General features: G+C 34.7%; 1 protein-coding gene across 2 annotated transcripts; it reads left to right on the top strand.

The window, feature by feature from the left end:
* The first annotated feature begins 17716 nt into the window (after positions 1-17716).
* MTAP (methylthioadenosine phosphorylase) lies at positions 17717-80243 on the top strand. Of its 2 annotated transcripts, none has more exons than XM_074280738.1 (8): positions 17717-17875; positions 38910-39005; positions 40176-40234; positions 42157-42324; positions 54518-54620; positions 61367-61606; positions 64096-64218; positions 79468-80243. In XM_074280738.1, the coding sequence occupies exons 1-8, from the start codon at positions 17843-17845 to the stop codon at positions 79504-79506; spliced, it is 861 nt and encodes a 286-aa protein (XP_074136839.1). In that variant the 5' UTR covers positions 17717-17842; the 3' UTR covers positions 79507-80243. The 2 variants fall into 2 exon arrangements, with proteins under 2 accessions (XP_074136839.1, XP_074136838.1); XM_074280737.1 differs by having other exon boundaries at positions 17722-17875; positions 38910-38996.
* The last annotated feature ends 63936 nt before the right edge of the window (positions 80244-144179 follow it).

Below are 144179 nucleotides of genomic sequence, written 5' to 3' on the forward strand. Positions count from 1 at the left end.
TGAAATAAAGGGACTGCATCTTTGAACATCCTCCAAGGGCTCCTGCTTTATCAGTCCTCCACTAAGACCACTACAATCATATCTTCTAAAGAGAATGATAATTTGTTTTTTTCACTACCAACTTTAATTCCTTTAATTTCTTTTTCTTCTCTTATTGTCAAAGTAACATTTTGAATAGTAATGGTAATAATGGACATCCATGTTTCACTCCTGATATTATTGGGAATGCTTCTAGTTAATCCTTATTACATGTGATGCTTGGTGATGGTTTTAAATAGACGCTGCTGATCATTTTAAAGATAACTCCATTTATACTATGTTCTCTGAAGTTTTTTTTTTTTTAATAGGAAAAGATGTTGGATTTTGTCAAATGTTTTTTCTGCATCTACTGAGATAATTATATGACTTCTGTTAATTTGGTTACATGCATTCCAGGTATAGATCCTACTTGGTCATGGGGTATTATCTGGTGATAACTTGATGTAATCTCTTTGCTAGTATTTTATTTAAAATTTTTGGTCTTTAATTTTAATTGGTATATAGACCATTTAAAGACAACAATGTTAATTGGTCTATAATTTTCTTTCTCTGTTTTCACCCTAGCTGGCTTAGGTATCAGTGCTATATCTGTGTCATAAAAGGAAGTTGGTAGGACTCCTTCTTTCTCTATTTTTCTAAATACTATGCATGATATTAGAATTAATTGTTCTTTAAACAGTAGAATTCACTTGAAATTGGAGGAGATGCGGGAAAACTGGGACACTGCTGCATTGTTGGTGGAGTTGTGAAAGAATCCAACCATTCTAGAGAGCAATCTGGAATTATGCCCAAAAAGTTATCAAACTGTGTATACCTTTTGATCCAGTAGTGCTACTACTGGGCTTATATCCCAAAGAAATACTAAAGGGAAAGAATCTGAATGTGCAGTCTTTTTTGTACTGGCTAGAAACTGGAAAATGAATGGATGCCCATCAATTGGAGAATGGTTGGGTAAATTATGGTATATGAATGTTATAGAATATTATTGTACTATAAGAAATGACCAACAAGATGAATACAGAGAGGCTTGGAGAGACTTACATGAACTGATGCTGAGTGAAAGGAGCAGAACCAGGAGATCATTATACACTTCAACAACAATACTGTATGAGGATGTATTCTGATGGAAGTGGATATCTTCAACAAAGAGAAGCCATAATTCAGTTCCAATTGATCAATGATGGACAGAATCAGCTACACTCAGAGAAGAAACACTGGGAAATGAGTGTAAACTGTTTGCATTTTTGTTTTTCTTCCCAGGTTATTTTTACCTTCTGAATCCAAATCTTCCTTGTTGTGCTACAGTTTTCTTTTAATGTCCTGACCCAGTTTCCCTAATTGTCCTATTCAATTACTCTGCCTCAGATTATAACCATTCCCTTTTAATGTTAGGATAAAGGTTTTATATCTTAGACCTTAAGTTATACTTATTCCTTCTTAATGTTTGATGGAATAAAGGTCTTTATCCAATTTCAGACATCATTAGAATATCAGAAGCCTCTCCAGTACCTCCTATTATATCATCCCAGGTGCCTCCCCCATTATGTCACTGTTCTTGTTACCCTATAAAAGAATGGTGTATCCGATATTCAGGCCTGGATTCTTTGAGACAATAGTCTCAAAATTGGAGAAGATAAAAAAGTCCCAAGAAAATAGGATTTCTGAATTGGAAAAAGAAAATAATTCTCAAAAAAAATTTAGGGAAATGGAAAAAAATTCAATAGAGCAACATAACTCACTTAAAAATGAAATTGGGCATTTACAAAAAGAACTAAAAACTGTGAATGAAGAAAATAATTCCTTAAAAGTCAGTATGGAACAAATAGAAATGAATGATTCATTGAGAACCCAAGAATCAGTCAAACAAAACAAAAAAAATGAGAAGCTGGAGAACAACATCAAATACTTACTGGGAAAATCTATAGACCTGGAAAATAGATCTAGGAGAGATTATCTGGGGATCATTGGACTTCCTGAAAACTATTACCAAAAAAAGAGCCTAGATTCTATTTTACAGGAAATTATCAAAGAGAACTGTCCAGAGATAATAGAAACAGTGGGGAAAGTAGATGTGGAAAGAATTCATCGAACTCCTTCTGAAATAGACCCTAAAAAAAAACACCACGGAATATTGTGGCTAAGCTGCAGAATTACCACACAAAGGAGAAAATTTTGCAAGGAGCTAGAAAAAAACAATTTAAATACCAAGGAGCCACAATAAGGGTCACTCAAGATCTGGCTGCCTCCACATTAAAAGATAGAAGAGCCTGGAACCTGATATTCCGAAAGAAAAAGATCAAGGACTGCAACCAAGAATGAACTACCCAGCTAAGTTTAGCATCTTTTTCCATGGAAGAAGATGGTCATTCAATGAAATAGAGGAATTCTATATGTTTCTAAGAAAAAAACCAGACTTAAACAAAAAATTTGATCTACATCCACAAGACTGAAGAGAAACAGAAAAAGGTACACAGAACCCTTGAGAACTGTAACTCTGTTGTGGGTATATAAAAAGTACTCATGGATAATTTGATTTTACTGATATAAAAGAAAAAAAGGGGGGTGTAGTAAAGGGAAGGAGGTCGTTTCAGAAAAAGGGGAAGGAATGATAAAAAGAGGGAAAATACATCCCAGGAAGAGGCATAGAAAATACACCATATCTGAGGGAATTTAGGGAGGGGGAGAATCATTGTGTAAATCTTACTCTCATCAGAAGAGGCTCAAAGAGTAAATAATTGTCATATTTGTTTTTCAGAGAATTCTCTCTCACCTCATTAAAAGGGGGGAGAGGAAAAGGGAAAAGGAAAAGGAGAATAAGGGAAGGGACGTGGAGGGAGCAGGGAGGGATACAAAAAAAAAGGGAGGGCTGTGTGTCACAAGGAGGGTCTATAAATTGAATATTGGGGAAGGGGTTCAGAGGGGTCAAGGGAAAAAGCATAATCTGGGGATAATATGATGGCAGGAAATACAGAATTAGTAATTTTAACTGTAAATGTGAATGGGATGAATGCTCCCATCAAACGGAGACGGATACCAGATTGGATCAAAAATCAGAACCCTACAATATGTTGTCTGCAGGAAACACACTTAAAGTAGGGAGATACATACAGAGTAAAGGTAAAAGGTTGGAACAGAGCCTATTATGCTTCAGGTAAAGCCAAAAAAGCAGGGGTAGCTATCCTTATCTCAGATCAAGCAAAAGCAGAAGTTGATCTAGTTAAAAAAGATAAGGAAGGAAACTATAGCCTGATGAAAGGATAAATAATGAAGCCATATCAATCCTAAACATATATGCACCAAGTGGTATAGCATCTAACTTTCTAAAGGAAAAGGTAAGAGAATTGCAAGAAGAAATAGACAGTAAAACTATAATAGTGGGAGATCTCAACCTTGCACTCTCAGATTTAGACAAATCAAACCACAAAACAAATAAGAAAGACATTAAAAAAGTAAATAGAACATTAGAAAAACTAGGTATGATAGATCTTTGGAGAAAACTGAATGGCAATAGAAAGGAATATACTTTCTTCTCAGCAGTTCATGGATCCTATACAAAAATAGACCATATATTAGGACATAAAGATCTCAAAATTAAATGTAGGAAGGCAGAAATAATAAATGCCTTCTTCTCAGATCACAATGCAATAAAAGTTACATTCAGTAAAAAGTTAGGGATAAATAGACCAAAAAGTAATTGGAAACTGAATAATCTCATCTTAAATAATGATTGGGTGAAACAGCAAATTATAGAAACAATTAATAATTTCACCCAAGATAATGACAATGATGAGACATCATACCAAAATCTGTGGGATGCAGCTAAAGCAGTAATAAGGGGAAATTTTATATCTTTAGAGGCTTATTTGAAGAAAATAGAGAAAGAGAAGATTAACGAATTGGGCTTGCAACTTAAAAGGCTAGAAAAAGACCAAATTAAAAACCCCCAACCAAAAATTAAACTTGAAATACAAAAATTAAAAGGAGAAATCAATAATATTGAAAGTAAAAAAACTATTGAATTAATAAATAAAACCAAGAGTTGGTTTTATGAAAAAGCCAATAAAATAGATAAACCTTTGGTAAATTTGATCAAAAAAAAGAAAGAGGAAAATCAAATTGTTAGTCTTACAAATGAAAAGGGGGATCTTTCCACCAATGAAGAGGAAATTAGAGAAATAATAAGGAGTTACTTTGCCCAACTTTATGCCAATAAATTTGATAACTTAAGTGAAATGGATGACTTCCTTCAAAAATATAGGCTTCCTAGATTAACAGAGGAGGAGATAAATTGCTTAAATAGTCCCATTTCAGAAAAAGAAATAGAACAAGCTATTAATCAACTCCCCAGGAAAAAATCCCCAGGACCAGATGGATTCACCTGTGAATTCTACCAAACATTTAAAGAACAATTAGCCCCAATGCTATATAAACTATTTGAAAAAATAGGGAATGAAGGAGTCCTACCAAACTCCTTTTATGACACAGACATGGTACTGATACCTAAACCAGGTCGATCAAAAACTGAGAAAGAAATTTATAGACCAATTTCCTTAATGAATATTGATGCTAAAATCTTAAATAAGATATTAGCAAAAAGACTTCAGAAAATCATCCCCAGGATAATACATTATGATCAAGTAGGATTTATACCAGGAATGCAGGGCTGTTGTAATATTAGGAAAACTATTAATATAATTGACCATATTAATAATCAAATTAATAAAAACCATATGATCATCTCAAAAGATGCAGAAAAAGAATTTGACAAAATCCAACATCCATTCCTACTAAAAACGCTTGAGAGTATAGGAATAAATGGACTATTCCTTAGAATAATCAGGAGCATATATTTAAGACCGTCAGTAAGCATAATAAGCAATAGAGATAAACTGGAACCTTTCCCAGTAAGATCAGGAGTGAAACAAGGTTGCCCACTATCACCATTACTATTCAATATAGTACTAGAAACGCTAGCCTCGGCAATAAGAGCCGAGAAAGAGATTCAAGGAATTAGAGTAGGAAATGAGGAAATCAAACTATCACTCTTTGCAAATGACATGATGGTATACTTAGAGAACCCCAAAGACTCTGCTAAAAAGCTATTAGAAATAATTCAGAATTTTAGCAAAGTGGCAGGATACAAAATAAATCCACATAAATCCTCAGCATTCTTATATATCACCAACAAAATGCAACAGCAAGAGATACAAAGAGAAATTCCATTCCAAACAAATGTTGAGAGTATAAAGTATTTGGGAATCCATCTACCAAAGAATAGTCAGGATTTATATGAGAAAAATTACAAAACACTTGCCACAAAAATAAAGTCAGATTTAAATAATTGGAAAGACATTCGGTGCTCTTGGATAGGCCGAGCAAATATAATAAAGATGACAATACTCCCCAAACTAATCTATTTATTTAGTGCTATACCAATCAGACTCCCAAGAAACTATTTTAATGACCTAGAAAAAATAACAACAAAATTCATATGGAAGAATAAAAGGTCGAGAATTGCAAGGGAACTAATGAAAAAAAAGTCAGAGGAAGGTGGTCTAAGTGTACCTGATTTAAAGCTATATTATATAGCAGCAGTCACCAAAACCATTTGGTACTGGCTAAGAAATAGAATGGTAGATCAGTGGAACAGATTAGATACAAAGGACAAAAAAGGGTACATCTATAGCAATCTAATCTTTGACAAACCCAAAGATACCAACATTAGGGACAAAAATTCATTATTCGGAAGAAACTGTTGGGAAAACTGGAAATTAGTATGGCGGAAATTAGATATGGATCCACACTTAACACCGTATACCAAGATAAGATCAAAATGGGTCCATGATTTAGGCATAAAGAATGAGATCATAAATAGATTAGAGGAACAGAGAATAGTCTACCCATCCAGACCTGTGGAGGAGGAAGTAATTTATGACCAGAGGAGAATTAGAGATCATTATTGATCACAAAATAGAAGATTTTGATTACATCAAACTAAAAAGTTTCTGTGCAAACAATACTAATGCAAACAAGATTAGAAGGGAAGTAACAAATTGGGAAAATATTTTTAAAAGTAAAGGTTCTGACAAAGGTCTCCTTTCCAAAATATATAGAAAACTGACCCTGATTTATAGGAAACCAAACCATTCTCCAATTGATAAATGGTCAAGGGATATGAACAGACAATTCTCAGATGATGAAATTGAAACTATTTCCACTCATATGAAAGAGTGTTCCAAATCACTACTGATCAGAGAAATGCAAATTAAGACAACTCTGAGATACCACTACACACCTGTCAGATTGGCTAAGATGACAGGAACAAATAATGATGAATGTTGGAGGGGATGTGGGAAAACTGGGACACTGATACATTGTTGGTGGAGTTGTGAAAGAATCCAGCCATTCTGGAGAGCAATTTGGAACTATGCCCAAAAAGTTATCAAACTGTGCATACCCTTTGACCCAGCATTGCTGTTATTGGGCTTATATCCCAAAGAAATACTAAAGAGTGGAAAGGGACCTGTATGTGCCAAAATGTTTGTAGCAGCTCTTTTTGTTGTAGCTAGAAACTGGAAGTTGAATGGATGTCCATCAATTGGAGAATGGTTGGGTAAATTGTGGTATATGAAGGTTATGGAATATTATTGCTCTGTAAGAAATGACCAGCAGGAGGAATACAGAGAGGCTTGGAGAGACGTACATCAACTGATGCTAAGTGAAAAGAACAGAACCAGAAGATCGCTGTACACTTCAATGCTGTATGAAGAGGTATTCTGATGGAAGTGGATATCTTCAACATAAAGAAGATCCAACTCACTTCCAGTTGATCAATGATGGACAGAGGTAGCTATACCCAGAGAAGAAACACTGGGAAGTGAATGTAAATTGTTAGCACTAATATCTGTCTGCCCAGGTTACATTTACCTTCGGAAGGTAATACTTAATGTGCAACAAGAAAATGGTATTTACACACATATATTGTATCTAGGTTATATTGTAACACATGTAAAATGTATGGGATTACCTGTCATCGGGGAGGAGTGGAGGGAGGGAGGGAATAATTTGGATTTGAATAAAAAAAAATATTGTAGGATTCTGACTTTTAATCTAGTCTACTATTCATTTCAGTTTTATGGGAGAGTTCATCCCATTCCCATTCAAAGTTAAAATAACTAAGTCTATATTTCCCACCATCTTATTTTCCACAAGTTATACTTTTCTCTTTCCTTTCCTCCTTTCTCTCCTCCCCAGCATTTTACCACCTCTCTCAATCAGTCCTCCCCTTTTACAGAACCTCTCCCTTTTTTATTTCTTTACTCTTCTACTTCTGTCTTCCCTTCTATTAGCCTCCCTTTCCCCCCCCCCCCCTTTCCCTTCCCTACAGGATAAAACAAGTTTCTCTATCAAATTAATTATGTCTGATAGTCTCTCTTTAAGCCAAATTCACAAAATTCTCACCCCTTCCATTCTTTCTCTCAGTTGTAATAATTCTTTTTTGCCCCTTTATGTTATGTAATTTACATAACATTATGTACATTTTACATAAATTTACAAATATTTACGTTTTGCTTCCCCTTTTTTCTTCTTCCAGAACTATTCCTTTTCCACTCATAGTTCTTTTTTAATATGATTCCAATAAATTCAAAATATAACCACATCCTTTAAGCATATCCCTAACAAAGATGCAGTTCTCAGTTAAATATATCATCTTCTCATGTAGGGATATAAACTTTTTAACCTTCAAAAAATAGGGTTTTTTCTTTCCTTTTTATCTTTTTATGCTTTTCTTGAGTTCTATATATGAATATCAAATTTTCTCTTTAGCTGCGGTCTTTTCATCAAAAATAAATGAAATTCCCCCAATTTCATTGAATGTTCACCTTTTCCCCTGAAAGATAGATAATGCTTAATTTTGATGGATGTTGATTCTTGGCTGCAGTCCAAGCTCCTTTGCTCTGCAGAATATCATATTCCAGAGCCTTGTATCCTTTAAAGTGGAAGCTGCTAGATCCTGGGTAATTGTGATTGGAGCTCCTCTATATTTGAATTGTTTCTTTCAGACTGCTTGCAATATTTTCTGCTTGATCTGATAATTCTAAAATTTAGATATGATGTTACTTGGAGTTTTCATTTTGGGACTTCTTTCAAAAGGATTTCAAGTGGATTCTTTTAATTGTTATTTAACCGTCTGGTTTTAGGACATCAGGGCGGTTTTCCTTAGTGATTTCTTTAAAGATGTTATTATTTAGGTTCTTTTCTTCATTGTGGTTTCCAAGTAGTCCAGAAATTCTCAGATTGTTTCTCCGGTATCTATTTTCCAGGTCAGTTTTTTTTTTTTTCTGATGACGTATTTTACTCTATATGAATTAGAAAAATATCCTAGGGGAAGTGTTATGATTATTTGCACTCTTTCCTTTAACAATTTCATATTTTCTCATGGATTTACCAACTACTTAGTTATGGATCCCAGTTTCTTAAACTTTGAGTCATGAGCCCATATGGAATTGAGTTTATCTGTTCCCTCACTGTACCTCAAATGTCATGAAATTACAATTTATCATCAGTGATTGTTTGATTGTATCCTTATTTTATATACCTATATACCTACAGTCAGATAACAATTTCTTGAGTGAAAAAAGTTTAGGAAGCCCTCCCTCCTATTCTCAGTTCTATCTTTACTTTTTTCCTTTCTGCTAAGTTGCAGCCACATCTTCACTTGTATATAAAAGGCTCCCCCCCAGAATTCAAATTTAACATTTCCCAAATGGTATTAATTATTCTAAAACTGTAGGCGTATGGAATCCAGGTACCATTTGATTCCAATCCCTTATTATACACAGAAGTGACATGTCTAAGAGAACACAGTTAATTAAGTAACAGAGTCATGTTAAATATTTAATTAAATATTTTCCTATTGCACCATAATACTGTTTCTGAAAATATGCTGCTCCCTTAGGGGCAGCTAGTTGGATAGAGCACCACCCTGAAGTCAGGAGGACCTCAGATACTTAATGCTTCATGGCTGTGTGATTCTGGACAAGTCACTTAGCCCCAATTGTCGCAGCAAATATATATGATCCTGGCTTCTCTATTTCTATTCTTGGTACCATTATTCCATCAGTATTCAGACTTACAATTGAGTTAAAATTTTTAAAATAGATGTTAAGCACTAATTAAGTATGAAAGCATAGCCACTGGAGATTTAAAGATGGGGGAAAAATGTCTGTCTTTAAAAAAATTATAATGTATTGAGAAAGATAAGCTATGACTAAGTAAATATAACACACATTAGTAGACTTAAGGACTTTGTATTTTCTCCTATAAAAAGAATACTTAATGGTTATTGGAAAGGGGAATGACATGATCAGAACTCTGCCATATGAAGATTATTTTGGGAGATATATAAAATAGATTCAGAAAAGAGAAAGTAGGCTACTATAAATGTGATTAGGGCTTGAGTTAGGATGGTTATAATGTTCTTGCTTTAAGTTCTTCTTTCACTCATTCCTTGATGTTTTACAGTCTGATTTTCAACCTCATTACTCAAACTGAAACTATTTTCTCCAAAATAACTAAAAATCTTTTGTTATTGAGTCTGATTCTTTGTGACTATATTTGGGGTTTTCTTTGCAAAGATACTGGAATGGTTTGCCATTTCCTTCTTCAGATCATTTTAAGAATGAGGAAATTGAGATGAATAGGGCTAAGTTACCTGTCCAGGTTCATATAGTTAATAACTCTTAGAAGCCAGATTTAAACTTGGAGTCTCTTCCTGACTCCAGGTCCTGCATTTTATCCACTACACCACCCAGCTACCAATAATCTATGAATAGTCAAATAATGTCCTTTCTCAGTATTCATCCCTTTTGACCTATTTTCTCCATTTGGTACCACTGAGAATCTTTTCTTCTTGGCAGTTAGATGGGTCAGAGTAGATTGAGTGCTAGTACTAGAGATGGGAAGACCTGAGTTGAAATTCTGAGATCTACTTAATTATATGACCCTGGATGAATCAGTTAATTTGTTTTTCCTCAGTTTTCTCATTTGTTAAGGAGGGTGGGGAAATATTACTTACCCACCAATGTTGTTCTGCAAATAAAATTATATTTGTAAAGTATTTTACAGACCTCAAGGCATTATATAAACATTAGCTCTTCCTATTATAATATTTTTCTTATTATCAATTCTAATAATGCTTCTCTTTCCTTTCTGAGTTTCTGGAACATTGCCATCTTCCCTGGTTCTCCTTCTACTTCTCTGACTCTTCCTTCTCAGTTTCCTTTTCTAACTCACACTCCCAAATTATAGATCTTACTCAAGATTCCATCCTTGAGATTCTTTTATTCTCTCTCTACACTCTTGTTTTTTGTGACATTTTAGCACCCATAGATTTAATTATCATTTCTATGAAGATTTCTCACAGTAATTATCATTTCTATGAAGATTTCTCACAGTAATATGGAGCCTTGGATATATTCTTTTGAACTTCAGATTTGTATCAAATACTGTCTGTTAGATATTTCTAACTGGATGTTCTCAGAAGATATCTCTTTTTCTTTTCTTTTCTTTTCTTTTTTTTTTTTTTTCCTGAGGCAATTGGGGTTAAGTGACTTACCCAGGAAGTTTTAAGTGTCTGAGGTCAGATTTTGTAATGCTGGAGAAACTGAGCAAGATAGAGATTAGAGAGTATTCAATACAGAATTTATTAAATGGAAAGATTTACTGGGACCAAATGGATCCATGGTTGGTCCCAGGGCTGAATGAAACTATCGTCTCAAAGAATCCAGCCCTGAATATCAGATACAGCATTCTTTTATAGGGTAACAAGAACAGTGACATAATGGGGGAGGTACCTGGATGGGATGATCTAATGGGGGGAGGCACCTAGGATAAGGATAACATAATGGAGGCAGGCATAATGGAGGGAGGTAAAGGAGAGGCTCCTTATATTCTAATGATGTCTAGAATGGATAAAGACCTTTATCCCCTCAAACATTAAGAGGGAATATAGCCTAAGGTCTAAGGTATAAAACCTTTATTCTATCAAACATTAAGAGAGAATGGTCTGAAATCTCTTTTCTTTTTCTTTTCTTTTTTTTTTTTTTTTTTCTTTTTGCTCCTGAGGCAACTGGGGGTAAGTGACTTGCCAGGGTCACCCGGCTAGGAAGTGTTAAGTGTCTGAGACCAGATTTGAACTCAGGTCCTCCTGACTTCAGGGCTGATGCTCTATCCACTGCCGGCCCCTCCAGAAATGTCCAAAGCAGAAATCACCTTTTCATCAAAATGCATTCCTTCCAAAAGTATCTGTTTCTGTCATAGGCATCACCTATGATGGAGAATTTCCATTTTCCCAAGCTCACCCTTATCTTTAAATTCCATATTAACCCCTTTTGCCCAATAAGTTGCCAATTTTTACAGTTAAATCCTTGTTTCCATTTACATAATACCCTTTTTTCTTTACTCACAAATCCTCAACCTACTCACTTCTCAATTAGATTATTGAAAAACTCTCTTAATTGTCTCGGGGACTGGAATCTTTCACTACAATCCATACCCCACATAGCTGCCAAAGTGATTTTCATTAAGGGAATATCAGATCATATCACTTCTTGTTACTCAATCAACTCCAGTGACTGGAAGTTCTTCTAGTTACTTTAGTTACCTAGAAGATAAAATAATAATTTGGCTCTTATCTTTTCAACCATATTATAGATTTTGCCCTTTCTGCACTTCATATTCCATCCAAGCTGGCCTTTTCTGTGTTTTTTCACACACTGCTGTTTCTAGTACTTTCTACTGGCTGTTCTTCACATCTGAAACACAATGTCTTCTTACCTCTACTCACAAAATCCTTATCATTCAAAACACAGCTCAAGCACCTCCCTCTACACAAAGGCTTTTTAAATTCTTTTCCCCATTTCTCCAGATAGCAAGTGTTCTATAACTTAATTACCTAGTATTTATTGTATTTTCCTCCCTAATGAAATGTAACTCTTTGAGAGTTTTATACTTCATACTTATATCCTCACATTTAGGGTGACTGGCACAAAGTAGGTACTTAATAAATGCTTAGTTTGAGTGATTTATTGATTGCCTGACTTTAGTTTGGTTTTGGTCTTCTGAGAAACTCTCTGGTACAGATTATACTGCTTATATAAAAGAGTGCCAAAATTTTTCCTGGACTAATTTTTTGATTTAATCCTTAACTCTAATGAATCAACCTTTAAGTATGCCTCTAAGCATATGGTAGTTATAGTAAACAAGTAATAAATAAAGGACTTTTTTTTTTTTTTGGTACTACGTATATAGTATCCTGAAGCTGTAAGATGAGCCAGTAGGTAATTAATTACCTATGTTGAGGTTTAGAATTGGGGTACCTAAATAAAATTAGAGTTTGATTGAGGTCTAGTGGCAGGTTCAAGATACAGGGAGTCAAATAGAGCTCCCCTGTAACCCTTTTGGATTCGGCACAAGAAATCGGAGTTAAATGAAGTCTGGTAGTGGTGCAAGAGTCCCCTATAAAAGAATTTACAGTCCCGAAAGCCTAGATTAATAAAAGTAAGGTTAAAGTCTCGTTAGTAAAAGGTGAAGGTAGAGATAAGAGGGCACCGGAAACAGTGTTCCAGTGGGCAGAGATCCTTGGCATTTACTTTGCAAAGAGAGGACTCCAGCTTGGCTCTTTTATGATGAGAGATTTAGCTAAAGGGGCCCGTGGGTGGAGTCCCAAGTTGGTTCAGATCCCATGGGGACTGGGAGGGCCTGGAGCTTCTATTGGAATTCAAAGGATGCTTTTGACTAGGATTTGTGAATCAAAGGTCCTAGCTTTTTGAATTGTTAATGCATCAGCTAGGAGAGACTGGGAATCAGAAAGGAATAAATCCATCTGAAAGGACTAGTTTCTTAAAGGGAACACAACCCACATCACCTAGGGCTAGAAAAATCCTAACACTAGAGAAATAGCCCATTCTTTCAGCAAGCTGAATGATAATTGGGAAAAGATATAGGATAAGAAGTTGAGAGGATGAAAGAATTTTTTTTCTTTTAATAGTTTTTATTTACCAGATATATGCATGGGTAATTTTACAACATTGACAATTGCCAAATCTTTTGTTCCAATTTTTCTTCTCCTTCCTTCTCCCCTCCACCCCAGATAGCAGGTTGATCGATACATGTTAAACATGTTAAAGTATAAATTAAATACAATATATGTATACATGTCCAAACAGTTGTTTTGCTGTACAAAAAGAATCAGACTTTGAAATAATGTACAATTAGCCTGTGAAGGAAATAAAAAATGCAGGCAGACGAATTCCATGTAGTGGTTCACAGTAATCTCCCAGAGTTCTTTCACTGGGTGTAGCTGGTTCAGTTCATTACTGCTCTATTGGAACTGATTTGGTTCATCTCATTGTTGAAGAGGGCCACATCCATCAGAATTGATCATCATATAGTATTGTTGTTGATGTATATAACGAGCTCCTGGTCCTGCTCATTTCACTCAGCATCAGTTCATGTAAGTCTTTCCAGGCCTTTCTGAAATCATCCTGTTGGTCATTTCTTACAGAACAATAATATTCTATAATATTCATATACCACAATTTATTCAGCCATTCTCCAATTGATGGTAACCACTTAGTTTTCAGTTTCTGGCCACTACAAAGAGGATTGCCACAAACATTCTTGCACATACAGGTCCCTTTCCTTTCGTTAGTATTTCTTTGGGATATAAGCCCAGTAGCAGCAATGCTGGGTCAAAAAGTATGCACAGTTTGATAACTTTTTGAGCATAGTTCCAAATTGCTCTACAGAATGGCTGAATGTATTCACAATAATTTTTTTTTTTAAAGAATATAGAACTGAATACATTGATAGACAGGAAGGGGGAGAGAGTGTGTGCATATGTACATGTGTATATGAAAGAGAAAGAAAGATAAATAGAATGGTCAATCAAACAAATTCAAGGGGAAGCTTGAGGAGATAGCTTCAAGGATAAAGTGGAAGAGTTCTGGTTTTGGCAAAGAGAGGGCTTATTTCATCCTGAAACTTACAGAAAGTTAGGTGGTGAAAAAGCATCAATTTTGAAGTCTAAAGAAGAGGTTCTAAAGACTATTCAAATTAAATTAAAGGCCTGAATCTTCAAAGTAGAATGAGATAAAAGGTCATTTTTCTTTTTGTGAGGCAATTGGAATTAAGTGACTCTCCCAGGGTCACACAGCTAGCTAACTACCCCAAATGAGGGTAAAATGGGGAAATTGAAGAAATAGGAGTCAGAATGGCTTCTGTGAAAGAGTGAGTTTGTAGGAGACTTAGAAGTTCTGTTTTGGAATAGATGAAAAGACTTGGAACAGGTACTACCCAAAATTTTAAAATCAGAAGTGAGTAGTTTAAGAAGAACTGGAAAGAGTTAGTAATGAGGGAGCTAGGTAGATTATTTAGTGTATAATGGAGTGTTAATCTTGATTTAATGACTTAACAAGTTAAATGACTGAACAAATCATTTAACCTGTCTGCCTCAATTTTCTTATCTGTATTATGAGTATAATAATAGAACCAATCCCCCCGTTGTTGAGAGGATCAAAGGAAATCATATTTGTAATTTTTAAAATGTCATGCAAACTGGCTATTTTAATTTTTGTCATTATTCCAAAGAAACTACCACAACAGCACCACACAGGAATCTAAATAAAAACACTTTGCTTTCAGATAACGTAGCAGTTATTAACTGGTTCTGGGTTTGAGAAATTCCCGTGAAAAATTTTTATAACAAGAATTCTTAACTTTTTTTATATCACTATGGACACCTCAATGTAATGTTGTTACATGAACTAAACAAAATACAATAAGATTGCAAAGGAAACCAATTATTTTGATCTTGTTTAATTTTTAAAACTTTATTAGTTTTCAACATTTACTTTTGTAATATTTTGATTTCCATTTCTTTCTCCCTCACTTCTTTCCCTCTCTCCTCCCTAAAATGGAAATCAAATCTGATTGAGGTTTTACATTTACAAACCATATTTTGTGAGAAATGAATCAAAACAAAAAGGAAAAATTACGAGAAAGAAAAGACAACAAAAAAGTGAAAAAATATTATGCTTCTCTTTGCATTCAAATTCCACTTTCCATCAAGAGTCTTTTGTAATTATCTTTAATCATTTTATTATTGAGAAGAGCAAAATCTTTCAAAGTTGATCATATGCACAATGTTGCTGTTAACTATGTATAATGTTCTGGTTCTACTCACTGCAATCATCATTAGATCATGTAAGTCCTAGGTTTTTCTGAAATCAGACTACTGATCATTTCTTATTGAACAATGGTATTCCATTACATTCATAGACTAACTTATTCAGCTATTTCCCAAGTGATTGACATCTACTGAATTTCCAATTCTTTGCCACCACAAAGAGAACTGCTATAAATATTTTTGTACATGTGGGTCCTTTTTCATTTTTTTAATGATCTCTTTGGATGATAGACCTAGTAGTGGTATTGCTGGATCAAAAAGTATGCCTTTTAACATATATGTATATAATGGTTGGATCAGTTTACAACTCTACCAATAATGCATTAGTGTTCTGATTTTCCCACATTCTTTTTTTTTTTTTTCCTGAAGCTGGGGTTAAGTGACTTTCCCAGGGTCACACAGCTAGGAAGTGTTAAGTGTCTGAGATCACATTTGAACTCCGGTCCTCCTGAATTCAAGGCTGGTGCTCTATCCACTGAGCCACCTAGCTGCCCCTGAATTTCCCACATTCTCTCCAACATTTATCATTTTCCTTTTCTGTCATCTCAGCCAATCTGATAGTTATGAGGTGATAATTCAGAGTTGTTTTGAGTTTATTCTAGTGATTAGAGCATGAGGAGGGCAGGGATGGGGGGCTGGTACAGACAAATCCTTTCCTTGAGACAAGTAGGATAGGCCGGAGTCTGGTCACTACAGATTTTTGTAGGTGGGAGGCCAGGAGATGAGAAGGGGGCTACCAGAAGGCCTAAGATGGCTTTAAATTCTTTTGTAAACAGTCTATTCATATCTTTAACTATCAATTGGGGAATGGCTTGTATCATTATCAATTGATTCATTCTCTATATATTTTAGAGATGAGGCCTTTATAAGAAACACTGGTTATAAAATTTATTTTCCAGCTCTTTGCTTTCCTTCTAATATTAATTTCGTTGACTTTATTTGTGTAATCAAAGTTATCTATCTTGCATTTCATAATGTTTTCTATCTCCTGTTTGGTTATAGATTTGATAGATAAGTTATTCCTTGTTCCCCTAATTTACTTATGATCTTACTCTATATGTCTAAATCATGCACCCATTCTGACCTTAACTAGGTATATGGTGTGAAATGTTAATTAATGTCTAGTTTCTGCCATACTATTTTCTGGTTTTCTCAGTATTTCTTTTTTTTTGTCAAAGAGGGAATTCTTATTCCAGATGCTGATGTCTATGGATTTATCAAACAGTAGATTACTATAGTCAATGACTATTGTGTTGTGTGTATTTCTTGCACTGATCCACCACTCTTTCTCAATTAGTACCAACTAGTTTTGATAAGTGTCACTTTATAATATAATTTTAGATTTCATATGGCTAGGTTCTTCCTTTGCACTTTTGCTTCATTACTTCCCTACTATTCTTGACTTTTTGTTCTTCCAGATATTATTATTTTTTCTAGCTCACAAAATAATTTTGGCAGTTTTATTGGCGTGAGAGTGGATAAGTAAATTATTTTAGGCAGAATTGTGATTTTTTGTTATATTAGCTCAATTTACCCATGAGTAATGGGTATATTATATTTTTCCAACCACAGAAAACTACTATGAAAAAGCTACTTTCTATAGTCAAGATTCCTTTTTGTTTCTTGATTTGGGGGGGGGGTCTATTTTGTGGCTCTTGAAGTTGAGCCTCAAGGTACAAAGGGCACTGTCCCAAGCATCTTGTGATGGGGTCAGTGACTTTAAGGATAGGAACCTTAGGTGTTTGGTGACATTTATTCGGCTGGGGTAACTAGACTTAGTAGTCTGTTGTTCCCTGCCTTCTGAGTTTGCAATTTGCCCTCTAGCTGGGGCTCCACCATTTTTCTGCCTTGCTACTCTCCTTTTGAGTCAGAACCAAGATATTAGTTGCTGAACTGTGTTGGGGTGAAGACTAGCTTGCTCAGATACTATCTACCCTTTTACTATACTTCCCTTTTACCCAAGTGAGTCTGTTCTTTCCTGAAGTACTTCCAAGCTATCCTTTCGTCTCTTTGGGGTTCTCTTGCTCCAGAATCTGTTCAGAGCTTGATTTAAAGTTGTTTCCAACGAAAACTGGGAAAAATTCAGGCAATTTTCTGGCTTTTTTTTGGCTACCTGGACTCATCCCAAACCAATTATTTTGAAAGACAATTAACATATTATTCCCACAGATTCATCCTAAGGAAAGAAGTATTTCTATATAAAACAACATGACAGAGTTTTAATGATTTGCGAAAGTAAAATAATTAAGAAATTAAGAAGAGCTTAAGGAGAAAAGACTATTAAAAATTAAATTTAAATACAAAATTGAGGGGTAGGGGAAATGGAGAGGGAGGGGAAGGAGTAACACAAAGCCAGAGGGGAGGAGATAATGGCTCAAAAGGGTGGGATCCCACTCAACCAACCAATTTAACTCCGGGAAAGAAAAGGGAGGGGCCAGAAACCTTTCCCGCGGTCTCCTCTTCGCTCCTCCCTTTGCCTGTAGCGGCGTCGGAACTAGGCCTGTAGTTTGTGCTCCGACCCTGCTTTCTCCGGTTTATAGTTGTTCTGCAAACATGGCCACTGCAGCTGTCTCTCCGCCTGTGAAGGTAAGTGAGAAACTGGGGACTATAGCCTAAACACCCGGAGAGAGGGAGAAGCTCAGTAGAGGATCTGGGATTGAGACCCCCAGGATTTAGCTATGCACCCCTTCTTTATCCTCCCGGCTTCTCTACTTCCAGGACCGAGGTGAACTGTCCTGGAGGGAGGAAAAACTAAATCTCTCTCACCTTTTGCACTGGTGGATCACGCCTGCCCCAGGAAACCGCCCTGTTTGTGAGCACCTCTGCAGCTGCCCACACCCGGGGCTGGACTCCGGGCCATGAGCTGGAGTCCGGAATGGGCCATTCCTTTTCACTGGTTTATTACCAGTTGTAATGAGCGTGGTCGAGGGTTTGGGTAGGCATGTTTGGAGGGGGAGGGTTTGTAGTTTTCAAAATATAGAGGATCAGGTGGTCTTAGAGGTCATCTAGACCTGCGCTCTCATTCTCCATATCAAAAAAATCCTTGGATAGAGTCCAGCAATATCAAACACAGTTCCTGCTGTACTGTCCCAAGTTAGAATTGCTTCCTTCCTCCTTTTCTCAGCTACTCTTTTCCTCCTCACGTGTGCACATGATAGATAGTCGCCATCATATTTACTTTTCAGTGAGGGGGAGTCCCAGCAGTGCAGTGTCCCACCCAAACTTTATGCTTTGGAGAGCCCAGTGCCTAGAGCTAGATGACCACTGAGATGTGACCGAGGTTACCATCCCCCCACCCCCCACCTTTAAAAAATCCTTTCCCATTAAAGACTGGGTTTTATCCAGGCCATTTACTGCTTGATAAAGTTTGATCCTGGATTTGTTTCAGGCAACCCTGAAAGTTAAGAGATTCTTTTACTAGTCACTTGTGTGCTGGGTTATTATGTAGTGGAAAGTTTTGGCTTCGAAGTAGATAGGGGAATGAAAATCTCTTCTTTTTCCTAGGGCTTTTAGACACTTTTTCCTCTGATGATTTCATTAGATACTGGAAAATTATAGTGCATATTTTGTTAAAGTAAAAAAAAAATATGATATGAGATTTTATTAGCCAAGAGTGTAATTAATGTCTTCCAACTGGAAATGACTTGTCAGCTCTGCAAATGTTCATCTTTTTCACAAGAATTTAAGTTTTTAAATTTCCTTTTTCACTTCAGCCACTTCATATATAGTGGTATTCCTTTTCTTTCATTTTATTGTGCTCTTTCCCTTATTCATATTCCCCTCCCACTATGTGCACATTTCTGTTGCAGTCAATCTTTTTTTCTTAGGATTTCAGGATCTGCTTCATAGTTTTGTCTTTTTTTTTTTTTTTTTTTTTTTTTAAGGCTGGGGTTAAGTGACTTGCCCAGGGTCACACAGCTAGGAAGTGTTCCAGATTTGAACTCAGGTCCTCCTGAATTCAGGGCTGGTGCTCTATCCACTGCACCACCTAGCTGCTCCCATAGTTTTGTCTTCACTAAAACACCTGTCCTTATTCTTAGGGGGGGCAGTGAAGACACTGATTTGATGAACTGGGAACCCATGTTTCCCTCAATTCTCATACTTGCATTGCAGGGATGACCATATCTATTCTATGTTTTTATCATCACCAATACTTGTTTTACTTCCATTATCCAAAGTTTTTATTTATTAATTTGTTTGTTTATTTGTTTATTTATTTATTTATTTTATGTTTATAATCTTCATATCCTTCCATTTCTCCCACTGCCTTAAATCTGTTTTTCTGGTCTAACTCTCTTCTGATCTTTCAGTCCCCTTCTCAGTCTTGACTATAATTTAACTAATTCAGATATAATCAGATTGTCCCCAAAATTCCAAAAGATTTAAGCTTTAGTTACCCCAGCCATGTAACTTAGTTTCCATTCTTACTGAATTCACACTGGAGAAAGACATAGTAAACATGGTGTTACTTATAACAAACATTTACTTCTCACTGATGTCTAAAATCAGCTAGGCCCTTACTAGAGCAATACTTTTATTGCTTTATTATCTTAAACATTTTTCCCATCCCTATTCTAATCTTTATTTTTTCAGCTTGGTAGATAAATCAATATAGTATATAGTGATAGATTCAAATCATACCTCTGTTTTTTACTATGTAACAGCAATCAAGTTGTTTTATCTTTCTTAGCCCCAATGTCCTTATAGTTTAAATCAAGGGAGAATGACAGTCATCTCAAATTTGTTGTGAAATTAAAAATGAGAGAATATTGCTTGAAATTACTTGAAATCACCAACCTTGAAAACACTATGTAAATGCTTCCCATACAACCTTTCTTTTAGCAGAGAACCTCCACTCCTATTTTATTGAAAACATGTCACAAGATCCTTATTTCACCTTATTCTCTCTTTCCTTCAGTTATTAATGAGGAGATAATCCTCTTTCTTAATTCTTACCCCTCTTCTCCCCCACATACATCCATACACATATATACCCAGTTTACCTCTATCTAGTGAGCAAACTTGGTTTCATTTTTTTTTTTTTGAGCTTAATGTTGTCAGCATCTAAATAGTGTTTATTCCACAGTAAATGCTTGCAAATGGTCAGATTCTCTCTTATCCATTGAATCCTTCCCTAGTATACACAAACAGCAAATGGGATCTTCTTCCTTGACCTCTAAAGCTATCTTGAATTATCTTAGAGCTTTCCTTTTCCCTGCCAAACTTCCCCCAAAAGCCATCTGCCTGCATGTCTTTACCGGTTCCATTTTTCAACCACTTAAAATCTGGCATCTGACCTTCATCACTTAATGTCCTCTCCAAGGCACCGGGGATAATTTTAATTACTCAATCTCATGACCTTTTCCCAGTTCTCAATCTCCTTGACTCCTCTTAAATTTTTAATCTTTTTAACTACCTTCCTCCTCCTAAATTCTTTTCTCCCTTGTTTTACATAGCAATGTGTTTTTCTATTTATCCTGTCAGGCTCTTCCTTCTCAGTTTTCTTTGCTAGATCTGTCCATATCCCACTGTATCCCATTCTCAACCATAGGTAAACTTGAAGACTATATCCTAGAATCTCTGTTCTATATTTCATCGTTATCTCATCATTTCTTATGATTTCATTTACTATCAATCTAGTGATTTCATCAACTCTCATGGATTTGCTTATTTATTTCTATGTTGATAATTTTCAAAATGTTATCAAATATGTCAGCCAGGTGGGAATTGGCTTTTAACCTGTGGATGACCAGAGCTCAACATAGGCTAGGAACAGGATTCAGGAATCAAACAGAAGTTTCATTTCAAAGTGAGGAAAATGGCTTGCAAGAAAGGACATGTGCTCCAGAGCTCCCTCTAGACTTGAGGCAGTGTAAGAAGATCTCAATTCTTAAACCTATGACTACATTGTGATCTGTAATCCTGATAATGAGTAGTAATAGCAACAATGTGACAAGGCAGGGTTTCATGACTAAAAACAATTCTAGGATTTTGCTATAGTTGAGATCATCCAGAAGGTGAGCACAAAGGAATATTTTTATACCAAATTCAAAGCACAGCCTGCTTGCTGGGCTGGGCCTTAGCTCTGGAAAACAGAATATCATATAGATAAATATTTTTGGAGGCAGTTGGGATTAAGTGGCTGGCCCTGGGTCACATAGCTAGTGTTAAGTCTCTGAGGCCAATTTGAATTCAGGTCTTACTGATTTTATCCACTGCACTATCTAGCTGCCCCATATCTTCTGATATGTTGACATTCTCTCCTCTTATCCCCAGGCTCACATCTCCAACTATATATTAGACATCTCAAACTGGATGCTAGTAGACATCTTAAATTTAACATGTTCAAAACAGAATCATTTTCTTCCTAAACCTATCTATCTTCCAACCCTCTCTATAGTGATGACATAATATACTCCTGGTCTCCTAGGGTCAAAATCATAACCATCCTTGACTCTTCATATCTCTTACCCTCCATATATAATCTGTTGCCAAGTCCTGTCGATTTCCCATTCTCAGTATTTCAAATATGCTTCCTTTCTCTTCTGCCACTACTACCACCCTATTGTAGACCTGTCTTTTAGTACCTACACAGTTATAATAGCCTGCTGGTGAGTCTGACTGTCACAAGTTTTATTCCCAATCCAGCCCCATGCCCCATGATTTTTTTGCTACTCCTTTCACAAGACAGTTTACTTCTTGACTGTTTTCCTTCGAGTTTAGAATCCTAATTTCTGCATCCACTTTCTTTTTTTTCTTATCCCAGTTAAAACCTTAGCTTCTAAGGGAAACCTTCCTAACTCTCTAATATACCTAGGTCTTTCCTTATTGATATATGGTCTCATCATATATATTGATGTATGGCCCATCATAAGTATTTAATAAATTCTTATTTCCTTCTTTCTAATATAGTTGAAATGCAAAGCAAATTGTATTGGAAACTATTTTTCCACATTATGGAAACTGGTTGCTACTATTCCAGGTAGTTCCTGGGATGAGCTGAGTAGCTGTAGTGTATAATTAACCATAAATAGTTAATTACTGGGATTTTCCCCCAGTCTCATAATTCATACTGGCCAGTTTCTTAAGCACATTAAAGTTAATTCTATTCTATTTTTTTTCCCAATTAGATGTAAAGGCAGTTTTTACCATTTAAAAATAATTTTTAGTTTTAAATTTTCTATGTTCCCCAAAAACCTCGTGAGTTCTTTGGATCTATCTTAGATCATTGTATTGCTGAGAAGAGCTAAGTCATTCTTTTTTTTTTTTTTTTTTTAATCACAGGGTTGCCGATACTGTGTACAATATTCATTTTACTTTGCATCAGTTCATGTAAACCTTTCCAGATTTTTCTGAAATGCACCTGCTCAGCATTTCTTATGGCACAATAGCATTCTTTTACATGTAAGAAACTTTTTTTGGTTATACATGTACATTCATTTTTTTATGTATTTCCTTATGTGTGAGAAAAATCAGAACTAAAGGCAAAAATCACAAGAGGAAAAAGAAGGAAAAAGAACTGAACATAGCATATGTTGATTTACATTAAATCTCCATAGTTCTCTCTGGATGCAGATGGTGTTCTCCAAAGTCTCCAAACTATGGCAAAGTCTGTCATAGTTGATCAAGGCACAATCTTGCTGTTGCTCTGTACAGTGTTTTCCTGTTTCTGCTTGTTTCATTCAACATCAGTTCATGTAAATCTTTTTAGGCCTTTCTAAAATCAGCCTTCATTAATTTTTATAGAACAATGATATTCCGTTACTTTTATATACTATAACTTAATCAGCCATTTCCCAGTTGATGGGAAATCTTCTAATCTAATAATGGGATCATCTTCTAATTCTTTGCCAGCACAAAAAGCTGCTGCAAACATTTTTTGCACATATGGATCTTTTCCCCTCTTTTATGATTTCTTTGGGATACAGACCAATAGAGACACTGCTACATCAAAGTATGTGCAGCTTTATAGCCTTTTCCAAATTGCTCTCTAGAATCATTTCACAACTCCACCAACAATCATAAATGTTCTAGTTTTCCCATATCCTCTCCAACATCTATCATTTTTTCCTATTATTTTAGCCAGTCGGGGAGGTATAAGTACCTCAGTTGTTTTAAGCTTCATTTGTCTAAATCAGTAGTGATTTAGAGCTTTTTTAATATGACACAGATGACTTTCTTCATCTAAAAATTGTTCCTATCAATTGAGGAATGACTTGTCTTTTTATAAATTTGACTCAGTTCTTTATCCAGAAGCATTGGTTATAAAATTTCCCCCCCAGCTTTCTATTTCCCTTCTAACCTTGTCTTCATTGGTTTTGTTTGTGCAAAATCTTTTTAATTTAATGTAATCAAAGTTATTCATTTTTGCATTTCATGTACATCCTCTCATGTCAAAATAAGGTCAATATGTACATGATTTAGGTGTAAAGGGTGATACAGTAAACAAATTATGAGAGCAAGTGACAGTTTACTATCAGATCTTTAGAGAAGGGAGGAATTTATGGCCAAAGAACTAGAGAATTTATGAAATGCAAAAATGAATACATGTATGTTTATGCCAAGTTTCTGACATGTTATTTCCCCTTTTCCCAGCAATTTGTATCAAATGATGAGTTTTTATCCCAGAAGCTGGAGTTCTGGGGTTTATCAAACATTAGATTATTATAGTATCATTTGCATCTAACCTATTCCATTGATCCACCACGCTTATTTCCTAGCCAGTACCACATAGTTTTGATAACTGCTGCTTTATAAAAGAGTTTTTTTATAAAAGAGTTTTTTTGATAACTGCTGCTTTATAAAAGAGTTTTAGGTCTGGTACTGCTAGGCCAACTTCCTTTGCATTTTTTTCCAATTGATATTCTTGACCTTTGTTCTTCCAGATGAATTTTGTTATTTTTTCTAGCTCCATTACATAATTTTTTGGCAGTTTGATTGGACTGCCACTGAACAAGTATACTGATTTAGATAGAATTGTCATTTATATTATGTTAACTCTACCTACCCATGAACAATTGATATTTCTTTAGTTGTTTAGGTCTGACTTTATTTGAATGAAAAGTGTTTTGTAATTGTGTTCATATAGTTCCTGGGTTTGTTTTAGAAGATACATACTCAAATATTTTATTTTGTCTACAGTTATTTTAAATGAAATTTCTCTTTGTGTTGGTTTATTTTATATGCTGCAACTTTGCAAAAGTTGTTAATTTTTTAAAGTAGGTTTTTGGATGATTCTCTAAGTATATCATATCATCTGCAAAGAGTGGTAGTTTTGTCTCCTCACTGGCTACTCTTAATTCCTTTAATTTTCTTTTCCAATTGTAAAAGCCAAAATTCTAGTACATTAGTGAATAACAGAAGTAAAAATGGGCATCTTTGTTTCACCACTGATTACTGGGAATGTCTCTAGGTTATAGCCATTAAAATAATACTTGCTGATGATTTTAGGTAAATGTTACTTTTTATTTTAAGGAAAACTGCATTTATTCCTGTGTCCTCTAGTTTTTTTTTTTTTTTTTTTTTTTTTTTTAAATAGAAATGGGTGCTGTATTTTGTCAAAAGCTTTGTTTGCATCCATTGAGATTATTATGATTTTTGTTAGTTTTGTGACAATAGTTTTCCTTATATTGAGCTAGCCCAGCATTCCTAGTATAAATCTCACTTATCTTGCTGATAAATTGTAATCTCCTGCATTAGGAAGATCTGTCTGTCCTTTTCTTTCTTTGTTTTGACTCTTCTTAGTTTAGATAGCACCATATTTGCATCATAAAAGGACTTTGGTAGGACTCCTTTTTTGCCTAGTTTTCCAAATAGTTTACACAGTATTGGAATTAATTTTCTTTAAGTTTTTGATAAAATTCACGTGTAAATCCATCTTATCCTTGATATTTGTTCTTAGGGAGTTCATTAATAGTTCAATTTTTTCCTAATCTAATCTAATCATCTGTTAATCTGGGCAATATATTTTATAAGTATTCATCAAATTCAGATTATCAGATTTATTGGCATACAGTTGGGCAAAGTAACTCCTAATTACTGCTTTAATTTCTTCTTCATTGGTGGTAATTTCACCCTATTCATATTTGATCTAGTTATTTGGTTTTCATTTCTTTTTCTAATCAAATTAAGCAAAGGTGTTTCGATTTTGTTGCTTTTTTTCATAAACTTTAGTTTTATTGATTAGATCAATAGTTTTCAATTTTATTCATCTTAGTTTTGATTTTCAAAATTTCTAAATAAATAGATTAGTTTAGGGAGTATTATCATCTTAATTATATTCACTCGGCCTATCCAAGAGCACTGAATGTCTTTCCAATTATTTAAATCTGACTTTATTTTTGTGGCAAGTGTTTTGTAATTTTGCTCATATAATTCCTGACTTTCCTTTGGTAGATATATTCCCAAATATTTTATACTATCGTCAATTATTTTGAATGAAATTTCTCTTTGTATCTCTTGCTCTTGGATTATGTTGGTAATGTATAAAAATGCTGAGGATTTATGTGGATTAATTTTGTATCCTGCAACTTTGCTAAAGTTCTGAATTATTTCTAATAGCTTTTTAGCAGAGTCTTTGGGGTTCTCTAAGTGTACCATCATGTCATCTGCAAAGAGTGATAGTTTGATTTCCTCATTTCCTACTCTAATTCCTTGAATCTCTTTCTCGGCTCTTATTGCCGAGGCTAGTGTTTCTAGTAGTGGGCAACCTTGTTTCACTCCTGATCTTACAGGGAAAGGTTCCAGTTTATCGCCAGTACATATGATGTTTACTGACGGTTTTAAATATATGCTCCTTATTATTTTAAGGAATAGTCATTTATTCCTATACTCTCAAGTGTTTTTAGTAGGAATGGGTGTTGGATTTTATCAAATGCTTTTTCTACGTCTATTGAGATGATCATATGGTTTTTATTAATTTGATTATTAATATGGTCAATTATACTAATAGTTTTCCTAATATTAAACCAGCCCTGCATTCCTGGTATTAATCCTACTTGATCATAGTATATTATCCTGGGGATGATTTTCTGAAGTCTTTTTGCTAATATCTTATTTAAGATTTTAGTATCAATATATATTAAGGAGTTTGGTCTATAGTTTTCTTTCTCAGTTTTCAATCTACCTGGTTTAGATATTAGTACCATGTCTGTGGCATAAAAGGAATTTGGTAGGACTCCTTCAATCCCTATTTTTTCAAATAGTTTATATAGCATTGGAGTTAGTTGTTCTTTAAATGTTTGGTAGAATTCACATGTAAATCCATCTGGACATAGGGATTTTTTCTTAAGGAGTTGGTTAATAGCTTGTTCTATTTCTTTTTCTGAAATGGGACTATTTAGACTACTTACTTCTTCCTCTGTTAATCTTGGCAAGCTATATTTTTGAAAGTATTCTTCCATTTCCTTTAAGTTATCGAATTTATTGGCATAGAGTTGAGCAAAGTAGCTCCTAACTATTGTTCTAATTTCCTCTTCATTAGTGGTGAGTTCTCCCTTTTCATTTTCAAGAATAACAATTTGCTTTTTCTCTTTCCTTTTTTTAATCATAGTTATTAAGGGTTTGTCTATTTTGTTGGCTTTTTCATAGAACCAACTCTTAGTTTTGTTAATTAATTCAATAGTTTTTTTACTTTCAATTTTATTAATCTCACCTTTTAATTTTTAGAATTTCAAGTTTTGTGTTTGTCTTGGGTTTTTAAATTTATTCCTTTTCTAGCAATTTTAGTTGTAAGCCCAATTCGTTGACCCTCTTTTTCTCTATTTTATGCAAGTAGGCCTCTAGAGATATAAAACTTCCCCTTATTACTGCTTTGGCTGTATCCCACACATTTTGGTATGATGTCTCATTATTGTCATTTTCTTGGGTGAAGTTATTAACCATGTCTATGATTTGCTGTTTTACCCAATCATTCTTTAGTATAAGATTATTTAGTTTCCAATTATTTTTTTGGTCTATTTTCCCCTTTTTATTAAATGTAATTTTAATTGCATTGTGGTCTGAAAAAGATGCATTTACTATTTCTGCCTTACTGCATTTGATTTTGAGGTTTTTATGCCCTAGTATATGATCAATTTTTGTATAGGTTCCATGAACTGCTGAGAAGAAAGTATACTCCTTTCTGTCTCCATTTAGCTTTCGCCAAAGATCTATCATATCAAACTTTTCTAGTATTCTATTTACCTCTTTGACTTCTTTCTTATTTATTTTGTGGTTTGATTTATCTAATTCTGAGAGTGCAAGGTTGAGATCTCCTACTATTATAGTTTCGCTGTCTATTTCTTCTTGCAGCTCTCTTAATTTCTCTTTTAAGAATTTAGATGCTGCACCACTTGGTGCATATATGTTTAATATTGATACTGCTTCATTATCTATGCTACCCTTTAGCAGGATATAATGCCCTTCCTTATCTCTTTTAATTAGATCAATTTTTGTTTTTGCTTGATCTGAGATGAGGATGGCTACCCCTGCTTTTTTGGCTTCACCTGAAGCATAGTAGATTCTGCTCTACCCTTTTACTTTTAGTTTGAATGTATCACCCTGTTTCAGGTGTGTTTCCTGTAAACAACATATAGTAGGATTCTGACTTTTAATCCAGTCTGCTAACTGCTTCCTCTTTATGAGGGTGTTTACCCCATTCACATTTATGATTAGAATGACTGATTCTATATTGCTTGCCATCTTGTTAACTTCTGCTTGTTTTTCTCCTTTCTTTCCCTCTTACCCCCCTACCCAGTATTAAACTTGTGAACACCACTTGCTTTTCACAGCCCTCCCTTTTTAGTATCCCTCCCCCACCTTAAAGTTCCTCTTCCTATTTTACCCCTTTTTCTGTACTCCCTTCCCCTTAGCTTACTCCTTCCCTCTCACTTTTCAATGAAGTGGAAGAAGTTTCACCATAAATCGAATATGTCTATTGATACACACTATGTTCATCTCCCTCCTTTCTTTCTCTCAGGTATAATAGGTTACCTTTGCCTCTTCATGAGATGTAGTACTACCACTTTACCCTTTTTTATGATATAATTTCCTTTCCACTTCTAGTTTCTAGGTCAAATTATACATGTGTTCTTTACATATCTTTATGGCAGAAATATAGTTCTCAGGATTTCTTTTTACCTTTTTAGAAATCTCTTGAGTTCTGTATTTGAAGATCAAACATTTTGTGTAGATCTTTTTTTTCATCAAGAATAGATGGAATTCATTTATTTCGTTAAATGTCCATCTTCTTCCCTGGAAAATGATGCTCATTTTTGCTGGATAAGTTATTCTTGGCTGCATACCAAGTTCCTTAGCCTTTCAGAATATGTTCCAGGCCCTTCCTTCTTTTAATGTGGACGCTGCTAGATCCTGTGTTATCCTTTTTGTGGCTCCTCCGAATCTGAATTTTTTTTTTCTAGCAGCTTCCAGTATTTTTTCCTTCGTCTGATGGTTCTTGAATTTGGCCAATATATTTCTTGGCATTTTGATCACCTCCTTTCAGCAGGTGATCGATGAAGTTTTTCCATGTCTATTTTACTCTCTGTTTCCAAAACGTCTGGGCAGTTCTCTTTGATAATTTCCTGGAAAATAGTGTCCAGGCTCTTTTTTTCCTCACATTTTTCAGGGAGCAGGTAATAGCCCCACCTGGCCTCTCCAGCCAACAGTTTGATTTCCCTGGCTGGCAATTTTCCTTTTGTGCTGGGACTGGAGCCTGCCCCACTGGTCTCCTGACCAAGGGGCTCAGTCATAGTTGCTGATCTGCTGTGATTAAGATCTCACTGGCTTTCACTGACCTTTCTTGAAGTTCTAATCTATCTTGAGCTGGAGTTGTTCAGCTTCCTGGCTTCACTCCTCCATCTTCTCTCCATCCCTTGTGCTAACCAGTATTCTATTACATCATTAACCACAACTAGTTGAGCCATTCCCCAATTGATTGGCATTTTTTTAGTTTTCAATTCTTTGCCACCACAAACTTCAACCTTTTTTTTGTTGTTGTTGCCAAAAGTATCAAACTTACTTGGCTTCTGTTGTGACATTTACATTTAGATACTTTAAAATACTTTTATTATAACATTGTAACAGTTTGGAAAAGGAATAATGTTCATAGATTTCATTTAACTATCATAGTAGATCAGCTGCAAATCTTTCCTTTAATACAGTGGTCCTCAAACTTTTTTAAATAGGGGGCCAGTTCATTGTCCTTCAGACTGTTGGAAGGCCAGACTATAGTAAAAACAAAAACTATGAACAAATTCCCATGCACGCTGCATATATCTTATTTTGAAGTGAAGAAACAAAAATGAGAACAAATACAATATTTTAAATGAAGTAAAGTTAAATCAACAAACTTACCAGTATTTCAATGGGAACTATGGGCCTGCTTTTGGCTAATGAGATGGTCAATGTCTGGTTCCATATTTGTCACTGCTAGTTGAAACAAGTGATGCAAGTGTGCATCTGTTAGTCCTGATCTGGGGTTGGAGATTTCAAATGTTTCATTCTAGAAAAGTCTGTTCACAGACATAAGTGCTGCCAAAGATGGTTGCCATTTTAAGTGCATGGTTCCTGAGATGAGGATATGTCTCAGAGGGGAGAGATGCATAGAAATTATGAAGTCTGCTGGACTTGAATGCGTCTTTCAGAGAGTCACAATTCTGTAGTTCATGCAGTTCCATTTGGTAAATTGTATCTACATTTTCAATGTCAATAGAAAATAGGTTACGGAAAAGCTGTATGTCCTGTTCATAGAGATGAAGCTCTTTAAATCTAAATTGGAACTCCTTTTTGCAATTATTCTAATGAATTCACACATGTTTTGTTTGGGAATGCAATCAGTGGTTCTTCTGCTAACAGATTTTGAATTGTTGGGAGATGGCAGAAGTTTTCCTCCTTCACTTGTTTGATGAGGAGGCCTAATTTTACTTCAAATGCTTTGACTTGTGATTGCATATCACAGATGAGCTTCCCCTTTTCTTTGAAGTTGCATATTGAAATTGTTGAGTAGCTCTGTTACATCTGTCAGAAAGGCAAGGTGCCATTTCCATTCTGCATCATTGAGCTCTGGTACTGCTTTGTTTTTTGAAAGCAGAAAAGTTGTAATCTGTGGAAGCAAGTCATAGTAATTCATTTCAAAACTCTCCCTCGACTTCTGTGTGATATAGAACACCTTCATACCCAGCATTTAGCTCAGACAGAAATTCCTGAAATTGATTTATTGCATTAGCTCTAATGAAGTTAACACAAGATACCACAGTTTTCATAACAGATTCCCACTTCAGCGATTTACTACACAGCACTTGTTGGTGGATGAGGCAGTGTATGGCTATTGGATGAGAATGGCTATGTTTGTCCATCTCTTGGTTAATGCAAGCAATTACTCCTTTCTTAGACCTCACCATGCTAGGGGCACCATCAGTTGTCACGCTGGCTAGTTTAGCCCAGTCCAGCTCCAAACCATTCATAGTTTGGCAAACCTTTTCATAGATATCCTCTCCTGTAGTTGTTCCTTTGATGCTTTGCAGCAAGCTCTTCTATGACTTCAAAATAATCATTTGTCCCACGAATAAAAACTAGAAGTTGTGCAGAATCACAAACATCATTGCTTTCGTCGAGTGCCAAGGAAAAATATGAAACTTTTGTGGAGTTTTGCAAATGCTTATGCAGATTGTCTCCCATTTCTTCAATCCTCTGTGTAATTGTAGGTCCTAAAAGACTTACTATACTAAATAAATCAGCCTTTTCTGGACACATCTCTTTGGCAACAGAAAGAAGACATTCTTTAACAAATTCTTCCTCCATGGATGGTCTGCCAGTGCATGATATTAGCTTGGCAACTTGAAAACTTGCTTGCAGTGATGAAATATTTAGCTGCTTCTGCTTCACAAAAATATTTTGCTGAGCTGTCAATGTGTTTTTCAGTTTTAATATTTTATCTTTTCTCACTTCTCCAACCAATTATATTTATCTTTATGTTGAGTTTCATAGTGTCGACGCAAATTATATTCTTTGAACACAGATACCATATTCTGGCATATCAGACATACAGCTCTTTCTTTGTACTGCATGAAAAAGTAATCATAAGTCCACTGTTCTTTGAATATCCTACACTCCAAGTCAATTTTTCTTTTTCTTGACATCATTATTTCTAAGGCATTCCAAATTGCTATTAGTAAAATACCAATATACAGCACTACAAAATCAATATACCAGCAATAAATTTGCCCACACAGAGACATACAGATTGCAATGCCCAACTTCCTCCCAGCTGCCTCTGTGCTGTGATCCCTCCATTTCCTGCACTCTCTCCCACTTCAGACCTTCACTGCACACAAGTCACAGCTCAGGTGGCCCTCCCAAATGCCCTGGCTTCCTCTGAATCCTGGAATCAATTCTCATGATCCAGCACTGCATGATCATACATGCTGCACTTGTAATTTATCATAATCACAGGCAAGACTGTGTGTGTATATAACTGCAGAATGAACTTCAGTGACAAATCGTACATGGGCTTCTGGGGAAGGTCATCATGTGACTTGAAGCTGCACAGATGTATGGGGACCTTAAGAATCTGGAGGGGGATGAAGCAGTACACCAGCTCTGCACCCTCTCATACTCAGGATAAGTGGGGGGGCACTAAGGTCAGATCCCCAGTGATTATAAGGTGATGACATATGTTAGCAATATTCCATCTCTTTATGAAACTGCAGAATATACACCCATTGATAAAACTGATGACCACAACAGCCAGACATGAGGTCACTATGGATACAGTGCCATGGCCTGGTACTAGGAGCCTCACTCTGGGCGACAATAGCAGTCAGTACCGCAACATGCACTAGAGAGGAAGCCGTTACATTGTCATTACAACATAATGACAATGATAGAGTCAAGCTGGGACTTATAGTACTAACTGTTACTATACCCATACACCAGAGACAGCACATATATTCCCCCTGCAGCAACCGTGACATGTGCAGCATTCACTGTACATCCTTGCGCCTGTCTTTTGTGGTGGCTTCTGTTACTTTACAAGGCCTAGGGGTGTCAGTTCTCCATCTTCTGCATCTCTCTCCCTTCCCCACACCTTACACCCCCTTGGTATTGCCTCACACTGTGTCTCTGCCACCTCAGCCCAGTGCCAGAAGTCCGTGTTTAGGTTGAACGTCACTTCCGGTCTGATTTTGCCATAACCTGGAGGGCCACATACATCCTCAGCGGGCTGCATCTGGCTCTGAGGCGGTAGTTTGAGGACCCCTGCTCTAATATATTATGTCTGATACATGTTCTCCAACTCCAAGCAAGACTCTTAACCTCTCAGTCCTCTAGGAACCTTTCTAAGGCTAAGTTTCAGAGAAGCTTACATACTTTTTTTTTTTTTTTTTTTTTTTGCTGAGGCAATTGGGATTAAGTGACTTTCCCAGGGTCACACAGCCAGGAAAGTGTTACGTGTCTGAGATCAGATTTGAACTTAGGTCCTCTTGACTTTAGGGCTGGTGCTCTATCCACTCTGCCACCTAGTTTACTTGTTGGAACATTCCCTAAATTAATGAAATTGTAGGTCTAATTCTTATCTATACACTCATTTGACTGCAGCTTCTGATGAACAAATAGGACAATGGACCTTCTTTATATTAAAATGATGTTACTGACATTGACAGGAATGGATTGGGTTTAATATGATTTCATTTTAATAACCTGTTGGGGTACAGTTAAAATGATTTTTCTCTGGGGAAGAGATTTCTTTTTCTTTTTTAATGGTATTTTATTTTCCCAAATACATGTAAAGATAGTTTTCAGTAATCATTTTTGTAAGACTTTGTGCTCCAAATTTTTTCTCCCTTTCTGCAGAGACCTTGCCTCTCCTTCCCCAAGAGGAAGACATTTCTTATATTGATTTTTGCTTGACATGATTTTTGAGTTGATTAGCTAACAACTATTTAGTAAGTGTCTTTGTGGCTTGCACTTTACCCTGGTCTACACTAATTCCATTCATCAGTATTTAGCTGGTTATTTCAGTTTTTAGAAAAGATCTAGAAATCAAATCTTCATCTTAAAAGTGTTTACAATTTGGTTGGGAAGAGATAAGACACACTTCTGTAAAGTAAACATCTTAACATTTGCCTATTTTAATTTCCCTCTTTTCCTCAGAAGTACAGCTTCACTTATCAGAATCCTAAATGAATAAGATTTTCCCTTCACCTCCATCCTGCCCTTTGGATATTAAGGGTCAATGAAATTAAAAGAAATTAGCATAAGTTTTTTCACATCAGTTGTCTTGGAATCTCAAAATAATAATAAATCTTTTTTTAAAAGAGATTTTTATGAGAAATGGTTACTAAATAGTCAACAAGCTTTAGTTAAGGACATATTCTTTGTGCAAAAGTTTTGGAATGGGCACCAGGTCCAGAGAGACAGTGTAGTAGAGAAGTTTTGAATCATGAAGATCCCAGTAGGAAGCCTTCTCCCTCACATTGTCACACCAGTTCTCATTGTGACTATTGGCATATTAGCAATCTTTCAAAGACTTAATCTCTGCCTAATGGGGGATAGCTGTCACTCATAGTAGTGTTGTAAGACTTAATTGGGAACATATCTAAATTGTGTGGCAATCATAAAAATGATATAGAAATGGCATTTATTATGGTTAGAGTTAGAGTCAAGTGACTGATTTTGACTTTTTTTTTATGACTGGGAAAAAATCACTTTCTCTGCCTTCATTTCTAAAACGAAGGGGTTCGACTAACATTCTTTCTAGCTCTAATAGTCTATAATTCTACAAAGAAGCCCGCATCAAAGCTTCTATCTTAAGGCAAATAAGACATGAACTCAAAACAATCATTCCATTGCAGCAAAATAAAGAAAAAAATATCAAGATAACCTGGGGGTGTGGGGGAGGGAAATAAGTATTTTAAGGCACAGAGCTAAATTTATATAATGAAGTATGGTCAAAAATAGTCTGGGAGGAAAGAAAATGCCGAAAAGATCTGCATAAATTACAAAAGGGCTTTAAAGTACATGAATACATTATGTATATTACACTTAGATGATTCCTTAAATTATAATAATGAAAGTAAGAAAATATGCTTTTTTCCCTCAAAAACAAAAAAGTTTAGAAAATAAAATAAAAAATGTTACATGTTTGGGGGAGGGGGAGAATCCAAGTGATAAAACAGTCAAGATTTAAGAGGGTTACAAAGTGCTATCTCTATTCTACTAGGAGATGAGATTCATGAGGGCAGAAACTTTTTTTTGTTTTATGTCACTACCACCTGGGATTGTACTTTGCATGTTATGTTTTGCATCAACTTGGATAAATGACTTTAGCACAAATAAAATAAATAAATAAATGACATTTAGTCTTTCTTAAGGAAAGACTAAGCAAAACAATAAACACAAACAAAGAGAGCATTGTATAGCTCTATATGTCATGGGTTTGGATTTCATTTTCTACTAATATTTCTTTGCCTTTGAAAATGTCTTGATAACTTGGGCTTTTTTTGTGGTACAATTTTGGAAACAAGTAAAATTTTTTAAGTGTATAATTTAAATTTTACTTGTTTCCAAAATTGTACCACAAGGTGGCACTAACATGCAAGAAACAACTGTCAGCCTTGAACAGCACCACTTCTGAAATTTCTCTCATTAGAACAGTATTCTGGTAATCTAATAAAGCCACACAGAGATTTAGCTTGTTTTAAAATGAGATCAGTCTGATTAATTTTAATTTTCCATGATGCAGTAGTTAAATTGGGTTAAATTAAAATTAAGTTGAGTTAAATTAAAACTGGTGGAATTTATGACTTCAGTCATAGATAATACTTTCAGATGTGGAAGGAAACCTAGAAGTCTAGTCTAGACTTTCTTAAACCTGGAGTTTAGGAAATGAGAGACAGTGAGAACACAATATTTCACTAAGTAGGTTTCCTTTGTAATCATAGTTATTTTGTTTTATACATTTGAAAACTATATTCTATGTTTCACCAGACTGCCAGAGGGGACGTCCCCTTAACACAAAAAAGGTTAAAAACTTCATGTGAAGTCCGAGTTAGCTTCCTGTTGACTTCAGGATCTGCAGAAGTCCTTGGGGGAGAAGTAAAGGAGATGGACAAAACTGCCACAAGCTCTCTATCTACCCATCCCTTCTCCTCTGTTCTCCAAAGTGACTCTGGCTTGTCTTACTCCACCCCCTAATTTCAGCGCTTTACTATTTCAAACCTAGTCTAACCCCATTTTATTAATGAAAATTAAGTCCAGAGAAGTTAAGGAAGTTGCCTTAATTCACATAATTTACTAGGAAAAGACCAAACAGATAGCTTCTAAAATTAGCTCATTCCTTTCATCATTATTTTTGCTATGAAAGATTGGTACTGAGAGTTCTTTTCTCCCCCTAGAAATACTCACTTTTGAAGTTAATTTCACAAAATTCTGGTGATCCTCTCTCTATTTTATATGTGCTGTTAAAATGTTTTTAACAAAGGAAAGTTTCCAGAATTATTAGATCATTCTAAACCATGCTATGGGTGCTAAAAATGAAATGCAAAAGACATTTGATCATTTATCTTTTAATTATCTTTAAATTCTTTTAATTTTTGTGCTTAACCCAATTTTATTTGCCTTTTAAAGCGCTTCTCAAATTCCATTATGGCAAACTTAACTCAAGTTATTTCTGCTCCCTCTGATCTCATTTTCTAGCACTTGCTTTTAGTCCTGGTGGGTTATAGCAGGACTAAAGTGTCTGGTGGGTGTTGTTTAATTGTATTTTCTGTGTTGATCTCTCCATGAGGATCATTTTCTTTTATATCCTATTCTGAAAGATTATAAAATAATACTTTGAGGAAATTTGAAGGTAAAGATTTAGTTTAATGGATTTTAAAGTCAAGTATCAAAAATATTTTGGGTAAAAATTGTAAACTGAGGGGAAAATTTGTGAAGAAGATTGAATTGGGATACCTAGTTTGTAATTCTTACCTTGCTATCAGCTGTATGATTTTGGACAAGTCACCTGCTTAGGAAGTTTTCTAGTGAAAAATTAAGGCAATGAATTTTGTCTTTTTAACTTGGATTATAAATATGTGGGGGGGGGCGGGACAACTGACTGAGAAGCTATTAGCAATCATTGCTAATATATCTGCTTTCTCATTTTTATCTAAAAAATAAAATAAAAAGATGGGCATAGTAGAAATAGACTTGGACTTGGATTGGGAAGACCAGATGCTACTTGCAGCACCCATTGACCATATGATCAGTGAACCTGATCAAATCCCAGTTTTCTCTTTTGTAAAGAATAGCATCAGTATTACTTCTGAAAATGCTTTCCAGACTTGAAAGGACTTTATAAATGTGAGTTGTTGTTAATATTACTATAAAAATTTTTAAGATTTATATATTCATCAAGGTCATCCTGGATAAAAAGCCCAAGAAAAGAACACAAAGCATATTGCCTTCCTATTGTCCACACAGCTGCTTGACCTGAGAAGTAGAGAGAAAATAAGATAATATTGTTTGTTTAAATTTCAAGAAAGCATCTTACTGAGGTGTCTCAGCAAAGTTATTATATACATATCATATACCATGATATGTTTCTGTAGTGATCATTTTATTCATGATCTGATTAATAATAACATTAAGATTTATGACTTTAAAAGATTGATGAAGCATGCCTCCTGCCTCTTGACAGATTAGTTTGACAGATTAGAGATGCCGAATATGATTTTTAGACATGGTCATGTGTTGTGTTGCCTTCCTATTCTATACTTATTTGTCATAGGGTCAAGGAGCTTATGTGGAGGACTTTAATGGGTAGAAATAGAGATACAATTTTACATACTTAACATATTTACATATTTAACACATATTGGATTGCTTGCAATCTAGGGGAGGGTGTGGGGGGAAGAAGGGGAAAATCTGAAACACAAGGCTAGGCAAGGGTCAATGTTGTCAAATTATCCATGCATATATTTTTTAAAATAAAAAACTTAAATAAAGAAAGAAATGGAGATACACACCAAAAAGAAATAATAAAGAAATAAATAAAAATAATAAAATGAGAGAAGGAAACAATAAATTTTGGAAGGCGACTCAAACAGGTCATTTTTAAAAAATTGAATAGACAATGAGCAGAACCAGAAGATCACTATACACTTCAACAACAATACTATATGAGGATGTATTCTGATGGAAGTGGAAATCTTCAACATAAAGAAGATACAACTCACTTCCAGTTGATCAGTGATGGACAGAAATAACTACACCCAGAGAAGGAACACTGGGAAGTGAATGTAAATTGTTAGCACCACTGTCTATCTACCCAGGTTACTTATACCTTCGGAAGCTAATAATTAATGTGCAACAAGAAAATGGTATTTACACACATATATTGTATCTAGGTTATATTGTAACACATGTAAAATGTATAGGATTACCTGTCATCGGGGGGAGGAAGGGGGTTATTTGGAAAATATGAATTAAAAAAAAAATTGAATAGACATTCACAGCCTTATATTCAATACTTTTTTTCTTTGTATGTTGAATGTAATCTAATGATAAAAAGTGGGGCAGCTAGGTGACGCAGTGGATAGAGCACCAGCCTTGAATTCAGGAGGATCTAAGTTCAAATCTGGTCTCAGACACTTAACACTTCCTAGCTGTGTGACCCTTAAACCCCAGTGATACTTAACCCCAGCCTCAAAAAAAAAAAAAAAAAAAAAATTTGACATTAAGTGCATTTTTTAAATAGGGAAATGTGTGTTTATCTAAAGTGTTCACTAGTTAAGTGCCAAAAAGAAGCAGAGCCTATCACTGGTTCTCCAACACCTATTCAGAGATAATAGGATGATGATTTCATTGAGTTTTTTCGCATTTAGATTTACCCATTTTGATAAGTTAAACTATTTATTTAAACTTTAGCAACAAATTCTGAATTAGCTGCTTCATTCTATACTGGGACTTTTTTTTTTTTTCCCAGCAGTCACTTTAAAAAAAGAAAAGCTAATGTCTTGCTAAAAGTTTCAATCCTTCCAATCCATTTGAACTTTAGTGGTTGTTAGAAGATGGTAATATACTCACAAGTTTAAAGGAAGGATATGAGCCATGTCTTATTACAGTTGGCACAATTACTATGTGCCAACAATTGTGCTAAGTATTGGAAATATATATAAGCAAAAAAGAAAACCTGTTTTTGCCTTCAAAGAGTTTATATTCTAACAAGAGACCACATACACACACACTGAAAACCAGCTAGGTTTTCAGGAGCTGAAAACCAGTAGGATGAAGAAAGTCAGGAAATGACAAATTGGAGGCCCTAGGATGAACTATGTTAGAAGAGAAATTTTCTGTGTGCTTTGGAAGCCATGTGGACAGCTACATATTCCAGAATGAGGAGATTCCTAGCACTGAGGGAAGTCCTAGATTGCAGAGATGTGGCTTTGGAGTCTAGAAGTCATTAAGAAGGGAAATAAGATTCATATAGTTTTTTTCTTAAAGTAGAGGCCCTGGTAGGAGCTTGACAATGAAAGAAAATAGGAAAAGAAATAGGAATAAGAAAATAGAAGGATAAAAAAAAAAAATCACTGAATAATTCTTATTTTAAAATAGTGCTATTAGGGCAAACCACATGATTTTTCTCTTTTTCTTCCCTTAGATCGGGATTATTGGTGGAACTGGTCTGGATGATCCTGAAATTTTGGAGGGAAGAACTGAAAAATATGTTGACACACCATATGGCAAGGTTGATATTGTAAATCAAATACTGCTTACTTTTTTCTCTGAATGTTTTGATATTTTTTAAAGTGAAATTCAAATTTCCTTATAGAACCTCAACCACATTGATCTGTTTTTAAATGCAGATCATGCCAATAAATTGGTATATTTTTTAAAATGGAAAAAATGTATATGCCTAATAAAAATAATAATTAAAGGACACATCAAATTTTATACAAACTAGATTTGAAGAGAATGTATGGCAAAAACCCTTGGATTTAAAAAAAAAAAAAAACCTTTTCATATGTCTAGGTATAGTTTCCATCAGATTTTCAATAATAATGGGGGAAATGTATTATTTTGGCAAAGTTAAGATAAGGCATATAGGCATTATTAGAATACACAATTTATTTTGAAGGGAGAGTGCACAATATGCTGAGATAGGAAGTGGCAAATAATTCTTAAAGAGACCCATCTCACTTAACTAAAAGTAAAACTGAATTATTGACTCATTTTGCATATGTAAAATAATTTGTACATAGCATTAGATTTAGGACTCAAAAGGACTTCCAGGAGCCATCCAGTCCCTATCCTCCCATATCATTTCTTTTTTTAGACAATTAGCAAAAAATAGTCACAACTTTTACTTTTTAAGATTTATTGTCACTATTCCATACTTTTTCCTCTTATCTTTCTTACTCAATATAAGGGAGAACTCATTCTGAGCATATTTTGATGATCTTTAAAAGTCAAAGTTTGAGTAGGTTTGAAGGATCTTTTCCCCCCTACTAAAAACTTCTTACTTGGGCGAAATATTCTGTATCTAACTTGGGTGACTTAGAACATGAGACTAAAAAGGACTGAGATTATTAGGCTGATTTCTCCAGTAGTTGTCTCACTTAATACAGAAGTATATGTATGCCTTACAAGACTGAATATATTTTCAGTTCTAGTCAATTGCAAGAGAATTTAAACCATTGACCACAAAGAAGTTCAATGAGAACATAAATAGTCCCATTACCTCTCCTACCTAGTAAGCTAGATCACCTGTTTGTTCACCTGACAAGGTAGCATTTTCATGTGTGAAGGCAGGAATATTTATTTTCATGGGGTGTATCTTCTTGGGATGAATTAAAGTTTTCTTTAAATGATGATCATTTAATTTCTTACCAGTGCTTGTGTGTTTTTCTTTCCACATAATGAGCAGCCATCAGATGCCTTGATTTTGGGGAAGATAAAAAATGTTGACTGTGTCCTGCTTGCAAGGTAAACAATCACAAATTTAGGGGCAGTAGGTGGTGTAGTGGATAGAATACCAGCTCTGAAGTCAGGAGAACCTGAGTTCCAACTTGGTCTCAGACACTTAACACTTCCTCGCTTTGTGACCTTCCTTGCCTTGTGACACTTAATCCCATTGCCTTAGCAAAACAGCAACAACAAAAAACAAAATCAGAAAACCTACAAGAACAACAAAAGAGAATCACAGATTTAAAGCTAGAAAGGACTTTAGAGACCACCACAAAATCCAACCATCCACCTTTTACAGATTACCTAAAGAGGTTAATTGATGTGTCCAAAGCAAAAGACCAGATTGAACCCAGATTCTGTGACTCCAAATCTAGTCAAATCCTTTTCATTGTGCCACCAGTTATAACTTTCTTTTATTTTAAGTAGGATTTGACTTTTTTTTTTTTTTAATCTTATTTGGCAAGGAGGGTAGTAATGATCTGGCCTTTAAAATTTTATTAGTGTTTTCTTTAAAAACTTCAGCTAAATTTCAAATTAAAATTGCTTGTTAGTTAATCTCTAAATGTCACCCAAAATCTTTTGTAGAATGGCAAAAATTATATGTGACAAAGCTGGTGAAACCTCAGTCCTATTTGTTCACTGCCTTAAAATTAAAGACTGTCAAAATAAAGGCACTTATTTCTGGGATAGTAGAATAAGTTTTGTTTATATTGAAAAGATCACTAAAGGAAGTCAGAATTAAATAGCTTCTCAGATTTCAGTGAAAAGAGCTGATTATTTATTATTTGGATTTTTTTTTTTTTTGCTACAGAATGGTCAGTTTTGAACGAAAGTATTTTTTGATATTTGATCAGTGAATCAATGTTCTCTTTTTGGTAAATTCTGTTGGTGATTGTTGAAGGTTAAAGTCATGAATAGATGATTTTATTTCTCCTCCTGTTTTATTATATTATCCCTAATTTGGCTCCCCTGAAGCCTTATTAATATTTTGTCTTCAAAACTAAAACAGAGCTGTCCTTTTTTATAGAATATGAATATCACAGCTAAGGGATTTATATTCAGCATCTGAGTTATTTGTTGTGCCCAAGTCCTTTATTGTTACCCATCTATTGTATATTTTCTTTTTTTGTTTTTGTTTTATTTTGATGAGGCAAAATAAGTGACTTGCTCAGGGGCACATATCTAGAAAGTGTAAAGTGTTGGGGGCCAGATTTGAACTCAGGTCCTCCTGACTTCAAGGCTGGTGCTCTCACTGTGGCACCTAGCTGCCCCCATTGTATGCTTTCATTAGGTTGTCTCTTTTATTAGAATTTTTTTCCCTTTCATTTTCAAATGTGTTTAAATTATATAACTGTAAAAATTATATATGTGTGTGTATGTATATATAATATAGATAGATATATACAATATCCTTTTAGGTATGGCATCCCTAAGCCCCAAGATATGAAAAGGATAACTGTTATTGATAATATTTGTCTGGAATATCTATGTTTTTTTAAAATCTTTACCTCTGGGGACAGTTAGGTAGTGAATGGAAACACCATTGGCCCTGGAGCCAAGAAGACCTGAGTTCAAATTCTGCTTCAAGACACTAACTGTGTGATCCTGGGCAAGTTACTTAACCACAATTGCCATCCAAAGCAAAAAACTTTTTCCCTTTTCTGGCTGTAACCATCATTCTGCGATTTGAGGTTTAAAGTGTTTAATAATTCAGAATAATGGACATTTTACTTTGATAATTTAAAAAGGGGACAGCTAGGTGTCCCAGTAGATAGATCACTGGCCTTGGATTCAAGAGGATTTGAATTCAAACATAACCTCAGACACTTAACTGTCTGACCCTGGGCAAGTCAAGTCAACTTCAATTGATTCTCCCACCAACATACCTTTACCAAAAAGAAAAGGTCTTGTGTTTTCTTCTTTTGTCTTTTTTCCTGTAGACATGGAAGGCAGCATACCATCATGCCTTCAAATATCAACTTCCAAGCAAACATTTGGGCCTTAAAGGAAGAGGGCTGCACTCACGTTATAGTGACTACTGCTTGTGGCTCTTTAAGAGAAGAAATTCAACCCGGAGATATTGTCATAATTGACCAGTTTATTGACAGGTAAAGAATCATTATTTGTTATTGTTGTTTCAAACTTTATGTAAGATCATGTATCTTTAGATGGTATATGAAAAAATGCCTTTCCTCTCCTGGATAGGTATAACCTATTTAAAATGTAGAGGTGGAGCAGGAATATTTTAGGTTGCAGAAAAAAAAAATCATAATTCAAATGCTATTGTTCCTCTAAAGATCACTTACTACCTCAATCCCTGGAAGTAGGCAAAGTCCTGAGTCTCTACTGGATTCTCAAAAAGGATAGGGAGGAATTGGAGGACAAAATTCTTTTTGTACAAAAGAATTCCCAAAACACTTTGGAGTATTAAATTAACCTCAATTCTAGAATGGGCATAGATCATGAATTTTTTTTATTTTTATTTTTAGCTATAAATAATTGCCATCCTACATTCCAAACTCTTTTATCCTCTAGTAAATTTGACAGGGCTTTTGCTAGTCTGATCTCTATTTAATGACTTTTTAACAGATAGTGTAGAGAGAGAAGAATAGGGTATTATTAAAGTGGCATGAAGTGCCTGGAAAGAAAAGAACAAGAATTTGGACCACTTTTTGAGATTCCTTTTCATTTCCTTCCTTCCTCTCTTCTTTTTTCCTTTTCTCTCTTTTCTATTTCCCTCTCTATATTTCCTTCTTTTCCTACTTCCTTTTTCCTTTTTTTCTTCTTTTTTTTTTAAATTACAGTTTCAAAATGACCATTTTCATTGTTATAATCTTAAAAGTTAGCCTAGCTAATTCCTTTTTCGCTGATTTTTTTTGTTTGTTTGTAAGACCAAAAGTATAAAAAGTTTTCTGGAACAGTCTGTAGCTTCTCAAAACCATCTGTTTTGTATTTATTTACTTAGTGCCTGACACATTTTAGAGGGCTTAATTGATGGTTAATTGATTAACTGTTGAAAAGTTTGCAGATAATCAGAAATCTTTTATTTTTAACCCAGCCTTCTTTTAATCCATGCTGTCATCAAATTTGAAATGAGAAAATGTGAAGGTTCCTCCACGAATCCATTTCAGAGCCAGAAAACCTAGATTCAAATCCTGACTGTGACAATCACATATTATGACTTGGAACAAGTTTTCCGTTTTCCCAATATTGCTATCAGTCCTTATTATCAGCTTCCTTAACTTTTGCAGTTCAGTAGCTTCCTTATAGGTGGGTTTTCTCCCCTCTAATCTGTTCTTTATTATGTTGCTGCTGGAAAACTTTTTTTTACCTCTCTATCTTACCATGTTATTGTTTAAAAAAAAAAAAAAAAAAAAAAAAAAGAGCTTTTCAGGTTAAAATTGATCATACCGCTCCAGTCTTCTGTTCAATAAATTCTTTATAATTTCTAAGGTAAAAAATAAAATGCTGTGTTTGCAGCTTCCTAAGAAATGAGATTAGACCAGGACATAACACCTTTTTGAAAAGAGTAGTAATCAATGAATGAATCCCTTAATCCCATTGAAGAATGTAGAAACTGCAACCTGATTCAAGAGAGGCATCTATATCTCGGAAAAGACAAGAAAAGAGATCTCAAAACAAAGTGATGAAATTGGACTTAGGAAGATTTGGGTTCAAATTCTGCCTCAGAAGACTAATTCTATGATGATGGACAATAAACTTGTCTCACTTTTTTTAAGTTTTTAAGTCTCACTTTAAACATTTATTATTTAAGTTTTTAAGTCTCACTTTAAACATTTTATTTTAAATTTATGAAATAAAATAAGCCTCTCCATAACATGGTAAATTTTTTAAAAAGATGAAACTGCAAATTTATTTGTATATAACTTGCTATTTCTTTTAAATATACAATCCTGAATGATTTAAATGACTAATAACTAATGTTTCCTTTAAGGAGTTTTTGTGGAGATTGCAGTATTTTTCTCTCTGATAATTCCTTATTGTTATATCGTTTCTTTCTCGTTTTTCAATAGATACATTCTTAGTGATGTTTTGTTCATTACTTCTGTGAAGGAGTGAGGGAGGTGGAAAGAAAAAAAATGGGAGTTCTGGGAAAGAAAAAAATTGTTTCCAGAATTTTCCCTTTTAAAAATGTTCTAAGCCCAGTGGAGTTAGTAAATGTGTTTTATAGGGGTTTTCCCTAACAATTTCAGGCCTTTACTAACAAGTGCCAGAGTATTTTTGTGTACAAGTTTAACCACTGTTATGAATTTTCATAAGTAGGGAGTATTTAGAAGCACGGTTTTTCTTTCACTTTCTTATTAAAGTGTTTTGTTTTCAAAGTTTGACTCAACTTTGAAAGATTTACATCTCCAGAATGATTATCAACATTTATTAAGTATCTATTACATGCCAAAATACAGTACTAGGGCAAAAACAGTAATAATAAATAATATAATTAATAATAAAATCATGTTACTGAATCCATGTCCAAGGTTTTCCACCCTCAGTTTATGATAGTAGTTTTCCTGATATTGAACCAGACCTGTAAGTGGGTTTAAATCCCACTTGGTCATAGTGGATTATTCCACTGATATATTGCTGTAATCTCTTTGCTAATGTTTTATTTAAAATTTTCACATCAATATTCATTAGGGAGATTGGTCTGTACTTTTCTTTCTCTGTTTTGGCCCTTCTTGGTTTAAGTATCAGTACCATATTTGCGTCATAGAAGGAATTTGTTTATTAAGTTATTAAGTATTCTTTATCTATTTTTCCAAATAGTTTACATAGTATTGGAATTAATGGTTCTCTAAATGTTTGGTAGAATTCACTTGTGAATTCTAGCCCTTTTTCTTATGGAGTTCATTGGTGACTTGTTCAATTTCTTTTTCTAAAATATTTTATTTTTAATATTTTGTTTCTTCTGTTAATCTGGGCAATTTATATTTTGTGAATATTCATACATTTTGATTAGATTATCAGGTTTGTTACCATACATACAGGGCAAAATAGCTCCTGATTATTGCTTTAATTTCATTGGTAATTAGTTTACCCTTTTCATTTTTGATGCTAGTAATTTCTTTTTTTTCCCTTTCCTTTTTCTGATCAAATTAGTCAAAGGTTTGTCTATTTTGTTAGTTTTTTCATAAAAACTTAGTTTTGTTTATTAGCTCAATAGTTTTTTTTAGTCTTTACTTTATTATATCTCTTTTGATTATATATCTCTCCTTTGAATTTCAAAATTTCTAATTTGGTATTTACTTGAGGGGGGTTAATTTGTTCTTTTTCTAGTTTACTTGCATGCCCACTTCATTGATTTCTTCTTTCTCTATTTTATTTATGTATTTATGTATCAAAGAACTGCTTTGGCTGCATCTCATAGGTTAGTGTGTTGTCTCATTCTTGTCATTTTCTTGGATGAAATTATGGAATTTTTTTTGATTTGTTGTTTGATCCAGCCATTCTTTAGAATTAGATTATTTAAATTCCAATTTGTTTTTATCTTTTTTTCCTGGCCCTTTATTTTTGTTTTTGTTTTGTTTTTGTTTTTTAAATTTTTATTTTTTAATTTTATAATTATAAATTTTTTGACTGTATATATGCATGAGTAATTTTTTTTTAATAACATTATCCCTTGTATTCATTTTTCCAAATTTTCCCCTCCCTCCCTCTACTCCCTTCCCTAGATGACAGGCAATCCCATACATTTTACATGTGTTACAGTATAACCTAGATACAATATATGTGTGTAAATACCATTTTCTTGTTGCACATTAAGTATTAGATTCCGAAGGTATAAGTAACCTGGGTAGATAGACAGTAGTGCTAACAATTTACATTCACTTCCCAGTGTTCCTTCTCTGAGTGTAGTTGTTTCTGTCCATCATTGATCAACTGGAAGTGAGTTGGATCTTCTTTATGTTGAAGATATCCACTTCCATCAGAATACATCTTCATACAGTATTGTTGTTGAAGTGTACAACGATCTTCTGGTTCTGTTCATTTCACTCAGCATCAGTTCATGTAAGTCTCTCCAAACCTCTCTGGATTCGTACTGCTGGTCATTTCTTACAGAGCAATAATATTCCATAACCTTCATATACCATAATTTACCCAACCATTCTCCAATTGATGGACAACCATTCATCTTCCAGTTTCTAGCCACTATGAAACATTTAGCAACAAACATTTTGGCACATACAGGTCCCTTTCCCCTCCTCAGTATTTCTTTGGGATATAAGCCCAATAACAGCAATGCTGGGTCAAAGGGTATGCACAGTTTGATAACTTTTTGGGCATAGTTCCAGATTGCTCTCCAGAATGGTTGGATTCTTTCACAACTTCACCAACAATGTATTAGTGTCCCAGTTTTCCCACATCCCCTCCAACATTCATCATTATTTGTTCCTGTCATCTTAGCCAATCTGACAGGTGTATAGTGGTATCTCAGAGTTGTCTTAATTTGTATTTCTCTGATCAGTAGTGATTTGGAACACTCTTTCATATGAGTGGATATAATTTCAATTTCATCATCTGAGAATTGTTTGTTCATATCCTTTGACCATTTATCAATTGGATAATGGTTTGATTTCTTATAAACTAGGGTCAGTTCTCTATATATTTTGGAAATGAAACCTTTGTCAGAACCTTTAACTTTAAAAACATTTTCCCAATTTGTTACTTCCTTTCTAATCTTGTTTGCATTAGTATTGTTTGTACAGAAACTTTTTAGTTTGATGTAATCAAAATCTTCTATTTTGTGATCGATAATGATCTCTAATTCTCCTCTGGTCATAAATTCCTTCCTCCTCCACAGGTCTGAGAGGTAGACTATTCTCTGTTTCTCTAATTTATTTATGATCTCATTCTTTATGCCTAAATCATAGACTCATTTTGATCTTATCTTGGTATATGGTGTTAAGTGTGGATCCATATCTAATTTCTCTGGCCCTTTATTTATGCATTATAGTCTGAAAAGGAAACATTTACTATTTCTGACTATGAGGTTTTTATACCTTAATAAATGGTCAGTTTTTCCCTAATTTATAAGAAATCAAACTATTCTCCAATTGATAAATGGTCAAAGGATATGAACAGACAATTCTCAGATGATGAAATTGAAATTATATCCACTCATATGAAAGAGTGTTCCAAATCACTACTGATCAGAGAAATGCAAATTAAGACAACTCTGAGATACCACTATACACCTGTCAGATTGGCTAAGATGACAGGAACAAATAATGATGAATGTTGGAGGGGCTGTGGGAAAACTGGGACACTGATACATTGTTGTTGGAGTTGTGAAAGAATCCAGCCATTCTGGAGAGCAATTTGGAACTATGCCCAAAAAGTTATCAAACTGTGCGTACCCTTTGACCCAGCATTGCTGTTATTGGGCTTATATCCCAAAGAAATACTGAGGAGGGGAAAGGGACCTGTATGTGCCAAAATGTTTGTGGCAGCTCTTTTTGTTGTAGCTAGAAACTGGAAGTTGAATGGATGTCCATCAATTGGAGAATGGTTGGGTAAATTATGGTATATGAAGGTTATGGAATATTATTGCTCTGTAAGAAATGACCAGCAGGAGGAATACAGAGAGGCTTGGAGAGACTTACATCAACTGATGCTAAGTGAAATGAATAGAACCAGAAGATCACTGTACACTTCAATGCTGTATGAAGATGTATTCTGATGGAAGTGGATATCTTCAACATAAAGAAGATCCAACTCACTTCCAGTTGATCAATTATGGACAGAAATAACTGCACCCAGAGAAGGAACACTGGGAAGTGAATGTAAATTGTTAGCACTACTGTCTATCTACCCAGGTCTACCTTCGGAATCTAATACTTAAGGTGCAACAAGAAAATTGGATTTACACACATATCTAGGTTTTATTGTAACACATGTAAAATGTATGGGATTGCCTGTCATCGGGGGGAGGGAGTCGAGGGAGGGGGGGTAATTTGGAAAAATTTCTCCAGAGATTTATCATATCTAGGTTTTCTAGCATCCTATTAATCTTCCTGGTGTCTCTTTTGTTTATTTTGTGGTTAGATTTGTGTAATTCCGAGAGGGGAAGGTTGAGGTCACAGGGCAGACAGAGAGGAACATCACATGGACTGAGGGTGTGGTTGTGAATGGTCCCTTTTGTGATGACATCAAAGAAAAAGACATTAAAGGCTGGAAAAAGGTCTGCCATCCCCAACATCTTCCCTCAGTTTATGGTAGTAGTTTTCCTGATATTGTACCAGACCTGCATTTCTGGTATAAGTCCCACTTGGTCATAGTTATTCCACTGATAAATTGCTTTTTGCTAATGTTTTATTTAAATTTTTCACATCAATATTCATTAGGGAGATTGATATATAATTTTCTTTCTCTGTTTTGGCCCTTCCTGGTTTATGTATCAGTACCATAAGAAAAAGAGGAAAGGAGAGGTATATTGGGACAATTCACATGAAGAAGTCCAAAATCATTACAATAGAGGGAAAGAAGGGAGGGGGATGAGCATTGTCTAAAACTTGATCTCATCAGTTTTGATTTTAAGAGGGAAAAATTTAATCATTCAGTTGGGTATAGAAATTTATCTAACCATATAAAGAAGTAGGAGGAGAAAGGAAAAGAAAAGGGAGATACAGGAGAGAAGAGAAGGCAGAAACACTAAGGAGAAAGGTAAGAGGAGGGAAAGATTGATAGAAGATAAAGAAGTAGTAGGTGGTGTAGGTTAAATATTAAGGGGGAAGGAGTGATAGGATAAAGTAGTGGGAAGTGGGTAAATACAAGACTAAGGATAAGATGGAAAGAGAGAATAAAAGTATTTACAGGGGAGAAAATAGGATAGAGGGAAATACAGAGCTAGTAATCATAACTGTGAGTGTGAATGGGATGAACTCAAAACAGAAGCAAATATAAATGGATTAAAAAACAATATGTTGTTTACAAGAAACACACTTGAGACAGATAAGTACAGAGCAAAGGTAAAAAGGCTGGAACAAAATTTATTATGCTTCAGGTGAAGTAAGGGCAAGGTAAGCAATTCTGAACTCAGATAAAGTAAAAGTAAAAATCTAAAAGAGAAAAGGAGGGAAAGGTGATCTTGATGAAGGGTACATTAAATAATGAAGTAATTATGATGCTAAATGTGTATGCACCAAGTGGTAGAGCAGGCAAATTCTTAGAGAAGATTTTAAGCCAGTTCCACCCTCAGTTGAAATTCTACTTCTTGCACTTACTACCTATATTATTTTGAAAAAATCATTTAATCATTCGGTGTTATGGGCCAGAACTCTGTACTTGAAACAAGGGTTCTTACAAGGTGCTAAATCAGTGGAATTGATAGACAATGGTTATCTAGTTTAGCATGGTGATTAATAGTTCTCTAGTTCAGTACATGTACTGAACTTAATATAGTTCTACAAGATTCACACCTACAATAATGTAATTAAAATAGATCATATAAGCTGGGACAAACTCAGTCAGATTCATTGACTCCCTTTCATACCACTATGGTAGCAGGCTCTCTTTCATTTCTCCACTGAAACCAAGAGTCCAGAATGCCTCCAAGAAACCTGCCAAAGCCCCAGGCAAGGAATGTGGATTGTGAAGGAGATTATAAAGGATTTGGACTTTAACACCTGGCAATTCTTGTGATTACTCTACTGAAGGTTGCTCCAAGACCTCCAGAAAACTAATTGGAACACTACATTCTGGACCTCAATGTTCTCATCTGTAAAAATGAAGAGGATAGATCAGATTTCCTCTGAGTTACCTTCTGAACTTAGGTTACCAAGGAATTCTTAATTGTTAAATTTTCTCAAGCCTCATTTTCATTTACTTCTCTGAATCCTTTGATTTCTCCTTCTTGGTCGGTAGTAGCGACGGGCGGTGTGTACAAAGGGCAGGGACTTAATCAATGACCCGCACTTATTGGGAATTCCTCGTTCATGGGGAATAACTGCAATCCCCGATCCCCATCACGAATGGGGTTCAACAGGTTACCCGCGCCTATGGGCATAGGGTAGGCACACACTGAGCCAGTCAGTGTAGCATGCATGCAGCCCCTCACTTATCCCTCCTCACTTTTCTGACTTTTCTATCTCTTTTGTAGGACGATGTCCTGCTTTCTAATCATGATTAGAACTGTTCTCTTGTGGAATAGACCAACTTAATGAGATATGAAGTTTCCTAGCACAGAAAATGTTCAAAAACAGTTTGACTATTCACTTGTTAGGAATACAGCTATTCTTGTCCAGGTATGATTTGGACTAGGTGATGATATCTGAGGTGTTTTCAGACTTAGATTTTATCTGATAGTGAGAGTAGCATGCTTCTTGCTTAGAAGTATGAAGAGTTACTAATTCCTTTTTTACATTATGTGTTTAATATTGGATTCCTTTGGAAATGAGGAAGTTTTTATTTAAAGGAAAGAAAAGGTTTTAAATTTGAATTATCATAGTTAATAGGTTATAATTTAATGGTTTCCACAAGCTGGCAGAATATCTCCTTGTACTTAAAAAGTCATAGGATTTGGAACTGGACAAAACCTTAGAAACCATCTTATTCAATGCTTTAATTTTACAGATTAATACACTGAGATTCAGGGAATAAACGGTTTAGAATTGGGCATGCATTTTTTTATTTCCAGTTAACTCATTTCTCCCTTAATAAATCTTCAAAGAAACTTTTCCATGTTAATATGTGTGTCTGTATATTTGTGTATTAATCAGTACCATGAATCTACAAGAGGTGGAGTGATTTCATGACTCGCCTAGAATTGTGTCATTGAAGAGTTCTTAAAGTCTTTCAGAGTTGTCTCTCTTCATAATATTATTATTATATAAACTGCTTCTGTATCAGTTCATAAGTTAAAGATGTATTAGAACTGGTTCAAGCCTACTGAAAAGCTGACTGTAAAATTTTCATTGGGAACATTTACATCAGCCAGTGATGATTTAAGCTTGATTAATTGTTTTGTTGATTGTCTAACTTGAGAAAGCAGTGGAGAAAATGTTTAAAAATGTAGATTAAAATTAAAATGGTATCATGCCTACATTTTTTCCCCCAGGAGAGCCAATTGTTAAATATAAACTACCTTGTTCTTCCTAAGTTTGTTTAAAACCATCTTCATCATCGTCATCATTTCTTCTGTCACTTTTAGTTACTGTTAATTTGTTTAGATTTTTCCTAATTAATAGATACCACTTCTGTTTTCCAGTTCTGGGTCTCTAAAAAAAAATTATTATAAATATTTTTGCACATGTAATTCCTTTTTTTTCCTTTCTTTGCTCTTTTTGGCACATGGGTTCTTAATGCTGAATTGAATTGAATTAATGATTCTTAATTGAATTGAATTGAATTAATGATTTAATGCACAGTTTTTAAATTTTTGAGACATAATTTCAAATTGTTTTCCAGACTGGCTAGACCAGCTCACATCTTCACCACTCTGGTTCAGTTCTTCCCTTATTACCTCATTTCTGGACTATTGTCAGAGCTTTCCATCTCATCTTTCCTCCACCTCCATTCAGTCTTCATTGCTGAATTCATATATTAATGAATTAATGTCCCCTTCTGCCTAGACTATCTACCCCACCATTCCTGTCTGTTCATCACTTAAGGTTCAGCTTAAAGCCCATCCTTCATGAAGCATTTGATCATCCTAAGTAAAAACAACTTCTCAGAATTTTTTTAGCCGACATTAACTTGTGTTCTATAATCTGTGCATGTGTAAATATGTATATTGTGTGTCTATGTATGTTTTTCAGTATGTATCCATCATTGCATTTAGTCTCTTGCATTAAAGAAACATTTATTAAATGAGTGACATACATAACCTAAGGTATAGGTTGCCTATTTGGCAAAGTAAAACAACTAAAGTAAACAAAAAGTAAAGTAAACAACTAAACAACATGTCCTGGGATTGAGGGATGGGGGGGGGGGGGTGCAGTTGGGACATGACTACAAACATAATAGAAAATAATTTGAGGAGAGAGAAATTATCAGAAACTGGAAGGATCTTAGAAGGTTTCCTAGATTAAATATTAGTTCCCCGAGTTGATATCAACCCTGAGTAAGGTTCAGTGATTCTGAGAGGCAGGATCAAGGATTGAATCCCAGGCATGATGGAAATCTTAGGTAAATGCCAAGATGGAAACTGTATATCTACTTGGGCTGTAGTGCTGAGTCTTTGAAGATGAGCCTAGAAAGGTAAATTAAACTTTAAATGCTGAACTGAGAAATTTGTTTTTATCCTGGAGAAAATTGGTAGTAACTGAGGAGTTTTGAGTAGGAAAGTAGTAATGAATTAAATGAAGTCTTGCTCTTGCTATATATTTTGAACTACTATGCTAGGCATAGTAAATCGTGGGAACCTTAGGGACAAAAAAGTATTTGTTCTATGTCATTCTTTTATGTCTAAATCATGAACACATTTCGGTCTTATCTGGGTATAGGGTATTAGGTCAATGCCTAGTTTCTGCTTTAGGTTGGCATTAAATGAAATAGCCGAATCAATTTTGTGTTTTTTTCCAAAATGAGGGGAAAGCCACTAGGATTTCTATTCCATTTCTATTCTATTTCTGTTCCTAGGATTGTCTCCATTTTTGTCAGATCATAGCAAGCAAGCAAATATTATATTAAGCTCCTTACTCTGTGCTAGGCACTGTGGGAAGCTCTGAGGATAAAAAGAAAGACCAAATTAGTCCCTGCCATGGGAGAGTTCACAATCTAAATAAGATCTTCCATTGTGTGCTAGTTATCATGACTGAAAAAAAAAAAATTGCTTTTCTGTGATTCATCTGTAAAAGAGGGATTTTTTACTACCTTTACTACCTAACTTGCAAGATTGTTAACGATCAGATAAGATCATTATGGGAAGCAATTAACCAGAAACTACACATCCCCTTTTATTATATCTAATGAGAGTGCCTTTAAGAACACTTATTAGTCACAAGTCACACAACAAGAGTTCAGTTATTGTTCTGATAATTACTAGCTTTGAGATGCTAAGCAAGTTTGTGAATCTCAATCGTTTCTTCTGGAAAATGATTCCGCTCTACTTTCCTCTAATACTACAACTATTCTGGTGAAATTGTCACCTTGTATCTGGATTCAGATGGCAGTGGCTTGCTGATTTGTCTCAATGCCTCAAGTCCATCTTCCTGTTAGCTATCAACTTTATTTTTCTTAAGTGAAAATCTGATGATGTCACCCTAGCAGTCACTTGTATCATTCACAGCACCACAGAAATTAAAAATTAGAAGAAGTCACAAGGGGCTATCTAGTTTAACAATTCTCTGAAGTAGGTAGATAGAGATAAAGTAATTTATTCATGCTTGATAAGTTGATGAGGAATGAACTACTGACCCTGGCATTCTTCCTGTGTTATGATGAAAAAAAGGGTAAGAAAGAAAGAGGGGAAAGAAGGAAAAGTGGGGGTAGGTAGAAGTAGTGATGAAGGAGTAAGGGGAAGAAATCATGGACTAATTTTTCTGCCAGGGATTTTTAAAGTATTTTATTTTTATAACTATAGGTGTATCTAGGGATATAACCTTCAACATGTGTTTGTAGGACTTGTAAAGAAGAATTAATATATTTTGCAAAAGAAGAAAAATCCTTTGGGGGTATTTATGTGTGGGTGTGGGTGTGTGTAATCAATTAGGTATTTTTCAACTTCATTTTTCAGTTCTACCTGAATTGTGAGTCCCACACCTTAGGAACAGAAAATTAAATAATATTTTGCTTAGCAGCAGCTATTTAAACTCTGATTTTGATTCTTCATAAACCAAAGGAAAGATCAGATAATTCTATTTCTTGGGTTACTCATGAATTCAGGCATTAGATCTCTAAACCATAAATGTCTTGCTTCTGATTACTACTGGTGAAAAGTACTAGAAGACAATTGATATTTTTGATTCTAGAAGTCAGCTATTTCAAGGAACATCAAAAGATGTTCCTTTAAAAAAGCCTTCTATATCCTTAAAAAATCTCAGGATATAGTTTTTTAGCTTCCTCTTTATTAGCTGTAGCATTGAGACTTGGGAATAATAAGCTAAAATCCACTTAAATTATGACATCCATTAACAGCTATTGGCACCAAACTTAGTGTTTCCACTAAATCAGAAACTTCACATTAAAAAGCACTACCGATTCTAACTTATGAATTGCTAATGAGAAGACAAACAAGGAAGCAGGACAGAAGTGAAGAAACAGAAGGGCTATGTAATACAAAAATTTTGATACCTCAGTTGCTGAATATTTGATTGTGTTTTGCTTTTCATTTTATTTTTATAGGACAACCAAAAGACCTCAAACCTTCTATGATGGAAGCAATGCCTGCTCTGGAGGAGTGTGTCACATTCCAATGGCTGAGCCATTTTGTTCTAAAACCAGAGAGGTTAGTAGAGTATCTGAAAACCCAATCCAGATTTGTGATGAACAGGTTTAAGTGATGTGGTAGGGGAAAAAAAAAACATTTGTGTCACCTCTCTGATTTTCAGAATTGATTGGTAACTCCTATTAACTAAGTTTTTGTTCCCTTTTCCCCGTCACTTTTCCACATATATCTCCCTGGAGATGTAGCAGAGTCATTTTTAGGTCAATGACATAAAATACACCAGGAAGTGTAGAGCTGGCGACATAGGGACATTGTTTTCATTCCAGGCAAGAAAAAGGAAAGCAGATCATATAAGTGAATCATATAAGTGAATCCCCCCTAAGTAAACTCACTTAGAGAGTGTATTTTTTAAATAAAAGGATAGCTCAAGGCTTTTGGAAGAATCCATCTAAAGTGCGCCGCCAGCCCTGGCCATTAGCTGGGCCAGGAAGATCTTGAGGTCCAAAGGAGTGTTGGTTGTTTTGTTGAACTACTCCTTATCTTGAGTTTGAACATTTACACTTTATAACCTTAGAGTAACTAGCCCTAAGTTATATCAGTGCAAATGAACAGGAGGGGGTGGGGTTGCAAACAGGGGAACTGAGGCAGGACAATTCAGGGAAACTGAGGCAGAACAATTAAAGGGAACTGTGGCAAAACATTATACACTCTTTCTTCTAAATTTTCAAATCATTGAATTACCTTCCTTTAGATACCTGGAAGATCTCAGCACTATAATTTTGACCAACCCTATTTGAGGCAAATAAGCCAAAATAGAACTAGAAAAATGCAAGGACTTATATGGCAAGGGCAAGTCTCTCCCTGATATTCTTGGAGTTAACAACAGTACAAAGGCTCCCTGTTGCAGCATGTCAAGTCCTTTGCAGTTGAAGCACCATGTCAGCCAGAGAATCTAGTTTGAGATGGCCAGTTCTCTGTGTTAAGTGGTCTGCAGTCATTTGTGTACTTAACTGCTTATATAAGGAGTAGCAGGGCTGCCCATTCAGAGGAGCAACCCAATCCAGGGGATAAGGGTGAGGCTTGGAGTAGCTCCACCCCAGAGGAACAGACAGAGCTCCTACTAGGATACAGGAAGATCCAGATTTCTGAGCAGAATATGCACAGTTAGACCATCAAGGCAGGCAAACTCTGAAATTTTAGAGGCCTTATCTCAAAATTGCAATGAAAATGCTGAAATACTAATTAAGAAATTGAGGTTACAGGACTGGAAACTGACAAATCCCGAATTGCCTGATTTCTGGTTGTTTCTGAAAAAAAAAAAAAATAGTCCCAAAAACTGAGTCTGCCGGGTCAATTCCAACAGAATAAGGGGTTTCAAAGTTAAAGCATAACCAAGAGTCACATTCCAGTAGATCACATCCCAAGGAGTAAAAATGAAAAAAAGAACTCCTTAAAGGACATCTTATTCAATCTGAACTAGTGAGATAGGGGGCTAAGGCAAAGTGAACAGGAAACTAGGGATTCCTATTCTTCCAGGTAGTTTTGAGAAAAATCCACCAGTTTCCCCAATTTCCTATCTCTTCCTCCCTCCTTTTTCTTTCAGGCAAATGGAATCATCCAAAAAAGCAAATAAAATTGTCAAATAACCATCCCACATATAAATCACAAGAGTGAATTCCTATACATATCACAGTAGGGCTTCCTAAAAATCTCTCAAACATAAACAGCAATAGTTACACAATTTTAACAATTTCCATCTCAAATCTTAACTACACAGTAATAAATGACTCAGTCAGGGTTTAACAATCATTCATCAACCATTTTCCAATTCCTCATATCAGTCTATCAGGGACAGGGAATGAAGCTTCATGTCTGATAAGATGGTCTGAGATAGAAAGACTGATCTACAAGGACTATTGCAAAATGTGGGGAGGCCAAAATAGATTGGCCAGCAACTTCCCAGGTAAGGAAACATGCTTGTGTCACAGGACAGGATTGTCAGCTATAGTCTCAATAAAAACAGTATTTATATATATAACAGGTTTTATAGACCACTGTTAATTGTCCTCTCATCATTTAGAAACCTTTAAAAAACTGAATATCCGTGGACACAAATACCCTGTGTCCATGCTAGATGCCTAGGCTAAATACTGATTTGCCTAAGATTTATAATGATTACATATAACCCGATTGGAAACAGGAAGATATAACAGTTGAATTGCATTAACAAATTCTATTGACTGTGCTTTGGCACAGAAGAAAAAAATGCAGATAGCCATATAACATAATATAAAAACTGATTCTTCAGCACCTTCAGGACACAGCTTAAAGTAGCCTTAATGCAGTTTTACTCCAATAATTGTCCCAATGGAGCTTTAAAACCTCCAATAAATAAGAAATTTTAGCTCCAATAACAAATCCCATTAACCAAAGTTTCAGATAAATCCCAAACAGGTGTTTACCGTGACCTTTTTGATAACAGTAAGAAATTTGTCCCAGTAAGTTCACAACTCATCTTTCATATCTAAGTAGAGTTTCAAAAGTTGAACATTATGCAAATCATTTTGCTTTAAAATACCTAATACATAGAAAAAAAATTCCAAATTTCATATTGACCATAACAGAAACATTTTCAAAAGAACAAAGAAAAAAACTTACTTTCAGAAGCCCTTTATATATAACCTCAGAATACAATCAATTAAATTTTTTACAGAATATCCTAATACCACAAAAGAATCTAAAAGATTCTTTAAACTATAAATTAAACTTTTAGAAATAACTCTACCGAATTATACATCACATTTATGATCATATTCCTTAACCATCTTACAAACACAAACATTCAGTCAATCGAGTTAAAGTAGGCCTGTCTCTTTTCAGCCCAGAACCAGGCAGAACCAGGCAGCTGCAACTTGATTTAAAAAAAAAAAAAAAAAAAAAAAAAGTCTGGAACACACTTAGGAGAAGGAGAGGAAGGCGAGCTAAATCTGCACAAAAGATTCCTTCCTCTTCCCTACTCATGTTTCCCCACATAGAAATCCTTCCATTAAAAACTTTGCTTTTTCTCTTCCTAACGCTTCTCTTTCTCTCAGATACCTACCTTAAACAAATTCTAATAATCCTCCTAACTAGATGGTCCATTGATAAAGTAGCAGAAACAGTGGGGGGGGAGAAGGGGAAGTTGAAGACAAAATATCTTCTCCCATTTCTCCCTCTCCCTCTTCTCTTCTTTACTCCTAAAACCCTTCAAGCCTACAACTGCTATTACAAATGAATCTTTCATAAATCACCATCCTCCCTTCCTTTTCCCTTCAAAAGTTTTAAGATTCACAATACAGTGAATAGTTAAATAACTCCATAAAACCATAAAACTCACATGTCCAGCAAACCATAGCTTATAATGTTAAAAAATTACCCAGTGTTTCAGAAGTAACAAACTGAAGCAAACCAGGTTTTTGTTTTTTTTTTTTTTAAGTTTTTCTTCCTTCTGGCCAAGTGTTTCCAAGGCCACTAGCATAAACTTATTTTCCCAAGGTGGCTTCAATCAGATAAGATTTTTATTGCTGTTACTCCTCTCTAGCAGGCTTTGAAAACCTGCTTTTCAGGGAAAAACTTCCCTGCCAGTTTAAAATAGCCAAGATTTTCTGTTCTTTTATTTACAAATTAGTACTACAGTTTAAAAAGTTTAAAATCACAAGCAAATTGCTAAATTTCTTAATCATTAACTTAACAGAGCTCTTTAAATCAACACAGATTTAAGTCACAAACAGAACACAAATCACACATAGGCTGCACAATTATAAATTAAACAAAACATTTAACATATACAGACTAAGGACTAGTTGAAAACCTTAGAATAGCCCTGAGGGAAGTTATTGCAGCTCTAGGGTCTTCCCTCCCAGAATCCAAATGGAGCTTTTTAGGTTTCCAAGCCCCTGTTTGGTGCATTTCTCTGCCTTCATAGAGAATGCCCAGAGATAACCAGATAATGCCAAAAGGCACTCAGAACCACAGTTGTGCCACTGGCACACAGAACCAGATAGATTCAAGTATACTTAAACAGAAAGAGAAAGTAGACAAACAATTCCAGAACACAAAAGACAGACAATCCAACCAGGGCACTCCGATGTCATCCCATAGAGTCCAATGGGGGTACTGATGCTGTGTCCAGCATAGCCACCTACTGTCCCAGAGTATTCACCCAAAATTGAACTGGTTTCCAGAAAGCTTGAAGCCAATTGAGGCAATTTTTAGATCTCATTCTCCCAGTCTCCTCTGAAGGAGGTTATTGAGGTCTGAGGCTGAAGAACATCTCGGTGGCCATCCCCTTTGCCCTTCAGGAAAAAGAACTAACTGTCAAGCTATCTCACAGGGGCCTCCAACTGAAATACCTAGGCAAGAGAAAATAAAGGATAGCCAAAATAATGTAAATTTAATTGCTAGCTGGCCAGCGACTGAGCCTCCCAGAACCAAACTTGGCGAGTCAGCCTGGAGAAGTTTCAGACACATATTTAAAGGAAATCCTCCCCCCACACACACACAAAATGCTCTGAAACATTTATCACACTAAAAATTCCATTCCCAAACAGGCAGCAAGGTTTAACAAGGAGACAATGTTTCTTTAAGTTTTATATTTGTCAAGTTGTCAAGGTCTTAAGATGCCACATCTGGGGGCTGTATGTGCCTGCAATTGGAAACGGAAAATACCACCTGCTTTAGGGACCTAGTTCTGACTGCAGACAGCTGAAACTGAGATAATGATCTCAGTCTCAGGAGTGCATACTCAGGTTAGGGACAGTGTCCATTTCAGTACTTGGTTTTTATTTTAGTTTTTGAAAACAGCAGAATTGAAAATGCATTAGACCTTATGGCTATCATAGACCCAAGTTTTCTTGAACTGGATCCAATTCTGTGTTTTACAACTAGATTTTTCATTTGTTCAGGGTAAGATTGGTAAAATTCTTGCTAAAATTCTTCCTAATAATGATATTTTCTCCCTTTACCTTCACCCCCTCCGTCTATTAATAATTATTTTCTAAAAGAAAGGATAGAAAAAAAAAAGGGTAGAGATGTAGAAGTATTTTTTAATGTGACTTAAACATATTTTATTGAGTCCATAGTCTCCTCCACCTGTATTCTCCATTGAGGAGTACAAACTGCAACCCATTCCTGTCTTTGTGTCCCATACAGACCTCTGTCTGCCTATAAATACTCTGAAGAATCGGGTATGTATTTCTAGGTTTTGATGCAATGTTTCAAATGTGCCACTCCATATCTCTTTCTGTTTGTTAAACCTCTTACTTGTTACATTATCAGGAGAATACCTACTCCTTTTCCATTCATTCATTTCTAAGAGCAGATGTTTTAAACTCCCAGCCACAAATGGTACCTCAGTGGGGTTGGAACCAGATGAAAATGTAATTTGGAGCTGGTTATTTAATCTAAGTAGTATAGTACAATCATGTATCCACTAGGAGTTTAGGATTTTAGATTTTGAATTAGAAAGTTATTTAGTTCTTTTAAGCAAATTGCCCAACATAAATTACCCTGTGGCTAAACCTGAATTTGTTCTTGATTCCAAATCACTGTCTCTTTTGCTACAACATAATACTTTTAAAATACATATAAAGCTTTATTTTTCAAAGCACATGCATATATGTTTTCAATATTAATCCTTGCAAAACCTTGTATTGCAATTTTTTTCTCCCTCCTTTCCCTCACTCTCTCCTCTACATGGCAAGTAATCCAATATGTGAATATGTGGTGAACATATGTAATTCTGTAATATCTATATATTTTCACAATTGTCATGTTGTAAAAGAAAAACCAGATCAGAAAGGAAAAAAAAGAAAGAAAGAAAACAAAATACAAGTGAATAACAACAAAAAAGTGAAAATACTGTGTTGTGATCTCTTCATCACAAGACCATTGGAACTGGTTTGAATCACTCACTGTTGAAGAGAGCCAAATTTGTCATAGCTGATTATTACATAATTTTGTTGTTGCTGTGTACAATGTTCTCTTGGTTCTACTCACTTCACTTAGCATCAGTTTGTGTAAGTTTCTCCAGGCCTCTCTGAAATCAACCTGCTGATCATTTCTTAAAGAACCATAATATTCCATAACTTATTCAGCCATTCTCTGATATTTCTAGTTCTTTGACACTACAAAAAGGACTGTTACACATATGGACCCTCTTGGGGATATAGGCCCAATAACGACACTGCCGAATTAAAGGTTATACACTGTTTGATAGCATAGTTCCAGATTGCTCTCCAGAATGGTTGCATCAGTTCACAACTTCACCAACACTGTATTAGTGTCCCAGTTTTCCCACAAACCCTCCAACATGCATCATTATTTTTCCTGTCATCTTAGCCAATCTGAGAGGTGTTAAAACATGGTATTTTAATTATATGTGTATCATATTGGAACTCATGTTGTTGGCAAGATGACTTTTACCTTCTCTTATATACTCCTTTCCCTCTCCTATTCATTTTTTAATTTCTAGGCCAATAGTTTCTAATTATTTTTAAAATATAAGGATCTTTTTAAAATTTTAATTTCAAAAAATTTCACAGCAAATTCTCAAACATTAGAAATTACAGAATAACATTGATAACACTTGATGCATATATGGATTGAAAAGGTCACATGACCTACATCCCCTGTAGATCAAAAGAGTACTAAAGAGTTAAAGCCATTGTCCTACATTACTGAAACATTATCTTGTAGATGTACCTTTAAGAAATTGAGAGATAATTTTTGATGGCTATGGGATTTTTTGGTTGGTTGCTTTGTTTTAGGTTCTCATAGAGACTGCTAAGAAACTTGGACTCAAGTGTCACTCAAAGGGAACAATGGTAACCGTGGAGGGACCCCGTTTTAGTTCTCGGGCAGAAAGCTTAATGTTCCGTGTTTGGGGAGGAGATCTTATCAACATGACAACAGTTCCAGAGGTCGTGCTTGCCAGAGAAGCTGGAATTTGCTATGCAGCCATTGCTATGGCAACAGATTATGATTGCTGGAAAGAGCATGAAGAGGCGGTGGGTAGAAGCTCTTTCCTTATAGAAGTCACTTATTTGGTGAAAATATTTAATAGCTATAAGTCCATTCAGAGAAAGTTCTTTAGTAAGTAAGCTCTTTAGAACTAGTTCTGTGTTTACACACTCCCTAGGATTTTGCAATATTTCAAAATCTGCTTTTGAGAAATAGAGTTGAGACTAGTTTTTGTTATTTATAGAAGCACTATATTGTAGAAAAATTTCCTCTTTTCAGTTTTTAGGGGAAACTTATCTTAAATACTCTTTTTGGCAAGGAGTTAAGGACAAACTAATTTCTAAATGATCAGTTATTTTGCAAAATTGTCTACATTTCTAAGATCTCCAAACAATTTTGGAAATGTGGCTTTATTATAAATAGGAACAATTCTGGTTCAGTGTGAAGTTTGCTTGGATTAACTTTTTATTCATTTGTCTTCTCCTATTCCCTAAAAAAAAAGGGGTGGGGAGCTTTTAAAGAAGATATTGTTCATGGTTTGAATAATTCAAGAATCAGCTTAACCCCATAGTTTTCACTGGTCATCGAATGGAAAATTTCAAATCTGAGTGTTCTTCACTGGGAAGCGCGAATTTTAAGATAAAATGGAAAGAATTTTAGAAGCGAGATAATTTTAAGATAAAATGGAAAGAATATTGGTCTAGAAATCAGAAAACCAAGTCTTTTTTTTTTTTTTTTTTTTTCTGAGGCTGGGGTTAAGTGCCCAGGGTCACGCAGATAGGCAGTGTTAAGTGTCTGAGACCAGATTTGAACTCGAGTCCTCCTGAATTCAGGGCTGGTGCTCTATCCATTGCGCCACCTAACTTCCTTAAAAACCAAGTCTTTAGAATTAACTCTATAACCCTGGGCTGGTTTGCTTTTATCTTTTTGGATCTCAGTTTCATTATCTATTGACATGCTAGAGTTCAGTGAAAGGATCTCTAAAATTCCTTTTATTTCGAAAGCCTTCTGATGGCAGAAGATCTGTTCTTTGCTGACCCACATGTGCAGATTGCCTTGGAGGAAATAACCAGTCACATAGTACTTTACAATTTACAAGCTACTTTCCTTATAGCATCCCTGCAGAGTAGGTAGTATTATTACTCCCATTTTACAGATGAGGAAATTGAGGCTTAGAGAGGTTAAGATGGTCACACACCTACTTATTGTAGATAGCACAATGCATAGGGTTCTGGGTGGACAGGGTGTGGAGTTAGAAAGACTCAATTTCCCAGGTTAAAATTTGGCCTTGGACTGTGACTCTGGAAAAGCCACTTAACCTTTTTGGCTTCAGTTCCTCATCTGCAAAATGAATTGGAGTAGTAAGTGACAAAAAATTCCAGTATCTTTTTCAATAAAACTCCAAGTAGGGTCATGGGGAGTTGGACAAAACTAAAAATGACTGAATAACAGCCACATTTGGGACTTGACTCCGGGTCTTATTTCATGTAATATTTTTTTCCACCACATTCCTCTTTGGCTATGAAAAAAACAGGGACCAAATTTGGGGAGAATGCAGCTTCCTAAAGTAAATCACTTCTGAAAGGTGAATGTTAGAGTAGAGTGCATAAATGAATGATTTGTTTGAACACAGGTATATATAATACAAACGAGAAAATATTCTTGTAAGGAGACAGTAGGATACCCCATATGATGCCTATATGTCTAGGAAAAAGAAATACTTAATTAAGAAATACTTATCTAAGAAAATCTGTTAGCAAAATGCTTCTATATCTTGTCAGAAAAGCTGGCTGTACAACTTGCAGAAATTTAGTTACATGTTAACCTCCAATTGCATTTGGATTTGACCATGAATAACCTAAATTTTAAAAATCTATAGATCCCCTATCCTTTTCCTTGAGTTTTCCCTCCTTGACGAAGCATTTAATTATTTATATTTATAATAAGGGGGGAAATACTGAGAGAGAATTTCTACTGTTGAAATCATACAGGTCTGTCAGAGCCCTCCAGAATTTGTTTTTGGCAATAACTAAACCCCAGGCATTTGAAGACAGCAAGAGTTTCTCAATTCAGTGATCTTGATTGACCATTTAGGGGTACTTATATTAGGTCAACCAGAATTACACTTGCCCCAGTGATAAATTGTTTTGTTTTGTTTTTAATTTATATGGTTTGTCAGATCATTCTGGAAGAGGAGTCGGAAGACAGGAACTCTTAACTCCCTTTTTTATTTCTTTACCCAGAGTAAAAGGAATGTCTTCTCAGATTAATCTTAGTGTTTGTCTCATTCCAACTCCTTGGAAAATTGAGGCCTAGAGTTACAGAGGGAGTTAGAAGATCCAGTATTTAAATTTAGAGATTCTCTGATTCCAAGTCTAACATTCTTTCAAATTGCCTACTATTTCCTTTAGAAAATTAGATGTTTAGTATAATTAGTAATAAATCATTTTACATAGCTTAAGATATCTCTAGATGGATTGGTAGTTACAACATGCAAAGCATCAGGGCTTTTAATGTCACTTGCTATTTTATTTAGGTTTCAGTTGATAATGTCATGAAGACTCTGAAAGAAAATTCAAATAAGGCCACTAGTTTACTTCTTACTGCAATACCACAGATTGGGTCTATGGAATGGAAAGAAACCCTGCGCAGCATGAAGGTAAGTCTTCAAAAAAAAAAAAAAAACCCAAATTTGCAGAGGGACAAGATGTAAAATAGACAGCTCTTTGACATCAATCTCTGAACAGGTTTTGAAGGGTAACAAATTTCCAGCAGAAGATATTTTAGAAAGATTTTAGGAAAGTTCTATCTCAACTGTACAGGGTGGGATGCGGCTCAGCACAGGTGCAGCATAAGGAGACTCAGGTTGAACCCTCCATGGTGAGTCTAGTGCGAGGCTCTTAGCCAAAATACATCAGCAGTGGCTGCTCTGTTCTGGTCCAGAAGCCAGTGAATCAGCAGACTAGCTATGAGACTTCCAGTGCAGTTAAAGAAGGCAAATGGTGAATCCCTGAACCCCAGCATAACAAAGGGATTAACACACAGCATGGAAAAGAAGCCAACAGCACTGACCCTATGGCATGATAAAACCCCTCTCTGTCATCCTGTAGAAAAATGGGACAATTTCCCTGTTTCCCTAAAAGTAAATCTCAACCTTTAAAAATGAAAAAAAGAGCAAAAATAACTCTACCATAGAGAGCTGTTTTGGGGCCAGGGAAGAACAAACCTTAAACCCTGAGGTCATTAAAAGTAAAACATCTCCAGATGAAGCCTCAAAGGGTGATATGATTTCATCTCTAAATCTAAAGGCTCTCTTGGAAGAATTTTAAAAGTCTTAAAAGAGGGTTAGAATAAATATGGGAGCACCAGCCCTAAAGTCAAGTATGGTCTCAGACTAAGCTGTGTGATCCTGGGCAAGTGATCCATCAGCAAAAATAAAGAAAAATATGGAGAAAGGCAATGATAATTTTGGAAAAGGAAACATAGGAAATGTCTTAAGAAAATAATTCCTGGGGGCGGAGCCAAGATGGCGGAGAAGAAACACACGTCTCTGTGAACGTCCTCACTCCCTCACAAACAATTAGATAAATTAAGTCTCAGAATTAGCTCAGGACTGACAGATACCACAAGGACTGGAAGCAGGACTTACCAGCTGAAGAGAATCTGGAGTTTCAACAGGAAAGGTCAGTTCCCAGGGGAGGAAGAAGAGAGACCAGCACAGACGGTGGGGTAGTGGCACACTGCGCCCATTGCGCTGGGAAGGGCTCTGGGATCAGAGAAGCCACTGAGGTAAAGGAATCTGGCACAGGCCATTAGCTCTTCTCTGCTAATTATTTAGCAGTTCAGAAGAGAAAGCCAAAATATTTTAAAACTCAGATTAGATTTTCCCCGGACCCTGGAGGTGACTCAGCAGATCTCGGCACCAGGGGGTGTGGCCTCAGCTACCTCCTGAGAATAGTTAAGAGATTGACAAGTGGGTGGATACGGCCCAAGGCAACACACACTGCCTAGTTTAGCTGGAGGGAGTGGAACTCAGCTCCAGGAAGTCCCAGAGAAGCAGAACCTTTGAACTAGGGACCGCGGTTTCTGGCAGACACTTCCAGTTTGAGCACAGGGGCTTTTCACGTCACCTGCTGCAGACATCCACGCCCCACCGGGACACATAGGCTGAGCTTTGTGCTGTCTTTACTATTCTACGCCCTCGAAGCACAGCAGTGCTAATCACCTCTGAGGCACTTCCAGGGAGGGGGTGGGGAACTCTCTCCCAGAGCTCTATCTTAGCTCAGGTGCAGGAGCTGCTGCATCCATCCGGTCTGGGAGGAAGCTGGTAAAGAAGTAAATAAATAATTTCCTACCCCAGGGACAGACCCCAAAAGATTTTTAAAATATGAACAAAAAAGCCAGAAAAACCATAGATTCCTTCAACACAGAGAAAGAGCGGGTATCCAACCCCGAGGAAGTTAACAGCAGAGAGTCAGCAGATAACAACCTAAAGGAGAACGATCCCTGCCCCCCATCACATAACTCTCTCCTAGAAGAAACTCTTAAAAATTTTTTTTTTTAAATTTTTTTTTTATTTTATATATATATATATATTTTTATAATATAATCCCTTGTATTCATTTTTCCAAATTACCCCCCCTCCCTCTATTCCCTCCCCCCGATGACAGGCAATCCCATACATTTTACATGTGTTACAATATAGTCTAGGTACAATACATGTGTGTGAATATCATTTTCTTGTTGCACAATAAACATTAGAATCCGAAGGTACATGCAACCTGGGCAGACAGATATTAGTGCTAACAATTTACATTCACTTCCCAGTGTTTCTTCTCTGGGTGTAGCTACCTCTGTCCATCATTGATCAACTGGAAGTGAAACTCTTAAAAAATTGAGGGAGATTGAAGAAAAATGGGGAAAGGAAAGGGAAGCTATGATAGAGAATAACAACGTCCTGAAATTGGAGTTGGAAAAAATAAAGAATTCACAGGAGATGCAGGGAAACAAAATTTATGAATTAGAAAAGGTTAAAAAAACACAGGAAAGTAGGATTTCTGAATTGGAAAAGATAAAAAAGTCTCAAGAAAATAGAATTTCTGAATTGGAAAAAGAAAATAATTCTCAAAAAAAAAAAATTAGGGAAATGGAAAAAAATTCAATAGAGCAAAATAATTCATTTAAAAACGAAATTGGGCATTTACAAAAAGAACTAAAAACTGTGAAAGAAGAAAATAACTCCTTAAAAGTCAGGATGGAACAAATAGAAATGAATGATTCACAGAGAACCCAAGAATCAGTCAAACAAAACAAAAAAAATGAGAAGCTGGAGAACAACGTCAAATACTTACTGGGGAAATCTATAGACCTGGAAAATAGATCTAGGAGAGATAATCTGCGGATTATTGGACTTCCAGAAAACTATGACCAAAAAAAGAGCCTAGATTCTATTTTACAGGAAATTATCAAAGAGAACTGTCCAGAGATAATAGAAACAGAAGGGAAAGTAGATGTGGAAAGAATTCATCGAACTCCTTCTGAAATAGACCCTAAAAAAAGAACACCACGGAATATTGTGGCTAAGCTGCAGAATTACCACACAAAGGAGAAAATCCTGCAAGCAGCTAGAAAAAAACAATTTAAATACCAAGGTGCCACAATAAGGGTCACCCAAGATCTGGCTGCCTCCACATTAAAAGATAGAAGGGCCTGGAACCTGATATTCCGAAAGGCAAAAGATCAAGGACTGCAACCGAGAATGAACTACCCAGCTAAGTTTAGCATCTTTTTCCATGGAAGAAGATGGTCATTCAATGAAACAGAGGAATTCTATATGTTTCTAAGAAAAAAACCAGACTTAAACAAAAAATTTGATCTACATCCACAAGACTGAAGAGAAACAGAAAAAGGTACACAGAAACCTTGAGAACTGTAACTCTGTTGTGGGTATATAAAAAATACTCAAGGATAATTTGATTTTACTGATATAAAAGAAAAAAAGGGGGGTGTAGTAAAGGGAAGGAGGTCGGTTCAGAAAAAGGGGAAGGAGTGATAAAAAGAGGGAAACTACATCCCAGGAAGAGACATAGAAAATACACCATATCTGAGGGAACTTAGTGAGGGGGAGAATCATTGTGTGAATCTTACTCTCATCAGAAGAGGCTCAAAGAGTAAATAATTAACATATTTGTTTTTCAGAGAATTTTCTCTCACCTCATTAAAAGGGGGGAGAGGAAAAGGGAAAAGGAAAAGGGGAATAAGTGAAGGGACTTGGAGGGAGGGGGGAGGGATCCTAAAAAAAAATTTAAAAAAAAAAAAAAAAAAGAGGGAGGGTTGCGCGTCACAAGGGGGGTCTGTAAATTAAATATCGGGGAGGGGGATCAGGGGGGTCAAGGGAAAAAAGCATAATCTGGGGATAATACGATGGCAGGAAATACAGAATTAGTAATTTTAACTGTAAATGTAAATGGGATGAACGATCCCATCAAACGGAGACGGATAGTAGATTGGATCAAAAAGCAGAACCCTACAATATGTTGCCTACAGGAAACACACTTAAAGCAGGGAGATACATACAGAGTAAAGGTAAAAGGTTGGAAAAGAGCCTATTATGCTTCAGGTAAAGCCAAAAAAGCAGGGGTAGCTATCCTTATCTCAGATCAAGCAAAAGCAGAAGTAGATCTCCTTAAAAAAGATAAGGAAGGAAACTATATCCTGCTGAAAGGTAGCATAAATAATGAAGCCATATCAATACTAAACATATATGCACCAAGTGGTATAGCATCTAACTTTCTAAAGGAAAAGTTAAGAGAACTGCAAGAAGAAATAGACAGTAAAACTATAATAGTGGGAGATCTCAACCTTGCACTCTCAGATTTAGACAAATCAAACCACAAAACAAACAAGAAAGAAATTAAAAAAGTAAATAGAACATTAGAAAAACTAGGTATGATAGACCTTTGGAGAAAACTGAATGGCAATAGGAAGGAATATACTTTCTTCTCAGCAGTTCATGGATCCTATACAAAAATTGACCATATACTAGGACATAAAGATCTCAAAATTAAATGTAGGAAGGCAGAAATAATAAATGCCTTCTTCTCAGATCACAATGCAATAAAAGCTACATTCAGTAAAAAGTTAGGGGTAAATAGACCAAAAAGTAATTGGAAACTGAATAATCTCATCTTAAAGAATGACTGGGTGAAAGAGCAAATTATAGAAACAATTAACAATTTCACCCAAGATAATGATAATGATGAGACATCATATCAAAATCTTTGGGATGCAGCTAAAGCGGTAATAAGGGGAAATTTTATATCTTTAGAGGCTTATTTGAAGAAAATTGAGAAAGAGAAGATTAACGAATTGGGCTTACAACTTAAAAGGCTAGAAAAAGACCAAATTATAAACCCCCAACCAAAAATTAAACTCGAAATACAAAAATTAAAAGGAGAAATCAATAAAATTGAAAGTAAAAAAACTATTGAATTAATAAATAAAACCAAGAGTTGGTTTTATGAAAAAGCCAATAAAATAGATAAACCTTTGGTAAATTTGATCAAAAAAAAGAAAGAGGAAAATCAAATTGATAGTCTTACAAATGAAAAGGGGGATCTTTCCACCAATGAAGAGGAAATTAGAGAAATAATAAGGAGTTACTTTGCCCAACTTTATGCCAATAAATTTGATAACTTAAGTGAAATGGATGACTTCCTCCAAAAATATAGGCTCCCTAGATTAACAGAGGAGGAGATAAATTGCTTAAATAGTCCCATTTCAGAAAAAGAAATAGAACAAGCTATTAATCAACTCCCCAGGAAAAAATCCCCAGGGCCAGATGGATTCACATGTGAATTCTACCAAACATTTAAAGAACAATTAGCCCCAATGTTATATAAATTATTTGAAAAAATAGGGGATGAAGGAGTCCTACCAAATTCCTTTTATGACACAGACATGGTACTGATACCTAAACCTGGTAGATCGAAAACTGAGAAAGAAAATTATAGACCAATCTCCTTAATGAATATTGATGCTAAAATCTTAAATAAGATATTAGCAAAAAGACTTCAGAAAATCATCTCCAAGATAATACACTATGATCAAGTAGGATTTATTCCAGGAATGCAGGGCTGGTTTAATATTAGGAAAACTATTAATATAATTGACCATATTAATAATCAAATTAATAAGAACCATATGATCATCTCAATAGATGCAGAAAAAGCATTTGACAAAATCCAACATCCATTCCTACTAAAAACTCTTGAGAGTATAGGAATAAATGGATTATTCCTTAGAATAATCAGGAGTATATATTTAAGACCGTCAGTAAGCATAATATGCAATAGAAATAAACTGCAACCTTTCCCAGTAAGATCAGGAGTGAAACAAGGTTGCCCACTATCACCATTACTATTCAATATAGTACTAGAAACGCTAGCCTCGGCAATAAGAGCCGAGAAAGAGATTCAAGGAATTAGAGTAGGAAATGAGGAAATTAAACTATCACTTTTTGCAGATGACATGATGGTATACTTAGAGAACCCCAAAGACTCTGCTAAAAAGCTACTAGAAATAATTCAAAATTTCAGCAAAGTGGCAGGATACAAAATAAATCCACATAAATCCTCGGCATTTTTATATATCACTAACAAAATGCAACAGCAAGAGATACAAAGAGAAATTCCATTCCAAACAAATGTTGATAGTATAAAATATTTGGGAATCCATCTACCAAAGAAAAGTCAGGAATTATATGAGAAAAATTACAAAACACTTGCCACAAAAATAAAATCAGATTTAAATAATTGGAAAGACATTCAGTGCTCTTGGATAGGCCGAGCGAATATAATAAAGATGACAATACTCCCCAAACTAATCTATTTATTTAGTGCTATACCAATCAGACTCCCAAGAAACTATTTTAATGACCTAGAAAAAATAACAACAAAATTCATATGGAAGAATAAAAGGTCAAGAATTGCAAGGGAACTAATGAAAAAAAACTCAGAGGAAGGTGGTCTAAGTGTACCTGATCTAAAGCTATATTATATAGCAGCAGTCACCAAAACCATTTGGTATTGGCTAAGAAATAGACCGGTAGATCAGTGGAACAGATTAGATACAAAGGACAAAAAAGGGTACATCTATAGCAATCTAATCTTTGACAAACCCAAAGATTCCAACATTAGGGATAAAAATTCATTATTCGGAAAAAACTGTTGGGAAAACTGGAAATTAGTATGGCAGAAATTAGATATGGATCCACACTTAACACCATATACCAAGATAAGATCAAAATGGGTCCATGATTTAGGCATAAAGAGGGAGATAATAAATAGATTAGAGGAACAGAGGATAATCTACCTCTCAGACTTGTGGAGGAGGAAGGAATTTATGACCAGAGGAGAACTAGAGATCATTATTGATCACAAAATAGAAGATTTTGATTACACCAAACTAAAAAGTTTCTGTACAAATAATACTAATGCAAACAAGATTAGAAGGGAAGTAACAAATTGGGAAAATATTTTTAAAAACAAAGGTTCTGACAAAGGTCTCATTTCCAAAATATATAGAGAACTGACCATAATTTATAAGAAACCAAACCATTCTCCAATTGATAAATGGTCAAAGGATATGAACAGACAATTCTCAGAGGAAGAAATTGAAACTATATCCACTCACATGAAAGAGTGTTCCAAATCACTATTGATCAGAGAAATGCAAATTAAGACCACTCTGAGATACCACTACACACCTGTCAGATTGGCTAAGATGACAGGAACAAATAATGACAAATGTTGGAGGGGATGTGGGGAAATTGGGACACTAATACATTGCTGGTGGAGTTGTGAAAGAATCCAGCCATTCTGGAGAGCAATCTGGAATTATGCCCAAAAAGTTATCAAACTGTGCATACCCTTTGACCCAGCAGCGCTACTACTGGGATTATATCCCAAAGAAATACTAAAGAGCGGAAAGAGACATATATGTGCCAAAATGTTTGTGGCAGCTCTTTTTGTTGTAGCTAGAAACTGGAAGATGAATGGATGTCCATCAGTTGGAGAATGGTTGGGTAAATTGTGGTATATGAAAGTTATGGAATATTATTGCTCAGTAAGAAATGACCAGCAGGAGGAATACAGAGAGGGTTGGAGAGACTTAAATCAACTGATGCTGAGTGAAATGAGCAGAACCAGAAGATCACTGTATACTTCAACAACGATACTGTATGAGGATGTATTCTGATGGAAGTGGAAATCTTCAACATAAAGAAGATCCAACTCACTTCCAGTTGATCAATGATGGACAGAGGTAGATACACCCAGAGAAGAAACACTGGGAGGGGAATGTAAATTGTTAGCACTAATATCTGTCTGCCCAGGTTGCATGTACCTTCGGATTCTAATGTTTATTGTGCAACAAGAAAATGATATTCACACACATGTATTGTACTTAGACTATATTGTAACACATGTAAAATGTATGGTATTGCCTGTCGTCGGGGGGAGGGAATAAGGGAGGGGGGGTAATTTGGAAAAATGAATACAAGGGATAATATTATAAAATATATATATATATATAATAAAAAAAAATTAAAAAAAAAAAAAAAAAAAAAAAAGAAATCATCAAGGAAAACTGCCCTGATATCCTAGACACATAGGCTAAAATGGTGATAGAAAGAATCCTCTGAATCCTGAAAGAAAACTCAAAAATGAAAACACCAAGGAATATTGTAGCTAAATTCCAGAATTATCAGATTAAGGAGAAAATATTGCAAGCAGCCAGAAAGAAACAATTAACATATTTTTTAAAAGTCAGATTATCTAGGACCTAGCAGCTTCCACTTTAAAGAATTGAATATGACAGTCCTCAAGGCAAAGAAGCTTGGACTGAAGCCAAGAATCAGCTATCCAGCTGATCTAAGCATTATCTTTTAGAGAAAAAAGATGGACATTCAGGGGATTTTCAATTATTTTTGATGAAAAGACCAGAGTTGAACAGAAAATTTGATCGTCAAATACAAAAAACTCAAAAGAAGCATAAAAATGTAAAAAAAAAAAAGAAAAAAAAAAACCTTATGTTTTTTAAAAGGTTAAAATGTTTACATCCCCACATGGGACATACATATATATATATATATATATATATATATATATATATATATATATATATATATATATATATATATATATAATTTGATTTTATTGTGATGATATAAAAAAGAATATGGATAGAAAAGTTATTGTACAGGAAAGGGGAGGGAGGGGAATTAAATTGGGGTTAAAAAAATGAAGAGGCAAAAAAGACCTATTACAGTTGAGGGAAAGAAGACAGGGAAATGTGCAAGGCTTGAACGTTAATGTCACCAGATTTGGCTCAAATCAAACTTTTCTCTTCCTATAGGGAAGTAGGAGGAGAAAGGGGAAAGGAAATTAAGAAGGGAGAATAGAAGTAGAAGGAGAAAGTAGAGGCTGTAAAAGAGGAGAACTGATTGAGGGATGTGCTAGTCAGAAGCTTGTTTAGAGAAAAAGGTGGAAAGGAAAGAAAAATAGAATTTGGGGAAAAATTAGGATGGTAAGAAATATAGAGTTAGTCATTTTAATTGGGAATGGGATGGGATGAACTTTCCCATAAAATGGAAGTGGATAGTAGTAGATGGGATTAAAAACTTTGATTCGAAAAAAAGACGAAATTATTAAAAATGGAAAAGGTTTACCATCATTGAAGAAAAAATCAAAGCAATAAGTAGAAGCTACTTTGCCCAATTCTATGCTTATAAATCTGATAATATAAATGAAATGGGTGGATACTTAAAAAGTATAGATTGCCCCAATTAACAGAGGAAGAAATAAAATTAAATAGTCCTATTTTAGAAAAAGAAATTGAACAAACTATTAATAAACTCCCTAAAAAAAAAAAAAATCTCAAGAATCAGGTAGATTTGCAAATGAATTCTACCAAACATTTAAAAAACAATTAATTTCAATACTATGCAAACTATTTGGAAAAATAGGGAAAGAAGGTCCTACCAAATTCCTTTTTATGACACAGTCATGATGCCTAAACCAGGCAGGGTCAAAAAAGAGAAAGAAAATTATAGACCAATTCCTTAATGATTATTGATGCACACATGTTAAATAAAATATTAGTAAAGAGAGTACAGCAAGTTATCACCAGGATAACACACAAATAGGATTTATACAAGGAATGCAGGGCTGGTTTAATATTAGGAAAACTATTAACACAATTCACTATCAATAAACCCAAATCATATGATTTTCTCAGTAGTTGCATAAAAAATTATCTGACAAAATCCAAAACTCATTCCTATTATGAACACTGGAGAATACAGTAATAAATGGAGTTTTCAAACTATCAGCAAGCATCACATGTAATGGGAATAAATTAGAAGCATTCCCAATAAGATCAGGTGTGAAACAAGGTTACTATTACTATTTAATATTGTATTAGAAATGTTAGTTTTAACAAAAGAAGAAGAAAAAGAGATGAAAGGAATTAGAGTAGGTAATGAAGAAACCAAATTATCACTCTTTGCAAATGATATAATAGTATACTTAGAGAATCAACTAAAAAGCTACTAGAAACAATTCAAACTTTAGCAGCATTTTTATACATTACCAACAAAGTCCAGCAGGCAAATTCCTTTTAAAATAACTGTGGATACTATAAAATGCTTGAGAATCTACTTGCGAAGATAAAGTCAAGAACTATATGAACACAATTACAAAACACTTTCCACACAAATAAAGTCAGGTCTAAACATTTGGGAGAATATCAAGTGCTCATGGGTAAGTTGTACTAATATAAAATGACAGTCTACCTAAATTAATCTACTTATTCAGTGTCATACAAATCAAACTGCCAAGAAATTATTTTATTGAGCTAGAAAAAATAATGATGAAGAATTTCAAGAGAATAAATGAAAAAAAATGCAAATGAAGGTGGCTTAGTTGTACTAGACCTAAAACTATATTACAAAGCAGCTGTTATCAAAGCCATTTGGTGCTGGCTAAGAAATAAAATAGTTGACCAGGGGAAAAGATTAGGTTCAAAAGACACAATAGTGAATGGATAAGAAGAAAAATGGTGAGAAAATTGGAAAATATACATAGAAATTAGATGGTAATTAGACCTAACACAAGATAATATTGAAATGGGTTCATGATTTAGATATAAAGGGTAATTCTCTAAGCAAATTAGGAGAAAAAGGAATAGTCCACATTTCAGAGTTGTGAAGACGGAAGGAATTTATGGAAGAATTAAAGAACATTATGAAATGCAAAATGGATCATTTTGATTATATTAAGTTAAAATGTTTTTGTACAAACAAACAAAACCAATGCAGATAAGATTAGAAGGGAAGTAGACAACTGGGAAAACATTTTTACATTCAAGGGTTCTGATAAAGGCCTCATTTATAAAATATATAGAGAATTGACTAAGATTTATAAAAATTTAAGCCATTCTCCAACTGATAGAGGGACAAAGAATATGAACAGACAATTTTCAGATTAAGAAATTAAAATAATTTCTAGTCATATGAAAATGTGCAAAATCAGAAATGCGAATTAAGATAATGCCTTGAGATAACATACCTCTCAGAATGGCTAAAATGACAGGAAAAGATAATGACGAATGTTGGAGAGGATGTGGGAAAACTAGAACATTGTTAGTGGAATTCCAGCAAGAAACTGGAAACCAAGTGGATGCCTATCAGTTGGAGAATGTCTGAATGGTTTATGGTTTATGAATATTATGGAATATTATTATTCTGTAAGAATCCAATTGATAAATGGTCAAAGGATATGAACAATTTTCAGATGAAGAAAATGAAACCATTTCTAGTCATGAAAAGGTGCTCTAAATCACTATTGATTAGAGAAATGCAAATTAAGATAACTCTGAGGTACCACTACACACCTTTCAGATTGCCTAAGGTGACAGGAAAAGATAATGATAAATGTTGGTGGGAACTGGGACAGTGGTGAAGTGTGAACTTATTCAACTATTCTGGAGAGCAATTTGGAGCTATGCCCAAGGGGCTATCAAACTGTGCATACCTTTGATCTTGCAGTGAATCTACTGGAGCTGTATCCCAAAGAGATAAAAAACAAAAAAGGATTCACATTTGCAAACATGTTTGTAGCAACCCTTTTTGTTCCAAGGAACTGGAAAGTAAGTAGGTTCCCATCAGTTGGAGAGTGGCTGAATAAATTATGCAATATGAATATTATGGAATATTATTCTATAAGAAATTATTAGCAAGGAGATTTCAGAAAAGCCTGGAAAATTTTAACCCGAATTGATGCTAAATGAAGTGAGTAGAACCAAAAGAACATTGTACACAATGACAACAAGGTTATGTGATGATCAACTCTAACAGATTTGGCTCTTTTCATCAGTGAAGTGATTCAAACCAATTCCAACATATATTGGATTAATTGTCTAGAGGAGGGGGTGGGGAAAGTCAGGGAGAAAAATTTGGAACACGAAGTTTTGCAAGGATGATTTTTGAAAATTATCTTTGCATATATTTTGAAAATAAAAAGCTATTAAAATATTTTTTAATTGAAATTTAAAAAAAAAAACTGAACTTGCAGCAGAAGACAAATAATGGGTTGCTTCACTACATTCATCCCTTAGCTATGGTTTTCTTTCCCTACCTCTGTCCTGCTTTCCTGCTTTCCACCCCTACTCTCTCCCCTTTCCCCACCATTTTTCACTTTATATGTATTTTCTTGGCAGGCTTATCCTGTTATATTGCCTCATAATTTATAACTTTAGGTTTGAAGAAACCTTGAAGCCAATTTAGCTGAATATGAACCTAATCAAGAATCTCCAATCCTAAATCCAACAGGTCTCACTACCTTTCAAGGAAGCCTACTTATACTTTTGATACTTTTAAAGCATGATGATTGCCTTTCTATGAGAGATATTTAATGTAAATAAAGCCTAAAGCTTTTTATTAGGTAAATTTCTGATAATTTTTATTAGGATAATCTCTGATAATTTAATTTGGTTTAATCTGACACAATGGAAAAGCAATAATCGTTGAAAGAGAAAGTTTCCTAACTCTTCCTCTACCTCCAAAAAATGTTTGTGAATACTGTTTCTTTGCTTTTGGCAATATTATGATAATAACTATTATGAAAGAGTATATGAAATTTCTTTTAATTATCTTACTTTTTTTGTCCCCTTTTCTCTCCAATTAAAAAGGAGCAAAATGCTCAAAATTGTTCTAATTCTTTCTGTCTCTGTCTCTCTCAGACACACATACACAGAGTTACTGTGCTAGAAAGTTCAGTTCAAATATACACAACCCAAAGCATGCTCTGTGCAGATATCATGTACAGTAAGCATCTAATAGTTTTAATAATCTGTTTATTTACCTATTTGTTTGGCTTAGGGAGCCAATCTAAGATTCTGCCAGAGAAGTCTCTTCTATGACCGATGGCAGCAGATTTGCAGGTTACTTGCAATTCTGTGAGGAGCAATCTAGAATAATTACCTAGTTTTATAATAAATGTTCAAATAGTACCTATATAAAAAGTAAAATAAATTCAATGAAAGAACAAAAAGTATCATGTGATTCTGAAAATCTGAGGTTATGGCTTTGAATAACTTGACAAAGTGTGATAAAGAACAATTTTGTTGTATTTTTCACTAAGAAAAGCGTTTTTCAGTAGAAGAAATTTTCATCGTCAGTCAGAAGTGTTTTGTGAATATCTCCTTTCATAGACTATAACTGTCATTGGATTTTTTCCTAAAGCCTAGGTTATCCAGGTTATAGCTCTCAAATGCAATAATATTTGTATTTAGTAAATATTATAAGCAAAACTGCTTACTCTGCTAATGAGCTACTTCACCCCACATGCCTGCATTTCTGCCAATCCAGTCCTCTTCCATTAAGCTTTTGCTACTCCCCTTAACCAGTTTTCTCTTTAAATTAAATCTTTTATTTTTCTATTTCTATTATTTCAAATCTACCTTGTACTAAAATTATTATACTATTATTATTATTAAGTTTGCCTTCCATGTGCATTTAATAGGCATTAGATGAATAGTGAAAAGAGAGCATCAGACCTGGGTTCAAATCATCTCAGGACATGTATAGACCTTGTGACTCTGGACAAAGCATTTAACTCTCTCAGTTCTCTGGGCAGTTCTTGTTAAAGACAGAAGTTTCTTAAGCACAAGAGTGCTCTCTGCCTTAAGAATATTGATTTAATAGTTGTATAGAGGGGCAGCTAGGTGGCACAGTAGATAAGAGTGCTATGCTTGAAGTGTAAATGAGCCAGAGAAGGAAATGGCAAATGGGCTACCCAAATGGGATAATGAAGAGTTGGATATGACTGAACAATAAAAATTACACAGAAGAGCGTTGCTACATCTAAGGCAAATAGTGAGCCACTATGCAAGTTAAATCTCCCTGTGGGCTACATTTTAATCTTGTTCTAATGTTGGGTTTTGTTTTTTGTTTTGTTTTGTTTTTTTATCAAATTGTTTCCAATTATATTTTGATCTGGCTTTGAAGGCACTAGGGAGTGTTGCTGTGGCATTTGACTTGAGGGCAGCATTTTGACCCTAGGCGACTGGTACTGAGAAAGAATTAGAGAAGGGAAAAGACGTGTGTGTGTGTGTGTGTGTGTGTGTGTGTGTGTGTGTGTGTGTGTGTGTGTGAGAGAGAGAGAGAGAGAGAGAGAGAGAGAGGTGTCACTTAGTACTGGCAAGGATCTTAGAGGTCACTTAGCCTAAGTTTCTCAATTCATAAATGAGGAAACTTGAGGCCCAAGGATGTTTTTGAATTGTCTGTGATCAAATACCTAGTAAATAGCAAAGTGGAATTTAAACCCAAATACTGACCTTAAATCCAGTGCTATTCCTATTGTATCACACTGCTTCCCTATTACACTTTTGGTTGTATCCCTGATCTTGGGAACTAGATAAGTAATAGAGGCTACTCTCAGATCAGAAAAGGATGGGGGGATTAAGTGTATCTCTAAGTCACATATTAATGAGCAACCTTAGGGCTCTCTTAGGTCTCCAAATCTAGGATTTTTCTAAAAACTTAGCAACGAAAAACAAGGCTTTCATTTCTACTTTAATTATTCCCCTTTCTTGCAGCTTATATGTAGTAATATGTTTAGAAGAATTGTACATATTTAACCTGTACTGAATTACTTGATGTCTAGAGAAGAGGTAGAGGAGAGAGGAAGAAAGACAAGGTTTTGCAGTGGTGAATGTTGAAAATTATCTTTGCATATATTTTGAAAAATAAAAAGCTATTATCATTCTTGCAGCTTATTTTTCTATTATTAATAAAAATAACAATAAGAGTAGAAATGAAAGCCTTGTTTTAGTTGCTAGGTTTTTTTAAATTAAGGAGAATTTCCATGTATAAGTTTAAATCATCTACACATGAATTGTTAGGGGCTTGCAAAAAAATAGTACAATTGAATGGGGTTTGTGACAAATTTTCCTGAGGATATCAGGGAGGCATTAGGATGTAATAAATGCAAAGAGCACTGGACTTGGGTTAAAAGACTTAGCTCCTTAGCATGGTTGCATCATGATGTGTGTAGTGGGAAGGACCCTAGATTTGAAGATCTAAGAGAGCCCTAGGGGTTAGCCCTATTGCTTCTTGTTAATAGTTATGTGTCTTGGGGATATACTTAATGTCTCTGATCCTTTTCTATCAGTGGAATCTTGTTAATAGGTATCTTCCTCTTTACCAGAAGCTCATATAGTTGTAGCTTTCGATTTGTCCTGAGAGATTGTGACATGTGCTATTTTCTAGTAAAGAAAGCCCAATAAATTATTACTTGTTTATAGTGATCTATTTGAATTAATGAACTTGTTGTTGTCTTTATTTCAGCATGTGGTCCAGTTTTCCATCATTTTACCAAGACACTGAAATAGTGCGGATACTCTGAGGAACTTCTCCAGTACTTTCCAGGATGTATAATTATGACAAATAATAGAAAATCACATTCTCTGAATCACTTGTGAAATAGTTGTGGTAGTAAAAGACCATATCTTCTCAGAGAGTTTACTACTATGGCATGGTAGCTTCAGAAGTAAGTAAGCCTGCAGATTTCAAAAGATACTTGAAGGCAAGCTACCATCCCAGTATCTTTAATGTTTACATGTCTAGAAGAAAGAATATGAAAATGGCTCATTTCTCCCAACATTAAATGCTAACAACATATTTGTGCTTCATTTTCATTACCTATATTTCCAAAACAAGTTATTTTTATGTAGAAATGAAGACAATTCAAGAAAATATATGCATATATATCATAGGCATTTTATTGTTGATAATTTCATCTATTTTTTAAATCTTTGCTGCTTTTGTGAACTTGTGAATTCCTTCACATGTTTTATTAATTTGAACTTTTTTTATTTTTAATGAAATCATTTTCATTTTTATCATAAAGTTAAACTTTTTTTAAAAAATGATGATTGATATTGAACAGAATTTCTGAGGAAAACCATTTGAGCTTGACAAATGATTTGCTTCTGTGGTCTACAACAAAACATTCTTTAAAGTTCATAAACCTTTGTTGTTTGAAATGTTTGTGATCATATTTCAGTTCTATGCTTTGAATATATGTAGACTTGCCTTTGAAATAAATCTTGATCAAAAATAAATCATATGAACTCCTATCTTGTCCTAGTTTGTTCAAGTTGTTAGGAAAAGAAAAACAAAACTATGATGACCACGTTAGCACCCTGAATGTGATGACTGCTTTAGCACCCTGGATATTTTAGAATGAGCTGGAGTCCCAATAAGCAAAAGTCTTTATTCTTTGCAAAAAGAATAAAAAGAAAAAGCAAAAAGGTCTTTATTCTTTGTCTTTAGGAGTAGGAGTGAATTGGATGGAAGCAGAATCTCCGTGACCTGCCTCTTCATCTCCTGCCCAGAAGTGACCCCGACTAGTTTTACTCCACCCACTAGTCCCTCCTATAATTCTCTGTATACACCAAGTGATTGGGGCAGCACAGGATAGTAGGAAGGGCCATTTTCCAAGCATATTCTAATAGAGTATTGTCCAATTGGTAATTAGCACTTGCTGGATTGTCCAACCTCAGTGCATTAACTTTCAGCCCTTTACATCTCTCACTTTTTTTTTTTTTTTTTTTGTTTTAGAACACAGGTGGTCACACCATCCCTGACTTCTTAGGGAGGCAAGAACCCCAAAAAGGAGGTGATCATACCCTCCCTGAATTCTCAGGAAAGGAGGTGAAAGCACTAAAAAGGAGATGATCACGTCCTCCCTGACATCTCAGGAAGGGAGATGAAAAGCACTAAAGTGAAGTGGGGATTACCAGCGGGTTTCTGGGTTGAAGGGTCTTATTAGAAACAGGTATGCACAAACCCATCAGCATGAGAGGTATTACACAAGCACATAGCAATAATGCACAGGCTATTAGTGATGACTCTCCCCATAGCCAGTTCTGGCTCAATGTGGTATAACAAACATGAATTATACATGCATGTAGTGATATAACAAATAATATGAATCAACATGGTATTGTAAAGTATTTCCAAAAGTCCTAAAATGAGGGTATGTAAACAATAGTCACACATTCTTCTCCAGCAGCCAAGAGATAGTCCCAAACCAATCTATTGTCCATTGCTTCACGTGTCAGGGAATCCTGATCATTATCTCTGGAAGTTTTTGAAGTCCTGCAACAGTCTTTTTATGTGTTAGGGAATCCAATGATTCCTGAGGATTTTCAAGTCCAACAACAATCTTTTCATGTCTCAGGGATTCCAATGATTCCTGAGGATTTTGAAGTCCAACAATTTTTGATGTCCATGAGTCAAACGCCATAACTGCCAGGCTCTTTCAGTGGTGTGGGTACAGTCAGCAACGGAATCACCCGATGTTTCTTGGGTTGTCTCCTTCATTTCAAGGGTCTGCTCCGTCTCTATCCAATGGAAAAGGCGAATATGGCTCATTGGCACCCATTTATCTGATTCCTTCTCCATCTGTGGAGATACAAGCAAACTCTCTCCCCCAAGGAGTTAACCTATCTAGTCCCTTCCATTCACCACTTTCTAGATATCTCCACATCACTTGGCGATTATCTAAAGATGGTGGAGCTGCTCTCACTGGACACTGCCCTTCCAGTGGATTATAAAACCTGTCTGCCAGAGCCAGTGCATCTTTGTTAAAATCCAAGAAGTTAATAGTATAAAGATTTAGAAGTTTTCTAGGGTTATCTCTTTCTTTTGTTTTGGGAGGAGCATCTTAATGTCTTAATGTCTCTGTTTCTTCTCTCTACTATTGCCTGTCCTTGAGGATTAAAAGGTATGCTAGTGGTGTGTAAAATATTATACTGTGCACAAAAGTGTGCAAAATGTTTAGAAGTATATGCAGGTCCCTTATCTGTTTTTATTGCTTGTTGGCACACCCATAATTGCAAATGTTTGTATAAGGAAGTCAGTGTCTCAGAGTGTCTCTTTTGCTCCTGGTATTGAAAAAATGAATCCTGAAAAAGTGTCTACCACAACATGGATAAAAGATAGACGACCAAAAGATTTATAATGGGTCACATCCATTTGCCAAATTTCATTAAGTCTCAAACTATGAGAGTTCTTCCCTGGAGCATGGAAAGGAATGCAAGTTGTTCCTTAGCTTTTACTATGCTCCTAGCTTCCTCTCTTGTTATTCCAAATTGTAAACATAAAGCTCAAGCAGCCTAATGATATTGGCCAACATGGTTAAAAGGTTATCTGCCTTTGAATTACCATCAAAAATAGGACCTGGAAGTCCACTATTAAGTAGGCATACAAAATATAAATCTTACCTGGATACTTTCTCACTTGCTCTTGAAGTTCCATAAAGAGCTGATATATATTAGAGGCTACAAATTTTATTTGGGTGGTGGCAATTCTTTGTACCATACCTACTGAATAGGCCAAATCAGATATTGTATTTATGTCTCCCGGATAATAAGTAAGAGCTGGAATGTTTGCATACAGTTCATTCTGCTGAGTGGACTAAAAAGGAGTTCTGACTACTCTCTTTATAGTTAAGTCACTAGAGTATACAGCGCAAATATTTTTGAATGCATCTGTAAAGATAGTTTGTCCTTTAAAAGGAACTTTAGAAACTTTCAAGAATACATTGCCAATTATATAATAGTCTGGTTTTCTTTAATGGAGACTCGAGTAAAATTTGGAGCCATGGCTAATAATCTCTCTGGGATGGTTTTACAGCACACATTAATTTGTGCATTAGTATAAAAGGTGTATATCTTATTAGGTTTTATCCCAGATAATTGTACTGCTAGCTTAATGACCTTTAATAAAATTCTAGCCACAAGCACTGGGTAAGGAGTAAGGCTTTGTTCTGGTTGTTCTGGGAGGTTTACCCATTCTATCACACTGTCTTCTTGAAGAAGGACTGCTGAGAGTGCCTCTTGTGTAGCAAAAACTGATATTTCCAAGGTTTTTTAATGACTCAACCACATTGGATAAAGCCAGTTCAACTTCTCTCAGAGCCTCTTGAGCTCTTTTGTAAGTTGGCATGGTGAGTTTAAAGCACTGTCTCCCCTTAAAATGTAATATAATGGTTGCAATTGATAGGTAGTCAAGCCTAACACTGGACACATCCATTGGATATCTCCTATCAATTTCTGAAAGTCATTTAAGGCGTTTAGCTTCTCTGTTCTTAAGGAAAGTTTGTGTACATAAAGCACCTTAGGGTATACTTCATAATATTGAAAAGGAGCATGTCTTTGAATTTTTTCTGGAGCTATGTGCAATTTGTAGTTCCTTAGTGTTTCCACTGTCTTTTGTAGACATGCTTCTAACATTTGTTCCTCAGGTGCACATCCCAATATATCCATGTAATGTAATAACATTACTTTTGGAAATGCTTTTCTTACTGGAGTAAGAGCATAAGCAACATACCAAATGTAGGGCTTTTTTTCATTCCCTGTGGCAAAACTGTGCATTCATATCTTTTATAAGGCTCAGCTAAGTTAATGCTGGGCACTGAAAAGGCAAACCTTTTCATATCTTCCTTTTCTAGAGGGATAGAACCAATCCTTAATGTCTATAACCCAAAGAGACCATTCTCTAGGCAATTGAGTAAGAGATGGAAGTTCAGGTTGAAGAGTCCCCATAGTTTCCATCTGTGCATTTACCTTTCTTAATCAATCAACATGCTCCATTTTCCAGATTTCTTTCTTACAACAAATACCGGGGAATTCCAAGGACTTAAGAGAAGGTTGTTAGTGTCCTTGGTCAAGTTACTAAAATACTATATATAAAATACTATACTAAAAAGGCCTGAATTTTATCACTAGTTAAGGATCACTGTTCTATCCACACTGGTGTATCAGTTTTCCATTGGATAGGAACAGGTGAAAGTGTTGGCAGGCCTTCAACAGCAGCCCTGCCTAAAAAACCAAAGTACTCATTTGTAATCCTAATTGTAAAATGTCTCTTCCCCACAGATTGATGGGGATTCTTTCAACTATAAAAAGAGTAAAAACTCCTGTTTCTCCTTCAGCTAACTTCAGCTGCTATTGATCCTCCTACACCAGACATGTAGGTGTCTGCCTTAATCTTTGGCCAGTGAGTGGGCCAGTTGACACCTCTTATGACTGTATGCTCTACACCAGTGTCTACCAATTCTAACAATAGTATGCCATTTATATAGACAGTGAGCATAGGTCAGTCAGCTGTCACAGCTGTTGTCCAGTATATTCCTGGATTTTGTTGCTTAGAGTCAGAATCTGGGCGACTGTCACCAGATTGCTTATTAGGTGTCTGCATCAGTAAACCTGATGCTACTACTTCCCTGGTTGATAAGTCACACATTGTCTATAAGTCACACATTGTCTACCTGTGCTAGTGACTGGGATATTATCTACACATTCCCCAGTTCCCCATATCAGTGTATGATTGGACACTTTTGTAAGTACTCTCAGGAGGTGAAATGGTAAAGCTTATTGTGCCTGGAGGCAAGGGATCCATAGGTTAGAGAGGAACAGATTTCACCTTTCCAGGGGGTATCAGTTGTCCCAGCTGCATACAACTCTTCCCAATTGTAATCCCTTTCTCCCATCAGGTTGCTTCTTGACTGAGTGATTGTGTAATCCCTTTCTCCCATCAGATAGATTGCTTCCTGACTGATTGGTCATGCCTGCCATCATGCCCCAAGTATTTTATGCCTTGGGCCCCTCATCCCGTTTCCCTGAATCAGTCTATATTCTGATGTGCAATGGAAGCCTGTGTTGCATTTTGGACATGGGGTATTGGGTCTTGTTCTCCCAACCTCTTTTTTCACTCTTGTCTCTGAGCCAACATTGAGCTTTCAGATTCCCTACTTTACCACATTGAAAGCATTGACGAGTCTCTGGAAGTCCCTTGCCAAAAGGGACCCTGTCTTCCCTTGTTGGTAAGTCTGCATCATAGCCTGGCTATAAAAGGTATTTGTGCCCACTGTGGCACAGCATCTTATGATCTCCTCTAAAGGAGGATCCTTGCATAGTCCTAGTATAATTCTTCTACAAACTTTATTAGCATTTTCTTTATCAAAGTTGCCTTATCATAATGTCTGTTACTGCATTTTCACCATTAGTTCTTATGATAGCTGTCTGCAAATGTCCCACAAAATCAGCAAAGGGTTCATTTGGCACTTGTGGAATTTTTGTGAAGCCTCACCCTTGTAATTTTTACCAGGGAGAAAAACCCATGCTTTGATAGCAGCAGCCGCAATTTGCTCATATGCTGCTGTGGGGTAATTAATCAGTACTAAAATGTCTGCATAAGAATCTACACCTGGTAGTTGGTCAAAGGTGATTGGAGGATTAACTCCACTTTGACTATTTTGTTGGGCTTCTATCCTATAGAGCTCACTATATTCAGAAAGCCACAACAAGTTTTGTCCAGGTTCTAAGCATGTCCTTGCTATAGATTTCCAGTCCCTAAGAGTTAAGACTTCATAAGCCAAATTCTGTAATAACATCTTAACATAAGCTGATGTAACCCCCTATAGAGTGCAAGCCTTTTTCAGGTCTTTGAGGATTTCTTTATCAAAAGGAGTGTCTCTTCTACTTTCTTGGCCTGAAGAGTTAAATTGTTGAATCAAGGGATACATATGGATTTTCAAATCAGCTAAATCCTGCCCTTTGGTGGCTTTAAGTAGTCCTTTTGCAATCTAGTCTTGGGAGGGAGTGATTGCTGGGGGGCAGGTGCTGGTAGTATCACTGCCCCTCCCATTACTCCTCTCTCCATCCCAGAAGGTGAAGTTGATGGGGGTGTGTCAAGAACCAGTTCTGGTTTAGGTGGGGTTCAAGCTCCCTGGTTAAGCTAGAATCACCACACCCTTCACCATGCCCTTCATCCTCTTAACTCTACATGCCCTCTAGTGCTATTGCTATTAATCTGTTTATTGTCTAACTCTTTTTCCTCACACTTCCTCAGCTGGCTGTTCTTAAATTTTTTCTTTTTTTCTTTTTTTTTCCCTGAGGCTGGGGTAAAGTGACTTGCCCAGGGTCATACAGCTAGGAAGTGTTAAGTGTCTAAGACCAGATTTGAACTCAGGTCCTCCTGAATTCAGGGCTGGTGCTCTATCCACTGCGCCACCTAGCTGCCCCAAATTTTTCTTTTTTTCTATAACTTGCAGGATTATTTAAAGCCAATTAATTCTATTATTTGTATATATAAAATGCTTCCTTGGAAATTGTATCAGGACCTTTACCACTGTAGTATTCATGTAGTTGATCTCCTAGTAGTTTCCAATTATTTGACTCTTTATCTTTTTCCTTTAATAACCAAGGAGGGGGGGTGGGGAGAACAGCTAGGTGGCTCAGTAGATAGAGAGAGCACCACCCTTGAATTCAGGAGGACCTGAGTTCAAATCTGGTCTCAGACACTTAACACTTCCTAGCTGTGTGCCCCTGGGCAAATCACTTAATACCAGCCTCAGGAAAAAAAAAAAAAAGAACCGAGGGGATGTGGGTTCTAATGTATCTAGGAGTCTAGTGATCTGCAACCAAGTTATAATTAAGTCTTTTCCCTTGATCAATTTAAGTGTGCTTTCTATAGCGCCCCCTTGAGGCGGGCATGGATGTGGGTGTGGGGCCGGGGGAATGTTTTCCTAATATCTGCCCCATTTCATCTAGGAAAGGTTACTAGTTTAGCCCTTAACAAAGTAAGTTCCCTGTTTGTCTATTAAAATATTGGGGACCCTATTTCCTGGTCCCCAAAAACTTCTTCAGTGAAATTAGAGTCCTTGGTCCCATATACAGTAAAATATCCATAGCAATACTTTGTGTTAATAAAGAAACTGGAAACAAATAAATTGTCAATCAGGAAATAGCTAAAAATTTTGGGTACAAAAATATTATGAAAATAAAGGAGTAAAGTATACCATAACAAACAATAAATATAAAAACTGAGAAGTATGGAAAAACTATGGACTGATGCAAAATTAAATTTAAGTCATGTCAAGAAAGCAATATAAAAGACTACAACAATAGAAATGGAAAGAACCACTACAAAATTTTAAAAAATTGAAAATTTCCAAAAACAAATGGTTCTAAAGAAGAGATATTTAAAAATGCCTTTTTCAGCTCCTTTGCAGAGATGAGAGATTTTTTTCTCTTCCTCATCTTTCCTTTGAAATTTTTTGTCCTGAGAAGAAGAATGAAAGTGAACACACTCACAAAGTGAACACAGAGAGAAATGTAGGCAACATTTGATTGTCTAACTCAAAATACCCTACATTTGCTCCTCTCTCTGATTTGAAAGGAATCAATGGGCATCTTCAGATCCCTCTTGAAACTTCCGTTTTCCTCCTTCCTTTTGTGTGCTATTGCTCCCCATTAGATTGCAAGTTCAATTATTGAATTAAGTAATAAAAGTAAGAATTGATTTTAAGAAAAAAATCAACAGAATAGATAAACTTTTGGTTAATTTCATTAGAAAAAGAAAAGAAAAAAAACAAACAAATTACCACCATTAAAAATGAAAAGGGTGAACTAACCACCAAAGAAAAAGAAATTAAAGCAATAATTAGAAACTATTTTGCCCAATTACATGGCAGGAAATCTGACGATCTAATGGAAATTTATGCATCTTTACAGAAATACAAGTTGTCCAGAAGAGGAAATAAATTACTTAAATAGTCCCATTTTTAAAAAAAGAAATTGAACAAGCCTTCAATGAACTTCACCATAAAAAAAAAAAAAAAAAAAAAAAACAAAAAAAAAACAAAAAAAACCCCCAAACAACAACAACAACAAAAACTCCAGGATCAGATGGATTTACAAATGAATTCTACCAAACATTTAAAAGAAAAATTATTTCCAATACTATGTGAACTATTTGGAAAAAAGGTAAAGAAGGAGTTCTGCAAAATTTCTTCTATATCACAAATATGGAACTGATAACTAAATCAAGAAGAGCCAAAACAGAGAAAAAAAAATTACTGAACAATTTCCCTAATGAATATTGATGCAAAAATTTTCAAACAAAATATTAGCAAAGAGATTATGGCAACTTATCAGAAGCACTATGAAGAAGTGGGATTTTTACCACTAGCATAAGGCTGGTTTAATATCAGGAAAACTATTACCATAGTTGACCATATCAATAACAAAACCAATAGAAATCATATGATAATCTCAATAGATGCAAAAAAAAACTTTTGATAAAATACAGCACTCATTCCTATAGAGCACTTTATGGAACTATCTAGAGCACTATATATAGAACACTAGAGAAGATGAGGATAAGCCTCAGACATTTGCTAGTTATATGACCTGATTCACTTAATCCTGATTGCTTTCAAAAAAAAAAAAAAAAAGGAAAAAAAAATTTAAAAGGAGGATATTAATAGTACCTACCTTTTAAGGCTGTTGGGAGGATTGAATGAAATAATAATATTTTAGCACAATGCCTGGTGCATAGTAGACAATATTTGGGATAGTGAAATCAATCCATAGGTATCACTGTACCACTTAGCTGCTCCTAGTAGCCCCATTTTATAGTTGAGAAAATAAGGTTGAAAAGAGTTGAATACTTGGTAGAGGGTCAAAAAGCTAGTTAAGTAAGTGGCTGAGGTCAGAATTGATCTCAAGCCTTCCCAATTCTACTTCTATCCATTGTGCCATTTAGCTGCTAATCAGATAATCATTTCAAAATGTTCACTAAGTCGTTGGTGATGTGAGATTGAACTTCATGGGAAATGCTGAATCTACTATATATACAGATAGAGAGATAGATAGATGATAAATATGGGAATCATTTTTTAAAGAGATTAATTGAACTGGATGATCTAACAGAGTAAAAAATGTAAAGATAAAACAGAAGTAAGCCCAGTCTACAGTCTACATTATAACACATACTCAATTAGTTGATATGAGTTAGATGATAATGACTCAGCAATAGAAAATTAGGTGTGATTCAAAAATTAAAAGAACCAGGAAAGAACAATACCATGAAAACCAAAGAGGAGAGACTATTCAGGAGTAGTGCCATAATCAATAGGGTCAAAAATGTTGATGAGAAGTCAATAATGATGAGAATTTTGAATAGGGTATTTGGGAATACCCCAAAAAAGATTTGGGACTTGAGAGATCACTGATAATGTTGGAAGTTCCCTGAAGAGGAAGTAAATAAACAGTGATGAATTTAGAAAGGAGTTGGAAAGAAAGTGGAAACACCAATTGTACACACCTTTTTTCAAATTGTTTGACTAAAAAAAGGAGGAGAAAAATAAAAGAATAGCTAACCAAGATGCTAGGATATAGTAGAGGCTTTTTGGAGATTGAAAAGACTTCATTGTATTTGAAATATCAGGAAAAGAATCAGAAGAGAGTGAAAGATGGAAAATTCTAGAGAAAGGGGCACGACGGTGATAATCTGCCAGAAAATGGAGGAAAGAAGGAAATAATAAAAGATGATATAAAAGGCTTTTCAGATGATAGGGGAGGGTTGCAAAATAAAAATGTATGTTGTGAAATTAAGAGGAGGAAGAGAGAAGAAAGAGCTTTGGGAAAATGGATTTCTATTTTCTCAGTAAAACATGAGATGAAGACATAAATTGAGAGCAAAAGCAGAAGAGATGCTGTGGCAGTTTAAGAAGAGAAATGAGGTTTAAAATAGTTGTTGTGGAGAGTAAATTAAGAAACAGTAAAAGTTTATCTTCCTTTAGTGATGGCCCAACTGAGATTAGAAAACAAATTGATAAAACACAGCTAGATGGTGCAATAATTAGAGTATCAGCCCTGAAGTCAGGCCCCAAATGTGGCCTTAGACTTAACATTTTCTAGCTGTATGATCCTGGGCAAGTCTTAATACCCTCTTACCCCCACCCAACACATACGCTGAAAAAGAAAACAAATTGATAATGGAACACTAGTAGAATTGTGTAACTCCAGATTTTGTTCAGTATCATGTGAATAGAAGCCAAGGAAGCAGATGAGGGAGAAAACTAATCAGGTTTTGTAACATGTGAGCAGCAATAAGAGAAAGGAATAAGTAATTTAAGAGAAGAGCATACTATGGAATTAAGTTGATTGAAATTACAGAGATAGGAGATTGTAGTTAGAGCAGAAGTGGCAGATTGGTAAAGTATTGAAGGATGGAAGAACTGAAGGTCATGATGAACAAAATAAATTATAAAAATTTGTGGCTTATGGCAAGATGTGTGGCTTAATTCTGTGTATAGCTAAATTTTTACTGATCATTGTAGTTAATCACATTGTGAAACACAGGTTAGATTATTTGAAGAGACATCAATATATGTGTTGAATCTGATGGCAGAAGCTGGGTAATCCTAACTTTTGTTGAGATTGTGTTAGGCCTTGAAAATGCAAAAATTAAAATAACACGGACTTTGCTATAAAGGAATTTACAATCTAACTGTAATTAACTATGTAATTAACAAATAATTAATATATATGGGAAATGTTGTTCAGCCATTTCAGTCATATTAATTGATCTCATTTGTAGTCTTTCTGGCAAAGATATTGGGGTAGTTTTCCATTTCCTTCTCCAGTTCACTTTATAGATGAGGAACTGAAGCAAACAGTTAAATGACTTTTCCAAGGTCACACAGCTAGCAAAATGTCTATGGCCAGATTTGAACTCAGGAAGATGAGTCCTCTTGATTCAAAAAAATGAGACAGACCTAAAAGAAAGGTCCAGGTAATGTGACATGAGAAATTTAAAAGGGGAAATTTAATAATGATGACAATAGTTATATTTCACATTGATCCTGCCAGTAGCATATGCTTGTCTCAAAGATTAAGCCATGCATGTCTAAGTACACACAACCGGTACAGTGAAACTGCGAATGGCTCATTAAATCAGTTATGGTTCCTTTGGTCGCTCGCTCCCTCCTACTTGGTTAACTGTGGTAATTCTAGAGCTAATGCATGCCGACAAGGGCAACCTATGATGGAGAGCTCATTCCACACCAACTTATAGGCTTAGAAAATTGTTTGAGTAGATGCAGAAAAAGCATTTGATAAAATCCAACATCCATTCCTACTAAAAACGCTTGAGAGTATAGGAATAAATGGACTATTCCTTAAAATAATAAGGAGCATATTTTTAAAACCATCAGTAAACATCATATGTAATGGCGATAAACTAGAACCTTTCCCTGTAAGATCAGGAGTGAAACAAGGTTGCCCACTATCACCATTACTATTCAATATAGTACTAGAAACACTAGCCTCGGCAATAAGAGCCGAGAAAGAGATTCAAGGAATTAGAGTAGGAAATGAGGAAATCAAATTATCACTCTTTGCAGATGACATGATGGTATACTTAGAGTACCCCAAAGACTCTGCTAAAAAGCTATTAGAAATAATTCAGAACTTTAGCAAAGTTGCAGGATACAAAATAAATCCACATAAATCCTCAGCATTTTTATATATTACCAATACAATCCAAGAGCAAGAGATACAAAGAGAAATTCCATTCAAAATAACGGTCGATAGTATAAAATATTTGGGAATATATCTACCAAAGGAAAGTCAGGAATTATATGAGCAAAATTACAAAACACTTGCCACAAAAATAAAGTCAGATTTAAATAATTGGAAAGACATTCAGTGCTCTTGGATAGGCCGAGCGAATATAATTAAGATGACAATATTCCCTAAACTAATCTATTTATTCAGTGCTATACCAATCAGATTACCAAGAAACTATTTTAATGACCTAGAAAAATTAACAACAGAATTTATGTGGAACAACAAAAGGTCGAGAATTTCAAAGGAAGTAATGAAAAAAAACTTAAATGAAGATGGTCTAGCTGTACCTGATCTAGAACTATATTATAAAGCAACAGTCACCAAAACCATGTGGTGTTGGTTAACAAATAGACTAGTTGATCAGTGGAATTGGCTATGTTCACAGGGCAAGATAGTGAATAAAAATAACAATCTAGTGTTTGACAAACCCAAAGATCCCAACTTTTGGGAAAAAAATTCATTATTTGACAAAAAACTGCTAAGAAAACTGGAAACTAGTATGGCAGAAACTAGGCATGGACTCACATTTAACACCACATACTAAGATAAGATCAAAATGGGTCCATGATTTAGGCATAAAGAATGAGATCATAAATAAATTAGAGGAACATAGGATAGTCTACCTCTCAGACTTGTGAAGGAGGAAGGAATTTGTGTCCAAAGGAGAACTAGAGATCATTATTGATCACAAAATAGAAAATTTTGATTACATCAAATTAAAAAGTTTCTGCACAAACAAAACTAATGCAAACAAGATTAGAAGGGAAGTAACAAATTGGGAAAACATTTTTACAGTTAAAGGTTCTGATAAAGGCCTCATCTCCAAAATATACAGAGAATTGACTTTAATTTATGAGAAATCAAGCCATTCTCCAATTGAAAAATGGTCAAAGGATATGAACAGACAATTTTCAGATGATGAAATTGAAACTATTTCCACTCATATGAAAGAGTGTTCCAAATCACTACTGATCAGAGAAATGCAAATTAAGACAATTCTGAGATACCACTACACACCTGTCAGATTGGCTAAGATGACAGGAACAAATAATGATGAATGTTGGAGGGGCTGTGGGAAAACTGGGACATTGATTCATTGTTGGTGGAGTTGTGAAAGAATCCAACCATTCTGGAGAGCAATTTGGAATTATGCCCAAAAAGTTATCAAAATGTGCATACCCTTTGACCCAGCCATACTACTACTGGGCTTATATCCCAAGGAAATACTAAAGAAGGGTAAGGGACCTGTATGTGCCAAAATATTTGTGGCAGCCCTTTTTGTAGTGGCTAGAAACTGGAAGTTGAATGGATGTCCATCAATTGGAAAATGGTTGGGTAAATTATGGTATATGAATGTTATGGAATATGATTGTTCTGTAAGAAATGGCCAACAGGAGGAATACAGAGAGGCTTGGAGAAACTTACATCAACTGATGGTGAGTGAAATGAGGAGAACTAGGAAATCATTATACACTTCTACAATGATACTGTATGAGGATGAATTCTGATGAAGTGGATATCTCCAACATAGAGAAGAGCTAATCCAATTCCAATTGATCAGTGATGGACAGAATCAGCTACACCCAGAAAAGGAACACTGGGAAATGAGTGTAAACTGTGAGCATTTTTTTTTCTTCCCAGATTATTTTTACCTTCCAAATACAATTCTTCCTTTGCAACAACAACAACAACAAAATTCGGTTCTGCACATATATATTGTACCAAGCATATATTTTAAGATATTTAATATGTATGGGAATGCCTGCCATCTAGGGAAGGGGGTGGAGGGAAGGAGGGGCAAAACTCGGAACAGAAGGGAGTACAAGGGATAATGTTGTAAAAAAAAATTACCTATGCATATGTACTGTCAAAAAAATGTTGTAATTATAAAATTAATAATAAAAAAAGAGAAAATTGTTTGAGGGCACTAAGAAATTAAATGACTTGCTTATGGTCTTAGTAGTTAGCCTGTGTCAGCAACAGAGCATGAACCCAGGTCTTCTTGATCTCAAAGCCAATTCTCTATCCTCTGTGATATATTGTCATAGACAAGGACCACTTGGCTAGGATGTCAGAAAGTCAATTCCAGTGAGATTTTCTTCTACTAAATGTTCTTTGTTATCTCCTAAATCTTGAGATTTATTGTTTTTATGAAGTAACATTCCTATATTTTTTGTAGCTGCATTATTCAGGTCTTTTTTCTGCTTGTTTACTCTCCCTCTGCTTATGAGTTCATAAAATGTTTACCTGGGAAAGTCTCTTAAATTTATTCTGTTCTAGTGACAGATTAAAAAACAAAAAACAAAAACTAATGGAATACAACTTCTAATCCTAAATTCAATCCATGCTACTTTAAACTTGTTTTGCCTTCTGTAGAGATAGAAGGCGGCTAGGTGGTACATGGATAGAGTGCCATGCCTGGAATCAAAAAAGACTCATCTTCCTGAATTCAAATTTAGCCTCAAACACTTAACAGCTGTGTGACTCTGGGAAGTTACTTAACACTGTTTGTCTCAGTTTCCTCATCTGTAAAAAGAATTGGAGAAGAAAATAGCAAATCACTCCAATATTTTTGCCAAGAAAACTCCAAATGGGGATTACAAAGAGTTGGGCATGACTGAAAAATAGGACAACAGAAATCTATTGCTGCTAAAGCAATATATTTATTATATACAATTTAGTTATTAATTATAATTACTATACATTATACTTAACTGCCTTCATTAAGAGAGCTCTTCCCATTCACTGATATTTTTCCTGGGTTCACCATATAGTTAGCAAACTTCCATCCCCATCACCTATTACTTCTTATAATTAGGAATCTATAGTTGCCAAAGATCAAACTCTCCATCTTTAACACTTGGTGCCCCATATCTCATCTCCATTCACCTCAATATTATAATATCCCAGGCTATTTCTTTTCATCCTTCCCATTGTGTTCTCTGGAATAAGTATCTTACAATTACTTTATAAACATTTCTTCATTTTAGAGCTTTTCTTTTTATACTCCCTTCATTTTCTTGCTCTCATTGAGACTTGACACCCCCAGATAATATTGCATCCTTACCCATTCTTTCTGGTATTGGTTACATTTTCTCTTATAATCCCCAACTCACTGGTCTTAGAGACAAAATCTCAACTGTGTTGAGATTATTGATATTAAGAAATATCCCATACCATTTCAATAGCTTTCTGACTGGTCTTCTTACTTTGTCTTTTCTTATACCAACCAGTCCATCCAAAATAATCTTCCTTGAAAAGTTTGTTAAATTGAATCATCTTGAGAAATAATGGTTTCCTTGTTTTGTCATCCATGACATAATTCAGTAAAGATTGAGTGATTCATTGGCTTGCTATTTCTTTTTTACTCTAAGAAATGAGCCAGAATCATGGACAAAACCACTGTGGAGGAAATCCTCTTAGATAAAGTTAATATGAAATCAGACAGCCAAGCTGTTGGAGGAGAAACATGAAGGCTGACTGAAATTGGGGGGAACAGAAAGATTCAAGGGGAACTAGGGGAAAACAGGAAGAAGAGAAAGAACCTTGACTGTGAAGTGGCCCAAAAAAGATCGGAGCAAGGAAAATGTCCATCATACAGAACATTCAGCACCTGCTGTCCCTACTATAAGGTAGGGCTATGATAGGTTCTTACTAATCTCTAAGGAAGTCATGATTCCTTACTTATCTCTCCTTTCCCATATCAGCTTAGTGTATATAAATGAAGGAAGGAGTTTAGAATTCTAAATGCAAACCTTGTGGTGAGTAGAAATCAAAGTTGTGAGTAGAATTATCCAAGTTTTTAGAGTCTTCACTAGAAGCTTTGAAGTAAGAATGGGGTGGGACAGAAGAGCTTGCATCTTTATCATCTGCATTTTCCTTTCTCTTAAGAAAGACAGGTAGTAGGATTCAGTTTCAACCTTAAAAGGAAGTCAGAAACTGTACTTCTCCAACATCAGTCTTTTCCCCTGCCTTTCTCATGATATTTCAATTTTCTACCCAAAGAGTAATTTGTTATCTAATAATAATTTTAAATTTTACAAAGCAAAACAGATGAGGAAACTGAAGTTCACAGAAGTTAATTGACTTGTCCTTGGTCACACAATTAGTAAATGTCAGAGATGGGATCTGAACCTAGGTCTACCTGACTTCCAGATTCATAATATTCTTCCTACTATACTACACTATGTTTCTAATTAGAAGGTTCTAATTAGAATATAAATGAATAGTACATCAATTATATTTAGTGACAAAGTTTTTTAGCAATATTAAGATGTTTTTCCTAATTATGAAAAATGTATACTATCAAAGATATCTTTTTCCTCTGTTAATCTAAAGGACACTACTAAAGAGTTTCTATTATACTTAATGGTTAATTTAGAGGAAAATATAGAGGAAAGTTATATGACAATGGAGCAAATGTGAAAGTCAAACACAGTGGTATTTTGGTTATTAATTTCTTATCTTTACTTTCAAATCCATCCTTCTAAAATTCCTTATTTTTCTTGAGGTCATCATAATCCCCCCAATCACCCAGGTTCAAAACTTTTTTTTTCATCTTTGACACAATTGTCTCTTTCTTTCATCCCATATATAGTATCAGTTGCCAAATTTTGTCATTTCTACCTCCACAACTCTATATATTTTACCTTTTCTCTACTCATGCAGACCACTCTTGTTCAGGCCCTCATCCCTTGCCTAGACTATTTCAATAGCTTTCTGACTGGTCTTCTAACTTTGTTTTTTTTTTTTTTTTTTTTTTTATAGCAACAAGTCCATCCAAAATAATCTTCCTAAAAGTTCAAATCTGAATAGGCTAACTCAATAAATTCCAGTAGCCTTTTATTTATTCAAGCAAAAATTAAAAACTCTTTTGTTAGAAATTTAAACCTCTTCTGAATGAGGCAGTGTGGAGTAATACAGAGATGTCAAATATGTGGTGGGAATGCCAGCAATAGGCCAGAGTTCTGCTGAACTAGATAAAAATATAATTAACAAATATTTTGTAATATAAATAAAAACTAAGATATAAATAATGTTAATTCATAGTTAATATGTCCATTATGCCTGCAAAAATCCTTATTAATGGCTTAAAGAATGCATTTATATTTGAGTTTAATACTATTGGTATAGTGGAGAGAGAGAGCTAGTCTCAAAGCCATGAACATTTTAAGTTCAAGTCTTACTTTAGAAATTGTATAAATCACTTAACATCTTAGTGCTCTAGGCCAGATCTTTTTTTTTTTTTTTTTTTTTTTAATTATTATTATAACTGGGGCAGCCAGGTGGCGCAGTGTGATAGAGAACCAGCCTTGAATTCAGGAGGACCCGAGTTCAAATTTGGTCTCAGACACTTCCTAGCTGTGTGACCCTGGGCAAGTTACTTAACCCCAGCCTCAGGGGGGGGAAAATTATTATTATAACTTTTTATTGACAGAACATATGCCATTTTTTTACAACATTATCCCTTGCACTCACTTATGTTCCGACTTTTCCCTTCCTTCCCTCTACTCCCTCCCTAGATGGCAGGCAGTCTTATACATGTTAAATATGTTATATTATATCTTATATACAATATATGTGTTCAGAACCAAACAGTTTTCTTGTTGCACAGGAAAAATTGGATTCAGAAGATAAAAATAACGTGGGAAGAAAAACAAGAATACAAACAGTTCACACTCATTTCCCAGTGTTCCTTTTCTGAGTGTAGCTGATTCTGTCCATCATTGATCAACTGGAACTGAATTAGATCTTCTCTTTGTAGAAGATTTCCACTTCCATCAGAATACATCCTCATACAGTATTGTTGTTGAAGTGTATAATGATATCCTGGTTCTGCTCATTTCACTCAGCATCAGTTCATGTAAATCTCTCCAAACCTCTCTGTATTCATCCTGCTGGTCATTTCTTACAGAATAATAATATTCCATAACATTCATATACCACAAGTTACCCAACTATTCTCCAACTGATGGGCATTTTCCAGTTTCTAGCCACTACAAAAAGAACTGCCACAAACATTTTGGCACATACAGGTCCCTTTCCCTTCTTTAGTATTTCTTTGGGATATAAGCCCAGTAGTAACACTGCTGGGTCAAAGGGTATGCACAGTTTGATAACTTTTTGGTCATAGTTCCAAATTGCTCTCCAGAATGGCTGGATGCATTCACAGTTCCACCAACAATGTATGGTGTTAAGTGTGGGTCCATTAGGTCAGAACTTCTTAAACTTTTTCCACTCATAACCTCTTTTTGTCCAAAAAATTTTTATGAGACCATGAGTTACATGAGTATATAAGATGGATATATAAATCAAATATTTACTGACGACAAATCATAATTTCTTTACCCCCACATTCAGTTATGGGATTGTCACCCACTTCATGGAATTGTCACCCACAGTTTAAGAAGCTAATAACCGAATACTTTTGGGGCATAATTCCAGATTGCTCTCCAGAATTGTTGGATTTGTTCACAACTCCAACAATACATCAATGTCCCAGTTTTCCCACATCCCCTTCATTGTCATATAACTTTCCTCTATTTTTTCCTCTAGATTAACCATTAATAAATTTAATAGAAGCTCTTTAGTAGTGACCTTTAGATTAACATAGAGGAAAAAGATGTCTTTGACAGTATGCATTTTCTCACAATCATGAAAAAATACCTTATTGTTGCTAAAAGTTTTTGTCATTAAACATAATTGGTATGGTATTCATTTGTAATTCTGTAATGCTTATCAGTTTTAACTTTTTCAAGAATTCATGCTCTAGGCAATTTTTTGTGGCTATAAGTTTTTAAGAAGGTACCAGCTTGGTGGTAATGAAGGGCTACTTGTAGTATCAATGCAGAAAGTCAGGGAGCTTCCTCACATGGGAGTTTCTCATACTAATGAAATCATAGGCACAGTCTTTATCTTTATCCCTAAAACTTGGTGCCTTTCTTTGTTATTGTTCAATTGTTTTCAGTTGTGCCTGATTCTTAATGATCCCATTTCTTGGTGAAGATATTAGAGTAGTTTGTCATTACCTTTTCCAGTTCATTTTACAAATTTTATGAAAATTTTATAAATAAGAAACTGAGGCAAGCACAGTTAAGTGACTTATCCAGAGTAAGATATCTGGTATGCATCTAAAACCAGAACGCAAGATGAGTCTTCAGAGTTTCAGACCCAGTACTCTATGTACTCTACCACCTAGCTGCCCTAACATGTTTACCTTCTTACTTATCCAGTCTTAGTCTTAGACACAATTCCTACACACACACACACACACACACACACACACACACACACACATACACACACACACAACAATTTAGCTTTATTAAGCCCATTTGTTGTTCTATATACACCATGTTCCATCTATTTCTATGATTCTGTATTGATCCACCTCTTCTCATTAAAACTTAGCTCATGATCCAACTTCTCCAGTAGGCCTTTCCTGTTATCTTCAGCTACTAATGCCTTTCTTTTCAAAAGTCATCAGAGTATGGTGATTCAAGTGGTGTCAAGTACTCAAGTCTTAAAGAATCTAGCTATACATTGGGGATCTTTTATGTATTCATACCAAAAAGCTGCATCAGGGAAAGTGAATTAGTTAGGTTGAGGAGAAAGGAAGCTGTGTTAAGGAAATCAGGGAGTCTATGTCAGAAAACCAGTGGTACTATGATATCTTTATTTATGCTTGATGTTGGAATAAAATGAGACTCTCATAGTTAACATAGAGATTTATGTTTAATATTAGAATTAAATGAGATGTTGGTAGATTATCAATAGTTAACAAAAGATTTTACTTAACCATAGTAGAAGGATGTTCAACAAGGATATATTTTGACAACAATCAGATGATTCAATTGGGTAAAGCTTCTAGCCTGAATGATTTGTTATGATCTGCCAGACAAACATCATCAGCTTCTAGTGACTATTTTCTGTTAGAATTACTAGGTGAGAACTCAGGTTGTCTGGACAGAAACAAGGTGAGAATTTAGGTTGTCTGGACAATTACAAGGTGAGAACTCAGGTTGACTTGATAGTTCTCTGGCTCAGATTCTAAGAGGAGCAAGCTCATTGGTTGGAGTACTTCTTCCCAGAAGCCCTTGCATTATCCCACGCCCATTCTCTGGGAGGATAAAAGAGGACACCACTCCAGAGATAAGAGAAGACTCTGTATTACATCAGGTTTGACGGGGGCTCTCTGCAGGAAGGGAAGTCACTTCTCTGGACAAGAGTTAATAGCAACTGCCTGGAGACAACGGTTCACTACAGGAAGAAGAATCTGTCCAAGAGATTTGAGTTGACACAGCAGATCTCTTCCCAGAGAGGGATCGGCAGCGTCTGGAGACAACAGCTCGCTACAATTTTCTCTTCAGACATCAAAGTTATGTCAGTGGCCTAATATCTTGTGTCTCCAGGGCTAATCAAGCCTAAAAGATTGTTTTAATATTTTAAATGTACTCTTTGCTTAACTTGCACAAGGGAGGAAATATTGAGATGTTTCCACAATCTGAAGTGTTTTTCTGTCTCAAAGCATTTTGCCACATTTTCTGTATTTATAATGCCTTCTCTGGGATTAGAAACCTTCTCCTCCTTCAAAGCCCATCCCTACCAGGAAACTTCCATCATTTATCATTCAGTCACAGTCTCATCTTCATTTGAACTATAAAAATTTTATTTGCAGTTTTTTAAATACCTCTCCTCCTTCTTTTTTTTTGCACTGAGAAAGCCTGGAAAGTTTAAGAGCTTTTGGAGGGGAAGAATAGAACATAAATAAAAGTTGTACATAAAATCTTTCTTGATACCTCCAAACTCTACCTCTTTTCCCAAATATTCTCTTGAATTTATTTTGGTTTTGATTATTTTTAAACTTAGTGTTCCTTATTTCTCCTGATAGAATGAAAGTTCCTTAAGGACAGAGACTTTTATTTTTTCCATTGTCTTCCCATTACCTAGCACAGTGCCTGGTATATAGCAGATACTGAATAAATGCTTATTGATTGATCGATTCTTAAAGCAGTACATTCTACTTTGAATAGATCTAATTTTTAGGGAAAATGGTAAAAGAGGTACAAAAAGTGAGGAGAAGGATGCTATGAAAAATAGAACTGGCCAAATAGAAAAAAAAAAGAGGCACAAAATTCACAAAAAGTAGAATTGAAACTCCCAGAAATATTGCAAGCAATTTCCAGACCTCCCTGATGAAGAAAAAAAATACTGCAACCAGTCAATAAGAAATAATCCAAGTATTGTGGAGTCATAGTCAGGATAATACAAAAGAATTAAAGGATTGGAGAGCTTGGATTATGATATTCTGGAGGACAAAGGACCTAGGACTGCAACCAAGAACTGCAAACTATCTAAACAAACTGATATAGTACTTGGGGAGGGTGAATATTCAATGAATTAGCGGTCTTTCAGGAATTCTTGATGAAAAGACTGGAACTCAGTAGAACATCTGACTTTCAAATACAAGACTTAAAAGAAACATAAAAAGGTAAAGAGTAAAGAGATTTACTAAGTTAAACTGCTTATATTCCTACATAAGAAGATAATACTTGTAATTTATAAAAACTTTCTCATTATTAAGGCAGCTAGAAGGAGTATATAAAGAGAGGTCACAGGTGTGAATTGAATATGAAGGGATGCTATCTTAAAGCATGCCTTTGCATCCTGTGCAAAAGGTAGAGTTAGAATGGGGGTAAATTTTCTCACATAAAAGAGGCAAGAAAAGGCTTTTACAGTGGAGGGGAAGAGAGGGGGACATAAGGCAGAGTAAATCTTATTCTTTTCATATTTGGCTCAAAAAGGCAAGCATATACACTCAATTGGACATAAAAATCTGTAATACTCTATAGGAATGTTAGGGAAGGGAAATTGTGAAGAGAGCAAGGTGATGATAGAAAGGAGGGCATATTGGTGGATGTAAAAGTCAGAAACAAAATGCTTTTGTGGAAGGATTGGGTGAAAGGAGAAAAATAATAAATAGGGTATAGAATGGAAATAAATACATTTAGTGTGAAAAAAATTGAAGCAAGTTTCCCTAATAAAGACCTCATTTCTCAAAGGATAGTTTCATAAAAATAAGACCCATTACCCAAATGATAAATGATCAAAAGCTATGAACAGTTTTCAGATGAAGCAAGCAAAGTTTTTTATAACCATATTTTTCCTTAAAAAAATGTTCTAAATCACTATTGATTGGAGAAATGCAAATTAAACAATTCCAAGCTACTACCTCATATCTATTAGATTGGGCGTAGTAAAGAAAAAGAAAATGACTAGATCTGTATCTAAAAAGGGATACCTCCTCAAAAAATGAAAAGGACCTATATGTACAAAAATAGGTATACCAACTCTTTTGTGGTGGCAAAGAATCAGAAATTGAGGATACACCCATCAATTGAGGAATGGCTGAGTAAACTGTTATATGACTGTGGTGGAATAAAATATGATGAGCAGGATGCACTTAGAAAAATCCAAAGAGACTGACACTAGCTGATGCAAAGTGAAATATATGTACTATGTAGAAACTAACAACAATATTGTAAGATGATTTTCTGTGAATGAATTTTCAACAATACATGATCTGAGACAACTCTGAAGGACTTCTTATGAAAAAGAACTTAGTTTCTTATGAAACTATCCATCTTAGAAAAAACAACAACTGATGGCGCCTGAAGAGATTGAAGAATACTTTTTAAAATTTGTTTTTGAGGGTTTTTTTTTTAAGAGGAAGGAATCAATATTTTCTTTCCCACCGTGACTAATATAAAACTAGATTTTGCATGATCATATATAATACATATATATATATATATATATATATATATATATATATATATATATTATAACCTATATTAAATTGCTTGCCTTCTCAACAAAGAGAGTAGGAAGGAAGAAAAGGAGAGAATTTGCCACTCAAAATTTTAAAAACAAATGTTGTTTTTATGTGTATTTGGGAGGAAATACTAAATATTTTTAAATCCTCACTGAGTAAAAAGACTAATTTCTATGACTATCTTTGCAAATTTAAAAGACATGCAAATGATTTTAATACTTATAATATGTGCTTATTATCTAAATAAATCAACTAGATGGCTCTATCATCTGATGGATCACTGGGACTGGAGTCAAAACAATCTGAGTTCAAATCCAGACTCTGACACTTAACTAGCTATGTGATCCTGGGGCAAGTCACCTAACCTGTGTTTGCTCTGAAGAAGAAAAATGACAAATCACTTCAATATCTTTGCCAATAAAACCCTTTCAACAATGGATTCATGGGGTCACAAAGAGTTGGGCATGGATGAACAAAACACAAATACACACACACACACACATACACACACACACACACACACACACACACACACACACACACTCCAGCCACACACAGCATACTTTGTAGCTGTCAAAGAAAGAATGATAGAGACTTGGAGAAAAAGCAGGTTTATTAAAAAATTTGCCTCGGACAAATATGAAAATAAGGGAGGTTTAGCTGAAGGCAAAGCAAGACAGTGTAAGTATGGCGAACTAAGTCTTTTGAGACTTCTCTACAGAAGGGGGAAAGATGGAAGCCCTTTGTTGAGACTCTCAGTCTTCCTGCTTTTTGAAGGTCTTCCCAGTTGATGAAGAATATTGCAATCTGAGAAAGAAAAGAGCAGCTTAAGAAAACTCTATAAAAATAATACCAAAATGTCATTCCTTTTTGTCATCCCAGTGTTCATACAAAATTCCAAGCGCTATATATAACTCAAAAAAACCTCTTCTTAATGCTTGCTGAGAGTTAGTCATTTTTCTTTCATAGGATTAAAAACATAAAACTTTGTTAAATCTACAATTATATCAGTGTCGGGGTTCTGCTAAGACCCTTTTTCTTTCTCTCTCTTCATAGTTGGACTTTACTTCTGTTTATTATCACAAACTTATGTTGTACAAGGGCAAAGCTTCTGCTTTTTTTTTTTTTTTTTTTTTAATCAATCTCAGAGCTTAGCACCGTGCTTGGCTCATAGTAGGAACTTGGTGACCAACCAAAACAGTTCATAAACTCGTGCCATAGAACTCATACCCTTTATGAAGTTTGCCTCTTCCCCTCCCCCCCACCATATTCTCCAATACAGAAAATTAATCCATTTTTTAAAAAAAGGATAGCTTCCCTAACTGAAACTTTTGACCTGGAGCAGCTCTGAATCCCTCAGTTGGATAGGGGTTCCTCTGAGGGCTATCTTTTTAACCTCCCCTCCCCCCACCCCCTACTGTGAACTTTTCCTCTGGTCATGAGGCAAAGTGGGAAAAACAAAGGATGCTGATTTAAAAAGACTCTAATAACAGATCTCTTTCTACAACTTGGCAAAGATCATACAATCTATTCCGACACTTACCATAGCTATAGAAGGAAGAGGGAAGGGAGAAAAAAGTGTTTTTTGGAAAACCTGGTATTTCTACAGAATGAAGTAGAAATGTCGTGGAACAGACCGTGCAAGATAATTTTCGTCTCGTTTTCCCAAACAAAAATTATGGTATTAGATCTCTGCCTGGCGAGGGGTCCAAACGTGGTCATTGTCTCTTTCTCAAAGGCAACATTTGAAACTAGGTCTTTTTGAAACGAGGTTCTCTATCCACTACGCTCTACAGCTAATAAAATTCATCTGTCACAGGGATTAGGTTCCTAACATATTTGAGAAATGATATTGTATTTATTTCTGCTTTATCTGCCACTCAATTCCTAACACGCCTGACATCAGTAGCCACAGAAGGCAATGAAACTTTTGTTCAAATTTGGCTTAAGACTCTTAGAAACTATGTGACAGTGATAGACACAACTTCTCCTGGGATGGTTTTTTTAATTTGTAAAATTGGGATAATTGCATCTAACTTTCTGAGTTTTTGTGAGAAATGCATGTGATATTTGCAAAGAACTTTGCAAACCTTAAAGAACCACATAAATGGTAGTAGTTACACTTTAGTGGTCCTAGGGAAGGGGAAAAGCAATGGCTGTCTTAGCCAAAGAGGCTCGGTACACATTTACTAATTTTTTAGTAAACGTTGGCTTTACCTGGAGGATTCTATTCTGTATTTAGAACGTTGGATTTCAGTCTTCCTTTCACCACCTCTTGAAGGTATCTGACAACGAGGCGGTGTCCCTGTTCCTCAGCTAGGTCCACGGGGAGGCGACCCAGGGAATCCTTGACATCCAACCGTGCCCCAGCGCGGTGAAGCAGCATCAGAGTATCCAGGAAGCCCTCTCGAGCAGCGTTACTGGCAGAGTGAGGGTTGCCGGGTCTGGGGTGTTGGGGTCTGCTCCGTACTGCAGCAAGAGCTCTGTCACACGCACACTGCCCATCATCATGACCTAGAGGACAAATGGCAAGGTTGGGCTCATTAACAAAACAACTTGGAAAAATTCCTATGATAAAGAGCAAGAAGTGAGATTTTTGTGTTTTACGTACAAAAAACCTGCTTTAGAAACTTTTTAAAAGTAGGACTTAATTTAAGGATGGGGGTGAGGCACCTCATCTCTTAGTGTGTATGGAAGAAAATTGGGAGGTCAGTCTTAGAATACAGAAATAGCAAAGAGGAAGTGAATTTAGACATGGATATGTACAATATTTTTTGTAGTACATCAGATGAACTAATAAAACTGGAAGTATGTTAGCTTGAGATATTGTTTGCATTTCATAACCGAAAAATTAACACTAGTTAATTTTAATTTTGATGTGTCAATACTTTCTGAGTTGCCCAGGCAATAGTATCACTGAATGAGATGGCATGGATTAATTTCAACTAACCTTATTCAAGAGAGTACACTTCTGTGAGATCATAGAACCCTTTAAAGTGGCAAAGAATTGTTCCCATGATCTCACCACACTTACAGGATCTGAAAGGTGTAAGGCTCTTAAAAACAGATCAGACTATTGGGTCCTAGAGCAATCTAATCAGAGAATCTGCATTTTAATTTAGGCTCAGACTTTCTAGGTCTCCATTGTTAGTAAATGAAAATCCCAGATTCTAGAAACTAGGATTCTAATATGAAACTCTATCCCAAGAATGTTCAGAAATCCAGCCACTCAAATGAAATAGATATGAGTCCCGAGTAGATAAAAGGCTATTTGAAGGAATTTATTTTCTGATTGTCAAATACATGAATTATTGTATTATGCTGAATTTTATTGTATTGTATTATATGTATGTAGCCACATTTAACTGTCTTTATTTTTTATTTTTTTTTTCAAAGAAAAATAGATTGTCATGGCTCACAAATGAAGGGCTGTAATTGTGAAGTTTTTCTGTGGAATTTTCAAATCAAAATAATTTCCCAGTAACTATTCTGTGCATTTGAAAATAACTATATTTGTAAAAGTGGCACAAGGTTTGGAAAATAAGGCGGCTATTACAATAGAGGGTGATTATTATAATTAACATTTTTTAAAAGTCTGAAAATGCTACACTTTGAATTAAATGTCTCATAAATAACATAGTCTACAAGATGAAATATCTATTTATTTATTTATTTATTTAATACATTCTTGTAGTAGATGACTGTGCAAATTATGAGCTTTGCCATGGCTCACTTTTATTTTTTTAAAAAAGAAAATATTAAAATTTAAAAAGAAATCTGGCATAATTTAGCTTTTATTATTTAATTAGTTTGGCTTATTTCAGGTATAGATCTATTTCAAAGATAGTAGAAAAGATTATAATGTGATATGACTCCTAAATTGTCTTTAGAGATAATTTCCAAAGAGAAGTGCTTTGCGTTATGGCAACATCAATGGAATAAAAATATAGGTTCCTGAGATGATAAATTTTAAAAAAATGCTCAAGGATTTTTGTTGGAGGGATTCATTTCGTGGCTTTTTAACTGCAGCACTCAAACACAGTTTACAAACTAACAACAAAAGTTAAGGGATTTGGGGACTTGAGAATTGGACCAGATTTTAGGGACAATCAAATTTAACCCCCTTATTACTACAATTTGTCTATGTAGGTGTCAATTAACTCCCAAATGGTTTACAAATTATACTAAATGAATTGAATATTCATTGCAAGTAATAGTAATGTTGCTGTAAGTATTCACTGGAAATAGTAAAGTTATTGAACATTCTAATTTTTTCTTTTTTTTGCTGAGCAAAAAGACTCGGACTTTGAAATAGTGTACATTTAGCCTGTGAAGGAAATCCAAAATACAGGCGGACAAAATTAGAGATTGGAAATTCTATGTAGTGGCTCATAGTCTTCTCCCAGAGTTCTTTCTCTGGGTGTAGCTGATTCAGTTCATTACTGCTCTATTGGAACTGATTTGGTTCATCTCATTGTTGGAGAGGGCCCTGTCCATCAGAATTGATCATCATACAGTATTGTTATTGAAGTATATAATGATCTCCTGGTCCTGCTCATTTCACTCAGCATCAGTTCATGTAAGTCTCTCCAGGCCTTTCTGAAATCATCCTGCTGGCCATTCCTTACAGAACAATAATATTCCATAATATTCATATACCACAATTTATTCTGCCAATCTCCAATTGATGGGCATCCATGTAGTTTTCAGTTTCTGGCCACCACAAAGAGGGCTGCCACAAACATTCTTGCACATTCAGGTCCCTTTCCCTTCTTTAATATCTCTTTGGGATACAAACCCAGTAGCAATGCTACTGGGTCAAAGGGTATGCACAGTTTGATAACTTTTTGAGCATAATTCCAAATTGTTCTCCAGAATGGCTGAATGCATTCACATTTCCACCAACAATGTATCAGTGTCCCTTGAACAATTTTATTTGAATTTTCTTCACAATCTTACGTGGTAATCTAGAGGAACCAAATTACAAATTCAAGGGAAAAATGCTATGTTGCATGTAGGACCATTGTATTACTTCTCATTATACTCTATATGAAATTTGATATCATAATTCACTTTACCTTATTAAAAAAAAGAAAGAACACAATATTTTTGGAGATTTTTTTTTAAACCTTAATGTGTTTAAAAACAAATCAAATTATATTTGTTTTCACTGTTTCCAACTATGTGGCTAGCAGCCGTACCTAATCTGCCTCACCTTGTGTCTGAATCCAAAAAGCTGAAGGCAGGAGTTGCATACCAGTTCTCTGCACTTTTAATAGAGGCCATTTAAATATAGTCTTTTTGAGATTATATTTTAATCAATTATTTCAAAACATAAATATAGCTATTTTCTGTTATTTTCTTGTTTTTCAAAAGCCATTTTTAATGTTCTCAAAAAACTTATTTTTCTAAAAGAAACACACCAATAAAAATTTCATTGACATACTTAAAATCTTAAAATATATGGACATATTTTTTAATCCAAGATATGCAAGGACAGTCGCTCTCAAGATCACTTTTAAATTGAAATGAATATAATTACAATTTTTTTGCCTCTCTAATATGATTATTCATCCATCCATAACCCCCAAAACCTTTTAGACCAATTCACTCCTCAGATCCACAAATAAACTAAGCTTTAACAAGATAACATATTTAGCATTGTAAATTACTTTCCTCTTTCCCCTTCCCCCAAACTGCCTTGAAACATCCTAGAGATGTTTCGGTTTTTTGTTTTTGTTGGGCAGAGACCGAAATAATTTCAAAACTAAATTAGCAAACTATAAATTAGAATAATCTTGGGATGCTGAAAGGGTAACAGTTTAATTCTAGATTTCGGGAGATAATAAGTGGAAGCAATAAAGTGCTTTTGTAGATTAGAGATAAAATACACGCAGGCGCGCACACACACACACAAACACATAATTATTACTCTGAAGTCACATTGTGAAAAAGAAATAATATAACTATAGCATTTTCTCTGCCTCTCAGTATCTGATCATTTACTATTGTCATCCATCTTGCAACTAAATTATTTTAGTCCTATCCCCTCCTCTACACTTCAGATAAAACTAGCATAATATTATATTCATCATAGTTAATTTTTCTACTCTTTGTCTGTATTTTTAAATCCTATAAAAAGTTTGTAGTCAAGAAAAGATGTTTCATTTGAATACATATATACAAATTGTTACATCCATTTCATCATCTGTAATATAATTAAGAAATTTAACTAGTTAAGAAACACACACCACTCGATAGAGAATGTATTAATTTTTTTAATTACTGTTTCTTTTAAGGTTTTTTGCCTGAGAATAATCGAATCAGTATCTCATTCTTTAAAGAATTCCTTACTATGAATTCCCTTTTATGGGAAGCTCTGTAAAACTCCTTCCTCCTTCTCATTCTTTCCTACCATTCCCATTCTCAAAAACACTTTTTCCTCTCTACCTGAATGGCAGTCCGGCCAAATCGGTTTACAACATTGGGGTCAATGCCTGATTCGAAGAGCTCCCTTACTACTTCCGCCCGACCCCTAGCAACAGCTACAGTCAGACTCTCTATGGACAGATTCATATTTTTCTCTTGACTGTCTGTGCCTTTTCTTCAACCTGGATTCTTTGCAGAACACTTGCAACCCTCGCAACTTTCCTAAGAATTAAATAAAGCCTGATTTCTCTCTTCCTCCCATTGCCTCTCGTCCCCACCCCTTTAAATACTTCAACTCTTCCTTCCTTCTTAATACTGATTTGGGGAACATAGCAGCTCTTTCACCATTATTTTTTGATTCTTTACCTCAGATGCTAAAGGAGAGGGATGGGGGAAGGGGAGGGACTGAGCGGACCAAGCTAACAGGGAGAGAAGCAGTGAGGCATGTGCGTTAAATTGAAATTGAGAGTGGAGATGGGGAAACTTGCCCCAAATGTAGGGTTTTGATACCTAGGTCACTAACTTTTCTTGACTTCTGGATCTATATGTAACTCGGCTACATTGACAGCCTGAGGTATCTCACGCGTCATCCTCTTTCTACTCTTAAGGGTAAAATCTTATTTTGAGGACTTGGCCAAGAGCAGGGTGAGTAGACCGCAAGACGAGAAGTAAGAAGTATAAAGAGAATAATGGTTGCCCTTCTACACCTTCTCTCAACCCCACTTCTCCCTTCTTCCTCTTCTCCAGCGCTTTCTATACAGAAAAATGGTTGGGCTCTTTGACTGTAAAATCCATCACCAACTGAAAACAGCTTAGAGACAATTACTAAATGGAGATAGTTCATTTTCTCTACATACTGTTGTATCAATTTTATTACTTCGGCAGCATCCAATTCAACCATTAAATGGGAGCGCTATGTGAAGTAGTGACCAGAATTTTGATTATGGAACCAGAAGATGTGGATTTGAACCCTGGATCTGCTACTTGATAATTGTGAGTTTAAGTTTTCTGAGCATCAGTGTCCTCAACTGAAAGACAAGGGGATCGAACTAACTAACCTTTATGGTCTTTTCTTCAAGTAAGAATAACTCCTTAAATTAATCCTCATATATCACAAACACGTGCATTTTTACTATCCTGGTTGCTTTCTCCGGTGCATTTTCCAGGATTAAACACAATACTACAAATGAGATCTGAGGAGGTCAGAGTACAGTGAATCTAAGTTCCCTGTTGCTGATAGCTATGACCCTCCCAATGCTTGTTTAAGATTACAGTAGGGTGTTTTGTTTGGAGAAGAGGGGTAAAGGAATGTTACCTGATTCAGTATCTTCTTCCATTATGTCAATCCAGCTCATTCTAGAAAAGATGTAGTTGGTGAACAACTAAAAATGGATGTAATGTTTATAAAGAGCCAAATATGGCTTCCCACTCTAAACTTATTTACATTTTAACAAGTTTACTAAAGTAGAAATAGAGGGGATTGCAAGAGATGTGGTTCACCTGGAATTTTTTTTGTTTTTGCTTAGGAAATTGGAAGGGTCACACAGCTAGGTAATAGTGTGTTTGAGACTAGATTTGAAATTAGTTCTTTCTAATTTCAGACTGCTTTTCTACCCATTGAGCCATTTAGCTGCTCCTACTTGGATTTTTGACAACATTTTTTTCATTATTAAATTTTATTTTTAATTTATGGAATAAAATAAGCATTTCCATAGCACAACAAAGATTATTGCACATGAAACTGCAATCTACTAGCACACTAGCTATTCCTTTCAAATATAGAAGAAAATTATCATGTAAATTTCTTTTTTCTCTCCTCTCTCATGACTATCAATAGAAATAGGTTTATATGTAAAAATTATTCTAAGTATACTTCTTTTCATCAGTTACTTCTCTGGATTTTGCATGGTGTTTTTCTTTATATGTCTTTTATAGCTAATTTAAGTATTTATAATAGTCAAAATAACTTTGTAAGTTATTCAAAGTCATTCTTAAAATACTATTGCTATTGGGGGTAGCTAGGTGGCACAGCACCAGCCTTGAATTCAGGAGGACTTGAGTTCAAATTTGACCTCAGACACTTAACACTTCCTAGCCATGTGAGCCTGGGCAAGTCACTTAACCCCAGCCTCAGAAAAAAAATAATTAAAAAATACTATTGCTATTAAAGTATATGATATTCTCTTGATTCTGTTCATTTTGGTCTTCATTTTTTCATGCAAGTCTCCATATTTTGCTAAAATCATTGAGTTCATTTCTTATAGAACAGACATATTCCATCACAATCATGTACCACAACTTGTTCAGTCATTCCCCAATTGATGAACATTCCTGCAATTTCCAGTTCTTTGCCAGGACAAAGAAAGCTTCTGGAAACATTTTTAGAACAGATAGGTTCTTTTACTTTCTATCTTGTAATTATCTTTGGAAATAGACCAAATAATGCTATTGCTGGGTCAAAAGGTATATAGGTAATTTAATAACTCTTAAGGCATAATTCCAGATGGCTCAACTTAACCTTTCAGACTCAGTTTCTCATTTGTAAAATGGGAATAATAATAGCATCAACCATCCAAGATTGTTAAGAGGCTAAACTGCCATTTTTTTTTTTTTTTTTGCAAAACAGTCTGGAAACCAGGAATGTTCAATATCAATATATCAATAGCCAAATTAACAAAAAACATGATTATCTCAATAGATGTAGAAAAAACATTTGATAAAATCCAACACCCATTCCTATTAAAAACACTAGAGAGGATAGGAATAAATGGGATTTTTCCTTAAAATAGTCAGCAGCATCTATTTAAAACCACCAGTAAGCATCATATGTAATGGGGATAAAGTAGAACCATTTCCAATAAGAATAGGGGTGAAACAAGGTTGCCCACTATCACCATAACTATTCAATGTTGTATTAGAAATGCTAGTTTGGCAATAAGAGATGAGAAAGAGATTAAAGAAATTAGAGTAGGTAATGAGGAAACCAAATAATATTACTCTTGGCAGATGATATGATGGTATACTTAGAGAACCCCAGAGAATCAACTAAAAGCTATTAGAAATAGTCCACAACTTTAGAAAAGTTGCAGGATACAAAATAAATCCACATAAATCATCAGCATTTTTATACATCACTAACAAAATCCAACAGCAAGAGATACAAAGAGAAATTTCATTTAAAATAACTGCTGATAGTATAAAATATTTAGGATAGGTTGAACATATCATGTAAGATGACAGTACTACTTAAACCAAATGGTTTTGATGACTGCTGCTTTATAATATGGTTTTAGATCTGGTACAGCTAGACTATCTTAATTTGATTTTTTTTTCATTAGTTCCCTTTAAATTCTTTACCTTTTGTTCTTCCTTAAATTCTTTACCTTTTGTTCTTCCAGATGAATTTTGTTGTTATTTTTCTAGGTCAGTAAAATAGTTTATTGGGAGTTTGATTGATATGGCACTAAATAAATAGATTAGTTTAAGTAGTATTGTCATCTTACATGACATGTTCAACTTATCCAAGAGCATATGATATTTTTCCAATTGTTTAGCTCTGACTGTGTGGAAAGAGTTTTATAGTTTTGCTCATACAGTTCCTGACTTTCCCTTGATAGATTCCTAAATATTTTTGCTTAGCTTGTAGTAAGTGCTTAATAAGAGATTATTAAATTATCAAATGAATAAATGAGGCATCTTTCTATAGCCAGAGTACTGAATTTTAAACCACTACCATCCTTTTAAAAATTCTTAGATTAATATTTTAAAGTGCAACAAGTAAAATGTATAGGAAGGAAGACAAGTGCTTATTAAGCACTCACCATGTGTTTGACAATGTATTAAATGCTTTCTAAATATTATCTCATTTGATCCTCACAACAAAATGTGAAGTAGATGTTATTATTATCCACATTTTATAGTTGAGTAAAATGAGAAAGACAGAGGTTAAGTGACTTATCTAGGGTCATATAGCTAATAAGTGTTTATGAGAATAGATATGAACTCAGGTCTTTGTAATTCCAGGCCCAGTTCTTTATACACTAAGCCACCTAACTATCTCTAATTATGATTACAAAAGAAACTAAAGGGTAGTAAAAATAAAAATGCATTTCCCCCCTAAATTTACAACTCTACCTCTAAATTCTACCCATGCATCCCATTATTTCTAATTCTTTTTGACCATTTTAGAGTAAATACTCTAAAAACCAAGTATCAACAAAAGTTAGATGAAATGTCATTCTTTATTTAATTGAACCCTATCAACTTTTATTATAAAATTCCGGTTTAGATGATAAAATATCAAAAGCAGATGGAATCTTCAAGCCATCTAATAATAGCCTTTCAGTTTATTTATAGATGAGAAACTGAAATCTACTGAAATTATGTCACTTACATAAGATCATGCTGATGTCAAATGGCAGATATGGGACCACCCAAAGGGCTACAATGGCAATTAAATTATTTGAGCCAACCAATAATTTTGATTGATTTTCATTTTGTGACAGCCTTTGTCATGAACACTTTTCTATTGATACTAGGCTGATGTAACTTTGACAAGATGAAATTGGATTAAATCCAAGAAGGTTATGACTTGCCAAGGTCACATTGGTGGTAAATCTTAGATGAGATTTGAAATCAGACTTTAGCACCAATGTTCTCACCTTGTTACAGTTATTTTTACTAGCAATCTAGAATTATAGAATAACATTTAAGGGATTAGCATTCTCAGTACTATTCAGAAGTTATATTCAGAATAATTTGTATAATTCAAGGAAACTGTAATTAATGTAATGTAAACAATGTAAATTGATGTAAATTAATTTTAAAATTAGTGTAACAGTTTTCCATTGGAATGGAAGTGTCACTTTTTATATGTTATAAATTTTAATTGCTACATGATCTTTGATTGGATTTGCTAATCTAAGCATTAACAAACTACTGCATTTGCAGTAAATATATTGGACCAAGATAATTTATTTCAAGGGAATGGCATTCTTACTTTTTATGTTTTTATCTCTTAAGACCTAATGAATGTTTTCACTTTGTGCTTTTGCTGTCCCAATGCCCTGTTCTAGTACCCTATCCCAAACCTACCCATCCCATGACCTAGCATTATTGATTTCCCTCTGCCCAACCTGCCTCCAAATCAAAAGAAAATTTATCCAGAGCTTAGTAGGCATTAAGAAGAGATCAGAGTGAAAATTCACACTAATCTATCAGCAACAGATAAGCTCATCCTCCTTAATATATTTGCTTTTTGTAAACTCCTAAAATTCTATTGTATTAGATAGAAATTAGTATCCACTCTTGACAGTTGGATTATTGTACTAATCAAAGAGCATTCCCTACTTGAGAGATATTCAGTTCTCTCCCATCATCTGACAGATGGGAAAATTGAGATAAAGTAGATAATGCGTTTTATAAAGTTTAAAGCTCTATAAAAATGTCAGATGTATATGTTTAGGCTAAGTACACCAGCTATTGCAAAGGGAAAACTAAAACAAGGTAATCTGTGTATTTTTACATTTAATCCATAAGCAGAATACAAAAATCACTTGCAATGCCTTGATAAATCATTTCATGAGGGTAAAAATGCTCATTAATCACAGAATGCTAGTAGAGTTGGAAGGACCTTAACACCCTCATTTTAAAAATAAGGGAACAAAACCTAAGAGAAATGAATGAAAGGAAGTTCACACAGCAAGCAAATAACAAAGCTCATATTCCTATCTAAGCTTTATGACTTCATACTAAGCTATTTCCTTTTTGTTCTGAAAAGAAAATGCTAATTTATATAGATGTCTTTGAAAAACCCAAAAGAAAAGCAAAACACTACTGGAAACACTTAGAATATGCACATAGCATAATACAATTGCATAAAATGTGTATTTCCTGTGGGTTTTTTCCCTTGCATTCATAAACAAATTTTTATGTATACTCAACAGAAGGAGAAAGATCATCAAGTAGGAAAAGTGATTATTTTCTGAGTGACTGTTTCTTTTAAAAGCAGTGAAATGAAGTTTACTGAATATGTGCTGAGAAGGAGGCAAAACATAAGCACACTTTTAGAACAGATCAACAAAATTAAATGCTGTCACAGAATGATCATGATTATAAATTACAGGAAATATTAGCCTTGTACTTTGGAAGAATCGTGTTTTCATTTGTGTTTCTTAATTGTAAATTGTCTTTTAGTTTACACTATAAATTAATTTAGTTCTTCTCTATCAGTGTATTGCATAGAAATACACCAGACTAATCAATTTTCTCTTAATACTGGCTTCCACTGGGGTTTCACTTTCTGTAGACTTTTTGTGGCATTTAGTAAATGTGATTTCTGGCATTTTAAAAAATTGCATATCTCCTGTTTAATTTCATGATGGTATTTTTACTTGACTACATTTGAATTATATAAACCAAGTCAAAACATTATTGGAGACACTTCCATTTTTTTCTCTCTCTTCCTCTCCCTCTTCCCCCTAATATAGTATTAATTAATCAAAATGACAAATCCATATATGTCCTGTTTGGAAATTCACTTACTTTGTAAAATAGAAAATACAAATATTTGGGTTTTGCCTTTTCTTTCTTTTTGTTAGCTTTAGCAGCTTCTTAAATTTTGAACACAAATCTAGTTTATGATTTAGAATCCAATCTTCCTGATTGAGATGAACACAGATGATAAAAGTTATTTTTCCTTTGGAAAAAGAAAATCACCATTGATCGCAGAGACTTTCTCCAGATAATACATGTCTCTAATGTTGTTATTAATATTTTATACTATAAACATGAGATACTTTGAAATGATAAGGTAATAAAAAATCACAAAATCTCCAATTTCTTTATTCTTTCTTTTTTGAAATTCTCATAACTAAAAATAGAAGATAGAAATAAGTCTCCTTAAATAAGACAGTAATAGTACAGACAAGGAATTTCATTGAAATTACTTTTACTTTCATAAAGGAATAACTTTATTCTTTTTAGTCCTCTTCATGTACAGTTCAGTCCTGAATCTCTGCATTTAACTTAACACTAAGACCTCAGTGAGCCACATTCTTTCCAAAGCATTCATTAAAAACTTTTCCCCAGACGCAAATGATTTTTTTCTTTTTTGAGGTTAGGAGATGGGATAGGAGAGAAGATCACAGAAGTTGTAGTTAGGAGAGAAGACCGAGAAGGACAGTGAAGGAAAACAAATTATCTAATGGATTACAAAAACCAAAACCAAAACCAAAAACAGAGATCACCGTGATGACAAAGAACACGCAAAAAGTTATATTTTCAAACCACAAAAGCAATGCATCATTTTCTACATATAGAAAAACATTTCAACACAGCCCTAATAGAGTAAATTATTTTTACTGTAATTTGAAGCCAGATAAACGTCTAAAAAACTAATCAAATCAGATTTAACAATTTTCTTGCAAGCTAAGTCATTTACTAGAAGTATAGTAACAAAACAAAACAAAACATTTTTGCACTTTAGAACCCATAAAAGTTTTTTTTTTTAATTGTACTATTTAGATTTTTAAAAATAATAGTAATAGGCTTAAGCACTGGAAGGAATTTTGGGAAATGTAACATCTAAATCTTTCATTTTAAGCTACTATCCTATGTAACACAAACTTGCAAGATATAGAAGCCAAACTTGAAGCCTGCTCTTTTGCTTCCAACTCCAGTGAGCTTTCCATACTCTCATTAAAAAATAAAATCTCAATGGAGATTTTATTACAAAGCTCAATGAAAATGAATGTATCAAAATTGAAATTGTTATTTAAATACATAAATGACCGTAGTGTACCCATACAAATATTAGATACCACACAGTATTTCACAGTGATATATTATGAATCAATAAAATTATATTATCTATATTATAAAACTTGATCTTATGTCATGTTCAACCTGAGACATTATGTTATACTATGCAAAAAAGAATGTCTCCCCAAAATATTATTAATTAATATTATTAATTTAAATATTTATACATTTTAAGCCTCATAATACTGTATTATATATATTTCACATAAAATGTAATTACTATTGTGTTTTGTGTAAGAAAAAAAAAAATATATATATAAACTACTATGTATGTATGAATACTTCCAATAATATATATTATTTATAAAATTATATATATATATATTTACATCTTTCTAATATTATGTTTTATGTCTGCAGTGGAAGATCCTTAGTTGACTAATAATCTCATCCTACAAACAGTTTTGCTAAGTGATCAGAGGTAACATACTAGAAATGCTTTCAGTATACACTTGGCAATGAATTGCCAATTTCTTCTCAACCAAGCTTATCATTAGGTTTTCTGCAAGGTTTTTTCAGGCAAAAGATCTCATCTAAAACTAAATGGAAGAAAGGTTATGATCTTCATGAGTGGAGAATTTACCTATACCTAGAGAAATACAGATCTTTTAAGTTATAGAAGTTTAAATATACATATATTACTTTTTCATATCTCTAACTATTGCCACATTCAATAGTTTAAAATTTTATATATTTGTGGAAAGTCCAAGCCCCCCTCAAAAGCTTATGCATACTTTTTAAATGAAGGCGTTACTATACTGTCTTTAAAATAAGTTTTGAGTACAAATGAACAGTTGAGAAGTTGTTGCTCCATCTAGAGAAGCCTTACACATATTTTAAATATCTAAAATACCTGTTGTAATTCAGCTGTACAGATTTGTAACTAGACCAAGGAAGTAATTAAACAGTTAAACATAGTTAAACAAAAAAAGTCAAGTACCACAATAGTGTACATTTTGTTATCATTCACCTTTTTGGTTTCTACCTATACTTTCTGAAGGATACAATTTATCAAACATACACATCAAATAACCTTATATATACACAAGTATGTCAAAGGATGTGAGTTCTCACATTTTAAAAACTAAGATTTAAAATTATAATTCTTGATTGTAATTGTAATTCAAGAATCTCAATTTTATTTTTTAAAAGAAAATATCATAATAAATAAAATTAGAAAATAAAGTAAACCTCAAGTTCCACTTTACCTCTTGTGTTTACAGAAATTTTTTTTTTTTTAATGGAGGAGGGTGGCTACCACATGGGAAATCACTTAGAAAAATAGGCTTCATTGCGATTTGGAACTATGCTCAAAAAGTTAAACTGTGCACATACCCTTTGATCCAGCAGTGTTACTACTGGGCTTATATCCTAAAGAGATCTTAAAGAAGGGGAAGTGACCTGCATGTGCAACAATATTTGTGGCAGTCCTTTTCATAGTGGCCAGAAACTGGAAACTGAGTGGATGCCCATCAATTGGAGAATGATTGAATAAATTGTGGTATATGAATGTTATGGAATATTATTGTTCTGTAAGAAATGACCAGCAGGATGATTTTAGAAAGGCCTGGAGAGACTTACATGAACTGATGCTGAGTGAAATGAGCAGGACCAGAAGATCATTATATACTTCAACAACAATACTATATGATGATCAATTCTGATGGATGTGGCCCTCTTCAACAATGAGATGAACAAAATCAGTTCCAATAGAGCAGTAATGAATTGAACCAGCTACACCCAGCAAAAGAACTCTGGGAAATGAGTATGAACCACTACATAGAATTCCCAATCCCTCTATTTTTGTCCGCCTGCATTTTCTGATTTCTTTCACAGGTTAATTGTACACTATTTCAAAGTTCGATTCTTTTTGTACAGCAAAATAACTGTACGGACATGTATACTTATATTGTATTTAACATATACTTTAACATATTTAACATGTATTGGTCAACCTGCCATCTGGGGGAGAGGGGTGAGGGGAAGGAGGGGAAAAATTGGAACAAAAGGTTTTGCAATTGTCAATGCTGAAAAATTACTTATGCATATATCTTGTAAATAAAAAGCTATAATAAAAAAAAAAAAGGCCTCATTACTGGCTTGGCTACTACATTGTGTCCCGAATGGCTTTGCTATCCTGACCCGAAAATTTTCTTTCTAAATGAACTGAATTACCCTGGATTGTGATAGTGAATATGTTGTGTTCAACATTAAACCATATGGTCCTAACCTTTCTTTCAGTAGTATTGTAACCCTAATTGATTAGAGGAGATCGTCAAATTAAGCCTTTCCTTATTTATAAGTTAAGTATAGGCACAAAACCTGACATTCCAATAAAACATAAGATCGAGTATGCTATTGAAAACAGACTGATTAAAACAATCATTCCTGAGAGCAAGTCGACTCTTGCTGATTGACAACTGGATTGTACTATGTCCTAGCGGGGAAAATTATTCCAGGTTTATCCCACTTGGGCAGTCGGAGTTAGGAGGAAATTAAATCTTTTGGGTGCCCTCAATTCTATTTCTTTCCAAAACTTCTAGAAAAGAAAGAAGAGGCTAGTAAAAGATGCCACCTCTAAAGAATGAAGTTGGGAGCATAACAAATTTTCAGGGCCAACAATAAAAAAGAATCAGAAAACCACTGGAAGACTCAATACAGTGTCACTAAATGGGATCCAACTCCCACTCATTCTTGAGTACTTGGAAATTCCCAATTGACTTAGATGGAATCAGAATTCGCACTGAAGAGTTTCGGGATAATTTCCCTGGGAGTAGTATGGGAGGGAAGCAGGGAAGGTGGATGGAGGGGAGGAATATTTATTCTGGTCAGAACAGGGCTTTATGTTCCCTGAAAAAAAATAAACAAACAACACTCATAAAGATGAGAGAGAGAGAGAGAGAGAGAGAGAGAGAGAGAGAGAGAGAGAGAGAGAGAGAGAGAGAGAGAGAGAGAGAGAGAGAGAGAGAGAGAGAGAGAGACTGAGAGAGAGAGAGAAAGGGGGGAAGGAGGGAGGGAGGAAGGGAGAAATGGGAGGAAGAGGAAGAGGGGAAGGAAGAGATAAAGGGTCAGTAAGGAGGTAGATGGAAATGGAACTTTTCTCTCTGAAGGTCTCTTGCTTCTATTCACTCTATTTCTTGTTAATATGATGCACCCACAAAAACCTCTTTTCTTTTTCACGGCTTCTTTCTATGGTCATTGCCTACCTAGTCTTCTATGGTCATGTTTTCTCCTCACTGTCAGCAGTACTTGGAAGGGTATCGCCTGATTGCTGCTGGCTGATTCCCGGCACAGCGCCTGCACTATATTTGCCACGAAAGTCCTAATGTGATGTCGGCAAGCTCTGCCCACTCGGATGGTCACTCTAACTCTCCGAATCATTCTCTCGCTTCGGTTTACAGGCCTAGCACTTCTGCTCCGTTGCGCTAACCCAGAAGCACTACAGATTCTTCCCCCTTTCCTCCCCATCGCCCTCACACTCCTCTTCCCCCCACAGCTCAGAACACAGAGAGGGGCGGGATCAAGATTTCAAAATCCGCTTTGCTTGCTCCAGTAATCTGATTAGTAGACAAAGTTAAGGATGTGGGTCTGTGGGGACTAGAATTAGAAGAGGGGCCTCTTCATCCCCCCCAACAGCAAGACTAGTTGTTCTTCAGCTTCCTCTCCCTCTCCTTTTCCTCTCACCCCCAACCCTCCCATTCCTCCCTCTTTCCCGCTTCTATCCTTCCCCCTCCCTTCCTCTAGTTCGGCCAGTCACAGCTAACGCGCCACCCCCACACCCCCTTCTTGCTATTTTCTAGGCCTATATCACTTTCTAACCCCTGTTATCTTGCCCACTCTGCCACCTATTTGTGTTTCCTTTTATCTGTCCTGGAGAGTCACTAAATTGTCATTCTTGCTTATAATTAAAACAACCCCCCCAAAACAAAACAAAAACAAAAAAACCTTCGTCTAGATTGCATTCATCGACTAATCAGAAACTAGAGGTCAAGTTTGAACTAAACGGTTGCACAAACACTGATGTTTCTTAGAAAGGCATTGGGTAGGGCAGTGAAGGGAGAATGTAATAACAACAACAAAAAGTTAACTTCACCTAAGGCAGCGCCATCAACATCTGGACGCTGTAAATAGAGGTTTATGCGCAAGCATCGCTGGGCACACTGAGAAAGCGTCAGCAACTGCCGATAAACCCTAGGTAGGCAAGGTCGAAACCGAGGCGTCTTTGATTCCGTGCTTTTTCCCTCTTTCTCCAGACAATCTCCCCTCTCTATCACCTTCAGTTTCAATAAGCCGATCTTGTCCCGATTTATTCTGTGTAACTGCTCCTTGCTCCTTTAGCAGACACTAAAAAGTGTCCCCAAACCCATTTTTATTTTCGGTTTTAAATATATAGATCAGCACAGAGAAGAGTATCGGGATCCTTTTAGCATCCTTTCCTCATGTCTTCCTTCCAGGGTTTTTTTTTTTTTTTTTTTTTTTGTTTGTTTGTTTGTTTGTTTTTCCCATTTCTCTTTGTCTCTTTTTCCTTTTCTACAAGAATCCGAACCGGAAAACAGGGGTGGGGGAATCCACAGGATGAGGTCAGAGCACCAAGGTTCCTTTAACTGGGAGTTTGGAAGGCCCAACAACAGGGTATTTCTTCGGAACAGAGTTCATATAGTGAGATTGTTTTCTTCGCACTCCTAACTCAAACTCCGAGTATCTGGCGGCCAGCCTCAGAGCAGGCTTGGAACCTCTTCGGCAGCCCTGTTGCCAGGCCTCACGGGAATCCTCTGGAAATGAGAACTATAGACCAGTTAGAGACTTAGCACTAGAAGTCTATCTTCTCCTGGCTAGTATCTGCTACATTGCCCCTTGTCGAATTGAAACTTGGCTATGCCTAGGTTCCGATGTCATATCAGATCTCAGAAAATGTTCCTGGTAATAAGGAAATACTTTATAGATATTTTTGAGACAAGGTCAAGCATTCTGAGAAAATAAGTTTTCAATATAGGTTACTCTTCTATTACTTCTCTCTCCACCCCCACCCCCCATCTTTGTATGATTGAACATGGTATTTCTAGGATGTATTCTGTGATTCTGACAGTTGCACACTAGCCACACCCACACTAACACCAAATCACTTCTTGGGGGTGTGTCTAAAATTTAAGATCATAGATTTAAAGTTATAAGGGACTTAAGAAGTCGTGTCCAATCTCATCTGATATAATACTGAGGCCCATAGAAGTTAAGTAATTTGTTGATAGTCAAATTTATATAAAGCAGGAAAGCTGGGATTGGCACTCAAGCCCTCCAGATTCCAAATTCAGAATTATTTTTCATTGTTCCCCAAATCTCTTTATCCTCATTCCAAAACAGGTATTCAAACAAGCATATTGTTGAAACTTAGAACTGTAGCATCTTTCCCAAAGGTACTACCAACAAGTGATATTTCTAGACTCTTGGTAATGGAGAATCTGACTTTATAAATGTTCAGTTTTAAATAGCCACTGAGTATTAGTTTAGATATTAGGAACTTTGGTTAATAATAGTGCAAAATACCCTTATAATAACTCCATCACTAATTCATCTTTCACACTGCAATCTTTTTTTTTTTTTTTTTTTTTTTTTTTTTTTTTAATGCTTGTAACTTTGGCCATGTCCCTCCTATTCTCAGAGAACCCTATGCCTACTCAGTAAGTTTCAAATTTAGTTCTGAATTCAAGGTTTTCCCCTTAAATCACCAAACATTTCTTGTCTTATTGCTTGCCATTCCCCTCTACCAGCCTAAGTCATGGTCTAGCCAAACTGAAATCCTGAGATTTCCTCATCAGTAATATGAGGAAAAGACCTTATCGTATATGTTCCACATGACTATTATGAGAATAAAATAATGTATAAAAACACTTTGAAAATTTCAGTGTATTACATAAATGTTATTTTTCATGTTATTTGGCTATGATGAAAAATCACAAGATAACAAACTCTCAAACTAATCTGGCTAAGAGAGGGGAATGATAACACATACAAATGATAATTCCTAAATTGCTCTTATTTGGTTTTTGCAACTCAATGAGATCTACAAATCTACAGCTTTTCCTTTATTTACACTGATCCTTTCAAACTCAAGCATACCGGTTTACAAAATGTCTGGATAAGGCTAAGGATATGAGCAATCAAAACTAATATTTATATGTCATTTTTATATTTGCAAAGTTCTTTCCACACTTTATGTCATTTGAGCCTCACAACCATACTGTAAAATAGATACTATAAGGCATTATTATTGTCCTCATCTTACAGATAAGGAAACTGAAATTGAGAATGGTTAACTGCCTTTCCTATAATGAAATCGGTAATAAACCTCAGAGGCTGGATTTGAACTAAGTTCCTTCTGATTCTAATGTACTTTTTAGCATATCATGCTGCCTCATGAAAGGGGATTTATTTCAGATGACATACCATAAATACATGGTCAATGTATTATACTCATTTATTGTTATGATTAATTTTATTTATCTATAATCTAGACATAATTGTTGTGTCTAAATCACCATTCAACAAAACCTCAGTCCTTTAAAATGGTTTAACAAATTTATTCAAAAGGACACAGTTGTTTATTTGATCACTGATATGTGACTAATGACTCACAAGAAAACTAGAGACAATTTAGTCCAATCCTTTAGTTTTGTAGATAAGGAAAGCTGGGATTGGCTTTACAAAGTGCAAGGCCTTTGTAAAGCTAGATGGCTCACTAGTGGCTAAACTGAAATTTGAAAGCAGACTGCTAAATCCAAATCCAGCACTTCTATGTTATCTTTATATTTGATTCATATTTATTTTTTCTGATCCTGTCTTTTTAATGTTTTAGCTATGAAAAACAGTGACAACAGATTATGTTAAGATTATCAAACAATTGAGTATTAATTTGGGATTTGTTTTTTCAATAAATCAACTAATTATGATCCCTTTCAGGAGCTATTTCTGGCATATTCTTAGATGCATATTTATTACAAAGTGTTAATTATACTCTTGCAATTGGAAGACTAACTAAAAGTGTACAATTTGAGTATTGCTATTGTACTTGTTTTATACTTTAAAGTAGTTAACACAATAATCTTCTAATTTTTAAAAATTTTATCCCATTAATGTTACTTGTTGCAAAGTAAGTTTTTTTTCATTAAATAATTGGAATAGCTATGTCAGTCATATTTGAGAATATATGATAATTCTATACATACATGAACATTGTACATCTGGAAAAGTATTATAGTACCCTCTCTCCTGGAAAGAAGTATCATTCAATTCAATTCAACAAAAACTTCAATATCTAGTGCACATAGAACATTGTACTAAATAATATACATAATTTACTTAAGATAAGGTCCTTGAACTCATGGAGATTATAGCCTATTATAGGCAAGTAGTGGGAAGATAATTATTAATATGCCATATTTTAAGTAGGTATGAAGGAGTCATTGCTAAAATTTGAGAGTAAACAATCTGATAAAGTATTGTAAAATCTTTTGAATCAATCTGATAGGTTGATGACCACTGGATGAAGGCAACTGATAAATAGGTCATTCATACTTCCATGGCTTACATAAAAAGCAAGATGATCTTACCTTAACTTTGAAGGAATGATTCAGTTGTTGTAACTATTAAGTATTAGAGACTGAAGTAAGTGTGTAGGGAATTTTTCTCTTTTCCCAATCATCAGTGGCATCTTGTACATAGTTTGAGGGGGAAATTCAAGCACATTTCTTCCTAAATATTAAACTTCTAAGTTGAGTTCTTAAATGTGAGGGTTCTAGGCAGAGGATCTTCTCTATAGAAATAATTTTTTAAAAGATGTATCATTATCATTTGAAGTGGAGGAAGATAGTTCCCATGGTTGTGATCCTGAGGCCTACTTGAAGTTCAAAGTCACTAAGGAGTGCCATGGAGTGAGAAACCAAAGATGGGGGAGATTATAGCAAAGAAGTGATGTTGTGTCTAGTTCAGCAACATCTTTCAATATCCAGTAGAGTGCTTCTCCACTTTTGTACCCTGGTCACATGTGTTCCCTATGGGTTCCCCTTTACTTATGACCTCTGTGTGTGTCCTCTCTTTCCATTCATACTGTGTGTAAATGGAATCATGTGCCCCAAGTTTATGGAGGTTTTTCGTTGCTATCTTTATTAAATGCCTCTGTTTTAAGCTAATAGTATCCTTTGATTAACTATTCTTTAATAGTTAAATAATATTAAATAGTAAAAATATTGTTGGGGGCTTGTGAACTAGTTTTAGGAATACTATGGACCCACAGAGTACCTTGAACCTGAGATAGAGTAAAGAGGCAGGTCAATTAATTCTCCAAGAGCCATTGCAGCTGTGGATTGTGACACTTGAAGGAGTTGCAGGGTAGCCTTTGCTGTTACAGGTGTTCCTTGTGGATTGGGAAATAAATTGGAGGGAAAAGGGAAGAGGAGAGAAGTCAGTCAACTCTCAGTAGGGAGGTCAGAAAACAGCAACTGTCTCTCAGTCTCCTTGTATTATTATCATGATGATGATAATGATAATCATGATGACGATAATCCTCTCACATGAAGAGATAAATTCTACTGGTCTGAGTTAGACCTCCAGCAGCCACTGGTAGATGGCTGCCATATCACAATACACGACTCATAATTTTCAGAATTCTTATCAACATGATGATCTGGAGATTGTTATTTTACTGTTGAACTCCTAAACTTTTCCCCACAACTGGTCTTTTTAGTTTAGTTTTTAAGAGGGAAGACATATTACAGTTTATAGAAACAGCATGGTATAGGAAATATAATATTGTTAGGTCAGAAATTATAATTTAGTTCTGGTTCTACCATTTATCAATTAAGGAATCTTGGACATATCATTCCCCTCTCTCAACTCATATATGAAGAATAATTTGCTTTTTTTTATTTTACAACTGTTCCTTACTTAATAGAAAAACCATTTTATTGTCAGTAAACAGATAAATATTGTATAGATATTGAAATTTCTAAAAAAAAAAACCCAAAACTTTTCCCTTCTTTTGAAAGAAGCAATAACATTTGTGTTAAAAAATTTATATCAATAGATAAATAATCTTGGAAATTGAGAGATTTAAAATGACAGGATTATATCACCTTTAAAGTCACTTTCACTTCTGATCAATTCCATATTTGTATGATTCTGCCCCTCAGATTTATTAATTACAATACAGCCCTCTCAATGATTTCCTGCTCTTTTTTGCCTTTTTTAGTAACTTTCTCTCACTACAGCTATGTTTAAGCAGTAGAATATGTAGATTCTTTTTGTGCCCAGCTTTTTCTGCTTCTAGGAGAGTAACTTCTGTAAGACTTGGTGAATAAGAGACTAAAGAAAATGATCTATAAATCTAGTTAAGGAGTTACAGTATCAAAGATATTCTGTCCCACCAGAAAGTTGTCTTAATTTCACAAGAGCCATTTGTAGAATATAAAAAGAAGCTTCTAAGACTCCATAATATATCAAATTTATACTGTCCACATCAACTAAACAATAAATTTTCAGTGTTTACCTTCTATGCATAAAGGTAAGAAAAGAAAAGAAAGAAAACCCTTATACTTTGACTGTTTTTAATTCTGTAGGCTTAATTAATGTTTCTATAATCTCTGGAATTCAAGGAGTTTATATTTTGAAATGAACAGAATAAAAGAGAACTCCCTATGACTTTTTTTTTCTCCTGAAGACATAGGTTGTGTAAATAATATGGCTGACCTATCCCCTTAAGAAGAAAACACAAAAGTATGTATATATGCATTTAAAACACTTCCCTTCTAGTTTACACTGTGGCAAGAATTCTCAGAAGGAAACTTTTCCAACAAATGTGAAACAAATTAAGCATCTCAACATGATCACACAAAATTATTTTTCAACATAAAATAAAATCATCAGAATCTCTTTAAAAATGTACTTTCACGATTTTTTCTTTTTAAATAAGATTAAATGGAAAGTCTCAAATTGTTGTCAAATGACAAATTTTTAGAAGGTAAGAATTACAGCTTGCAAATTATTTCATAATCTGCTTATATTTATTTAATAGCAAATATGAAATTTAAGTCCTGGCTTCAATCTCTTATGTGACCATGAAAATCTCCCTGAAACTCATTTTCCTCATCTTTAAAATAAAGGAACTGAATTATGTAACCTCTAATGGCCCTTCATAATTTAATGATTTATGAATTAGGATGAGACAACTGAATTATATATAGTTAGTAATTATATATATATTGCAAGTCCCCAAACCTGAATTTACACTTCAAAAGGCATCCTCCTCATGCCCACTTCTCTCTATAGAAACTATACTAACTCTTTCATTCAGAAGACACTACATGTAGTATCATAATTTCATCAAATAATAAAATTCTAGTTAAAACTAAAGATAAAGTGTGTGTGTGTGTGTGTGTGTGTGTGTGTGTGTGTGAGAGAGAGAGAGAGAGAGAGAGAGAGAGAGAGAGAGAGAGAGAGAGAGAGAGAGAGAGAGAGAGAGAGAGAGAGAGAGAGAGAGAGAGAGAGAGAGAGAGAGAGAGAGAGAGAGAGAGAGAGAAGGTGGGAGGAGGAAAGGAGGGAGAGAGAGAAAAAGAATGTTTATATGCATGTACATGATATGAATTTGTGTGAATGCTTATGTATGTATTAGTTCACACACTTAAATGCTTTAGTGTATGCAACTGACTAAATTCAGCCCTTGTTCATTAGAAAATAATTCTTAATTGAAATGTGCTGGGAAAAAGTAACATCATGAAAATTGTACATTTTAGACCTCCCCACCACCCCAATATATCTTTTTACATTTTTTTTTCCAAAAAATATATATTGATAGATATATGGTTGATAAGATAACCAATACAATTATCTATATCTTTCAAAAAAGATCTTGGGCTCCTGTCCTGCTCAGCTACTTATTAGCTAAGTGAACAGGACATTCAACTTCCTTGGGCCTCGACTTACTGATTAAATTAAGGAGGTAGACTAAGTTTCTAAAGGTTATTTGTAGTTTCAACATTCTAAGATTGAAAATGAAACCTGAATTTTAATTTGTAATATTTACTAGCTAATTATTAAATTCAGGGAAATGAAATTTGCTGATTCTACATACATGAGAATCTATATAAAATTATTTATGATTATGAACTTCTTCAAGGTTTTAAAAAATTCTATGCATTTCTGTAATGCCTTTTGAATTGGTATAAATTAACTATGTATTAATTAATCAAAATTTATTTTACTTTTATCATGAAATAATTTTTAATGAAAATCAAGAGGTTATGTAAATTTCTCAAGGGCAAGGTTTGTGTTTTTTAATCCTCAGATCTTATACACAGTATTGCTTAATATTTCTTGAATTAAAGTTGAATTGAAATGTAAAAATGAAGGCTACCCAAGAGCAATGATTTTTTTTAAATATCCATCAGTCCTAAAATTGGCTTCATAGTGAAATAACAGAAATGTGAAGAACCATCAAGTCAGTACAATGAGACTACAAGGTTCTTGTCTTATAAAGTTAGTATATTCCTTCCAAATAGCACGTACATAGTGAAATAAAATTAAAAAAAAATATTTCACTGTGTAATATTTGAATTCAAGTCAGATTGGGTTTGTGAACCATAAACTTTTTGGATCTGTGTTGTACTACCTATTTAAAAGACACACAGACACAGATAGACTCTCCTCACCCTCATCATTTTTGCTTAATGACTGGTTGGAGAACTAAATCAAATTTAAACCAAAACCCACTGAAATATATATAATGTCCCCAAAATCTAGGTGTGGTTTGAAACCTTCAGATTAAAGGCTGCATTACATTTTTTTTTTAGTTTTTTAGTTATTTATGTTTATTTTTTCAATAGAATTTTGTTTCTCTTTTTTTTTATTATAACTTTTTTATTGACAATACATATGCATGGGTATTTTTTTTTTTTTTTTACAACGTTATCCCTTGTACTCACTTCTGTTATGACTTTTCCTTTTCCTCCCTCCACCCCTTCCCTTAGATGGCAGGTAGTCCTTACACATGTTAATATGTTATTAGTATATCTTGATACAATATTATATATATGTATATGTATACATATATATATATATGTATATGTATACATATACATATATATATATATATATATATGTTCAGAACCAAACAGTTCTCTTGTTGCACAGGAAGAATTGGATTCAGAAGGTAAAAATAACGTGGGAAGAAAAACAAGAATGCAAACAGTTCACACTCATTTCCCAGTGTTTCTTCTCTGGGTGTAGCTGATTTTGTCCATCATTGATCAATTGGAACTGAATTAGAGCTTCTCTTTGTCGAAGATATCCACTTCCATCAGAATACATCCTCATACAGTATTGTTGTTGAAGTGTATAATGATCTCCTGGTTCTGCTCATTTCACTCAGCATCAGTTCATGTAAGTCTTTCCAAGCCTCTCTGTATTCATCTTGCTGGTCATTTCTTATAGAACAATACTATTCTATAACATTCATATACCACAATTTACCCAACCATTCTCCAATTGATGGGCATGTGTTCATTTTCCATTTTCTAGCCACTACAAAAAGGGTTGCCACAAATATTTTGCCCCACACAGGTCCCTTTCCCTTCTTTAGTATCTCTTTAGGATACTAGCCCAGTAGTAATACTGCTGGATCAAAGAGTATGCACAGTTTGACAACTTTTTGGACATAATTCCAGATTGCTCTCCAGAATAGTTGGATTCATTCACAACTCCACCAACAATGCATCAGTGTCCCAGTTTTCCCACAGCCCCCTCCAACATTCATCATTATTTTTTTTTCTTGTCATCTTAGCCAATCTGACAGGTATGTAGTGGTATCTCAGAGTTGTCTTAATTTGCATTTCTCTGATCAATAGTAATTTGGAACACTTTCATATGAGTGGAAATAGTTTCAATTTCATTATCTGAAAATTGTCTGTTCATATCCTTTGACTATTTATCAATTGGAGAATGGCTTGATTTGTTATAAATTAGAGTCAATTCTCTGTATATTTTGGAGATGAGGACTTTATCAGAATCTTTAACTGTAAAAATGTTTTCCCAATTTGTAACTTCCCTTCTAATCTTGTTATCATTAGTTTTGTTTGTGCAGAAACTTTTTAATTTGATATAATCAAAATTTTCTATTTTGTGATCAATAATGATCTCTAGTTCTTCTTTGGTCACAAATTCCTTCCTCCTCCACAAGTATGAGAGGTAAACTATCCAATGTTCTTCTAATTTATTTATAATCTCATTCTTTATGCCTAAATCATGGACCCATTTTGATCTTATGTTGGTGTAAGGTGTTAAGTGTGAGCCCATGCCTAGTTTCTGCCATACTAATTTCCAGTTTTCCCAGTAGTTTTTGTCAAATAATGAATTCTTATCCCTAAAGTTGGGATCTTTGGGTTTGTCAAACACTAGATCCTGCATTACAATTTTAATGAGCCACATTAAAGTAGATTCTCTTCTTTGTTAAAAGATGTTAAAAAGATGTCTGCCTAATATCTTAGAATTACTCTACTAATATAGATACTAATATAGAATTATTTACTTAGAATTACTTAATCAGTAAATAGTCCCCTAAATAGTTTATTTTTATAAAATCCTTTGCTCTTAGTAAAGTAAGTTTAACTTCAGACAACAACATGCTGAAAACTAATTTTTTTTTTGGTCAAGTCAATTGGGGTTAAATGATTTGCCCAAGATAACATACACAGCTAGCAAACCTTAAGTGTCTAAAGTCAAATTTGAATTCAGGTCCTCCTGACTCTAGCTCTATTCACTTTTCTCTGTCTCTGCATTGTGTTATGAGAGGAATTTTATTTTGATTTTACTTTCAATTTTTGCTACTCATTAGGAATAACTATAAGAAAGTTTTATTGGCCTATAAATGAAATAATTTGTCTACAAACTTGAATTTATTTCATGTGTACCCTACAAAAACACCTTGCAACTACTAAATTCTGGCTTCTTGGAATTTTGGAAGTACATGACAAGATAGCATAATAATAATTTTTTTGAATTTGCAAAATACACTTCCCCTCCCCCTCAATAGCCTTGTGAGCTGAATAGCATATCTTGTCTATTTTAACATTAGGGATTAGTGTTATGATTTCATCTGTGTAGGCAAGTCTTCAGTGAGGAGACTGACTATTTAGATGGTTGCCTGGAATACTGAGATTAAGAGAATGAAAGAGAAAATGAAGAAAGAGGGAGAAAGGGAAAGAGAAAGGAGAGCAAAGAGAGGGACAGAGACAGAGAGAAAATCTGCCCAAGATTTAATAAAAATTTTAAAGGTGAAATATATATAAAATAGCAGTCTGTTAACAAATAACAAAACAAAATAAAATAAATAATAGTCCAAAAGATCCATGGAGTCTCCCAATTGAATATTTGCCAAGTGTTCCACCCACAGATCAAGAGGGAGAAAGTAGAGACTGAATATTTAAGTAATTTCTTATATTTTATATTCTTCATTTGATTTATCCTGAATATTTTCCCTCCCCTTTAAAAGTATTATGGACAATGCTTTGAGATCTCAAAAGCGAAATAGATTTATTATTTAGATAAATGCTTAAGTTATTACATTTTTATTGGTAAGAACATTTTTTATAAATCATGCTGCTCTGATTTTGCCAAATTTAAAAAAAAAACCTAAATCTTTACAAAAATGAACAGTTCTAAATGTGCAAATATATGTGATATGGCACAATTTCAGGGCCTTCATGCTTTTTTAATCCATGGGGAATTCATATCCATTTACTTTGTACCCAATTATCTACAACATATGGAATTTACTTTGTCTTAAGTTCTGTTATTAAGACTAAGAATCGATTTAGTATTAACTATTATGTTTTTGAATCAATGTACAATGAACATTTAAATCTGGAAGCCATGCACCTGTACTTTATGCATTAGAAGGCAATTTATCACATTACAACCTATTACAAGTCATTCCAAGAGCTATGAAATTTTTCAACAGCTTTTAGACTCATTTCAATTTCTCTGCAAATCAATGGGAGAAAAAATTTTTCTTTCTACTAAAAAATCTAGTAACTGAATTCTGAGATCATTTTATTGAATAAAGTCATTAGTGTTCTAAATCACATTTATAATATATCCCCAGAGACACACACATGGGGGAAAATAGTTTTAAAAACAACAGGTGAATGGGTATAGGGATAGAGATAGATAGGTTTAGATAGGATAGATAGGTTTAGAGAGCTCAGAGGAAATTCCTTTTACCAGTCTAGGTCAGCACTTTTTCTGCCTCAAAGGGAAATTACAATTCTTGTCTTAAAGAACCATTTATAGTCCTTAGAGAGATTAAATGTTACTAGCCCTAGGTCACAAAATCACTTTGGCTCTTGCATTCTAGATTTTAGCTTTTGCATTTTTACAATTTTTTTTTTTACAATTTTTTTTTTTACAATTTTTACAATTTTTTTTTTACAATTTTTACAATTGCAGAATTGTAAAAGGATCCATTACCTCAGTTTAAACTACTAAAGAGATTGTAATTAATATTGTTTAAATAGAAAGTTCTCAGGATGCTGCATTGAATTCTTTGATATCTAATCACTATAGTAAAATTAACACGGGTATTTTAAGCATGATCTGCTTACATGGTACAATAGAACCTCCCAATAACCTGAATTTCAAAGAATCTCTTTAGAAAACACTTCCCTAACAGTTACATTTTTTTTTTTTCATTCCACTTCCATCTTGGCTAGAACCTTTCAGGTCATATGGATTTTCAGGAACCCCCAAAACACTAATAGTGGCCAAAATATTTCAAAGAGCCATCTATCATCACAGATTGAATAAATCTGAGTACCATCAGTTCTATTTGCCACCTATGGCTCCCTTAGCAACATTCAGCTCCCATAATATTTTCTCCCACAATAAAATCTACTTGCATCACTAGAACTTTTTCTGTCCCTCCACTCTGCTTGTATCAATATTACCACTGTTCGAGATGACTTTAGTTATACTTGGGAGATTTCCTACAATATAGCCACACCTTTCACTCAAGTGAAGGCTTTTTAAAAAATTAATTCCTCCACCAGGGATGCCTATTTGTATGAGACATTATTTCCTTAACCACCATTCTTCCACTTTCAGAGAAAAAAAAAAAAAGTACTTTATCCACCACCCCACTAACTTTCTGCCACAAATTATGTTTCTACAAGTCTCACATTTGCAGATTTTCTAACCTGTTCTAATCTCCAGATGGGAAATCCTGACCAAAATGTTTCACCATTTCTACTCAGCTCTTGTTTTTACTCTAAACTGAGATCAAAGAAACAGTTAGTTGAGGATTATAACTAAAAAGTATGAATACATCTTCCTTCTGGGGAAACTTCCATTGGTTTTTGTACTATAGAAACTTGTCCTCCCATCTAGAGAATGTGCCTAAGGGAGTATGCTGTTACCTTCCAAGTACTTTTTCCTCAATCTGCCTGGAGCTACTGTGGCAGCCACGGAGAGAATGGTAAGAAGTTCCAAGGGTGGATCAGTTCCATCATTGCTTTTGATCCCCTGTAACTGCTTGAAGATATAAGATGACTTGGTGCTGTCCCTGATACTGAGCTAGGTGGGAGGTGGCTTAGGGAGTCTCCAGTGTCCAAGTGGGCTTCTGAATGAAGAAGCAAGATCAAAGTGTCCAGGAATCACTCTCGGGTAGCCTAATGGACTGGTAGGGTGAGGATGGTGGGGTCGGAGATGTTGGGATTTGCTCCGTCCTTTAGTAGGAGTTTTGCCCATCATCATAATCTAGAAAATAATTGGAGAGTAGTCAATAAGATGAAGTGAATACCTAATTTGTACCAGTGGAGATATGTGTATACATACATACTTAAATGTGCACACACTCACATCCCCATATAACAAATTTGTTATGTCTGGAAATTTTTCATAGGAGTGAGTGATTATATGATTCTATTTTATGTAAATCCATGTATAAAAATATGTCAAAATAAATTTCTCACAAATCAACTTTACACTGCTTACCCCGTTACCCATTTCAAATAATGACCAACTGGAACAGTAACCTTGCCTAGAAATGATATAAGTTTTATTTTTTTTTAAATTTATTTATTTATTCATTTTTCCAAATTATCCCCTCCCTCCCTCCACTCCCTCCCCCCATGGCAGGTAATCCCATACATTTTACATGTGTTACAATATAACCTAGATACAATATATATGTGTAAATACCATAGAAATGATATAAGTTTTAATCAGAAAATGATAAACTTTTACAATTATAAAATTTTGTAAAGCAAAAACTCGACAGTTTTAAAAAGATGAAAACAGTGATATGAATCTTAAACAGTAACTATTAAAACAATGATATGAATCTTAAACAGTAACTATTAATGCTACATATTATAGGGTCCAACGAGTAAAAATATTCTTGCCTTGTATAAATAGTATCATTTTGTGAAATAAAGTTGGAGAAGCAGCAGCAACATCCTTTAGACTACCAGCAGTCCCCACCCTTACACATCTGTATAAAGACTTATGAATTCCAATTTTTAAACAAATATTTTTAAAGTGGCTTATATAAGAAATTCTCCATAAAATGAATTTTCTAAATGGAGAATATTAATTTTTGTTTGAAGTGGATTAAGGTGAAATGGAAACAAAATAACAGTAAAAGTTTTCAATGTAAACTGATAACATTTATGAAAAAGATATTTCTGTTGCCCTTCTGTTTTATATTATAAATTGCAGGAAGAAAACTTCTTTGACTCCAAGTATTGGGGAGGGAGACCCACGAAATTGTTCATCTATAAATAAAATGTTGGAATTTCAAGAGAGACAAAAGAGAGGAAAAGGAGACCTATAAAATAAATCTATAAAGAAAATGTTTTCACAGGAAACAGGGGGAAAGTAGGGACGATTTTTTAAAAAAGTTATTGTTGAAATAAACTTTCTATACTGTCCTAAAATCTCGGGGAGTTAGGCTGGTGGTGGAGTGGTGTTGGAGGTTAGTATTAATGAATATTGAGTATAATATGCAACAGTACTTTATTATTAGACTCAACCTAGATTTAAAATCTCTTAAAATATAATATGTCCGAAAACAATAATCGCTCAAATTAGGGTTCAATCTCCCCAAATTCCCCCTTTGTATGTAATGCCGATAAAAATCTGTTGATAGCCCAATTTTGTTTTCCCGAGTATACAATATACATACACACGATATACAGTTTTTTTTGTTTTGCTTTTTCTAAATTAAAAAAAAAAAATTGAAAAACTGTATTAGTATTCTTGATTACTTTCTGTGAAGTAGAAATACTCGCAATATTTTTTGAATTGCAGAACTCTTCCTTTGCTTGTTATCAGTAAGTCAATAAATAAACAAACAAAAAGGCTCAAAGAAAATACACAAAGAGCTTTCAGAATGACAGAGGGAAAGAGAAGAGGACATTTTGGACATTTAAAAAAATCTGTGGTACGTCATAAATATAATACAATATATAATCCAGAGATTTAGAGATACTTATGTACGCATATATACATACATATACACATATATATACGAATACTACTACACTTACACATATACATGTCGCTTTTCACTGGATCTCAAGAACGAAGCACGGGAAACGTTTCAGCACTAATCTACGTATCGCCTGTTTCATGAAACCATGCCAAGGTTAAGTTCCTGCTATTTTTCCCTCCCTCTATCGACCTTACTGAATGATCCCAAATACCTGGATGGGTCGCCTCCCAAGACGATTTACTCCATTGGGATCTGCTTCGGCTGTCAGGAGCTCCTTTATTTGGCCTCAGGCAGCGACACTAGTCAGGTCAAGATAGCAGTCTCAAATCTTTTCTGATGTTTGTCATTTCAGAAAGTCTCCACTGGATATTGTAAGGCTCTCACTATATGAACTTTTCTTTCCTCTTTGCCTTCTTCACTCTGGCGCCTTTGCTTCCTGGAGAGGATTGCTTTATCCGTTATCTATTCCTGCAGTCTTCAAACTCTGTCTCAAAGCTGATAGCTGGGCTCCCAGCCACCTCCTTAACCCCCTTTCCATCTCGGTAACTAGATTCGCAGTCTAGTATACTAGTTAGTGAGATGAGGGCTCTGGGAATAATAATAAAAAGCGAAAGTTTTCCTCGCGCCCGTTAATGAAAGGGGTTTCAGTTCTCTGGAGCACCAGGGCAGTGCTGAAGCAAACTCCCACCTCTGCCTAGTTACGGTAAAGGAAAGGATCCTCTAGGAGACTTAAATTATTTACTCTTTTCAATTGAGAAATGTTCGGCTCTCCCCCACCTCCTGGCTCCACTTCCGCTCCAGACTAGCGCTGAACTTGTTCTAATTTGCCTCTCCACTCGGCCACTAAAAGACTTCACAGAGGACAATCAGGAGCAACTACACTCGGTAGAGGCTGTGGTTGACACTAATACGCACGCGCGGCAAATGGTTTCTGATACCCCACGGGATCCTGGAACTAACTAACTTCGAACTGCCTTGGAACGTTGCAGCCTAAGTTCGCGTTCCAAATGCAAAGTGGAAATAAATAAATAAATAAAATACTTGCAGAAACACCTCCGCTCCCTCTTCCCCCATCTTCAAGTAGTCATAGCCACTCTTCTCCTTTCTTATTGGAAACAGTAGGCCAGCTTGAGTGTTTTTGTTTTGCAATCAGCAGCTTTTACTTCTAAATTCAATTCCTGGGATTTACTCCGCTAGCTCCACTTCGTAGTTTTAACGACGGTTTTTTTCTGTTGAAGGTTTATATTAAGTTGAGATATTTACTCTCCTTTCAGAGAGTACTTCCTTTTGTAGAAGTTCGGTTAGTGACAGCTCTACACCTGTCTTCAGGTAGGACTTGGCATTTCGAAGACTTTCCTCGAACTTTTGCATCAAGTCAAAAAGCTTTCTCACGTGCGCGTGTCAACCAGAAACACTGAAAAATCCTGTTTTGTATGTGTATATATGTTTGTACTTTGAAAGCATGGATGCAATTAAATTGATATTAATGCATGAAAAACATGCAGCCTAAGAAGAATAATATTTTTTGAAATCTTGGACCACGTATATGATTACAATATATTCAATTTTCCCTGTTTCGACTTTCTTCTGTTTAAACCTATTACCTTGGCAAATAATTAAATTTTTACTATCGAGGGACTTTATGCAATTATAATTAAACATATAGTCATAAAAATTAGACAGTGCAGTACTGTCATGAAACAGCTAAGCAGTCTTTCATTTTCTTGTGAGCATAAAGGACAAATGCTTGGTAGAACTTTTTTTTTTTTTTTAAATCAGGACATATGGCAGCCATTTCTTAGTTCCAAGCTCATTTCGTATAGTTTTAAACAATCATATGCATTACCTAAAAGACTAAAAAAGTCTGTGCAGATAGGATACGAAGATAATGATAGGTTGTTTCTCCATGGGATAAAAATTTTATTTTTCTGAGGAAATATAATGGCAAATATACTTATGGATGGGACCTTCTGAAGAGCTTTGGCTTATAATGACAATGTAGTTAAATGTACTGAAGAGAACAATTTCTTCAGTGTCGTCAGAAGATTTAAAAGCAAGTTGATTTTTTTTTTCTTGAGATTGACAGAAAAATGAGTATTTGTCAGAATTTCTTGCAACTCACATGAATATAAAGTACTTATCATTTTCTCTTCATAAAATGAAGGGCTTGAATTAGATTGGACGTTCTAATTCTAAATTTATAATTCTTTCTCTCTTTTTTTTTTTCTCTTGATTTTATTGCTGGTGATATAACACTGGGGACACCCCATCTAATGAATCCCAGTATTTCCTTGTAACTGGGTTTTTAATCTAGGTCTTAGTTTTCTATGGACCATGAAAACACTATAAAAAGAGCAGAGAATAAATGATTTGGGTTAAATTGCTATGATATAATTTCTTCATGTAGGAACCCAAGTTTGAGGTTTTTGCTTTGATAGGAAATAGGATAATGCAAAGCACACAAAAACTGGGTTCCTTCACTAGTGTCGTCTAGCTGCATGACCTTGAGTAAGTTACAGAGTCTCAAATGACTTTTTTCTTGCCTTCTTCACAGAGTTATTGTGAAGACCAGGTAAGATAATGTATATGAAATCATTTATTGAAACAAAAAAATCTATATAAATATGACATTAATTCTAGAAAATATTTGGAAAAAATAAAAGAAAATTAAAAAAAGAAAATATTTGGGAGAAATGAGTCAAATTTGGGAAGCAAGGAAAAAAAAAAAGGACAATGGAACACATATGGCTGAGGTATTCCAAGAGGTAGTATGTCAGAGTGGGAAGAACATTAAATTTGAAATTAGGGAATTTAATTTTGAAAACTGCCTTTGGTACTTTCTGCTTGTGAGAATGTGAACAAATAATTTCAATTCTGTGAGAATAAGGGTTCTCATTTGTAAAAACAAGGAATTCTGGGCTAGATTTTAGATTATTTTTTTCCAGCTTTAAATCCTATGATTTCCCCCTATATCAATTATTGGGAAAACATGCTCAGGGCAAGAATATTAGTACCTGAGAGAGCAACTCCATTAAACTCTTTTCAGGGTGGTTTTACATGCAACTCAGTGCTTGTTCTGCTAACCTTACAGGAAAGATATGTAACTTCATTTACTTTTTCTTTCCATTCTTCTATGTGGGAATCAAATGTATAGTCATAAATTTTGTTCTTAAAATTTACATAAATTGTATTCCCTTTAATCTTTGGGGGGAAGGGTCAGAAAAGAATCTTTGGGGGAAGGGTGCTCCTGACTTTCAAACCCTCCTGGCCTCTGGGAGAATCCACACCCATTCAAAATAAGTAATCTCATTCAATTTTGAATTGAACTGAATTGAAAATCAGTCTCTCAGATTCATCCAGAGTCTGACCCCCAGCTCGGGACAAAGATGAAAGAAGCCCCAGACCTCAGAAGGCTAATAAAAGAGGACTCTGACACCCCAATCTTTGCTAATTACTTTCTGCACTTCTCCCACTGATGAACATATTTTCTTCTCAGTGTAAACCCATCTTTGCAAAAATTATCCTAACAGGATTCTTTGCCCACTAACAAAGCTGTTTTGTTAGCAAGCTCTCTTCTTAGTGTAAATAATTTTTTTTTCTCAAGCAATCTGCAACATCCACCAGAGGGGTTCTATTACCCCCAATTTTCACAGTTCATCATTTGATGGCTCATAAAATCACCTTGCCTTTGACTCCTAATAATTGTTTTGTCAAATGCAAACCTTTTTAATGACTTGTACAATTTTGTTTGAATTCAACAATTGCACCTTTGCAAGTGAGAGTGGTATCTGTAGAATTTGTAATCTATAATAGATTTAATCTATTGTTTATTTCATTATTTCTTTGTACTTGGGTCTCCTTTTCTTCTTTTTTTGTCTCTCTTGAAATTCAAACATTTTCCACTCTTTCAGCAACCTTACCCTTCACCTCCCCCCTTTTTTGATTTTTTTCCCAATTTCCTCTTAGTGCAATGGATATCATCCTTGACTACTATATTTTATTGGTATGGGAACACTAATATATTTTTTGAAGTTATTAGTAATAAATCATATACTCCAATTACAAATTAGAGTCCTTCTGGAGGTCCTTGTTTGGGTGCCAAAATGTAATGTCTGGACCAGCTCTCTGGAGGATCTTGAGACCAGCCTTGATTTTAGTGTAGGAGTGAAGTAGGCAGGAGAGCCACCAGGATGATCAAAGATGGAGTGTTTCTATTTCCAGTCCTTTCAGCCCTTAAATACCTCAGTATGATTACATCATTACAGTACACTAAATATGTGTGAACTAGAAAACCATTATCTAATCAATCACACTGAGAGTGTTGCTTCAAGTAGAACACAGGTGGTCATACCCTCCCTGACTTCTCAGAAATGGATGTGGGCACCAAATAGAAATGGGGAGCCAAACCAGATATTAATCAGCAGGTTTCCTCTGGGCTAAAGGGTTTTATACTTTACCCAGAGTTCCCTCACTATCTGTGGCCCTCTACAATAATTATATAAGATAAAAGTTTACAGAATTTAATACTAAGCATTATTTTACATTTTGTATTTCTGCTTATACTAATAACTGTAAGATAATAGCTACATTTTTCTTTTGGTACATAAATAATTATTATAATGTTAATGCAGTATCAGTGCAAAGAGTGGAATCTGGTTATACTAAATTACCAATCCAGGGAAATTACCATATATTCTTTAGTTTTTCTTACTCTTTTTTGGGAAAGGAGGGAGAGGAAGGGAGAAAGGAAAGAAGGTATAGAGTTATAAGAAGTTTATAAGAGTTAGGAGAAAATTTACAATAACATTAACAAAATTTATTTAATGATATACCTTACAATTATGGTATATGATAAAACTATAAATGCTTCACCTATAAGAAGGTATTTAGCATTATTTTTACATAGGCAATATTTCAAGGATAAGCTATGGAGGAGGTAAAGTGGAACCTGTTATTCTGCTATAGAACATGCTTTCTACCCTCTCAAATTCAGGCTCTTTCTTTTTCTGAAGAAACCCTTTCGTCTTCCCCAATGTCTCCAGCCAGCACTACGGGGGAATCTCAAATGAATCTCTTGACTCTGAATCTCCTAGAATGTGGGAATCAGACTCCGCCTCCAAGAGTGGGCTTGTGGGAGCTACTTGAAAGTATGCTCTATTAAAGGTGTGAATCTCATGGAATTTTAGTAAATACATTACTGAATTAGAGAACTGTTAAGTGCCATGCTAAATTAGATAATTATATCCATTCCAGTGACTTAGCACCTTGCAAGAATCTTAACAGCTAACTATTATGGAAATCTTTGGACAATAGGTACAGGCATTTCCAAGTACTGGAAGTCTGTATCATACATGGCCTGAAGACAGGAAGAACTAAGTTCAATTATGGCCTCAAATACTAATATAAAAACAGAAAATTTGAATGATTTTTTGATAATAAAATGTGTATCTTCTAAATATATTTTAAAAGTTCTTTATAACTAGGAAACCCCACAAATTCTTTTGCTATAGTACACTTCTAATCATGTATTCTTGAATTCCCAATTCAGTCCTCATAGGATATACACCCTGCAAGCAAACTTCAATTTGAATAGCTGTTTGTTATAAGTAGATGTGCATGTTTCTGTATACATAATGTAGTTGCTTTCACATATGTTCACCATAATTAAAATAACTGAAAGATTTTATTGGTTTGATTTTCCATGGTCAAGGTTCAACAATCATAAAACATTCTGTCTTGTTCATAGCTGTTTGGACCAACCAAAAATTTCAAACATTTCTATATCTCCCAATCTACCTATACTTCCCTCTAATTTCCCATTACATTTTTGCATTGATATATGACCTGTATCTAACAAATCAGAATTTATACTCTGAAAGATGTGTCATCTTCTTTATGTTAGTATTACCTTAAATTTTTTAGATAATAAAGTTATAGAGTCATCTAGGTGGCACAATGTATAAATCACTGGGTCTGAAATCAAAAAGATCTGAGTTCAAATCCAGAATCAGATACTTACTAGCTATGTGACCCTTGGTCAGTTTGCTTCACTTCTTTCCTCAGTTTGTTCATCTGTAATATGGAGATAACAAAAGTATGTACCTCTCAGGATCAAAGGAGATAAGAATTATAAAGTGCTTAGCACATAGTCATATAAATGTTAGCTATTATTATAACTCACTAAGCCATCCTATACTGTGTGACTCTTTTTCATGTCCTTTCATTTACCATTCTCATGGGAGTCACCTGATATACTGAAGATCTTACTCTAATTCTCCTGACCCTGTGAGATCCAGTTCAGTGCATGATTTATCTATCATAGGGCGTTCTATCTCACTCACTATTTGACTTTTTTCTATAGCTTCTATACTTCTTTTGTCCAATTCCAAATAACAATACATTGTAGGTTTCTTTTACCTACCATTTATTTGTCCCTTTTGGTGACCTGAAACTGAAATTATCTGGATGTTGTTCTTTTAAACTTTTTAGCCATAAAATATTATTAGAAGACTGATGTTATAAAAATGGGCCTTTGTTTATGAGAAAATTTAGGGTCATTAAAAGAATTAAAAATTTTCCCAATTATTCATATGTCCCCATGTATTCAGTTAGGTAATTACAGACTATCAAGAAGTAGGAACCATATGTTGACATGGTATTTAGATTTTAAGTACAATAGTGGAATAATCTCAGAAAGAAAAAGCTGCATAAAGCCTTTGGGCCGTTGCAATTGCATCATATGGTTAGTATCTAAAGTTAAATTCTCATTACTTCAATTGACATAAGAGATAAAGACATATAAGATAATACATTAGACTTCTAGTAGGAATAGAATAAGCAGCATATTTCCCCCCCTCTCCCTCAGGCTGGGGTTAAATGACTTGCCCAGGGTCACACAGCTAGGAAGTGTTAAGTGTCTGAGACCACATTTGAACTCAGGTCCTCCTGAATTCAAGGCTGGTGCTCTATCCACTACGCCACCTAGCTGCCCCCTTAAGCAGCATATTTTGATATAAAAAGCCATGTTTGTAACCATACTTGGTAAACTACATTGTCATACTATTCCGGAGATGATAATGACAGCTGGTATTTATATAGAACTTTCTTTTACCAGTGCTTTGCAAATATGATCTCATTTTATCCTTATAGCCACCTTGGGAGAGAAATGCTATTTTTAGCAAAATAACATTATTATTCCTATTTTACATATCAGGAACCGAGGTAAATAGAGGATAAGTGATTTGCCTAAGGTCACAAAACTATTATACATCTGAGGCAAGATTTGAATCTAGACCTTCCTGACTCCAGGATTAGCATTCTAATGATTATGCAACCTAGAGAGAAACTTCTTTATATAACTCCAGGATTATCTTTGTCTTACCTGTGTTTGAATGAATTCATACTTTTTTTTAACTACTCCCCATCAACACACACATAGAGATAGTCAATGTTATCAGTAGTAGGTGTAGTTTTAGGTTTGGTAAATAGTGGTGAGATGTTATCCCTAGGAAGGCTATTATTTATATTAGATTCACAATTGTTACCTTATTGTTAAGAAAACATTTCTTTACTCTTTTCTTTAGGTCTCTATTTCAAAGATACAAAGAATACAATGTTATTCTTTTTTTTTTTTTTTAACTTATGTACTAAGCTTTAAGACCTAATTCAAACTGAACCTTAAAATTGCTATAATTGAAAAATACATTTCCTAGAAAGTAATTGAAAACAAACAGCAAAATCCAGAGCAAGGCAATGTTTCACTCGAGAAATAGCTTGAAAGTCACTTAGGAGGTGCAGAATTAACATTAATTCTTGTGAAAAGCAGAAATGGAACTTAATAGCTCTAACAGAATACTACTTCCTGCTTTAAATACCATTGAATAAGTGGTATTTTTAATTTTGCTATTTTTTGGGTTAGAAATATCTCTGTTGATTGGTGTTTTCTGTAAATACTCATGCTTGGATACAACAACAATAAATTACTTCTTGTTTTAGAGTTAAGAACTGAGAAAGATCATTTCTGATTATGTATGTTTTATAATGAGCTACCAGCACAATCTCATAAAATGTAAAATGGAAAAGAATTACTGTGATAGGATCTCAGGATTGTTTTGAGGCTCAAATGAAACAATGTATGTGAAATCACTGTGAAAATTATAACATTTTATGTTATGGTAATGATCAAGATGTTAATGATAATTATGGGGATGGGGTTTTTGTAGTAGTCTTTCAGGAGCAAGTTTGACTATTATAAGGGAATAATTGAAGAGAATGTAAAGATTAGTAGGTTTTCCCAAACTATATGTATCTGAGATGTGCCTACTAGTTTCTTATTTATTTATGGAAAGTATTTATTGAAGAAATTCTATAACATTTGCGTATTCGAGAAAATTGTTAGAGCTTTTGAAAATAATTGAAGAGAAAAACAATTCTTCCAAGTACAAATTAAAAAAAAAAAACCCACCAGGCTTTATTCTTCCATCTGGTTTTAGGAAGAATGATTTTATATACATCACTCCTTTGCTCTATCTAGATTAAAAGAGGGAAAATTCTGGGCCCACTGTAACAGATACTTGCATTCTCAACATAAATTTGTCTCTATCTGTTTCTCTGTGTATTTCTCTCCTTTCTATCTATATGCCTTCCTTTATTTCTCTGTCCAAACAATGAAGATGCAGAAACCACAGAAAGAACATTAATTCTATACAGTTTATATATAAGTGAAAAATGAAAAAGTTCTTTAAAAAAAAAAAACTTTGGGAGGGTTCTGGGAAAGTGGTAGAGTTACATCAGAGGAATTTAGGCTCTCTAAATTTCTTCCATAAATGAAGATATAACATTGACTTAGAGCAGCATAAATAAACTTGGTGTTAAAGCAGTTGCCCTTCAAAGATAATTTTGGCTTGAATGAAGTGCAAACACTTCTGGGATGACTTTTGTTCTTGGTTCTTCATTC

The sequence above is a fragment of the Sminthopsis crassicaudata genome, chromosome 1 (assembly GCF_048593235.1).
Source record: "Sminthopsis crassicaudata isolate SCR6 chromosome 1, ASM4859323v1, whole genome shotgun sequence".
In the NCBI taxonomy this organism is placed as follows: Eukaryota; Metazoa; Chordata; class Mammalia; order Dasyuromorphia; family Dasyuridae; genus Sminthopsis; species Sminthopsis crassicaudata.

Coding starts and splice junctions, on each gene's coding strand:
- MTAP (XM_074280738.1), top strand. CDS start 17,843: ATGGCCACTGCAGCTGTCTCTCCGCCTGTGAAG. Junction 40,235..42,156: donor GACTGTGTCCTGCTTGCAAG/GTAAACAATCAC, acceptor TTTTTCCTGTAG/ACATGGAAGGCAGCATACCA. Junction 64,219..79,467: donor AAACCCTGCGCAGCATGAAG/GTAAGTCTTCAA, acceptor TCTTTATTTCAG/CATGTGGTCCAGTTTTCCAT.